We start from the raw sequence: 126,121 nt of genomic DNA, 5'->3' as shown, positions 1-126,121 counted from the left end.
CCCCGCGAATCTCTTTCCCCCCCCCCCCCGCGAATCTCTTCTCCCCCCCCCCCCCGCGAATCTCTTCTCCCCCCCCCGCGAATCTCTTCTCCCCCCCCGCGAATCTCTTCCCCCCCCCGCGAATCTCTTCCCCCCCCCCGCGAATCTCTTCCCCCCCCCCGCGAATCTCTTCCCCCCCCCGCGAATCTCTTCCCCCCCCGCGAATCTCTTCCCCCCCCCCCGCGAATCTCTTCCCCCCCCCCGCGAATCTCTTCCCCCCCCCGCGAATCTCTCCCCCCCCCCGCGAATCTCTTCCCCCCCCCGCGAATCTCTTCCCCCCCCCCCCGCGAATCTCTTCCCCCCCCGCGAATCTCTTCCCCCCCCGCGAATCTCTTCCCCCCCGCGAATCTCTTCCCCCCCGCGAATCTCTTCCCCCCCGCGAATCTCTTCCCCCCCCCCCCGCGAATCTCTTCCCCCCCCCCCCCGCGAATCTCTTCCCCCCCCCCCGCGAATCTCTTCCCCCCCCCCCGCGAATCTCTTCCCCCCCCCCCGCGAATCTCTTCCCCCCCCCCCCCGCGATCTCTTCCCCCCCCCCGCGAATCTCTTCCCCCCCCCCGCGAATCTCTTCCCCCCCCGTGAATCTCTTCAATCTCTTCCCCCGCGAATCTCTTCCCCCCCCGCGAATCTCTTCCCCCCCCCGCGAATCTCTTCCCCCCCGCGAATCTCTTCCCCCCCCGCGAATCTCTTCCCCCCGCGAATCTCTTCCCCCCCGCGAATCTCTTCCCCCCCGCGAATCTCTTCCCCCCGCGAATCTCTTCCCCCCCGCGAATCTCTTCCCCCCGCGAATCTCTTCCCCCCCGCGAATCTCTTCCCCCCCGCGAATCTCTTCCCCCCCGCGAATCTCTTCCCCCCGCGAATCTCTTCCCCCCGCGAATCTCTTCCCCCCCGCGAATCTCTTCCCCCCCGCGAATCTCTTCCCCCCCGCGAATCTCTTCCCCCCCGCGAATCTCTTCCCCCCCGCGAATCTCTTCCCCCCGCCATCTCTTCCCCCCCGCGAATCTCTTCCCCCCCGCGAATCTCTTCCCCCCCGCGAATCTCTTCCCCCCGCGAATCTCTTCCCCCCCGCGAATCTCTTCCCCCCCGCGAATCTCTTCCCCCCCGCGAATCTCTTCCCCCCGCGAATCTCTTCCCCCCCGCGAATCTCTTCCCCCCCGCGAATCTCTTCCCCCCCGCGAATCTCTTCCCCCCCGCGAATCTCTTCCCCCCCGCGAATCTCGAATCTCTTCCCCCCCGCGAATCTCTTCCCCCCCGCGAATCTCTTCCCCCCCGCGAATCTCTTCCCCCCGCGAATCTCTTCCCCCCGCGAATCTCTTCCCCCCCGCGAATCTCTTCCCCCCCGCGAATCTCTTCCCCCCCGCGAATCTCTTCCCCCCCGCGAATCTCTTCCCCCCCGAATCTCTTCCCCCCCGCGAATCTCTTCCCCCCCGCGAATCTCTTCCCCCCCGCGAATCTCTTCCCCCCGCGCGAATCTCTTCCCCCCCGCGAATCTCTTCCCCCCCGCGAATCTCTTCCCCCCCGCGAATCTCTTCCCCCCGCGAATCTCTTCCCCCCCGCGAATCTCTTCCCCCCCGCGAATCTCTTCCCCCCCGCGAATCTCTTCCCCCCGCGAATCTCTTCCCCCCGCGAATCTCTTCCCCCCCGCGAATCTCTTCCCCCCCGCGAATCTCTTCCCCCCCGCGAATCTCTTCCCCCCCGCGAATCTCTTCCCCCCCGCGAATCTCTTCCCCCCCGCGAATCTCTTCCCCCCCGCGAATCTCTTCCCCCCCCCCCGCGAATCTCTTCCCCCCCCCCCGCGAATCTCTTCCCCCCCCCCCGCGAATCTCTTCCCCCCCCCCCCCGCGAATCTCTTCCCCCCCCCCGCGAATCTCTTCCCCCCCCGCGAATCTCTTCCCCCCCCCGCGAATCTCTTCCCCCCCCCCGCGAATCTCTCTCCCCCCCCCCCGCGAATCTCTCTCCCCCCCCCCGCGAATCTCTCTCCCCCCCCCCCCGCGAATCTCTCCCCCCCCCCCCCCGCGAATCTCTCCCCCCCCCCCGCGAATCTCTCCCCCCCCCCCCCGCGAATCTCTCCCCCCCCCGCGAATCTCTCCCCCCCCGCGAATCTCCCCTCCCCCGCGAATCTCCCCCTCCCCCCGCGAATCTCCCCTCCCCCGCGAATCTCCCTCCCCCGCGAATCTCCCCTCCCCCGCGAATCTCCCCTCCCCCGCGAATCTCCCCTCCCCCGCGAATCTCCCCTCCCCCGCGAATCTCCCCTCCCCCGCGAATCTCCCCTCCCCCGCGAATCTCCCCTCCCCCGCGAATCTCCCCTCCCCCGCGAATCTCCCGCTCCCCCGCGAATCTCCCCTCCCCCGCGAATCTCCCCTCCCCCGCGAATCTCCCCTCCCCCGCGAATCTCCCCTCCCCCGCGAATCTCCCCTCCCCCGCGAATCTCCCCTCCCCCGCGAATCTCCCCTCCCCGCGAATCTCCCTCCCCCGCGAATCTCCCCTCCCCCGCGAATCTCCCCTCCCCCGCGAATCTCCCCTCCCCCGCGAATCTCCCCCCCCCCCCCCCGGAAATCTCCCCCCCCCCCGCGCTAATCTCCCCCTCCGCCCCCCGCGAATCTCTCTTTCCCCCCCCCCCCCCCGCCGCGAATCTCTCTTCCCCCCCCCCCCCCCGCGAATCTCTCCCCCCCCCCTGCGAATAATCCCCCCCCGGGAATACCCTCTTCTCCCCCCCCCCCCCCCCCCCCGGGAATACCCTCTCCCCCCCCCCCCCCCCCCCCCCCGAGAATACCCTCTCTCCCCCCCCCCCGAGAATACCCTCTTCTCTCCCCCCCCCCCCCCCCCCCGAGAATACCCTCTTCCCCCCCCCCCCGAGAATACCCTCTCTCCCCCCCCCCCCCCGAGAATACCCTCTCCCCCCCCCCCGAGAATACCCTCTCCCCCCCCCCGAGAATACCCTCTCCCCCCCCCGAGAATACCCTCTCCCCCCCCCCCCCGAGAATACCCTCTCCCCCCCCCCGAGAATACCCTCTCTCCCCCCCCCCCCCCGAGAATACCCTCTTCCCCCCCCCGAGAATACCCTCTTCTCCCCCCCCCCCCGAGAATACCCTCTTCTCCCCCCCCCCCCCCGAGAATACCCTCTTCTCCCCCCCCCCCGAGAATACCCTCTTCTCCCCCCCCGAGAATACCCTCTTCTCCCCCCCGAGAATACCCTCTTCTCCCCCCCCCGAGAATACCCTCTTCTCCCCCCCCCGAGAATACCCTCTTCTCCCCCCCCCGAGAATACCCTCTTCTCCCCCCCCCCGAGAATACCCTCTTCTCCCCCCCCCCCAAGAATACCCTCTTTCCCCCCCCCCCAAGAATACCCTCTTTCTCCCCCCCCCCCAAGAATACCCTCTTTCTCCCCCCCCCCGAGAATACCCTCTTTCCCCCCCCGAGAATACCCTCTTTCCCCCCCCCCGAGAATACCCTCTTTCCCCCCCCCCCGAATACCCTCTTTCCCCCCCCCGAGAATACCCTCTTTCCCCCCCCCGAGAATACCCTCTTTCCCCCCCCCCGAGCATACCCTCTTTCCCCCCCCCCCCCGAGAATACCCTCTTTCCCCCCCCCCCCGAGAATACCCTCTTTCCCCCCCCCCGAGAATACCCTCTTCCCCCCCCCCCCGAGAATACCCTCTTCCCCCCCCCCCCCCGAGAATACCCTCTTCCCCTCCCCCCCCGAGAATACCCTCTTCTTCCCCCCCCCCGAGAATACCCTCTTTCCCCCCCCCGAGAATACCCTCTTTCCCCCCCCCCGAGAATACCCTCTTTTCCCCCCCCCCGAGAATACCCTCTTTCCCCCCCCGAGAATACCCTCTTTTCCCCCCCCCCCGAGAATACCCTCTTTTCCCCCCCCCCGAGAATACCCTCTTCCCCCCCCCCCCCCCCCGAGAATACCCTCTTTCTCCCCCCCCCCCCCCCCCGAGAATACCCTCTTTCCCCCCCTGGAGAATACCCTCTTTCCCCCCCCCCCCCCCCGAGAATACCCTCTTCCCCCCCCCCGAGAATACCCCCTTCCCCCCCCCCGAGAATACCCCCTTCCCCCCCCCCCCGAGAATACCCACTTCTTCCCCCCCCCCCCGAGAATACCCTCTTCTCCCCCCCCCCCGAGAATACCCTCTTCTCCCCCCCCCCGAGAATACCCTCTCCCCCCCCCCCCCGAGAATACCCCTCTCTCCCCCCCCCCCCCCCGAGAATACCCTCTTTCCCCCCCCCCCCGAGAATACCCTCTTTTCTCCACCCCCCCCCCCCAAAAAAAAAGAAATGCTGCACCCACCCCAGCATCCTTAAGCTCTGCCCTCTGACAATTATTAAAGAATTAAACCAGACATTTCAGAACACCCCCACCACCAAATAATAATGCATCTGGATTATTACTAATATTCACAAATTCCATCCAGTCGATTCACTTTTTATTCTGCCCACATTCTTAATTGTTCAGGAACAAGGTAGGTAGTGCAGCTGAAATCCCCTTTTCCCCCACACGAGGGTCTGACAGCCACTGCAGCTCTTTTTTTTTTTGAAAGACAGTACTCTAAAGACAGTACTCTTTCTCGTGTTTGAAGAAATAGTGTAGCCCAGGTTGTCTTTTAGAAAGCTTCTGACCTCTGGTGATGTGATAATTTTTATCTCCGAAGTCTAATGTTATCTGCAGTTTGTAGAATCCAGACTCTTTAAATCTTCCTTCATTGTGGAATTTTTAAAAAAAGTTGTCCTTAGATATTCTACCAGAAATGATACTTGGCTCCCCACCCAGTAACACAATTGTGTCAAAAGATGTGGTTAAAAGTAACCTTGAGTTTCTCGTGATTAACTTGAAGCTGGTTGTTGAGAATTTCTTTGTAAGGTTCATGAAGGGACTTGATATGAATCCCAAATTTGCATTAATCTCTCTGATTTCAATACAAGGTAGGTATGTGTTGTGGTTTGTACTGTGAAGTTTTATTTTAGTCCAATTTGTCGAGATAATGCATACGTTACTTTTAGTTTTAGGGATTGTCTCTGACCCTCATGAAGCCTGTCTCCAGTTTAGAATCTTAGGAATATGGTCCACTAGAATGTTGTTTGTTATACTATTGTCTGGTTAAAAGGGGAAGTATATGAGAGAATTGAGGATAGATGTTTTTACATCTGCCTACCTCTTAAACATCAGCTCATCAGAACAACCTCTTTGCATATCCTATCCAGCACTCATCATCCTGCCTGCATCAACTGCCAGTCTCATTCTTGTTCTTTGATGCCTTCTGTGGCTTCATTACTCGCTGTAATCTGGAGCCTCTTCCAGGATTACAAACCGCTCTTACAGTGCAACCCTGTCCCTTATCTAGAAGGTCAACAGCTGTAACATCAGCCACCTGGATATTGTGGAGTTTCCCCTATAAACCAGTCTCTCCCAACACCCACCCACACTATAAGATCTCTTGAGTCCATCTAATATGTCCTTCATTTTCATTGTGCTCCTGAGAAGGTGCTATATAGAAATGCAAGCAGTTATGGTTAAAACCTGGAGTTGCGACAATGATTGCTTGCTCCGCTGGTTTATTGTTTTAATAGTCAGACTGAAACCTTTGATTTTGACCATCTGCTATGGTCAAAATCAATCAATTAATGTTCCTCTTGAGTACAAGTGGCTGATACCGAGACCATGTCACGGTCATGTCACTCGGATTTTTATTTTGGTTTGATGGAATTAGAAGTATTCTTGAGGGCAACTAAGCAAGCTGCAGGGTAATAATGTCCACTGCTTGCCTCCAAGGGGGTGGGGGGGAAGAAAACGCCCGCGGTTACGGTAAATCAGTCTCAACATGACCTAACCTATTACGTTGCACCTTCAGGTTTCTACACTCCCTGGTGGCCCGGATGGCAGTGCACCAGTCAAAGCTGGTGCAGAGGACATGACCTCCAAGGACTATTACTTTGACTCTTATGCGCACTTTGGCATTCACGAGGTGAGTAGCAAGAATTGCAAAGGTGGGACCCAGATAAGGGAAGTTCTAGACTTGCTGTTTTCGCCCCCAATGTTATTTGGAAACCTGGTGCTTGGTTTCACTCATTGCGCAGCACGGCAACTTGTTTCAATGCCTAACGCTGAGACTTTGGATCCTGTGGCATGGCACAGGAGGAAGAATCTGGGCTCAGCCCAGTCCAGCATTCGAGACTGGCAGCAGTGAATCTGCATGCCATCCGCTTAGAACTGTGGCCTGTAGAGCATCTTTGAATTCTAATTGCTCCCACATTAATAAAACTGGCCAGCGATGCCAAGAATCTTTTCGCAACTTCTTAAACATCATTTTCCCTTCCAACCGCAGGAGATGTTGAAGGATGAGGTTCGCACTTTGACCTACAGGAACTCCATGTACCACAACAGACACCTGTTCAAGGACAAGATTGTCCTGGATGTGGGCAGCGGAACAGGCATCCTTTGTATGTTTGCCGCCAAGGCTGGTGCCAAGAAAGTTATTGGGGTAAGCATCGCACCACATCGATCGTTAGCAAGTCTCGATTGATGGTATTCCTGGTCCGTGATGCCTGAGCATCTTTTATCTCATCGTGGCTTGCGTTGTTCACCTTCCTATCCAAACGATTTCACTGCACAAAGTAAATTTGATGTATAGAAGTGTCAATTGAAACACAAGATGCTATAGTGATCTAATTTCATCATTATGAATCTGAACCGTATTAATTGAAAGGGTTATCATTACTGTATGCCAAATGCCATTCTAATGCGCTGAGAAATATATGGGTGTGCAATAATTGGCTGGTCTCAACTAGATGACCCCCACAGCTGCCCCTGAGATACAGGAAGAAAGGTCCACGTGTGTCTATTAATTGGTATTGGAAAATGAGCAAGCAGGATCTGCAGTGCTTCTGTGGTCTAGGCATGGACATAACTGGAAGATGGGCCGAGTGGTCAGTCTGTATCTGCACACCGTGACTTATCAATCCAAGTCAGGGCTAGCACAGTGGTTAGAACTGTTGTCTCACAGCTCCAGGGACCCGTGTTCGATTCCAGGCTTGGGTCACTGTCTGCGGAGTCTACGCGTCCTTTCTGGGTTTTCCGGTTCCTCCCGAAAGACGTGCTGTTAGGTGTATTGGACATTCTGAATTCTCAGGCGCCAGAGTGTGGCGACGAGAGGATTTTCTCAGTAACTTCATTGCAGTGTAATGTAAGCTTACTTGTGACACTAATAAAGATTATTATAAGTCTGAGTCTCACTGGACTTGCCAGCTAGAGAATCTGTGGTTAGCGCCGAGGTATAGGAGCTCGTCACCTTTCGTTGGCGTCTTCCTCAAATACAGAGGAAACCGCCAATGCAGAATACTTTCAACCTTCCCCAATTCAAATATGTGAAGAAAACATTTGTGATTGTTCAAAAATGTTTGTTTTTGCAAAACAGATCGAGTGCTCCAATATCTCAGAATATGCTGAAAAGATCATTAAAGCAAACAACCTAGACCACGGTAAGGATCCACCTACTTGTGCTCGACGTTACACCACCTTTACAGACACCTGACAGTTCGAACTTTATATAAGTCTTATTGTTTTTGTTTCTCTTGGAAGTGCTGACTTGCGGTGGGGCACAATTTTACAGGCAGCTTGGTATGGCTGGGTAGAAGAATTACCCGGCAGCATGGTGGCACCGTGGTTAATGCTGCTGCCTGACTGTGTCAGGAACCCGGAGTTTGCACTTTCTCCCAGTGTCTGCGTGGGTTTACAAGATATATGAGCAGAATTAGGCCCCTCGGCCCATCTGCTCTGCTCTGCCATTATATCATGGTTGATATGTTCCTCGTCTGTTACCTGTTAAATTGAGGGGAGATAGATATAGGACAGATGTCCGAGGTAGGTTCTTTACTCAGAGAGTAGTAAGGGCGTGGAATGCCCTGCCTGCAACAGTAGTGGACTCGCCAACACTAAGGGCATTCAAATGGTCATTGGATAGACATATGGACGATAAGGGAATAGTGTAGATGGGCTTTAGAGTGGTTTCCCAGGTCGGCCCAACATCGAGGGTCGAAGGGCCTGTACTGCGCTGTAATGTTCTATGAATGGGCTCTTCCTGTTCCTACATTGCAATCACAGAATAATCATCCAAATCTGCCTGCTTTCCAAAGCTCTGATTGGCTCTGGATGTTGCACTCCACCCCCTCTCCTTTGTTAATTGGTGCCTGGATTGCTGCACAAGAGGAAACATCTGCTCCACACCTTTTAGAATCTTGTATCCCTCGATTTGATCTCCCCATATTCTTCTAAACTCCAGAGAGTATAGGCCTAAACTGGTCAATCTCTCCTCTTACGATAAACCCCTCATCTGTGACCCTCCTCTGAACTGCCTCCAATGTCACTACATCTTTCCTCAAACACTTCCTTACCTTAATACTCAATTTTTTTTTGCTATCAATGCCAATATTCCATTTGCTTTCCTTATCTGCATGCTCATTTTCTGTGACTCATGCATGAAGACACCCAGATCCCTCTGCATCAGAGCACCCCAAAGTCTCCCCATTTAGACCTTTGTTTTTCCATTTTTTTGTCCAAAATACATGACCTCACATTTATCCACGTTAAAATCTATCTGCCACATTTTGCCCCACTCTCCTAACCTATCTATATCCCTTTGTGCGTTTTTTATTTCCTCACAGGTCGGCGCAACATCGAGGGCCGAAGGGCCTGTACTGCGCTGTAATGTTCTATGCTACAGTCATTGCAACTTACTGTCCCACCTATTTTTGTATCCTCTGCGAATTTGGCTGTAGAACCTTCTATCCCTGTATCCAGGTGGTTCATATAGATTGTAAATAGCTGGGGCCCAAGGACCAAACTCTGTGGCACCCCATTAGTTACATCTTGCCATCCACAAAAAGACCCATTTACCCCGATTACATGGAATTTACAGTGCAGAAGGAGGCCATTCGGCCCATTGAGTCTGCACTGGCTCTTGGAAAGAGCTCCCTACCTAAGTCCACACCTCCACCCTATCCCCATAACCCAGTAACCCCACCCAGCACTAAGGGCAATTTTGGATACTAAGGGCAATTTAGCATGCCCAATCCACCTAACCTGCACATCTTTGGACTGTGGGAGGAAACCGGAGCACCCGGAGGAAACCCACGCAGATGCGGGGAGAACGTGCAAACTCCGCACAGACCGTGACCCAGCAGGGAATAGAACCTGGGACCCTGGAGCTGTGAAGCAATTGTGCAAACCACCATGCTACCGTGCTGCCCCTGTTTTAGATTCTCTGTCTCCTGCCCATCAGCCAGTCTTCTATCCAAGCTAATAGGTTACCCTTAATCCCAGGTGATCTCACCTTGTGGATTAACCTTCTGTGTGGCACCTATTCAGACGCCTTCCGGAAGTCCAGATATACTGCGTCTACAGGAACCCCATTATCCACTTTGCTTGTTACATCTTCGAAGAACTCAAGCAAATTACATGATTTTTCCTTCATAAAACTATGCTGACTCTGATGGATAACACTTTGGCTGTCCAAATGTCCTGATATTACATCCTTGATGATTGATTCTAACAACTTCCCAACAACAGGTGTTAAACTAACTGGTCTGTAATTTCCCACATTCTGCCTCCCTCCCATTTTTCCAATCCATTGGAACCTTTCCCATGCCCAGAGAATTTATGAATATTATAGCCAATGGATCCACAATCTCTGCTTCCACTTCCTTTACACCCTAGGATGTAGGCCATCAGGCCTGGGGGACTTGTCTGCCCTCAATCCCAATGGTTTGTTTAGTACTGTTTCCCTATTGATGCTGATTGTTCCAAGTTCCTATTACCTCTGAATTGTCTGTTCCTACAGGAATGGTACTAGTGTCCTCCACCTTGAAAGCTGAGGCAAAGTACAGATTTAGCATCTTTGCCATTTCTGTGCTCCCCGCTATTAACTCACCGTTTTCATCTTCCAAGGGGCCAACATTCACTTTAGCGACTCTCTTCCCTTTTATGTACTGTAGAAACTTTTGCTATCCTTTTTGATATTCTGTGCTATTTGTTCCCCCTGTAATTTACCTTGACTCTTTTTGTTTTTAAATTTAGAGTACCCAATTAATTTTTTCCAATTAAGGGGCAATTTAGCGTGGCCAATCCACCTACCCTGCACATCTTTGGGTTGTGGGGGTGAAGCCCACGCAAACACGGAGAGAATGTGCAAACTCCACCCAGGGCCAAGATCGAACCTGGGACCTTGGCGCCATGAGGCAGCAGTGCTAGCCACTGTGTTGCCCAGTTCATTTTTGTTTAAGGGTGAATGCGAAGGAGAAATTTGGGAGGTTTGATTTGCTACAACACCCTGGGCTGGTGCGCAGTCAATTCCAACCCCTGCTTCACCCGGAGTCTCAACACAATTGAATTAACCAATAATTCTTAGAAAAATACCTGAAGTCTTTGGCCCTTGGCTGCCCAATAATTTGTAAATTTATACACCATTAAGAACTATAATATAATATGCAGCAAATACAACTGGTTAACTATTGTCTATTTCCTAATCCACCACTTTAACTTGCCCCCACAACGCACAAACAGAGGGGTGGAAGGAATAAGTAACGGGAAAGAGAGTCTTTGTTTCAGATGGCTGTCTTTCAGCAGACCTTCCTTCACAGGAAGCTTTCAGATCCAGGTCTCAGTTTGCAGCCTGCAGTGGTTTTCACTGTGGACCCATTGAGGTCTTTGCAGTTTCAGAAATACAGCAGCTCTCACACTTTATAGAGTGAGCGAAGGTCCTTTTCCAGGATTCTAACTGCGCTGCTTGGGTTTCTGAAATTCATCCCTCTCACGTAGGACCCAATCGCCACCTGGTAACCGGGCAGAATACGGCTTTGGAGTCTCGCCCCATCTCGTGAGTGCTGAATAGTTTGAGTTCAAAGTTGCCAACACCGTGTATTATGTTGCAACTTCTTGCATTCGTCCTCTCTGCTGCTTGACTTGAAGATACATGTCCATTAATCATCGGTGGATCAAAATCATAGCAGCAAAAATAAAGGATGGGGAAATAGGGAATCAGGAGGGAGGAGCCTTACAGAATACAGTGTGGGAAAGATCAGAACCATAGCAAAGAGAACAGAAGCAAGCCATTTGAAAAGCTGGAAATGTTTCTTTTAATTACACAGGTAGTTAGTCTGAGGCGCATGGAAGTCCAATGTAGGCAGTGGCCTGTGCTGGGATTTAACTTGATCTGCGTGTTAGAACACCATGCCAAGTGAAACCGCTGCCCACTAAGCCCTTGTTTTGTTTTGGGCGCGTATAGCTGTGGCCTCTGGCAGAGCCTCCAGTAGAACCGCTGTTGCTATCAGCACCTTGAGATCTGCCAATTAATGGGAACATAGAAATGGGTTTTACTTGTGGCTGCTGAGGCTCTGCGGGTATGTGGTCTGAAGACATCCCTGGGTGTACACTGAGACTATTGCCAATTGTAGGACCTTGTGACCGGCACGTGCATTGTCTTGCTCCCTGCTTTCAATGCGATAATAGCTTATTTTACCGAACTACTTGTTGTTTACTGATAGTGGAACTGAAACTTGCGCAAGTCTACATTGGCTTTCCTGAGCTTGTATTTTATTTATTAGCCATCCTCGTGATTAATCTTTGATTTATGCTCCTGTGAGGTTAATGCTAACCCAAATATTGTTACAAATTGGTATTTTTGTGGCTAATTATAAATTATAATGAGTGCGCTTGTGTACTAAGTTGCAGGGCAGCTGTGTTATGGCAATCTTCTCAGTAAGCACTAGCTGCTTGTCATCTGGTATCTGCTAACTCAACACCGACTGGAGTTGACGCCATGTCTGTGGAGTTTCTCTGCCTTTTTACTGTCTTAGAACAACTGGTTTGATTATGCTTGAGATTTTTTATGCTATGTCTACCTGCAACCTAATTCTCCACGGCATTGGGAGGCTAAAGGTGCGGGGAGCTCTGCGTTAGCTGCTTGTGAATGTACTGACTGCTCCTGTTCCCTGTCGCAGTTATTACTATCATCAAGGGCAAGGTGGAGGAGGTGGAGCTGCCCATGGAGAAGGTGGACATAATCATCAGTGAATGGATGGGCTACTGTCTCTTTTACGAGTCGATGCTGAATACTGTCATCTACGCAAGGGACAAATGGCTGGTATGTGTTAAATGGGTTCAGGGTGTCACCTTGTGCTGTTGAGTCACACATGCTCGGGACAAGGCCATAGTTTCAATTAAATCTTTGATATTCACCCTCTGCACCGTGCGGGCAGTGTTTTCTCATTGGCAGTTTGGTTATAGGCTTGGATTTTATTGCATGTTGTTTATTCTTCATTGATCTTTCCGTACCTTCTCCAGCAACCAGACGGCCTGATTTTCCCAGACCGAGCTGCTCTGTATGTCACGGCCATCGAAGACCGCCAGTACAAGGACTACAAAATCCACTGTAAGTTTATGACTTGTCTATTTTCAACATCTTTACCCAATCAGTTTGGTCATCTAACATTCTGTCACCTTGGGTAACTCTTGTCATTTGTTTTGTGCCGAGCTTTTATTACATTTTAAGGTACTAGCTACATATATGTGGTTCATTCAAGGGTTGTGGGTTGATTTTTTAAAATTGTTAATTTAGAGTATTCCATTTTTTAAAAAAAAATTTTCAAATTAAGGGGCAATTTAGCGTCGCCAATCCACCTGCCCGGCACATCTTTGGGTTGTGGGGGTGAGGCCCACGCAGACACTGGGAGAATGTGCAAACTCCACATGGACAGTGGGCCGGGATCGAACCCGGGTCCTCGGCGCCATGAGGCAGCAATGCTAACTACTGCGCCACCATGCCGCCACGTGGGTCGGTCTAATAATTAAAATGATTGATAGATTTCTCTGGAGATGCATCATTTTTTTCCTGGAGGGATAATTGAGCATAACGAGGCACGATGTTTAGGATTAGGCAGTGACATGCCATAGAGGAATAAAACGGGGAAGGTGTTTCCACGTGATACTGAAGATCAGGAACTCCCTAAAGACTGGTTAATGGGAACATCAAGTACGAATTTGGTCGATTTTTGCGGGGGGGGGGGGGTTGTTTAAGGGACATTGAGCAACGGCAAGAAGAATGGAGCTGGACTGCAGATAGCTGTGATCAAATTACATGACGGGGGGGGGGGGTGGCGAAGCGAATGACCTAAATTCAGCACAAGTGGAATGATGGCGAGGATTAAAGTTTGCATAGTGACGTGTGAATCTTTTTGCATCAGATCCACTGAACATGTCTTGTTCGCACCTGTTGCAGCAGCAGCGCATTTGACTGTTCGGCGAGTGCAAGTTATTTGTGGTCCTTGTCCAGCCCCGCTTATCCGCACCGATCTTCCAGCTGGGTTGTCCTGGCCAGCAGCTGGGTTCCTGTTTCGCCTAGGGTCACTCTCATTCCCCACTAAACGCATGGCAGAGATCAGTTCATTCAGCACTGGAAAAGGAGAATGATTCCGTACCGGTGTGGCTTCCTTGGGTTTTATATTTGGGGGCCAACGCGGAGTCGACTTTGGTGACCAGCTTTTCTCTTGTCTGCAGGGTGGGAGAATGTCTACGGTTTCGATATGTCCTGTATTAAGGACGTGGCAATCAAAGAACCATTGGTGGATGTAGTGGATCCCAAGCAGCTGGTGACCAATGCCTGCCTCATTAAGGTTAGCATCTAAATCAGAACTTCCTCTTTTTGGGTGAAGAGCAAGGGTTGGTGAAGAGAATGGGTGCAAGCTGGCCCTCTCCTACATTAGTCCAGGGTGCAAGGGCAAACCTCTTGGCTGGTACAATTTGGGGCTATTATTGTACAGTCCAGCATTGTCTTTTTAAAAATAATTTAGAGTACCCAATTCTTTTTTTTTTTCAATTAAGGGGCAATTTAGCGTGGCCAATCCACCCACCCTGCACATCTTTGTGTTGTGGGCGTGAGACCCACGCTGATACGCAGAGAATGTGCAAACTCCACACGGACAGTGACCCGGGTCCTTGGCACCGTGAGGCAGCAGTGCTGACCACTGCATCACCGTGCCACCCGACCTTCCAGCATTGTCAATAATGGCACTAGCCTAGAAGATTCATAGAATTTACAATGATGGAGGAAACTATTCGGCCCATCGGGTCTGCACCAGCCCTTGGAAAGAGCACCCTACGTAAGCCCATGCCTCTGCCCTATCCCAGTAACCCCACCTAACCTTTTTGGGACACCAAAGGAAATTTATCATGGCCAATCCATCTAACCTGCACATCTTTGGAATGTGGGAGGAAACCGGAGCCCCCGGAGGAAAAACCCACGCAGACACGGGGAGAACGTACAGACTTTGCACAGGCAGTGACCCAAGCCGGGAATCGAACTTGGGACCCTGGTGCTGTGAAGCAAGAGTGCTAACCACTGTGCTACTGTGTTGCCTTGAAGGAGTTTAACTGAAAAAGAGTTGTCTGCTGTGAAGGGAATGGTGGAGTACGACATGTATGTAATAAGTTGAGCTATCTGTACGTTTCAGGAGGTCGACATCTACACCGTGAAAGTAGATGACCTGTCATTCACATCACCCTTCTGCCTACAAGTCACTCGCAACGACTACATCCATGCGCTGGTAGCGTATTTCAACATTGAGTTCACCCGATGCCACAAAAGGACGGGTTTCTCCACAGGTACAGTTTGAAGGGAGCTTTGAGGTGGCGGTCTTGTCATTTACATTCCGGGTGACGCAGAACTTTGATCCTGAACTTGTGGCCTTTCATTGAACACTGTTGGCCTCTGTTTTAAAACAGTGCGTTCACGTCCCTCTGTGATGTTCTCCCTCCCTTCTCCCCCTCCATCCCTCTATCTGGGCCATCCACTTCAATCTCTGCATAGGGGCTGGTTTAGCTCACTGGGCTAAATCGCTGGCTTTTAAAACAGACCAAGGCAGGCGAGCAGCACGGTTCAATTCCCGTACCAGCCTCCCCGAACAGGCACCGGAATGTGGCGACTAGGGGCTTTTCACAGTAACTTCATTGAAGCCTACTCGTGACAATAAGCGATTTTCATTTCATTTTCATTCTCCCGTAATTCTGGCCTGTTCTGTGTCACCAATCTTCATCTTGCCATTGGTGGCCGTGCTCTTCAGCTGTTAGGCTCAAACCTCTGGAATCCTCTCTGGGAACCGCTCCACTTTTAAGTCTGCTTCTTGTCTGCAAACTATTGTAAATGATTTTACCTTCAAGTGTTAACCTTTTGAAAGTTACCGTTTACTGAGATTGCGGGTCCTTTTGCCAATTATGTACCCTGGTTACTGATCCCTGGTTACACTCCCGATCTATCAAACGTGATCCCGAGGGCAGTTGAATCAGCTGTTTGGGGAGTAGCTGTCGGGTGAGGATAGGTGGAGTTCCTCGCTTCGATGAAAGCTTGCTTGATGTTCTGTGGAGTTGTAACGAAGATTAATTGCTTAGATTGGATAGTGACTGGTGGTCGTTAACTATGCAGCCGGCTGGGCAGCCTTCTCCGAGACAATGTCCAAGGTTGTGGGGGTGAGGGTGAAGCCATGCCCGATAGTGGCAATCTTCAGGGTATCGGAGCAGCCAGAGTTACACATGGGGAAGGAGGCCAACGCCCTTGCTTTCGCTTCCCTCATCGCACGTCGGAGAATCCTGCTCGGCTGGCGATCGGCAGCACCACCCACAGCTGCAGACTGGCTCGCTGATCTCTCGGAATTTCTCCACCTATAGAAGATTAAATACGCCACCCGAGGGTCAGAGGAAGGCTTCCTGGATACTTGGGGGCAGTTTGTCGGCCTGTTCCAAAACCTGTTCGAGGCTGGCAACGAGGAGTAAGCCAGGGAAGAAAAAAGATGAAGAACCAAAGGACGGGGGGGGGGGGGGAGGGGAATTATAGTCCGATCTAGAGGGCAACGAAATGTACATAGTTAAACGAAGGACAGAATAAACTTCTCTGTTAAATAAACTTCAGTGTCCAAGTGCGCTAGATGCGTGGGAGGACCAGCGAACCATGTTCACATGTTTTGGGCATGTCCTAAGCTTAGGGGGGGTCATGTCCCGGGTGCTGAAAACAAGGGTGGTGATGAGTCCAGGGGTGGCAATTTTCGGGGTTTCGGAAGACCCGGGAGTCCAGGGGGAGAAAGAGGCAGATGTTCTGGCCTTTGCTGTCCTGATAGCCCGGCAGCGAATACTGCTGGCATGGAGGGACACAACCCCCAAAGACCGAACTATGGCATTCGGACATGTCAAGCTTTCTAGGTATGGAAAAAATTGAGTTCGCCTTGAGGGGATCTGTACTGGGGTTCGCCCGAAGGTGGCAACCATTCATCGACTTCTTCACGGGAGAGTGAACGTCAGCGGGGTGGGGGGGGGAGAAAGAGGGGGGAGATTAGGGTAGAGTAGGAGGGATAAATAGGCGGGTAGTGTCTAGGGGAGAGGAGCGGGCATGTGCAGTATGGTTTGATTGAAATCGTGGTTTTATATTGATTGATGTTTGCACATTTCTGTTAGCTGTAACTGTTTACAATGCCAAAAAAACCCTCAATAAAATTGTTTGTTTAAAAAACAAACTTCTGTGTTACAATCTCGCTAATTACCCGGCAACTCCCAATCCAACCTCGCGCTCTCCTGTCTGTGGGTGAACTATATTGGTGCTGACGGCATTAATCCTCTTGAATTGCAGCCCCTGATGCCCCTTACACTCACTGGAAGCAGACTGTTTTTTATATGGAGGACTACTTGACAGTCAAGCGAGGCGAGGAGATCTTCGGAACTGTCAGCATGAAGCCCAACAGCAAGAACACTGTGAGTTTAGAAAACATTAGCACGTGAGCATAGAAACATTTACGGCTGAGGTTACAGCTGTTCTATGTTTTAAGTACTCTGCCTACCTCTGGCCTCTTGCAAAAGCAATATAGAGGAACCAGAGTAGGTGCAAAAAAAATGTTTCACCAGGATAATGACAACTGACCATTTGCTCTTGAGTGGGATCTAAAACTGGGAATGGTGTTTTCCTGGTGCCTCTGCATTGGCACCTACACTGCCAGGCATCTTGAAGCTTTTATTCTAAGTGGAAACAATTAATTAAATCTTGTCCCTTTTTTTTTCTCCCCCCCCTCCCAGCGGGACCTTGATTTCACCGTCGACATTGAATTCAAGGGGCAACTGTGCGAGATGTCCGGCTCCATTGACTACAAGATGCGCTAGACCCACCTCCGTCCCCCTCCTCCGGCTGTGTGCTCCGTCCTTGCCGCTCCACTCAGTCTCCAGTGCGACCACTGTAGTGTGCTATATATAGATAACGTTTCCAGGATTTAAAAAGTTAATCGGTTGTGCAGCTGACTGCTCCTCTCCCTGATCAGTTGTAGACTGGTAGCATGGCATGCGAGCTGGGAGAGGAGGGGGGGGGGCATCCAGAGTAAACTACTTCTAACAGTTGCCACTTGTGCTATTATGGAACCATTCTCCAGCTGCTGTACTGATTGTGTTTTTGTTCTGACAGAAGCCGCCATTTTAATGTAAATTCCTGATTCTGACTTCTACCTACCTTGGCAGGGAGGAGTTGAGATCTGATCAAGTTTGTTTTGATTTTGGTGTGTTTTTAAAAAAAAAAAGGAATGGTACGTTAGATTTCTGCTAGCTCCCCCCAGTTTGGCAAATCATCCTTCAGTCAGTGAAGTGATTCTAACTTGTAAGTGTGTCTTTCTTCTGTTTTTTTTATTTATTTTTTGGGACCCTGTTCCTGACTGGAGAATTCTTTGTCTCGAGAGTGGACTGTGTCTCTGTGTGGTGCAGAGAGAGGGAGAGAGTTAAAACTGCAGTTGGTGTATAAGCTGCCTGAGTCTGGAGAAGGGGGGGCGGGTGTCAGGTGTCGTGCTTTGGGCTGACACTACAACTGATGGTCAGCCTGCTGCCCCGGGTCTAAGTACTGAATTGTGGCTCCTGTTAACGCCATTTTGTAAAATGTGGCTAACTGCACCGTAGTCTCACGTTGGGCTGTCACGTCCCTGATGTTGAGCTGTAGCTCATCACCGTGATCGGTTCTTTGTCTCCTTTAATTAGCCTTTTGTCCTGTATTTAGATCATTTTTCTACGTTATTCCAATGAATTGACAACATTTTGAAAGATCTGTCCTCCTGTGTTTGGTTGTAAAGAACTCCAGGTTTAGTGTTAACTTTCTGTTCCTCGAGCAATTGCCAAGTAAATGTTTAGCGGGAAATGGCTCCATTGGTTTGCTGCTCCAGCTCCATGTAGCTGCTGTTCATTCATCCCCCACGCAAGGCTCTCTGTCGGTGCTTCCGTCATGCACGGAGCGTCTCCAGGTCTGATCATCCGTGCCCGCGGTTTGTGTCGGCCTGTCTGTCTTGCGCACTGCAGGAGTCCGTGTTACTGTGAAACTTGGCAGAGCCAAGTCATGAAAGCTGCGTAACCTTGCCGGTCATGTTGAACAACTACCTTGCCAAGATGCCCAGTGATTGGGAATGTGTTGTGCGGCAAGAGGTTATTTTTGGGTGGGGGGGGGTGGCATTGAGGGATTGTTGAAACATAGGGAGTTTTCAATCTGCTCCAAGTCGAGACGAAACATCATTGATAGTGGGACCCATTGTACCTGGTAGCAAAGTGGTTGTTCTGCCAAGTAAAAGAAGTCACTGAGGGTTTTAACTCGGTTATCTTACCTTCTCACTTTGCACCCCCGGCCCCCCCCAAAAAAAAGCTGCACCACCACCTGTTTGCAGAGTAATGCTGGTGTGGCTGGGATATAAGTTATGGCGCAGCGGGAATCAGCGCTATCTTAAACGGTTATTGTTTGAGCAGAATCTGACCTCCTGAGCGAGGCACCATTCAGGTTGAGGAAGGGGTTTTAATTTGTCGGTCCGGTGGTGCATGTGACTTCTTCTTTTGCTGTAAACACTAATGTTTCATTTCACTCCTTGGCTTGTACTGCGACACCCACCTTTTGGTAGTGGGTGTCATTTGTAATACTGGGTTAGCCATTGTCTGGCTGGGCACTTAAAGCACACATGTGTGTTACCATCCTGATGGGAATAGTTTGAGAGTCTGCGCCAGGGAGCATTGGCAGGCTGACGAGTGTCACTGATGGCTGAAATCTCTTTATCCCACCCAATGTGTCTTTCTCTCCCCCCCCCCCACACCCCTTTCAGCCTCAGCCAGTACTGTAGCTAATTGAAACAGACACTCTTCCATCCCTTCGCGGAGTTCCATGAATGTGGCTCAACATTGCACCAGCTGGTGCTGAGAATCACTGCCCGCCCCCCCCCCCTCCCCGTGACTATTGCCAATTCTAAATTGATCGTCAGTCAATATTGGGGAACGTTATTTGTGGCGCCCGTGATCAGTTACTGCAGTTTGGAGGTGACCCTGACCTGATGTGTGCAGCTATGGGGAGGGGGTTGATAGTTGGAGCTGAGTGGCTACATTCTTTAGTGTTTGCCCAGCCTGTTCGGTTTGGCTTGTTCATCCAGTCAAACGACAAGACTCTTCCTGGAATCCGAGTGCTGCCTCGCTGTACCAGTTTTTCTTTTTTTGTTGACGTGTGGAGATGATGATTCGGTTCTGTACAATATCCAAGGGCTGTGACCAAGCTTTAATTTGACTGGACAGCATTTCTTGTTCGGCAGAATGTTTAAACTTTTCCTTTGTGCGCTTTCCCTCGAATTCCCTCGGTGCACTTCCCGCCCTGGCTGAATTGTTGATCGGGATGTGGGCTGGTCCGCGGATGTTGTTGCCGATACTTACACTGGGTGCCATTTCTTCTCTGTTGTCACTGAGCCAAGACCAGCGAGGGGGCCTGATGGGTTGTTGCGGTTGCTGTTATATCTGCAATTCCTTCCCTGACCAGGATCAGCCCATTGTCCCAACTGCTGGTTTGTCAGCTGAGTTGATCCATCTGATACCCATAAGCACATGTCTAGCCTTGGGTCTGAGCAAGGTGCTGTGCTGTGATATGCTGAAGATTTTGTTTAGGGATCAGGGGGTGAAAATTCCACTTTTTTTTTTTTTTTTTTTTTTTTTTGCCCAACACCTCTTTTTTATTTTTAATGGGACAGTTATATTTCTGAAGCTTTGTTACAGCCCTGACCTGTACCTAAAATTGATCTTTTTAAAATAATATTAGTGTACGTTAAGACTGCCATGTTGGTCTTCTAAAAACCCCAAGTACTGACTGGCGAACATTGTGACTGTGTAGTAAATTATGCTTTGTTTTTTTTATATATGGTGACATTCATTAAGAATAAAAGTTTGACTTTACGCTTTCTTGTGCAATTTTTTGTTTGTGTGCTGACACCCTGTTCAGCCCCCAGGAGCCTGCTCTGCCAATCAATAAAGTCACGGCTAATCCAATTGTGGCCCCAATTTTGCATTCCCACCAGGGTGGCACAGTGGTTAGCCTTGCAGTCTCATGGTTCGATTCTAACCTGTGTGGAGTTTCCACTTTCTCCCCCTGTCTGCGTGGGTTTCCTCCCACAGTCCAAAGATGTGCAGGTTAGGTGAATTGGCCATGTTAAATTGCCGCTTGGTGTCCCAACGGTGTGCAAATTAGATGGGATTATCAGGTGGGCCTACGTACTTGTTCAGAGGTCAGTGCAGCGGTTCTGTGGTACCCTTTTGACTCCCTTGTTGGTGAAGAATCTTTGTACCTCTTGACCTAATATTCAACGACTCTGCCTCTATTGCTGGGGAAGAATTCCACCGATTCATAACCTAGGGGGCAAAATTCTCCTCTTCCCATCTTAAATGGGGGCCCCTTAAACTGTTTCCCCTAGTTCACACGGGGAAACATCTCTCCATTCACCCTGTTAAGTGCCCTCAGGATCTTTCTGCATGATCACCTCTCATTCTTCCAATCTCCAATGGATGCAGAATCGGCCCCTTAACCCGGGGGGTGGGGGAATCCTAAGCGGGATCAGTCGAGAGAACCTTGTTCCTGGTGGTTGGTGGAAGTGGAGATGAAAACGGGACCAGTAAAAGCTAAGAGTCCGGGGAACAGGCAAACTAATGTGGGCCGCACAGTGGTTAGCACTGCTGCCTCACAGCGGCATGCCTCAACATGTTCGTTTCCGACCTTGGGTGACTGGAGTTTGCACATTCTTCCCATGTCTGGGTGGGTTTCCTCCGGGTGCTCTATTTCCTCCCGCAGTCCCAAAGATGTGCAGGTTAGGTGGATTGAGGGGCAGCATGTGGCGCAGTGGTTAGCACTGGGATTGCGGCGCCGAGGTCCCACGTTCGATCCCGGCTCTGGGTCACTGTCCGTGTGGAGTTTGCACATTCTCCCCATGTCTGCGTGGGTTTCGTCCCCACAACCCAAAGATGTGCAGGTTAGGTCGATTGCCCATGATCAATTGCCCCTTAAGTGTCCCAACGGTTGGGCGGGGTTTAGGCCTAGGTGGGGTGCTCTTTCAGAGGGTCGGTGCAGACTCGATGGGCTGAAGGGTTTCCTTCTGCACTGTTGAGGATTCTAACAATTTGGCTGTTTCCACAGCCAAACAAGTGAACTTGCTTGTCCGTCTCTTTCCCCCCCCCCCCAAAGATTTAGTGGCTGGTGGAAATGCTGGAAACACTTGGGTCAGGCGGCATCTGTCGGGAGAGATGGTTCGCAGGTTGCAGTCTCAAAAGGGCTGAATGGCTGACTTCTGCACTAGGGATTCTTTATTACCTTTTTTTCATAACTTGAACGAGTTCAGTTAATATTTGGGGAGAATGTAACGGGGGGGGGGGGGGGAGGGGAGGGGGAGGTGGTTGGGATGGGAGGTGAGTGACATGAGATGATGGAGCAAAGCAAATGGAGATGAAAACCGTGGAGGCAGCTGATTAACTTGCATTGGAATAAATCAGTAAGATGAACAACAAGGTGACCGGCAACTGGAAGCTTAACTTCATACATTTATTGGGTAGCACAGTGGTTAGCACTGTGGCTTCACAGGGACCCGGGTTTGATTCCCAGCTGGGTCACTGGAGTCTGCCCGCTCTCCCCGTGTCTGTGTGGGTTTCCTCCCACAAGCCCAGAAAGACGTGCTTGTTGGGTGAATTGGACATTCTGAGTTCTCCCTCTGTGTACCCGAACAGGCGCCTGAGTGTGGCGACTAGGGGCTTTTCACAGTAACTTCATTGCAGTGTTAATGTAAGCCTACTTGTGACAATAAAGATTGTTATCAAATAATCTGCCTTCCTATATTTTGCTACCAACGCAGCTAACCTCACATTTACCCACATTATACTGCATGTGCCCACTCAGTCAGCCTGTCCAAATTACGCTAAAGCATCTCTGCATCCTCCTCACAACTCGCCCTCCCACCCAACTTTGTATCATCTGCAAATTTGGAGATAATATTTAGTTCCCTTGTCCAAATCATTAAAACACAATGTGAACAGTTGGGGTCCCAATGCCCTAGGAATCTGAAACCCTCCCCCTCACGCCATCTCTTCAGACACTTATTCATCCGATACATCTTGACTAGCACGTGGCACTGGTAGTAATCCTGAGTCCCTTTGAGCTCCGACTTCTCAACTTTCTTCCTCACTCCCTATATTCTGCTTTCAGGACCTCAACTCTTTTTTTTTTTTTTTTAAACCTATGTTGTTGGCACCACGACCACTGGCTGTTCACCCTCCCCCTCCAGAATGTCCTGTAACTGCTACGAGACATCCTTGACCCCAGCACCAGTGCGGCAACATACCATCCTGGAGTCTCGTTGCGGCCACGGAAACGCCTACCTATCCCCCTTACAATCAAATCCCTGATAACTATTGCATTCCCACACTTTTTACTCCACCCCTCCGTAACAACCAACCGTGGTGCAACGTGTTTGGCTGCTGCTTTCCCTGGAGAAGCCATTCCCCTCAATGGAATCCAAAATTATATGTTTTGCAGGCGAATGGCCACAAGAAATTCCTGCACTGCCTGCCTAGCTCTCTTGCTCTGCCTGGTGATTGCCCATTCCTTTCCTGCTTGCGGAGCCTGTGGTGTGACCGCCTCTCTATACGTGCTATCCACGACACACTCTGCCTCCCGGATGCTCCACAGTGTCCCCAGCCGCAGCTCCAACTCCGAAATCCGGGCTTCCAGGAGCTGTAGCTGGGGACACTTCCTGCACACATGCTGGGCTCGGGCACTGGAAATGTTTCCGACTTCCCACATGGAGCAGGAGGTGCAAACCAAGGCTTTGAGTTCTGCCATGACTTACCCTTTTAAATGAAAGCTTTGGAAGGTGCACGATATTAGATTAAATCCAATTCTCTTATGGTTCTTCCTGGCTTGTCCACGTTATGACCAATTAGTGCCCTTACAGATTATAAACCACAACTTATTTTCAAACTATAATTGATAAAAGTTGTAGACATACCAAACTTGCCCACTAATAAACTAAGCCAGGCTCGTATGCCGTTAGGCTTGTACGCTGAGGTGCTGAAGAGTTCAATTCCCACATGAACATTAAACCCTGTGCATCTTTTGGACAAATGTTAACTTATTGTCTACCCCACTTCCGGTTGCGGCTATGCATAGGTAGGTCGCACGTTCGGCAATACGTTCGGGAACGGACTTTTGGGCTCTTCAGCGGGGCCCCAGCGGCAATTGTTTGACGGTTCCCAGTGTGGGAAGGTGACAGCAAGGTTCCCCCGACACTATATGGAGTGGAGCGGTTAAGAAAGTGATCCTGGTGCAGCGGAAAGTGCGAGGGAGGAAAAACAAGATGGCGGTGGGTGGAGACCAAGCAGCGTGGTCGCAGGAGTCCCTTAAACGCTGCTTTGCGGAGCTGAGGACAGAAATGCTGGCGCCAATGAAGACGGCGATTGAGAAGCTTGTGGAGCCCCAGAAGGCCCAAGGGGCGGCGATTCAGGAGGTGCGGCAAAAAGCCTGGAGAACGAGGACGAGATCTTGGGCCTGGCGGTGAAGGTGGATGCACACGAGGCGCTCTACAAGAGGTGGCAGGAAAAATGTGAGGACCTGGAGAATAGGTCGAGGAGGAAGAACCTTCGGATTCTAGGTCTCCCTGAAGGAGTGGAGGAGCCCAATGCCAGGGCATATATGAGCACGATGCTCAATTCGCTGATGGGCGTGGGAGCTTTCCCGAGGCCCCTGGAGCTGGATGGGGCTCATCGGTTCCTGGCAAGGAGACCCGCCGCCAAGGGCTATAGTGGTGAGGTTCCACCGCTTTATGGACAGAGTGTGTGTCCTGAGATGAACCAAAAAAGAACGGAGCAGCAGGTGGGAGAACACGGAGATCCGAATTTACCAGGACTGGAGTGCGGAGGTGGCTAAGAAGAGGGCTGGTTTCAACTGGGCTAAGGCGGTTCTCCATCGGAAGGGGGTGAAGTTCGGGATGCTGCAGCCAGCGCGATTGTGGGTCACGTTCCAAGATCGGCACCACTATTTTGAAATGCCTGATGAGGCATGGAACCTTATCCAGTCTGAAAAGTTGGACTCAAACTGGGGGTTTGTCGTGGGAGATGTTTACTGCGTTTGGGGAATATTCTTTTTGTTTTGGTGCTGGGTGGGGATGGGTGAATGGATTTGATGGGAGAGCGTGGGCGTCGGTGTTGGAGGGGCAGGGCCCCGCGGTGGAAGAAGGGGGGTGGAGGCCTGGGGATGGGGAGTTGGGGTAAGGCCGCAAAAAAGAGGTGCGCCAGAGTGGGCGGGGCCAGCTCAGACGTAAAGCGCGGGCTTTTTCACACGTTAGGGAAGGATGGGGGCGGGGCCAGGGGGCAGGACGGTGCTGGGAGAGGAACGCACACTGATTGCCAAGGGGTGGGGGGATTCTCACACTGGGGGGTCGATGGAATGGCTGGGGTCAGCAGGAGTCAGCTGACTTACGGGAGTGTCGGGAGCAAGATGACTAGATGAGGGAGGGATGGGGGGAAAGGGGAGCTCGAAGTAGGAGAGGTGGGCGGGGTCCGCCGCCTGTGGGACTGGAGGGTGCGGGAGGCGCGGGCACGTGGCTGGCCTAGAAAAGGAGATGGCTGGGGGGCGGGGGTAGCTCCCTGATCTGGCTGATAACTTGGAATGTGAGGGGCCTGAATGGGCCAGTCAAGAGGGCCCAGGTGTTCGCGCACTTAAAGGGACTGAAGGCAGATGTGGTTATGCTCCAGGAGACCCATCTGAAGGTGGCAGATCAGGTCAGGCTGAGAAAGGGATGGGTAGGGCAGGTCTTTCATTCAGGGCTGGATGCGAAGAACAAAGGGGTTGCAATACTGGTGGGGAAGCGGGTGTCGTTCGAGGCACTGAATATTGTAGCGGATAATGGAGGTCGATATGTGATGGTGAGTGGTAGGTTGCAGGTGGTATTGGTGAACGTATATGCCCCGAATTGGGATGATGCCGGATTTATGAAATGCATGCTGGGTCGGATTCCGGATCTGGAGGTAGGAAGCTTGATAATGGGGGGTCGGGGGGGGGGGGAACTTCAACACGGTGCTGGACCCAGCACTGGACCGTTCTAGGTCCAGGACTGGTAAGAGGCTGGCTGCGGCCAAGGTGCTCGGGGGGGGGATTTATGGACCAGATGGGGGGAGTGGATCCATGGAGGTTTGCCAGGCCACAGGCCAGGGAATTTTCCTTCTTTTCCCACGTCCATAGAGCCTAGATAGATTTTTTCATTTTGAGTAGGGCGCTAATCCCGAAAGTGGAGGGAACAGAATATTCGGCCTTAGCCATCTTGGACCACGCCCCATATTGGGTGGAGCTGGAATTGGGGGAGGAGAGGGACCAGCGCCCGCTGTGGCACCTCGATGTGGGACTGTTGGCGGATGAGGGGGGTGCGGGAGTGTATTGAAAGATACTTGGAGGCCAACGACAACGGGGAGGTGCAGGTGGGAGTAGTCTGGGAGGCGGTGGTCAGGGGAGAGCTAATCTCCATTAGGGCCCACAGGGAGAAGAGAGAGAGGAGGGAGAGGGAGAGGTTGGGGGAGATTTTAAGGGTGGACAGGAGTTATGCATAGGCCCCCGAGAAGGGGCTACTTAGGGAGCGACGAAACCTCCAGACAGAATTCGACCTGATGACCACGGGGAAAGCAGAGGCACAGTGGAGGAAAGCGCAAGGGGTGGCGGATGAGTATGGGGAGAAGGCGAGTCGGATGCTGGCACATCAGCTTCGTAAGAGGGAGGCAGCGAGGGAGATTGGTGGAGTTAGGGATAGAGGGGGGAATACGGAGCGGATTGCGGTGAGAATAAACGAGGTATTTAGGGACTTCTATGGGGATCTTTACAGGTCTGAACCCCCAGTGTGGGAGATGGGGATGCGACGATTCCTAGATCAGCTGAGGTTCCCGAGGGTGGAGGAGGAGCAGGGGGCGCCGATTGGGCTGGAGGAGCTGGTTAAAGGATTGGGGAACATGCAGGCAGGGAAGGCCCCGGGGCCGGATGGTTCCCGGTTGAATTTTACAGGAAATACATGGATCAACTGGGCCCGTTGTTAGTGAGGACTTTTAATAAGGCGACGGAGGAGGGGACCTTTCCCCCGACTATGTCCAGGGCGCTGATTTCTTTGATCTTGAAGCGGGACAAGGATCCATTGCAATGTGGGTCGTATAGACCGATCTCGCTCCTCAATGTTGACACTAAGTTGCTGGCGATGGTGCTGGCTACGAGAATTGAAGACTGTGTCCCGGGGGTGATTCATGAGGACCAGACGGGATTTGTGAAGGGTAGGCAGCTAAATACAAATGTGCGGAGGCTCCTCAAAGTGATTATCATGCCCTTGATGGAGGGGGAAGCGGAGGTAGTGGCAGCTTTGGACGAGGAGAAGGCCTTTGATCGGGTGGAGTGGGAGTATCTTTGGGAAGTGTTGCGGAGGTTTGGGTTCGGGGAGGGGTTCATCAGTTGGGTCAGGCTGCTATATAGAGCCCCGGTGGCGAGTGTGGCTACGAACCAGAGAGGTCAGAGTACTTTCGGCTGTACCGGGGGACGAGGCAGGGGTGTCCCCTTGTTGTTTGCACTGACAATTGAGCCACTGGCCATGGCACTGAGGGAGTCCAGGAAATGGAGGGGATTGGTTCGGGGGGGGGGGGGGGGGGGGGGGAGAGAGGAACACGGGGTGCCGATGACCTGTTGTATGTTGCGGACCCAGTGGAGGGGATGGCGGAGGTCATGCGGATCCTTAGGGAGTTTGGGGACTTTTCGGGGTATAAACTCAACGTAGGGAAGAGTGAGCTCTTTGTGGTGCATTCAGGGGACCAGGGATGAGCTGCCGCTGAAGAGGGCGGAAAGGAGCTTTAGGTACCTGGGGATCCAAGTAGCTAGGAGTTGGGGGGCCCTGCACAAGCTCAATTTGACGCGGTTGATGGAGCAGATGGAGGAGGATTTTAAAAGATGGGATATGCTGACACTCTTACTAGCGGGTAGGGCGCTGGTGACGGCACCGCTGCCGCTCTCGCCGACAAGGTACACCACGAGTCCGGTAGTGGCAGCGACGCTGAAAATCTGGGGACAGTGGTGGTGACACAGGGGCGAGGTGGGAGCCTCGATTTGGTCCCAGGAAGGATGGATGGGGGGTTTCGGAGCTGGCATCGGGCAGGGATTAGAAGAATGGGGGACCTGTTCATCGATGGGACGTTTGCGAGCATAGGAGCGCTGGAGAAGTTTGGGCTACCCCCAGGAAACGCTTTCAGGTACACGCAAGTGAGGGCGTTTGTGAGGCGGCAGGAGACGGAATTCCCGCTGCTTCCGGCATGTGGGATTCAGGACAGGGTGATTTCGGGTGTATGGGTTGGAGAAGACAAGGTTTCGGCAATTTACCAGGAGCTGCAGGAAGAGGAGGAGGCCTCGATGGAGGAGTTAAAGGGCAAGTGGGAGGAGGAGCTTGTGGAGGAGATAGATGAGGGTCTGTGGGCTGATGCCCTGAGTAGGGTTAATTCTTCCTCCTCTTGCACCAGGCTCAGCCTAATACAGTTCAAAGTTACTCACAGAGTGCATATGACAGTCGGTTCTTTGGGGTGGAGGACAGATGTGGGAGGTGCTCGGGAGCCCAGCAAATCACGTCCACATGTTCTGGTCGTGCCCGGCGCTGGATGGGTTCTGGAGGGGTTTTGGGAGGACTATGTCCAAGGTGGTGAACGCCCGGGTCAAGCCGAGCTGGGGATTACCATTATTTGGGGTATTGGACGAGCCGGGAGTGCAGGAGGCGAAAGAGGCCGGTATTCTGGCCTTTGCGTCCCTGGTAGCCCGGCGGAGGATTTTGCTATTACGGAAAGATGCGAAGCCCCCTAGTGTGGAAGCTTGGATCAATGACATGGCAGGGTTCATCAAGCTGGAGAGGATAAAGTTTGCCTTGAGAGGGTCTGTGCAACCGTTCCTAGACTATCTCACGGAACGTTAGGTCAGCAGCAGCCCAAGGGCCGGGTGGAGGGGTTCTTTTGGGGTGGCGTTTGGGTTGAGGGGGGTTTTCCCTATTTGTGTTTTTTACTGTTATATGGGGGGCTATTGTATATGGAGGAAATCCTATGTATAATTTCTACTTGTGTTCTTGTTTCTTTCTTGTTGGGGGTTTTGTTGAAAAATTTGAATAAATATATATATTTTTAAAAGACTTATTGTCGACCCACTTGGGGAAACATGGGAAAAAATCCTGTCGTTTCAAAGTAGGGAGTTGCGAACATGTGAGTTCGGAGTGGGCCATTCGGCCCTCGAGCCTGCACTGCCATTCCGTAAGATCGTGGCTGATCCCATTGTGGCCCCACATTCTCTCCCTGATAACCTTATCTCCCCCCCCTGCCTTGAACATATTCGCTAACCCTGTCTTCACTGCTCTCTGGGGAAGAGTTCCACAGACTCAGAGGAAAATTCACCGAATCTCTGATTAAAATGATTAGTTCCCCCTCCCCTCCTCCTCGCCCTCTGGTTCTATCTCTCCCAGTGTAAAGATCCTCTCCCTCTGTCTGTGTGGGTTTCCTCCGGGCGCTCCGGTTTCCTCCCACAAGTCCCGAAAGACGTGCTCGTTAGGTGCATTGGACACTCTGAATTCTCTCTCAGTGTACCCGAACAGGCGCCGGAGTGTGGCGACTAGGGGATTTTTACGGTATCTTCATTGCAGTGTTAATGCAAGCCTACTTGGGACAATAATAAAGAATTATTAATAAACTAATTTACTGGTGTCTGAATTTAATTGCAGTTTTTTAGTATGTCGATTGGAATTCACCTTCAGAACAGACATGTCCTACATTAGTCCCTCTCCAGCGGGCAGTGCAGATTGAGATCACTCAACACAACCTCAATTTATGACTTGGACCGAATATATATTATAAACAGCACCTAAAGGGCAGCACAGTGGTTACCAGCTGCCTCACAGTCAGGGACACGGGTTCGATTCTGGCTTTGGGTGACTGTCTTTGTGGAGTTTGCACTTTCTCCCCGTGTCTGCGTGGGTTTCCTCCCAGTGCTCCAGTTTCCTCCCACAGTCCAGAGATGTGCAGGTTAGGTGGCTTGGCCGTGCTAAATTGCCCCTTACTGTCCAAAGATGTGCAGGTTTTGTAGGGTGGGCCTAGGTTGGCTGCTCTTTCAGAGGGTTAGTGCAGACATGATAGGCCAAATGGTCTCCTTCTGCACTGTAGTGATTCTAAAGGGGAATTAGGGTTAGTATTTATTATAAAAGTGGATTATCATAGAATTTACAGTGCAGAAAGAGGCCATTCGGCCCGAGTCTGCACCGGTTCTTGGAAAGAGCACCCTACCCAAGGTCAACACCTCCACCCTATCCCCATAACCCCACGCAACACTAAGGGCAATTTTGGACACTAAGGGCAATTTATCATGGCCAATCCACCTAACCTGCACATCTTTGGACTGTGGGAGGAAACCCACGCACACACGGGGAGGATGTGCAGACTCCACAGTGACCCAAGCCAGAATCAAACCTGGGACCCTGGAGCTGTGAAGCAATTGTGCTAACCACAATGCTACCATGCTGGATGTGGGGTTAGAACAGAAATCTATAACTAAACAGTGAGCGACTTTCTACTGTAAACAACTTTTAAAAAGAAAATTAGAGTACCAATTCTTTATTACCAATTAAGGGGCAATTTAGCGTGGCCAATCCACCTACCCAGCACATCTTTGGGTTGTGGGGGTGAAACCCACGCAGACAATGTGCAAGCTCCACACGGACAATGACCCAGGACCGGAATCGAACCCGGGTGCTCGGTGCCGTGAGGCAGCAGTGCTAACCACTGGGCCACTGTGACGCCCTACTGTAAACAATCTTATGACAAAATGGCTGTTTTCAATCTGCAACCAGCATAACACAAGGGGAGGAAGCAGAGACGCAACAAGGCATACGCCAGTCTTCTGTAATCACAGGCCTGCCTTTTCTCCTCATCCCATCCAGCCCTCGCTCAAAACCAATCGCATCTCTAATTCTTCCCAGTCCTGATGAAAGGTCACAGGCCCCGAAACATTGTTTTCCTCTCCAGATACTCTTTCAAGCTAAGTATTTCCAGCATAACTTCATTGCAGTGTTAATGTAAGCCTACTTGTGACAATAAATGTTATTTATTTTTATATTCAGTGTTTTTAAAAATAGATCCAACAAGGCAATCTCTCTCTTACTAACAATCCAAATCAGAGGGAAACCTTCATGAACATCCCCTTGAAATATGCAGCGCATCTGAACAAAAACACTTTACTTTAAACTTTGAGTCAAATCCCCATTTTATTCACAAGGTAATTACAAATGGAAAACATTCTCTTCCGCCGGTCCTTAAAAATGTGGATTACACGGCAGACGATTTGGATCCACATGCAAGAGTCACAGCAGCAAACCAGAAAGGGTTCGATTAACACTTTCCATCATCGCGATCCCAAAAAAATCATCACTTCTCCAGGGGTGCGTAGTTCAAGAGTTTTTCGATCAGATCCACGTGGGACAGCAGCATCCGCCTGCAGCAGTAACGCTTCAGGCCCAGAGCATCGAGTGCATCGCTGCAAACAAATATTCAGGAACAGGTTAGTGCTGAGTCTACACCTCTCTTCCTAAAGGATCAAATCACACGTTTGGGGGCAGGCCTGTATTCCTCTGAATGTAGAGGGTGAAAAGAGAGTGATCGAGGGCAGCACAGTGGGTAGCACTGCAGTCTCACGGCGCCGGGGTCCCAGGTTCGATCCCGGCTCTCAGTCACTGTCCGTATGGAGTTAAAAAAAGAAAGCGATCTAATAATTATTTCAACTTGATTAAAGGGGTTCAGGGAGGACATCCAGATCTACGACACACTTTAAAATGATAAGAATAGGAGGAAATCACCCAGCCCCTTGGGTCTGTTCCACCATTCAGCAAGATCATGACTGATCGGTGACAGAATTCCATCCACTCACTTCTGTCCGAGCAGTGGTTAGTGCTGCTGCCTCACAGCGGCAGAGACTTGGGTTTGATTCCAACCTTGGGTGACTGTGTAAAGTTTGAACGTTCTCCCCATGCCGCCTTAGGTGACAGTGTGTGTGGAGTCTGCACATTCTCCCAGTGTCTGCGTGGGTTTCCTCCGGGTGCGCCAGTTTCCTCTCACAGTCCAAAGATGTGCAGGTCAGGTGGACTGGCCGTGCTAAAATGCTCCTAGGTGGGGTTACAGGGATAGGGCGGGGGAGTGGGCCTGGGTAGGGTGCTCTCAGAAGGTCGGTGCAGACTTAAAGGGCCAAATAGCCACCTTCTGCACTGTAGGGTTTCTACATTTGTCCATGATGGATTAATCTCTTCATACGTTTAGTTCCAATCTCAGATCAAAAATTTACAACTCATCCAACATAGATTGGCATTTGCAGAGACAATCGCCAAAGTTCCGCCAACCTCTTGAGTGGAATTGACAGTTGCCCCAGTGAGGATATTCAGACGGCACGGTAGCACAGTTTAGCACTGTTGCTTCACAGCGTCAGGGTCCCAGGTTCGATTGGATCAGTGTGTGTGTGGAGTCTGCACGTTCTCCCCGTGTCTGCGTGGGTTTCCTCCGGGTGCTCCGGTTTCCTCCCACAAGTCCCAAAAGATGTGCTTGTTAGGTGAATTGGACATTCTGAATTCTCCCTCCGTGTACCCGAACAGGCGCCAGAGTGTGACGACTAGGGCCTTTTCACAGGAACTTCATTGCAGTGTTAATGTAAGCCTACTTGTGACACTAATAAAGATTTTAAAATTGTTACTAAAATTAAAGCTCACCTCCCCCAAAGCTATCATTTAAAGGGCCCTTTCACCAGCTCCCCTATACTTTGGGAAAGATGATGATTTTAAAAAAGTGTGGTGTTCACAGAATTTACAGTGCAGAAGGAGACCATTCGGCCCATCGAGTCTGTACCAGCCCCATGGAAAGCGCTTAAGCCCACACCTCCAACCTCCATCTTATCCCCATAACCCAGTAACCCCACCCAACCATTTTGGACACTAAGGGCAATTTAGCATGGCCAATCCACCTAACCTACACATTTTTGGACTGTGGGAGGAAACCGGAGCACCCGGAGGAAACCCAGGCACACACTGGGAGAACGTGCAGACTCCGCAGACAGTGACCCAAGCCGGGAATCGAACCTGGGACCCTGGTGCTGTGAAGCAACAGTGCTAACCACTGTGCTACCGTGCTGCCTGTGTTGTTGGCATTGTTGGTGTTGGGTGTTAACATAAGAACTAGGAGCAGGCCATCTGGCCCCTCGAGCCTGCTCCGCCATTCAATGAGATCATGGCTGATCTTTTGTGGACTCAGCTCCACTTTCCGGCCCGAACACCATAACCTTTAATCCCTTTATTCTTCAAAAAACTATTATCTTAAAAACATTTAATGAAAGAGCCTCTACTGCTTCACTGGGCAAGGAATTCCATAGATTCACAACCCTTTGGGTGAAGAAGTTCCTCCTAAACGCAGTCTTAAATCTATTTCCCCTTATTTTGAGGCTATGCCCTAGTTCTGCTTTCACCCGCCAGTGGAAACAACCTGCCCGCATCGATCCTATCTATTCCCTTCATAATTTTATATGTTTCTATAAGATCCCCCCTCATCCTTCTAAATTCCAACAAGTACAGTCCCAGTCTACTCAACCTCTCCTCGTAATCCAACCCCTTCAGCTCTGGGATTAACCTAGTGAATCTCCTCTGCACACCCTCCAGTGCCAGTACGTCCTTTCTCAAGTAAAGGGACCAAAACTGAGCACAATACTCCAGGTGTGGCCTCACTAACACCATATACAATTGCAGCATAACCTCCCTAGTCTTAAACTCCATCCCTCTAGCAAAGAAAGACAACATTCCATTTGCCTTCTTAATCACCTGTTGCACCTGTAACCCAACTTTTTGCGACTATGCACTAGCACACCCAGGTCTCTCCGCACAGCAGCATGTTGGCTTTGTTGGTGTTGTTGTTGGCTTTGTTGGTGTTGGCATTGATGTTGCTTCTCAACCTATATCTGTGACCTGTCGTTCAAGATTGCCCCACAAGGGAGGAACATTTGGTCTACATTTACTTTATCAATCCCATATAGTATTTTCTAATAATAATAATCTTTATCACAATCAGACTTACATTAACACTACAATGAAGTTACTGTGAAAATCCCCTAGTCACCACATTCCGGCGCCTGTTCGGGTACACTGAGGGAGAATTCAGAATGTCCAATTCACCGAACAAGTACATCTTTCGGGACTTGTGGGAAGAAACCGGAGCACCCGGAGGAAACCCACGCAGACACGGGGAGAACGTGCAGGCTCCGCACAGACAGTGACCCAGCAGGGAATCGAACCTGGGACCCTGGAGCTGTGAAGCAACAGTGCTAACCACTGGGTTGTTGGCATTGTTGGTGTAAAATGAAAATCGCTTGTCACAAGATCGGGGCTGGTTTAGCACACAGGGCTAAATCGCTGGCTTGGAAAGCAGACCAAGGCAGGCCAGCAGCCTGGTCGATTCCCGTACCGGCCTCCCCGAACAGGTGCCGGAATGTGGCGACTAGGGGCTTTTCACAGTAACGATTTTCATTTCAAGTCGGCTTCAAATTAAGTTACTGTGAAAAGCCCCTCGTCGCCACATTCCGGCGCCTGTTCGGGGAGGCCGGTACGGGAATTGAACCCGCGCTGCTGGCCTGCAGCGATTTAGCCCAGTGTGCTAAACCAGCCCCAGTTGTTGTTGTACACTAGGCCGCAGGCTTCCCGCTCACTTACCCCTCTGTGTACTCGGCCTGCAGCAACCCCAGGTAGGCCTCCCACTTGTTTCCCACCACCTTGCCGCAGGTGAAGCACCGGACCGGGATGATCATCCTGCTCGGACCGGGACGTTGATTCTTTCCGCCGCCGAATGTCTGCCTCGCCGTCCCGTGCCGCGCATGCGATATAGGGTCTGCGGCCTTTACTGCGCGTGCGCGGGCTGGAGGGGGGGCGGGGCTCGAGGCCCGGAACTGCGCGTGCGCGGGCTGGAGGGGGGGCGGGGCTCGTGGCCCGGAACTGCGCGTGCGCTGGCTGGAGGGGGCGGGGCTCCAGGCCCGGAAGTGCGCGTGTGGCTCGGGAAAAATAACGGCTGCAGTGAGACCCGGTTAACACCAGGGGGCAACATTACTCCCAAAGTCAAAGGAACAGGAATGGGAGATTAGGGAATGGGAAATTGGGTATCTGTGAGGGTTTAGGGAATGGGAGATTAGGGAATGGGAGGTTACGGAATGGGTGGGGGTTTAGGGAATGGGACAGTAGGGAATGGTTTAGGGTTTAGGGAATGGGACAGTAGGGAATGGGTGGGAGTTTAGGGAATGGGTGCGGGTTTAGGGAATGGGTGGGGATTTCCCGTAACAGCCTCCCTGAACAGGCGCCGGAATGTGGCGACTAGGGGCTTTTCACAGTAACCTCATTTGAAGCCTACTTGTGACAATAAGCGATTTTCATTTAGGGAATGGGAGATTAGGGAATGGGTGGGGGTTTAGGGGATGAGAGTTTAGGGAATGGGAGATTGGCAAATGGGTGGACATTTAGGGAAAGGGAGAAGAATAGAGAATGGGAGATGGAAGCAAGAATGGGAATGGGAGGGGAATGTGAGTGTAGGGAATGGGAGAAGAATAGTAAATGGGAGGGAATAGGAGAGTCAATGGGAATGGGAGAAGGAGAATAGGGAATGAACATACAAACAAACACACAAATTAGGAGCCAGTTGGCCAGTGAGGGGAATGGGAGGGAGAATGGGAATAGAGGGAATGAGAGAGGGAAACAAGAGAGAGGGGTGGGTAACGGGAGGGGAATTGAGGGATTGGGGATAGATGGAATAAGAGAGGGAGTATGGGAATGGGAGGAATAGAGGGAATGGGAGGAATCGGGAGATGGGAATAGAAGGGGTCATGGGAGCGCAGGGTTTGGGAAGGAAATGGGCACAGGGCAAAAAGGAGGAAAATAAAGAATGGGAAGGCGCTGAGGGAAAATGGGAGAAAACAAGGGGATGGGAGAGGGACAAGGGAATAGAAATATAGGAAGGGAGAACATGGAAAGGGGAGGGCGGCAGTTTAAAATATTCTGATTCTACATTGGAAAACAGCAGGAGTAGCAGAATGGAGGATGAACTGGGTAGAGGGGGAACAAGGAGCTAACGGCAGGGGGAAGCAAAAGAGAGCAAAATAAGACATTGAAATGGAAAGTTGGCAGCTGTGTGCAGTTTAATATCAATCCTCTTGTTTGCACTGTGTGAGATGTTGAAAGAACCAAACATTTTGGACCAGGATGACTGATTAATTAATGAGGAATAATATTTAATCTCGAGTTGACAGAGCTGAGGGAGATAGATGAAGGTTTTGGTGATTAATGTTTGAGGTTTACGATCAGATGGAAGCAGAATTTCTCAATTTGATCTTTGCGGAATCTGCAGTCCTCTGTACAGGAATACTGCCCCTTAATCTCTCCATTTCCACTTCAAACTTACTCCCTTGCACAATCTCCTCTTTTCAAACAAAACATTTTTCACTTGAACTTTTTTTTCTCCCCGGTTGAACACTCTCCTGGCTCTCTCTGCACACTATACAAACTTTTTTTTCCCCCTCCCACTTTTTATTGGGTTTGATTTGACAAACTTTTCCCTCCTCCAAAGTTTTCTTCCAACTCTTGTTTTTTTAAAAACGGTTTATCCCTTCAGAAATGCCTTCTTTTAAACTTTGGCCTGATTCCTCCCTCCCTCTTTGCCTCTTTCAGCCAGGGGGTGGGTGGATAGCCAAGATCGTTTCAATTCCCTCCCACTTCCGTTCCTCTGTCACCCGAACAGCAGAGTTTCGGACCTCCAGACCTTCCCTGAGAGAGAGTGGAGCAGAATCTGGAGACTCAGGACTGCCGCTAGGACTCAGCTCAGAGACCATTGCTGCCAGCTGATACACACACAAGTGAGTCAGTTACATCTTACATTAGGTGATACAAACTTAACATCATTTTATTGTTTCTCTGGGGGGGGGGGGGGGGATTTTGGAATGTTCTGTAGCCCCCCCCCCCCCCCCCTCCCAGCTTCACCAAGACAAAATAAACACAATTTCACAGGGGGCTAGTCACAGAGAATGTTTAATCTGTAAATTGCCCAACTGGAAGCTTCTTGAAGAATAATAATAATCTTTACGAGTGTCACAAGTAGGATTACATTAACACTGCAATGAAGTTACTGTGAAAATCCAACACTTCACAGTGTATCTATCCCCTGATCACTCTAGCCAGATCCCCAGGATAGTCTGGGGCGTTTTTATGTGCACTGGGACAGCAATGGGATGTGCCCTCTGCTATCTTTTTCAAGGATTAAGGCAGAGGGAGAGAGAGAGAGAGGTTGTGTTTGTTTCTTTGTTTCTATTTTCCCTGCAAACTGGAATTTAACAAAACCAAATACACCCAACCCAGGCTCCCCTAGGACCAAGTACCCCCCCCCCCCCCCCCCACACACCTCCCCCCAAAAAACTTTTGGAGTTGGAGGTAGGCAGCAGACCTGAGGAGAGTTCAAGACTGTAGCAGGGGCCATATCCCTGAACACTCTGGTCTGGAAAAGACTGAGCTTCGCGTAGAACCTTCCACCGTCTCAAGTGGTCTGACAGCCACAACGAGTACTTTATTTTTAAGTGTAGTCGCCGTCCCGCTGTAGGACTCCCCACCGCCAATGTGCGCACGGCAAGATCCCGTAGACAGCCGACAGACCGTGTCCAGATAATCTACATTAGAGTTAATCGAGGGATCGTCTATTTATGGGAGTTTAGACGCCTGAGAGGGGATCTGATTGAAACGTGTAAAATCCTGACAGGCTGGGCAGACTGGGATTCAGGGAGGATGTTTTCCTCTGGCTGTTGGGGGTGGGGGGACGGGGGGGACCATTTCAGACTGAGATGAGGAGAAATTTCTTCTCTCAGAAGGCGGTGGACCTGTCGAATTCTCTGCCACAGAGGCTGGAGGCCAAGTCACTGAATATATTTAAGAAGGAAGCAGATAGAGTTCTAAGCTCGAAAGGCATCGAGGGATGTGGGGAGAGCTGGGATACAGTGATCAGCCATGATCATATTGAACGGCGGAGCAGGCTCGAGGGGCCGAATGGCTTCCTCCTGCTCCTATTTTCCGTCTTTCTATGAGCGATGTTAATTGAGGGATAAATACCAACTTGGACACAGGGGAGAACTTCCTTAATCTTCTTGCAAATAGTGCCTCAGATTTTCTTTACACCATTATGGACCATGACGAGCATTTGCAGTGATTGATGCTACAATTTGGAATTTTGGTTAACAGCGAGACAAGAGAAACTGGGGTTGTTCCTCTTCGAGCAGGAAGGGTTAAAGGGTGACTTAGCTCCACTGGAGCAAGAGGAAGCCGTTTGAACCTCTTTGGCTCTGTTTCTTCAAGCAGTCAGATTGCTTGCGACCCAACAGCACCGACCATTGCTCCATATCCCTCAGCACCTTTGATTAACAACAAAGGTATCAATCTCAGATTTACAAGGAACAATTGGCAGAACATTAATTTGGGCAGCACGGTGGCGCAGTGGTTAGCACTGCTGCCTCACGGCGCCGAGGACCCAGGTTCGATCCCGGCCCCGGGTCACTGTCCATGTGGAGTTTGCACATTCTCGTCGTGCCTGCGTGGGTTTCGCCCCCACAACCCAAAGATGTGCAAGGTAGGTAGATTGGCCACGCTGAATTAACAATAATAACAATCTTCATTAGTGTCACAAGTAGGCTTACATTAGCACTGCAATGAAGTTACTGTGAAAATCCCCTCGTCGCCACATTCCGGCGCCTGTTCGAGTACATGGAGGGCGAGAATTCAGAATGTCCAATTCCCCTAACAAGCACGCCTTTCGGGACTTGTGGGAGGAAACCGGAGCACCCGGAGGAAACCCACGCAGACACGGGGAGAACGTGCAAACTCCCCACAGACAGTGACCCAAGCCGGGAATCGAACCCGGGACCCTGGAGGCTGTGAAGCAACAGTGCTAACCACTGTTATATAATAATAATAATCGCTTATTGTCACAAGCAGGCTTCAATGAAGTTACTGTGAAAAGCCCCTAGTCGCCACATTCCGGCGCCTGTTCGGGGAGGCTGGTACAGGAATTGAACCCGCGCTGCTGGCCTTGTTCTGCATTACAAGCCAGCTGTTTAGCCCATTGTGCTAAACCAGCCTCTATTGCCCCCTTAATTGGAGGGGGGGGAGAGAGAGGGAGGGGAGGGGGAACATATTCTGTCGCGATTTTGAAAAGGGAATTGGATAGGTAATGAAAGTGGAGAAACTGATTGGCCAGCTTTTTCAAAGAGATAGCACAGAAAGGATGGGCCAAATGGCAGCAATGAGGAGTGAGTGAGGCAGATTCAGGATAGATGCATCAGGGGAGCAGGGTGTAGGAATCTGAAAATTCCCTTTTTGGCACAGGAAATCAGTGCAGAGTTTGGCGGCGCTCAACATTCCATTGGACACATTAGTATCCCGGCTTCGAGCGGAGGGAGACTGCACAGCGGCCGCCCAACTGAGCAAAGGGCAAGGCTCCGCCTTTAGTCCCACATCAGCCTTGTGTCTCGATGGGTTCCTCCCGTGTCCACCTCTCTCCCTCTCCTCCCCCCAGTCGGATCCACACAGTGTCCGGGCTGGACTTTCAACCAGCCCCCAGGGTCCTGAGCCTAAAATGCGAAATGTTGGCCGTCTATTCAACCGCGGAACGCTTCGCCCGATCCGCACCCAGGCACCAGCCACTTCTCCCGCAGGCCCACTGGCCAAGCCCTTCGACCATATCAACCGGACCACCGCAGCCACAGCTCTGACTGGGATTATGTGTGAGCCACAGAACTAACGTGCATTTATATAGCACCCCTAAAGAAGTTAGTGAGGGTGGGGATTCACCTCCAGCAGGACTGGAAGACCCCATCCGTGTGAAGGGCTGGAAGACCACGCCCTACAGGGACAAGTGACTGAAAGCTTGGCCAAAGAGGCAAGTTTTAAGAAGTATCGTAAGCGAGATGAGAGAGGGAGTGAGGGAATTTGATCGTACCGCAGTCCCAGCTCACCACGCACTGGGGTGGTGCAGTTATCAATTCTTCTTAATTGCACAGTCTGTCAGACTATAAATATCAGGTCTGTTTGTATCTCTGATCCTGATGTACTTGTGGTCGAGTGAGTTTCTGTGTCTCTTCCTCTGCCAATGTTCCTATGGCCAGGACACTGGGAACTCTAAAAAGTTTTTTTAATATAAATTTAAGAGTACCTAATTATGTCTTTCCAATGAAGGGGCAATTTAGCGCGGCCAATCCACCTAATCAGCACATCTTTGGGCTGTGGGGGTGAGACCCACGCAGAGAGAATGTGCAAACTCCACGTGGACAGTGACCCGGGGCCGGGATCGAACCCGGGTCCTCGGTGCCGTGAGGTAGCAGTGCTAACCACTGCGCCACCCTGGGAACTCTGAATGCTACTGGAAAAATAACACTCCCATTGATTGCAAAACTCATGGTGATGGGTAAGGCTGGACCTCCCCTTTATAAAACAAAAACTGCAATGCACTGAAAATAATTTGTTTTTATTGCAAATCATAGCTGGCTACCCCCGACATTGTGGGTTTATATAGCTGATCCAGGAAGGGTCAGAGTTCAGGGCCGGGTTATCAAAGCCCATTCGCCCTGTGCTGACATTTCATCACAAGAGCAGGGAGGATGCGAGTGCGGGTGGGCATGAGAGGGGTTTAACTAATTCCTTCTCTCCCTTCTTTCCTCGGTTCCAATCTCTCTCTCTCAGTCACACTCTCTATCTCTCTCTCTCCCTCTTCCACTCTCTCTCTCTCTCTCTCCCACTCTCTCTCTCCCACTCTCTCTCTCTTTCTCTCTCCCACTCTTTTTTTCTCTCTCTCACTCTTTCTCTCTTTTTCTCTCTCTCCCTCTCTCTTCCACTCTCTCTCCCACTCTCTCTTCCACTCTCTCTCTCACTCTCTTTCCCTCTCTCTCTCTTTCTCTCTCCAACTCTCTTCTCTCTCTTTCTCTCTCTCTCTCTCCCCCACTCTCTCTCTCTCTTTCTCTCTCCCACTCTTTCTTTCTCTCTCTCTCTCACTCTCTCTCTTTTTCTCTCTCTCCCTCTCTCTTCCACTCTCTCTACCACTCTCTCTTCCACTCTCTCTCTCACTCTCTTTCTCTCTCTCTCTCTCTTTCTCTCTCCAACTCTCTTCTCTCTCTCTCTCTCTCTCTTCCATTCTCTCTCACTCTCTCTCTTTCTCTCTCTCCCACTCTCTTTCTCTCTCTCTCTCTCTCCAACTCTCTCTCTTTCTCTCTCTCCCACTCTCTCACTCCCACTCTCTCTCTCCCCCACTCTCTCTTCCACTCTCTCTCTTTCTCTCCCACTCTCTCTCCAACTCTCTCTCTCCCATTCTCTCTCTCTCTCTCTCTCTCCCACTCTCTCTTCCACTCTCTCTCTCTTCTCTCTCTCAAGTTTCTTTTACTCTTGCTTTGAATTGCTTTCTCTTTTTCCGTCCTGGTTTTAACCCCACCTCGATTCTCTTGCCTCCTGAAGGCATCGATTGCTGCGCTAGGAGGGCAGATCTCTGGGTAACCTATTCAGCCAATGCCCGCTGGGACAAGTGGGCAAGGATTGTTCGAGGGAACAGATTATTGAGGTGTGGGCGGGCAGGGATTGCTGAGGTGAATGGGGGGGGGGGGGGGGGGGGGGGGTTATTGTGGCAATGAATTATTTTTTTAAAAAATAATAAATTTAGAGTACCCAATTCATTTTTTCCAATTAAGGGGCAATTTAGCGTGGCCAATCCACCTACCCTGCACATCTTTGGGTTGTGGGGGTGAAACCCACGCAAACACGGGGAGAATGTGCAAACTCCACACGGCCAGTGACCCAGAGCCGGGATCGAACCTGGGACCTCGATGCCGTGAGGCAACAGTGCTAACCCACTGTGCCACGTGGGGGTGAATTTTAATGAATTTTGTTTTTTATTCGTTCATGGGCATCGCAGGCTGTGCCAGCACTTATTGCCCGTCCCTAATTGCCCTAGAGGGGCAGTTAAAAGTCAACCACATTGCTGTGGGTCTGGAGTCACGTGTAGGCCAGACCGGGTAAGGACGGCAGATTTCCTTCCCTAAAGGACATTAGTGAAGCAGATGGGTTTTTACGACAATCGACACTGGTTTCATGGTCGTCATTGGACTTTTAATTCCAGATTTTTAAAATTGAATTCAAATTTCACCAGTGGTGGGATTCGAACCTGCATCCCCAGAGCGTTACTCCAGATTACTAGTCCAGCGACAATACCACTGCAGCACCGCCTTCCCAGCATGGGAAAGTGATTGTTGGGGTGAATGGGGAAGGTTATTGTTGGGGTGGGGGGGTTACTGTTGGGGTGGGGTATTGTTGGGGTGAATGGGGAGGGTTATTGTTGGGGTGAATGGGGAGGGGTATTGTTGGGGTGAATGGGGAGGGGTATTTTTTCGGTGAATGGGGGGTATTGTTGGGGTGAATGGGGAGGGGTATCGTTGGGGGTGAATGGGGAGGGGTATTGTTGGGGGTGAATGGGGAGGGGTATTGTTGGGGTGAATGGGGCGGGGTATTGTTGGGGTGAATGGAGAGGGGTATTGTTGGGGTGAATGGGGGGGTATTGATGGGGTGAATGGGGAGGGGTATTGGGGTGAATGGGGAGGGGTATTGTTAGGGTGAATGGGGGGTATTGTTGGGGTGAATGGGGAGGAGTATCGTTGGGGGCGAAAGGAGAGGGGTATTGTTGGGGTGAATGGGGGTATTGTTGGGGTGAATGGGGAGGGGTATTGTTGCGGTGAATGGGGGGGTATTGTTGGGGGTGAATGGGGAAGGTATTGTTGGGGGGGAATGGGGAGGGGTATTGTTGGGGTGAATGGGAAGGGTTATTGTTGAGGGGAATGGTGAGGGGTATTGTTGGGGTGAATGGGGGGGTATTGTTGGGGGTGAATGGTGAGGTTTATTGTTGGGGGTGAATGGGGAGGGGTATTGTTAGGGTGAATTGGGGAGGGTTATTGTTGGGGTGAATGGGGAGGGTTATTGTTGGGGGAATGGGAGGGGTATTGTTGGGTGAATGGGGAGGGGTATTGTTGGGGTGAATGGGGAGTGGTATTGTTGGGGTGAATGGGGTGGGGTATTGGGGTGAATGGGGAGGGGTATTGTTGGGGTGAATGGGGGATATTGTTCGGGTGAATGGGGAGGGGTATTGTTGGGGTGAATGGGTAGGGGTATTGTTGGGGGTGAATGGGGTGGGGTATTGTTGGGGTGACTGGAGAGGGGTATTGTTGGGGTGATTGGGGGGTATTGTTGGGGTGAATGGGGAGGGGTATTGTTGGGGTGAATGGGGAGTGGTATTGTTGGGGTGAATGGGGAGGGGTATTGGGGTGAATGGGGAGGGGTATTGTTGGGGTGAATGTGGGGTATTTTTTGGGTGAATGGGGAGGGGTATCGTTGGGGGTGAATGGGGAGGGGTATTGTTGGGGTGAATGGAGTGGGTTATTGTTGGGATGAATGGGGAGGGGTATTGTTGCGGTGAATGGGGGGTATTGTTGGGGTGAATGGGGAGGGGTATTGTTCGGGGGAATGGGGAGGGGTATTGTTGGGGTGAATGGGGAGGGTTATTGTTGGGGGGAATGGGGAGGGGTATTGTTGGGGTGAATGGGGGGTATTGTTGGGGGTGAATGGTGAGGTTTATTGTTGGGGGTGAATGGGGAGGGGTATTGTTAGGGTGAATGGGGAGGGTTATTGTTGGGGTGAATGGGGAGGGTTATTGCTGGGGGCAATGGGGAGGGGTATTGTTGGGGTGAATGGGGGGTTATTGTTGGGGGTGAATGGTGAGGTTTATTGTTGGGGGTGAATGGGGAAGGGTATTGTTGGGGTGAATGGGGAGGGTTATTGTTGGGGGGAATGGGGAGGGTTATTGCTGGGGGGAATGGGGAGGGGTATTGTTGGGGTGAATGGGGGGTTATTGTTGGGGGTGGATGGTGAGGTTTATTGTTGGGTGTGAATGGGAAGGGGTATTGTTGGGGTGAATGGGGAGGGTTATTGTTGGGGTGAATGGGAGGGTTATTGCTGGGGGGAATGGGGAGGGGTATTGTTGGGGTGAATGGGGGGTTATTGTTGGGGGTGGATGGTGAGGTTTATTGTTGGGTGTGAATGGGAAGGGGTATTGTTGGGGTGAATGGGGAGGGTTATTGTTGGGGTGAATGGGGAGGGTTATTGTTGGGGTGAATGGGGAGGGTTATTGTTGGGGTGAATGGGGAGGGTTATTGTTGGGGGGAATGGGAAGGGGTATTGTTGGGGTGAATGGGGAGGGGTATTGTTGGGGTGAATGGGGAGGGGGTTATTGTTGGGGGGAATGGGGAGTCAGAGATAGTTTTTTAAAATAAATTTTGAGTGCCCAATTCAATTTGTCCAATTAAGGGGCAATTAAGCGTGTCCAGTCCACCTACCCTGCAGATCTTTGGGTTGTGGGGGTGAGACCCACGCAGACACGGGGAGAATGTGCAAACTCCACACGGACAGTGACCCAGAATCGAACCTGGGACCTCGGCGCCGTGAGGCAACAGGTCTCACCCACTGCGCCACCGTGCTGAGGGCAGAGACGGCTGAGGTGACGAGTGGAGCAGAGACTTTGCGGGTGGAGGCAGGATTTGTAACTTGTGTCCAGATGCTCTTCACCGGGCAGTGCTGTGAATGGTGCAGTCAGGAAGAGACCTGTCTCCTGACTCAGGCAGGTTATAGAATCAATAAACCAACACGGGGCAGAGGAGTCCCATCTGTTGAACAAACTCTGCAAGGAGTAGAAGACCTGTGACCCCGAACACTGTCTCACGAGTTCACTGACACATCGGTCAGGGCTGTGACTCACAACGTTCTTCCTCCTCTTAACGGCGGGTCTTGTGAATGCCAGTGTGAGGGGATTACCAATGATTGCAGAGACCCAGTTTCATTCTCTTGGCTGTTCTAAGCCAGGGCTGGTTTAGTTCAGTGAGCTAGACAGCTAGTTTGTGAAGCAGAACAAGGCCAGCAGCGCGGGTTCAATTACCGTACCAGCCTCCCCGAACAGGCACCGGAATGTGGCGACTAGGGGCTTTTCACAGCAACTTCATACTTGTGACAATAAAAGGTTATTATTATTAAGCCTCACACAGTGACGTTTATTAAGTAGGAAAGGGAGCAGAGTTGGGGGCCGTGTTTATTTCTGCCCTCGCTGCACTGCTCCATCCCAATTCCCCCCTCTAAACCCCCCAACAAATGGTCCAGTAGCGCACTCTCCAAACCTCTGGCCTCCCATTCTGTCGGCCGCCTCAAGGCCTTCACAGAGCAAGAGTTCCCCCGTCGCCCAAAGCCACCGCCTCACGCTGGCCCTGCAGCCATAATCCTCTCAGCGACCTTCAGCCGAGCGGGCGGACTTCACGTGCGAGCCCAGATCAGCTCTTTGACTGTGAGGGCTTCGCAGCTGAATTTGATCCTGTCCTCCTCTGAGGCTTTCCAGTAATAATAATAATCGCTTATGAAATGAAAATCGCTTGTCACAAGTAGGCTTTAACGAAGTTACTGTGAAAAGCCACATTCCGGCGCCTGTTCGGGGAGGCCGGTACGGGAATTGAACCCGCGCTGCTGGCCTTGTTCTGTATTACAAGCCAGCTGTTTAGCCCACTGTGCTAAACCAGCCCAGTAGGGAGGGGCCCTGGAAAGTACACGAGCCCCTTCTTCCCAGTTTCCCAATCGCAATGGCTGAGGCCTTATAGTCATCTTCCTGAATGGCTGCTGCAACAACAACTGACATTTATGTTTTGAAAGGTGAAGGAACTTGCATTTATATAGCACCTTTCATGAATTCAGGATATCTCGAAACACTTTACAGCCAATGAAGCATCATAGAATCAAAGAATTTGCAGTGCAGAAGGAGGCCATTCAGCCCATCGAGTCTCCACCAGCCCTTGGAAAGAGCACCCTACCTAAGCCCCACACCTCCACCCTGTCCCCATCTCACCATTTTTGGACACTAAGGGCAATTTAGCATGGCCAATCCACCTAACCTGCACATCTTTGGACTGTGGGAGGAAACCGGAGCACCCGGAGGAAACCCACGCAGACACGGGGAGAACGTGCAGACTCCGCACAGACAGTGACCCAAGCCGGAATCGAACCTGGGACCCTGGAGCTGTGAAGCAACTGTGCTAACCACTGTGCTACCGTGCTGCCCTTTTGTGAAGTGTAGTCACTGTTGTAAGCGAGGAAAGTCACACAGCGAGATCCCACAATCTTCAACATCTCTATGTCCCCAAGACATTTCATAGCACTGCTGCCTCACAGCGCCAGGGACCCGGGTTCGATTCCCGGCTTGGGTCACTGTCTGTGCGGAGTCTGCACGCTCTCCCCGTGTCTGCCAGTGCCGCTAAGTTCCCACTGGGCAGTCAGCGGCGGCGTGCAGGCTACGGCAATGTCGGTCTGTGCCTGGCTGCCTTGACCCCAAGGCCCACCTCCTAGCCACCCCCCGCTACTCTATCCGGCCTTGGCAGACACCCCCGTTCCCCCCCTGGCTAGCGGCACAACTGCCTGCTCACGATGGCGCTGTTTGACACAGTTTGTACCCTTTCCCGCACCCTCAACAGCCACGGATTTGAAATACCACAAGTGAACCTCGCCGTCGCTAATTTCTCCTGGCGGAGGCTGAGCATCGCTCTCTGTTTTTACTTCATATTTCCAGCATCTGCAGTATTTTGCTTTTAAGACCATAAAAGGAGTAGGCCACTCAGCCCATCCACCATTCAATGAGATCCTGACTGATATGATGTGGTAATCCTCAACTCCACTTTTCTGCCTTATCCCCATCACCCGCGCGGTAGCACAGTGGTTAGCACTGTTGCTTCACAGCGCCAGGGTCCCGGGTTCGATTCCCGGCTTGGGTCACTGTCTGTGCGGAGTCTGCACGTTCTCCCCGGGTCTGCGTGGGTTTCCTCCGGGTGCTCCGGTTTCCTCCCACAAGTCCCGAAAGACGTGCTTGTTAGGTGAATTGGACATTCTGAATTCTCCCTCTGTGTACCCGAACAGGCGCCGGAATGTGGCGACTAGGGGCTTTTCACAGTAACTTCATTGCGGTGTTAATGTAAGCCTACTTATGACACTAATAAAGATTTTAAATTTCCCTTACTGATTAAAAATCTCTCCCAGCCTTGAGCATACCTAACGGCCCAGCTTCTACACGGGGAGAACATGCAGACCCCGCACAGACAGTGACCCAGCGGAGAATCGAACCTGGGACCCTGGCGCTGTGAAGCCACAGTGCTATCCACTTGTGCTACCGTGCTGCCCACTAAACCCTGCGAGAGAAGTGTTCCTCCTGATCTCTGTCTTAAATGGACGACCCCTTATTCTGAGATGATGCCCTCTGGTCCTAGACTCACCGACAGGGCGAGAACAGGTGATGATAGCCCAGTTTTGAGGATCAGTGCCAGGGCGATGGGTTTTTATTGAAGCAAGGATGAAAGCGAGAGGAGCAAAATTGTGCTGGAGAAAGCCCCGGGAGTTTATGGGAGACAATAGCAGAAACATTCAGAGACGCATTAGCCAGCTCTCGATAAAATAGAGGCTCATGAAAGCACATGGAGAGACGGAGAGAGGAGGCTAGAGGTGAGAGAGGGATCGACCATCAGCCAACAAGCTTTCTCATGTGACTTGTTCAACATAAAATCTTCATCTGTTCCCAGTTAAGCCTCACAAATCTCGGTGCCTCTCTGAAGCTATAACAGTCACTGTTTAACTGTTCCTATTAAATGTGTCCATGCACTCGGCAACACTTCATGCACTTTTTCTTTTGTTCCCTGAATGTGAGATGGTGTTGTGAAGGCACTCTCTCTCTCTGCTATAAAACTACACTGCTCAGCTTGCACTGTCATTTCAGGTGTTGGCTGTGGCTCAGGGTGTCACAATCATGTCTCGGAGTCAGAGGTTGTGGGTTCAACCCCTGTAGTGTTACCTGCGTAGTCCATAACACGTGTTACTCAATCCTTGGCTGATGGTGAGGTCCTCTGAACCTTGCTGAAGAAAACTCGGAACTCGTCCAGTAACAACAAAGGTTTATTGAGTAACTATAACTATTAATGCGTGAGTTCTTTACCTTAACATGGGAACTAGGAATTGGATAACAAAGATTTAACAATTGTAACTAAATGTAACTCCACTAACTATATGTGTGATTCTGATGTTTCCCTGTTCACAGCACACCCGAGAGAGAGACAGAGACCCTGTGTGGCTGCCCTTTATGCCCCTGTTGGTCCAGCCCTCTGGTGATCATGTGGTGCTGCTATCTACCCATTAACCCCTTGTGTGCATGCACCTACAGAGATCACCACATCTCCCCCTTTTTTATGTGCTACAGGTTTTCTGTATGGTGTAACGAAAACTAAACAAACATAATGAATTAAGTCAACTGGGAACAGATAAAACAAGTAACGCTGTGTCCAGAATGGGATGGTATTAATAACTGTACAAAGTCAATCAACGTTTTAAAAGTCCAATTCTAATGAAAAAGTTTGTGAGTCCAGACTGTAGCGTTTGATCAGGTGGTTCGCCTGTCGTTGAGGTGGCAGTGTTGATGTCGCCATGTCGTTGTGACCGTCAGTGTTTATGTGTGTCCGCGAGGACATCGGGAGACATCGGAATGGTCGAAGTAAGTTGACGTTAGTAGCGGACTTTCTTTTGTGCTTGCAGTGTGGACCCCGTATGTCATCGTTTTTGCAGCTGGGTTGGGTGATTGCTGCGGCGCAGACACAAAATCACCAGATCTGTTGTTGTGGTTTTGTTCACTGCTTTGACCAACAGCGGGTAGACATATGTCTGCTGCTGGCTGCTCATACAAGGCAGATAGACCGTCATAGTCTTCCTGGTTCACGGCTGTCGCTCCAGAGTCGTCGCTTGTGGCCATTCTGGAGCCTGTCAACGAGCTCGCTATGGAGGCCGGTATCGCTCCCTCAGTGGAGTCAATCTGTGCTCTCTGCGTGGCGTCGCCTTCTGCGAGGATATATGACATGTGGTTGTCATCCATTTTGTCGACGAGCTGCCATGTCGTCAGGGTACTGGATTCTCCCACCAGGAGACTGGTACGGGACTTGGCAGCCATGTTGCTGCTGCAATGACCATCAGATCCGGAGAACTGATCCATGGCTAGGTGGCATTCGTCAGCGAGCAAATCATCGCTTCTTGTCAAGGATGTGTCATGGTGCTCTATTTGTCCAATGAGGAACTCATCCTCTGAGTAATCATCGTCAATGAACAAATCTTTTGCTATGGACTTGTCATTGTGCTCTTCTCTTTGGGTGTTGCAAACGGTCTCTTTGGGTGTTGCAAACGGTATGTTTCAGGGTGCTGCGGCAGTGATCGTTAACTGTAAGTGGAGGCTCGAGCTTCATTCTGTCGCTGGGGAAAATAATATTTTGTTTTGAGACTTTAAACCCCTTTTTGTTCATTTTCGGGCATTTTGGATGAGGCGTGGTGATGTAAGGTTCCTCGGTTACCGTAACCGTGTCCACACCGTAGGAGTCATCATAGGCAAGGTCATCGTTTTCGGACAGGTAATCATTGAATATTGGTTGGCGGTCCATAGATGCCACGTTCTGAATGTCGCAGGGTCTTAGTTGTTGTCCCATGGAAGTCATCTGCAGCACAGCTCGACATTTGAAGGCATAGTGGTTGTACTTTCCACACCTCAGGCACTGTTTGCCACAAGCTGGACATTGCCCTTTTAAGTAGGTGTGTCCGCAGTTATGACACGTCATGACGCCGTCCTGGCACGTTCGCGCATGCGCAGTAGCGTTCTCAGCCGGTTCCAGTCTCCGTGCGAACTGCGCATGTGTGTGGGCCACTTGCTGTTTCACGCGTGCGGGATTGCCGGTGGAGGAGCGCCTTCGAGAAGCCTGGGCCACCATTTTGACTGCTCCAACCTCGTGGTGGAGGCCTTGGTCCCGGTAAGTAAACTGTTGATATTGTGCTTCAGTGATTTCATGAGCAGAACATAGTTGTGTAGCCATTTCCAGATCAAGGTTTTTGTGCTTAAGGAGAGATTTTCTGAGTCCCGCATCAGAAATGCCACTGACAACCTGGTCTCTGATGAGGGAGTCACGGAGAGTCTCATAATTACAGGATTGGGCCAGCAGCTTTGAGTCAGTTGCTGCTGAATGATTCTCCTGGTCTCTGTATACGCCTGGTGAACTTGAAGCGTTCAAATGTTTCATTCACCTCCGATTTGCAGTGGGTATCGAATTTTTTTATAATTGTGTCCCACTTATTCTTGTCCTCCCCTTCGGCATAGGTAAATGAGTTGTATATCTCCATGGCCGGTTTCCCTGCCGCAGCTAAGAGGTATGAATTTTTTTTTTAAATCTGGCGCAGCGGTCATGTCCTTAATTTCCAGAAACAAATTAAATTGTTGCAGAAAAATCTTCCAATTATACTGGAGATTACCAGAGGTTCTGAGGTGTTCTGGAAGTGATTCCATCTTACCGGTTTGTGCCCGAGAGATCCGAGTGTAGCGATGCCTTCCTTGGCCGAATATCTTATCCGAGTTTTTTTCTTTTTTTTTTTTTGTTTTCTCTTGTCTGTCGAACCTAAGCTAGCTAGTTTCTATCTTCGTTGTTAAGGCCAATACACTCCGTGGTACCATGTAGTGTTACCTGCGTGGTCGACAACACGTGTTACTCAATCCTTGGCTGATGGTGAGGTCCTCTGAATCTTGTTGAAGAAGACTCGAACTCGTCCAGTAACAACAAAGGTTTATTGAGTATAGCTATTAATGCGTGAGTTCTTTAACTTAACATGGGAACTAGGAATTGGATAACAAGATTTAACAATTGTAACTAAACGTAACTCCACTAACTATGTGTGTGATTCCCTGTTCACAGCACACCCGAGAGAGAGAGACCCCGTGTGGCTGCCCTTTATGCCCCTGTTGGTCCAGCCCTCTGGTGATCATGTGGTGCTGCTATCTACCCATTAACCCCTTGTGTGCATGCACCTACAGAGATCACCACAACCCCCACTCCAGGGACTGAGCGCAAATTCCCAGTTACTCACTGAGGCAGTGCTGCAAGGTCAGGAATGCCAACTGTCAGTTCAGATATTAAATTGAGGCTGCGCCCGTGCGCTCGCTCTCTCTCTCACACTCTCTCCATCTCTCTCACACACTCTCTCCATCTCTCCCTCCACTCTCTCTTTCTCCCTCACTCTCTGCCCCACTCTCTCTCTCCCAATCTCTCTCTTCCATTCGCTCTCTCCCAATCGCTCTCTCCCAATCGCTCTCTCAGTCTCTCTCTCTCACACCTTCTCTCTCTCTCTCTACCACACACACTCTCTCTTTCTCTCTCTCTCTCTCCTGCTCAATGCTGCTGTTCATGTCCCACATTAGACCCCACTCACCCTACACTTCACCTCACTCTCTCTCTTTCTCTCTCTCCCACTCGCTCTCTCCCTCTCTGTCTCTCCCTCTCTCTCCCTCTCTCTCTCTCTCTTCCAAACTCTCTCTCTCTCAATGCTGCTATTCATATCCCACATTAGACTCCACTCACCCTACACTTCACCTCTACTGATCAACATACCCATCTAACCTGTCCTCAAATGCATCTACACTATTAGCTTCAACCTTCTCGAGGGTAATTAGGAAATGGGTAACCCATGCTGGCCTAACCACTGACACCCTACTGGATAGAAACAGACCCTACTCCTTGAGAGGTAAATATTGGCAAGGCCACTAGGGACAACCCCCCCACGCTTTTCTTCAAAATAGTGGCCATGGGGTCTTTCATATTCACCTGAGCAGGTCAACAGGACCTCTGTTTAACGTCGTATCTAAGAGTCCGTGCCTCTGACGGTGCGCGCCACCCCAACATTGAGTCTTGATTTGTTTTGTGCTGAAGCGGTAAATGACCCCGGAACCTTCTGGTTCAGAGGTCAGTGGGGTCCTCAGTGAGCGCCGGCTGGCAAGGTCCCCGAACCTCACTGCTGCCCTGAAATCTTGCCAGAGAGGCTGGTTGCCAAGTGAGGGCTGGATCTGGATTGGCTGCGATGCCTTCCATGGTACATCAGGAAGATGATGCACAGGTAATGTCACTGGACTAGTAACCCAGAGGCCCAGGCTAACGTTCTGGGGACAGGGGTTCGAATCTCAGCACAGCAGCAGGTGAAATTTGAGTTCCGCTAATAAATCTGGAAAAAGCTGAAGATTACATCCCGATTTAGATGGGCTGGGTGATGTAGACGGGCTGGTCAGACGGGCAGAAGGGTGGCAAATGGAATTTAACCCTGAAAGTGTGAGGTGATGCACTTTGGTCGGACTAACAATGTCAGGGAATACACAATGAACAATCGGACCCGAGGAAGTGCAGAGGAACAGAGGGACCCTGGGAGCATGTACATAGATCCCTGCAGGCAGCAGGATAGGTAGTTAAGAAGTTTAAGAAGCTTATGGGAGACCGGCAGGGTGGCGCAGTGGTTAGCACTGCTACCTCACGGCACCAAGGACCCGGGGGTTCGATCCCGGCCCCGGGTCACTGTCCACATGGAGTTTGCACATTCTCCCCGTGTCTGCTTGACCAGAGTTAACAGTTTTGATTGAAATGTTAGAATAAATTCTGGTGGGCTCCATTAATTGGAGATTTCTTAGACGCCTTTGTCCTTCTCAATTAAGCCTCTGGTCTCTCTTTCCTTGGGCCCCCTGCCTCTCTCTCCCCAAATCCTTTCCACTATCACTTGAGGTATCCAGCCCCTCTCATCCTTGCCCCTCTTCTGCTCTGCCTCCTACCCCTCCCTCTCCTGCCCCTACCCCTCCCTCTCCTGCCCCTACCCACCTCCCTGCTGCCCCCTATCCCCGCACTCTCCCTCCCCTGCTCCTACCCTCCCTCCACTATTCCCTCCCTCTCCTGCCCCTACCCCTCCCTCTCCTGCCCCTCCCCATCCCCTGCTGCCCCTACCCCTCTCCCTGCTGCCCCCTACCCCCGCACTCTCCTTCCCCTGCCTCCTACCCCTCCTCCTCCTGCCCCTACCCTTCCCTCTCCTGCCCCTACCCCTCCCTCTCCTGCCCCTACCCATCTCCCTGCTGCCCCCTATCCCCGCACTCTCCCTCCCCTGCCCCTACCCTCCCTCCACTATCCCCTCCCTCCCCTGCCCCTACCCCTCCCTCTCCTGCCCCTACCCCTCCCTCTCCTGCCCCTACCCCTCCCTCCCCTGCCCCTACCCTCCCTCCACTATCCCCTCCCTCTCCTGCCCCTACCCCTCCCTCTCCTGCCCCTACCCCTCCCTCTCCTGCCCCTACCCTCCCTCCACTATCCCCTCCCTCTCCTGCCCCTACCCCTCCCTCTCCTGCCCCTACCCCTCCCTCCCCTGCCCCTACCCTCCCTCCACTATCCCCTACCTCTCCTGCCTCCTACCCCTCCCTCTCCTGCCCCTCCCCACCCCCTGCTGCCCCTACCCCTCTCCCTGCTGCCCCCTACCCCCGCCCCCTCGCTCCCCTGCCCTACCCTCCCTCCACTATCCCCCCTCCTCCCTCTCCCGCCTCCTGTCTCTATCTCTCCTCGCTCCTGCCCCCTCTCCCAGGCCCCAGCACTGAATCCGTTTTCGCTGCCTGCTGTTTTATTTGCCACTCTGCCTCCACCTCGACGGCCTCTTGCTCCGACATTGTTTCCAGGATTGTTACAGCACGAAGCTGCCTTTTGTGGTCTGACCGAGAATGTTTAAAGCTGGAATTAAATTGATGCAATCTGTTCCACTGGTGGACTGAGTGCTTCCAGCTGTGTCTGTGTGCTCCTGTCGATCGCTATTCTTGATGCCCTCTCCGTAACAGGGTGTTTACCCAAATGCTTTGTCTTTTGCACAACTCACCCCTCACCCACTTTTAGTTTGAAAACAAGATAGTTCTGACTTTGTCCCTTCTCCAGACCCATTAAACTGACAATATTGATTAAACTGTGAGGCGCAGGGCAGCACGGTGGCGCAGTGGTTAGCACTGCTGCCTCACGGCACCGAGGTCCCAGGTTCGATCCCGGCTCTGGGTCACCGTCCGTGTGGAGTTTGCACATTCTCCCCGTGTCTGCGTGGGTTTCGCCCCCCACAACCCAAAGATGTGCAGGGTGGGTGGATTGGCCACGATAAATTGCCCCTTAATTGGGAAGAATAAACTGCAAGTGCAGCGGAACCATTTTACTACTCTGGGGCTCAGCGAAAATGCCCGAATACAGATTTTGGAATTTTCCCTCACTCCCCAGTTTCCAGCAGACTGTATCCTCACCTCTTGAGTCGAAAAGTCACATTCCCAATCCACAGGCTGGAGTCCATAATCCAGAATTGCTCTCCCATTGCAGTACTGAGTGAGTGCCGTTGGAGGCGCTGTCTTTGGGACGGGGCATTAAACGCTGGCACCCACTCCGCGGAGCATGTCAAAGATCTCACAGCTGCTATTCATGGAAGAGCAGGGAGACCCTCACCTGTGCTGACCGACGTTTATCCCTCGAATATAGCTGCTGCTGGTGGCTCCTCCTACCAGGGGACCCGCTGTTAGGATGTGTCGCCCTTGCCTGTCTCGCTCCACCCTCACGCGCACAGTGGAGCTCGCCTGCAATCGCCCAGTGAGGTCCATCGTCCAACTATGCCGAGATTAGGACCATAGAATAGAATCATAGAATCTTTACAGTGCAGAAGGGGGCCATTCATCCCATTGTGTCTGCACCGACCCTCTGAAAGAGGACCCTACCTAGGCCCACACCCCCGCCCTATCCCCGTACCCCACCTAACCTGCACATCCCGGAACACTAAGCGGCAGGTTTATCACAACCAACCCACCTAACCTGCACATCTTTGGACTGTGGGAGGAAACCGGAGCACCCGGAGGAAACCCACGCGCACACGGGAAGAACGTGCAGACGCTAGACAGGCACACACCCGAGGCCGGAATCGAACCCGTCTCCGTGGCACTGCGAGGAAGGTAGTTGACCCCCCTTTCCCCCGCCCTCTACTTTCCCCTCCAGCTGAGATCTCTGCCGCTTTCCCGCTCTAATCAAATGGCTGAAACCCTGAGATTTTTCTTCCCTGGTTGTCACTTTCTCAGAGTACTTTTCCGTCCTTGCGATTTCAAACACCCCGTCGCTGGTCTTAGGGTCTGGAAGTGGAATTTTTTAGCACACAGCTCAGTATCCACATTTCAAAGGCCTCTGTTTCCATTCACAGATTTGTCCAGGTGTCTGGGGCACGGAGGAAAGTGGATAGAATGGAGCATCTTCACAGGTTTTTTTTCCTTGTTACAAACTTGAGTTTTCTTGAGTTGCGAATACTTGTTTCATTTTCACACAATTACTTCTGACGATCCCTGTCCTTCCTCTAACTCCAGCATCGCATTTTCTGTACTTATTTGTCCCCAGTAGACAAGTCCATCAAGTTCCAGATCGAGACCATCCACTTCAACCTTCACACTGTTTTCTAATGTCTTCTAATAACTACCATTGATTTTGTCCTCTTGCACTTCATACTCCAACCCATATTCTAAGCTTCTAAACTCTGCACGATCTACAATATTTGTTGATGTTGCCTTGGCGAGTTCCTGCAGTGCATCTTATGGATGGTACTCACGGCTGCCACTGTGCGTCAGTGGTGGAGGGAGTGAATGTTGGAGGTGGTAGATGGACTGCTGATCAAGCTGGGCTAATTTGTCCTGGATGGTGTCGAGTTTCTTAAGCGTTTTGGGAGCCGCACTCCTCCAGGCAAGTGGAGAATATTCCATCACCTCGCATACCGCCACAACCGGTCCACAGCAGACGCCATCTCCCTAGCCCTACACTCATCCCTGGAGCATCTCGGCAACAAGGACTTCTCCGTCAGACTCCATCCATTGACCTGCGTCAGACTCCATCCAGCTCCACCTTCGACACCACAATCCCAGCCAAGCTCACATTAAAATTCCAAAACCTAGGACTTTGCTCCGTCCTGTGCAACTGGATCCTCGACTTCTTGACTGACAGACCACAATCAGTAAAGATAAACAACAACACCTCCAGATAGTCCTCAATACCGGGGCCCCACTAGGCTGCATACTTAGCCCCCTACTATACCCCCTGTACACACTCGACTGTGTGGCAAAATTTGGCTCCAACTCCATCTACAAGTTTGCTGATGACACTACCATAGTGGGTCCGATCTCGAACATCGATGAGTCAGAGTAGAGGATGCAGTTAGAGGATCTAGTGGCATTTATACTTCAACACATATTCTTTTTTTTTTAAATAATGAATTTAGAGTACCCAATTCATTTTTTTTCCAACTAAGGGGCAATTTAGCCAATCCACCTAACCTGCACATCTTTGGGTTGTGGGGGTGAAACCCACGCAAACACGGGGAGAATGTGCAAACTCCACACGGACAGTGACGCAGAGCTGGGATCGAACCTGGGACCTCGGTGAGGCAGCAGTGCTAACCGTGCTGCCCCTCCAACCTATATTCTAAGCTTCTAGATTCTGAATGATCTACGATAGTGCTGGGTGTAACAACAACAATCTCTCCCTCAACATTAGCAAAACTAAGGAGCTGGTCATTGACTTCAGGAAGCGAAGTATCGTACACACCCCTGTCTGCATCAACGGGGCCGTGATGGAGATGGTTGACAGCTTCAAATTCCTGGTTGTGCACATCACCAACAATCTGTCCTGGTCCACCCACATCAACACTACCACCAAGAAAGCACAACAGCGCCTGTACTTCCTCAGGAAACTAAGGAAATTCGGCATGTCCACATTGACTCTTACCAATATTTACAGATGCACCATAGAAAGCATCCTATCAGGCTGCATCACAGCCTGGTATGGCAACTGCTCGGCCCAAGACCGCAAGAAACTACAGAGAGTCGTGAACACAGCCCAGTCCATCACACGAACCTGCCTCCCAACCATTGACTCTGTCTACACTTCCCGCTGCCTGGGGAAAGCGGGCAGCATAATCAAAGACCCCTCACACCCGGCTTATTCACTCATCCAACCTCTTCCATCAGGCAGGAGGTACAAAAGTCTAAGAACACGCGCTTATCAGCTTCAAAAACAGCGTCTTCCCCGCTGTTACCAGACCCCTGAATGACCCTCAGATGGACCATATGGACCATGCCTTCTCTACTGAGAGGCACTAAACTCCGTAAGCTTCACCCGATGTCTGTGTCTATGTATTTACATTGTGTAATTATCGTACGTCCTATGTTTTTTCATGTATGGGGTGATCTGCCTGGACTGTACGCAGAACAATACTTTTCACTGTACCTCGATACACGTGACAATAAATCAAATCCAAATCCAATCCAATACACACTCCTGACTTGAGCCTTATGGGCTGGCTTTGTGGAATCATGGAGGTGCGTGAGTCACAGCCTCTGACCTGCCCTTTGATGCACAATCAATAACTCTCGAGACAAAGGGGAGTCATATCTAATCGGCTTTAATCAGCTAGAGCTGTACCCAGCAGCGATGATACAGAAAGTGAAGGCTGCTGGGACGGCATCGGTTCTTATACCCCGCCTCTCAGGGCGGGGCTATGTTCATTAGCCAATGGTAGACCCCTAGGTCTAGCCAATGGTCATTCACCTCTCAGGTACTGCAATACCTGGTATTACCACACCCTTGTAGCCACAGTATTTATATAACTCTAGTTATATGGGCAAGGTATGGGTAACAAACAATTTAAAAAAAAAATACAGCTCCACTCAGATGGGAATGTCCATACTTAATAAAAACAAAATATGGAGTGTACTACATTGCCAAAATATAAACCATTTTTGATTTGGGTTTACATCTGAGTTCATCTCTGATATTGGAAGAAGTTCATGGTCCTAATTCTGTAAGGCCCCCTGGAGAATTTTAGAGGCTAAGGTTCCCATGGCAACCATGCCTTCATTTCCTGTTCTCAGGGTCTGAGGCCCCCACTCCCAATTGGTCACTTCCTCCTGGTTTATTAATAGCCTCGCAGTTTTCCTTTCCGTTCAGATTAGGAACTTGGGATGCAGTGATTCTGAAACCTGCAAACGGTGACTGTGTCTTTGCTTCTCCGCGGTGAATTCCCAACACGTCATGACTTGCGACGCCTTGTTACAGCCGGAAGTGTTAGTTAGGCCAACACAAAAGCATGCACTTATATAGCGCGTTAACATAGTGAAACTTCCCAAGGTGCGCCATCGGATCATTATCTCATGGAGGTAGTCATGAGCTTTTGGAACTATCTTCCCCAGAGAGTGGCAGAGGCAGGGTCATTGGATATTTTTCTGGCAGAGGTGGATTTCTTTCTTCTTTTAACAAATTTAGAGTATTCAATTTTTTTTCCAATGAAGGGCAATTTGGCGTGGTCAATCCACCTACCCTGCACATCTTTGGGTTGTGGGGGTGAAACCCACGCAGACACGGGGGGAATGTGCAAACACCACACGGACAGTGACCCGGGGCCGGGATCAAACCCGGGTCCCCGGCGCCGTGGGGCGGCAGCGCTAACCGCTGTGCCACCGTGCCGACCATGGCAGAGGCAGATAGATCCTTGACGGAAAAGGGACTGAAGGGGGTCACTGTCCGTGTGGAGTTTGCACATTCTCCCTGCGTGGGTCTCGCCACCACAACCCAAAAAGATGCACAGGGTATGATTGGCCACGCTAAAGTGCCCCTTAATTGGGGGAAAAAAAGAATTGGATGCTCTAAATTTTAATAAAAGGGACTGTAGGGATTTTGAGGGTAGGTGGGAATGTGGCATTGAGGATACAGTCAGATCCTAACCCACAACCACTACCGTCTAGAAGGACAAGGGCAGCAGACACATGGGAACACCACCGCCTGGAGGTTCCCCTCCAATTCACTCACCATCCTAACTTAGAAATATATCGCCCGTTCCTTCACTGTCGCTGGGTCAAAACCCTGGAACTCCCCCTCTAACAGCACTGTGGGTGTACCTACACCTCAGGGACTGCAGCAGCTCAAGAAGGCAGCTCACCACCACCATCTCAAGGGGCAATTGGGGATGGGGAATATATGTTGGGCCAGCCAGCGATGGCTACATCCCGCAAATTCATTATTAAAAAGCCATGATCTTGTGGAATGGTAGAGCAGGATCGAGGGGCCGAATGGCCTACTCCTGCCCTTAACACGCACGCTTGTAAGTAAAATTTGACACTGAACTATGCGAGGAGATATTAGGACTGTTGACCAAAAATAAAGATCTGGGTTTCAAGGAGTGAATTCCAATCTTCGAGGCCAGGCAGCTAAGGGCACTGCTGTCAGCGATGGAGCAATGGAAATCCCAGACGCACAGGGGGCCAGAGCTGGAGGGGTGCTGGAGGGTTGTTGGGCTGGAGGAGGTTACAGAGAGAGGGAGCAGCGAGACCAGAGAGAGGTTCGAACACAAAGATGGGAATGATTAACCTCGAGGTGCTGCAGCAGGATGAAATGTAGGCCAGTGAGCACAGTGGGTGAACAGAGCTTGGTTCGAGTTAGGGTACAGGCAGCAGAGTTCTGGATGTGCTCAGGTTATCGAGGGCCGGAAGGTGGAATGTGGGAGGTCGCCTGGGAGAGGGTGGGAATGATGGACTCCGGGGGTAACAAAATCGTGGATATCCCCCAGGATGGACAGGGCACTGGAGGAATGATAATAGCAGAATCAAGAAGTTACAATTAACAGGGATGCAGGATAGAACTTTGTTCTCTAGAAAAAGGTCGAAGGGTGACACGATAGACGTCGTTAAAATCATGAAAAAGTTTGATACGGTGGATGTAGAAAAGATGTTTTCACTCGTGGAAGGGGACCAAAATTGGGACCACCAAGATGAGATAGACTCGGATAAATCCAATCGAGAATTCAGAAATTCCTTTCCCCGGAGAGCGGTGGGAATGTGGAACTCGATTGCTACCACACGGAGTGTTGAATCGGGCGAGTGGCATTGATACATTTGAGGAGAAATTGGATTAGAGAAGAATAGACGGTTATGTTGAACAGGTGACATGAAATGGGGTCGGAGGTGGCCCAGGTGGAGTATAAACATCAACAGAGAAGAGTTGGGCCAAATGGCCTGGTTCTGTTGTCACGATCGATTTCCCCAGGCGTGGTCCTCCAATTTGTACATTTCCGATGGGACATCCCCAAATTGTTATCGCCCCGGGTGAGGGGGGATGAACCAACTCCCTTTTTTTATTCAAACCCCTCGATTGATTGCAGCAAGATTAATTTAAAAAGGATCCCTTCCCTGGTGGATTCCTTTTCCCAGTCCCAATACGTTTATGGTTCCGAAGGAGCCAAATAACCAGGTTTTCCTGAGTTAGAGAAATAGTGATTTCATTAGCTGCTGAATGTGAGGAAAATGATGCAGCGCACGTAGATACATTCGAAATGAGAATCAAATCCAAAGTAAGTTTAAAGAAGGGTGTACAAATCCGTGTTTGACTTGTCCACAAGGCGTAGATGGTGGGACATTGCAGCTGTTGCGATTCTTGATTCCAGTAGTGCTGACTTCAGCAGGTGAATAGCCAGTTTTGAGATTCCGGTGTTCTGCGGTTTAGGCAAAAAGCTGCCCTGTTTCTCTTTCAGCTGTGAGTTGGCTGACGTGGCTTGCTTCGGCAATCAGTGAGAGAGAGTTACCTGCAAACATTTGCTGGAGTCTGCTGGTGTATTTCCTCCTGCGACACATGTCGACACACCCAGCACTAGTTTTGCAGCTGGTTTACATCCCAGTGATTGTATATTCCTGGAAGATGAAAATCCGCAACCCAGTCTGGGAAATTCCTGCTGAGTTGATAATCAGCTCCCATTATCTCCACGGGAGATGGCAGTTAGTTTCTGTGTGGCTTTTGTGCTTTTTGTTTTGCTTTTTGTTTTAAATTTAGAGTACCCAATTTATTTTTTCCAATTAAGGGGCAATTTAGCGTGGCCAATTCACCTAACCTGCGCATCTTTTGGGTTGGGCGGGCGAAACCCACGCAAACACGAGGAGAACATGCAAACTCCACACGAACAGTGACCCAGCGCCAGGATCGAACCTGGGACCTCAGCGCCGTAAGGCAGCAGGGCTAACCCACTGCGCCACCGTGCTGCCCAGGCTTTCGTGCTTTTGATGTGTCCTTGTCTGGAAACGGGGTGGGGTTCCATTGTCTCTCTCGCATTATCACCCCCCAGCAATGCAGCCAGTGACTGAATTTTCACCCTCAGCCATCTTTGGCTTCTATGTCCATTTTTCAAAACACATGTTTTGTGTAAAAGTTCAATATGTCCGCAGGCATTTCAGGCTTCTCCTTCATCATCATGTGCTGCATATTCTATATAAGTACAGAGCAGCCTATTTCAGATTTCCGACATCGGCAGTGTTCTGCTTTCACTTTGTGTTTGCTTTTCCTCTCAGTGGAATGTCAAACCAGATTGAAAAAAGATGACTTCAATCAGAACAGTAGTTCAGACGTTATAATTAGCCGAAACTGTTCGGGGGGTGGAGGGGAGAAATCAGCCTCTTGCCCATCCTGAATAGCACCCAGTGATCCCGTGGAGAAGGATCTCCGATGATCACAAGGATGACTTGCGTTGAAAACAGACATGGAAAAGAAATAAATCATTTTCATTTCCATAGCACCTGGCACAACCTCCGGACGTCCCAAAGCACTTTGTAGCCAATGAAGTATTTTTGAAATGTCATCACTGTTGTAAACTAGGAACAGTGGCAGCGAACTTGCACATAGCAAGCTCCCACGAGCAATGATTGCTCTTTTTTGTAAATTTCAGAGGACCCAATAATTTTGTTTCCAATTAAGGGCAATTTAGTGTGGCCAATCCACCTACCCCGCACATCTTTTTTTGGATTGTGGGGGTGAGACCCACGCAGACACGGGGAGAATGTGCAAACTGCACACGGACAGTGACCCAGGGCTGGGATTCGAACCCGGGTCCTCAGCGCCGTAGTCCCAGTGCTTACCACTGCGCCCCTTGAATTCTCTTGCTCTTTTTCGAAATAGTGGTTGTGGAATGTTTTACACCCACTTGAGAGGGTAGGCAGGACCTTGGGTTGGCATCTCTTCCAAAAGATGGTACCTCTGACAGCGCAGCATTCCCTCAGTACTACGTGTAGAATACCAGCTTCTCGCGTTTCCGGAACGGGATTTGAACCAACAACATTTACACGAGGGAGGATTTTTTAAAAAAATTTGTTCGTGGGACGTGGGTGTCGCAGGCTGTGCCAGCATTTATTGCCCATCCCTAATTGTCCGTGAGGGATAGTTAAAGAGTCAACCACATTGCTGTGGATCTGGAGTCACGTGTAGGCCAGACCAGGTAAGGGCGGCAGATTTCTTTCCCTAAAGGACATTAGTGAACCAGCTGGGTTTTTACAATAATCGACAATGGTTTCATGGTCATCATTAGACTTTTTTTAATTCCAGATATTTTTATTGAATTCAAATTTCACCATCTGCCGAGGTGGGATTCGAACCTGGGTCCCCAGAGCATTACTCTGGGTCTCTGGTTTGCTAGTCCAGTGACAATATCACCAAGCCACCGCCTATAACACACCAGGCTGCCTTTAATCAGTTTGCATGCTTATAAATACATTTGAAAATCTCCTCTTCAGTATGGGTACACGGAACGGTATGCAAACCTGAGAGAGTGGACGCGATTCAGCGGCCACGCTGCGCTGGAAAAGCAGCTCACCACGGAGCAGCATGGCCGATGAAAGCCGCAGACCCCACTCCCGGGATCTACCAGGCTCGCCACACCTCGTGAGGTCCAGCGCGATCCCGTGAAACGCTGCAATGTTCATCCCCTCCACGACGGGCGGGATCACCTTTTGGCAAATCTGCATATTGGACCGATTCAGTAAGCCTCGCTCGAATGTCATGTGAGGGTCCCTTTAAGAAAAGTGTGTTTATCAAATAGCTGCAGTGACGTCATTGTGTGGGTGGAGCTGAGCTGCGTTTCTGGCTTTTACTTTTGTTTTGAGCTGGAAGCTGTTTGGTAGCTGAGTTTTAATTTTGTTTTCAGTTGGGAGCTGCATTCAAACAAGAAGGTGTATTTTGATCTCTCTGTCTCTGTATGCTAAAGAATGTCTTCAGATCACTTGATAATTTTAAAGTGATAACTGCTTTCTGTAGAGAATTCAAACCTACTGTCTTTGTTAAAAAGGGTGTTTGGCTTATGGATGTTGTTAGCAAAGTTATTAAGGGTTACCTATAGAGTATTGTATCTTTGGGGATTATTTGTGTTGGTAGTTGATAAACTGTTTACTGTGTTTATAAAATGTTAACTGGTTTCATAGAATAAACATTATTTTGTTTAAAAATACTTTAAATCTCTCTCTGTTGCATCACACCTGGAAAGTGGGCCCTTGTGCGCCCCATAACCAAAATATATTCAAAGTTGTAGGTCAGGTGAATTCCATGATACACTTTGGTGTTCTCTAAACCCTGGCCCATTATACTAATGTGCAGATTCCCTTTGGATAGGCTAAGTGAATGGGCTAGGGTCTGGCAGATGGAATACAATGTTGACAAATGTGAGGTGATCCATTTTGGTAGGAATAACAGCAAAAGGGATTATTATTTAAATGATAAAATAGTAAAACATGCTGCTGCGCAGAGACCTGGGTGTGCTAGTACATGAGTCGCAAAAAGTTGGTTTACAGGTGCAACAGGTGATTAAGAAGGCGAATGGAGTTTTGTCCTTCTTTGCTAGAGGGATGGAGTTTAAGACTAGGGAGGTTATGCTGCAATTGTATAAGGTACTAGTGAGGCCACACCTGGAGTATTGTGTTCAATTTTGGTCTCCTTGCTTGAGAAAGGACGTACTGGCACTGGAGGGTGTGCAGAGGAGATTCACTAGGTTAATCCCAGAGCTGAAGGGGTTGGATTACGAGGAGAGGTTGAGTAGACTGGGACTGTACTCGTTGGAATCTAGAAGGATGAGGGGGGATCTTATAGAAACATATAAAATTATGAAGGGAATAGATAGCATAGATGCGGGCTGGTTGTTTCCACTGGCGGGTGAAAGCAGAACTAGAGGGCATAGCCTCAAAATAAGGGGAAGTATATTTAGGACTGAGTTTAGGAGGAACTTCTTCACCCAAAGGGTTGTGAATCTATGGAATTCCTTGCCCAGTGAAGCAGTTGAGGCTCCTTCATTAAATGTTTTTAAGATAAAGATAGATAGTTTTTTGAAGAATAAAGGGATTAAGGGTTATGGTGTTCGGGCCGGAAAGTGGAGCTGAGTCCACAAAAGATCAGCCTTGATCTCATTGAATGGCGGAGCAGGCTCGAGGGGTCAGATGGCCTACTCCTGCTCCTAGTTCTTATGTTCTTACCTGAGGCTTTGGGATTCAACCCCTTTACCTTGGGGAACTTGAGCGAGCATCGTTCAGCCCTAGTCCCCACAAACGGGGGCCAGACGGAACGGCACTCGTGGGGGTCTCCCAGGGGGTTGGAGGCCCCCAGCTGGATGCCCTTTGGGTAGGGTGATGCCCTGGCACAACCGATGTCACTGGGGCACCCTGACAGTGCCACCTGGGTGCCAGCCTTGCACTGACAAGGTGCCCAGGTGGCATTGCCAGCTGGCATGAGCACTGCCAGGGTGCCAAGCTGGCAATTTTTGCACACGTTCGTGATCGGGCCGTGTTTGCCCAGTGTGGGGAGACGGGGGTTTCGGGAGTCTTAGAGATTGGGATGCTATTTGATAATGAAAAAATCAATGAAATGAAGATCGCTTATTGTCACAAGTAGGCTTCAATGAAGTTACTGTGAAAAGCCCCTAGTCGCCACATTCCGGCGCCTGTTCGGGGAGGCCGGTGCGGGAATTGAACCCACGCTGCTGGCCTTGTTCTGCATTACAAGCCAGCTGTTCAGCCCACTGTGCTAAACCAGCCCCTAATGGAGTCCCGATCTCTCGCTATAATGGGGAGTTTCGGTGAGCGGAGTTCCCCTGATGTACAAAACGTGTCTGCATGTGGCCACGGCTGCGTGTCCCCATTCAGGCCCTTATTCAACGCGGGTAGCATTGAATAGCGCTGTGTTTCCCGGCACTGCGACCGCTGGGAAATACGTTCTCTTTTGGGAGAATCGCGCCCGGTACCTTTTGGGAGAGGAGGGGATAAACTGAGGAGAATGTCACGCCATCATTTCCAAAGTAACTGGAAATGTGACCTGGCAGAGCGAAGCCAGGCCTCAACGACGGACCTGCCTAATCTACATTTTATTTGATTTCACAGCGGGCCTGGGGGATAAATTCCATTCACTGCAAGTCAGGTTTTCCACTCGCAGTTCCTCGGCCCCGAGCTGTACGTTGAGCCAGGCACAATAAATCTCCACAGCCTACCTAACCCTGCTTTGACAAAGCTCAGGAACCAAATGAAACAGGAGGTTTGGATTACTGATCCTCAGCCGCTATCCCACCGAGTACAAGCTCCTCGCTTACTACTACTGCATTCTCTTCAAAGAAATGTCTCTCGCTGTTTCCCTTTCCCGAGTTCTCTTTCTCCCCCCCTTGTCCTCTCCCCCCGCCCCACCCTGTTCTCTCTCCCCACCGTGTTCTCTCCCCCCACCGTGTTCTCTCTTCCCCCCACTGTGTTCCCTCCCCCCCCGTGTTCTCTCTCTCTCTTTCCCGTGTTCTCGCTCTCTCTCTCCCTCACCCTGTTCTCTCTCTCTCCCCGTGTTATCTCTTCCCCGTGTTCTCTCTCTCCCCGTGTTCTCTCTCTCCCCGTGTTCTCTCTCTCTCTCTCCCTCCCCCTGTTCTCTCTCTCTCCCCCCGTGTTCTCTCTTCTCCGTGTTCTCTCTTCCCCGTGTTCTGTCTCTCTCCCCGTGTTCTCTCTCTCCCCGTGTTCTCTCTCCCCCCACGTTCTCTCTCTCCCCCCCGTGTTCTCTCTTCCCCGTGTTCTCTCTCTCTCCCCGTGTTCTCTCTCCCCCCACGTTCTCTCTCCCCCCCCATGTTCTCTCTCTCTCCCCATGTTCTCTCTCCCGTGTTCTCTCCCTCCCTGTCTTCTCTCTCCCCCCGTGTTCTCTCTTTCTTCCTGTGTTCTCTCTCTCCCCGTGTTCTCTCTCTCTCTCTCTCTCTCCCTGTGTTCCCTCTCTCTCTCTCCCCATGTTCCCTCTCTCTCTCCCTGTGTTCTCTCTCTCTCTCTCCCCGTGTTCCCTCTCTCCCCCTGTGTTCTCTCTCCCCGTGTTCTCTCTCCCCGTGTTCTCTCTCGCCCCGTGTTCTCTCTCCCCATGTTCCCTCTCTCTCGCCCTGTGTTCTCTCTCTCTCTCTCCCCGTGTTCCCTCTCTCCCCCTGTGTTCTCTCTCCCCGTGTTCTCTCTCGCCCCGTGTTCTCTCTCGCCCCGTGTTCTCTCTCCCCCATGTTCTCTCCTCAAGAGTTCTCGATCCTTCTGACAATGGGAACTGATTCTCCTGATCTACCCTGTCTGGAGCCCGCCTCCATGATCTTAATACCCCAAATACAATCCCCTCTTTATCTCCTTGTAAAGAGAACAATCGCAGCTTCTCCAATCCGTCACCGTAACTAAAGCTCTTCATCCGTGAGACCATTTTCGTGAATCTTTCTGCACCCTCTCTAATGCCTTCACATCTTTCCTTGAGTGTGGTGTCCAGGACAGCGGGACACAATACTCCGGTTTCCGAGGGTGGGCCAGAATCCCCCACCCTCCACTTGGCCCCGTGCTTTGGGACGTTCTGAGGGCAAGGGGATCTTATTTGAATGTCTCATTCGAAAGTTGGTCCCGCTGACAGTGCAGCTCTCCCTCAGTACTGCTCTGGGAGCGTCAGCGAAGAATTTGTGAAGTCACCACCAACCCAGTGGAGGTGGAGGGGGGGGGGTTAGGTTAGGCGGAAGTGATTTTTTGGACAATATTGGAATCGACTCAGAACTCGAGTTCTATTCCGGGGAAATGAAGGGTGTTCAACCGATAGGTCGTGCTGATTGAGGTGATCTGAGTCGGGATGACAGCAGGGGGTCTCGAGTTAGCTGCAAGGTTTGGGAAGAGTCGGATAGTTGGCGGGGTGGGGGGTTGGGGGGGGGGGGGGGGGGGGGTGGGGGGGACGACTTTCTGGGCCCATTTGCCATGGGTGCTAATCCCATTATGGTTGTTAAGTCTCGGGAGAGGGCCAGAACGGGATATCCGCTGGGGAGATCCCAGAATGAGATATTCGCTCCCCCCCTCCCACAGGTTACATAATCAGGTTCGGGCCGAGCGAGGACATAAACCTGATTACCATCAATTTGCATGCATTTAAATATGCTTAAACAACATAACGCCGTATCTTCCGGGGGGGTGACCTGTGTTCAGGCCTCAGCTGATAGCCCCACTGACCTCACTGGCCAGGTGAATAATGGACACATGGAACTGCCGGAACTCTGGAATTTCCTGCCTGAACCTCTCTCTCTCTCTCTCTCCTCTGTGTTCCTATTTCACCTGACCATTTTGACAAAGCTTTTGGGTCACTTGTCCTGATGACTTCATCTTTGGCCCAGTGTCTTGTGTATGCCCCTGGGTGGCACCTTGGGATGCCTGGTTGCATTACAGGCGGTATATAAATGCAAGTTGTTGTTGGAAGTGCCCGACATGCAGCGGCGATGAAATTGGGCTCTGATAGACATAGCCGAGACCTTCGTGAGAGGAGGAACATTAAAAAAGCAAAGTGTGCTCCGACATCTTGTGCAACATTGTTCTCATGTTCTAATATTATGATGAAGTCAAAGATAGATTAGCTGTTTGACTGCCCTTTCACCATGACCTTGTGACTGCAGTGTGTATGCGTCCCTGTGGTTAAGCAGCGATGATTATGCTGTTGTTTAAGTTGTATTTCAGTCTTATGTGGAATTCCAGTACATTCCAGAGGAAATGGATAACAGACCTCATGTGATGGTTGTAAATTATGCTTCATATACATATATGGTAAAAGGTTCCATGTCGATGAACTCTGAGCACAGACTTCCAGGGAGCAATGCCTGATGTTAGTCCATTCACAGTCTGTCTATTAGATCAGGCCCTGTCCATCGGCCCTCCCCCTTCTCCCCATCATTCTCCTTCTCTCCATTCATCCCTCATCCCTCTCTCTCGCCATCACACTCCTTCCATCCCCCTCTCCCCATCGCCCCTTCTCCACTTCAACCTCGCCCCTCTCCCCATTGCCTTTTCTCCCATTGCCCCTCTCTCTCATCGCCCTTCTCCCCATCGCCCCCTTTCCCCATCGCCCCCTCTTCATCGCCCTTCTCCCCATCGCCTCCCTCCCATTGCTTATCCTCCCCATCACCCCTAACCCTCTCCCATCACCCCTCACCCTCTCCCCATTGTTCCTCCCCCTCCCCCATCGCCCCTCACCCACTCCCATCACCATCTCGCCCCATCACCCCTCACCCTCTCCCCATCACCCCTCATCCTCTCCCCATCACCCCTCACCCTCTCCCCATTGCCCCTCCCCCTCCCCATCACCCCTCACCCTTTCCCATCACCCTCTCTCCCCATCACCCCTCACCCTCTCCCCATCGCCCCTCACCCTCTCCCCATCGCCCCTCACCCTCTCCCCATCGCCCCTCACCCTCTCCCCATCACCCCTCACCCTCTCCCCATTGCCCCTCCCCCTCCCCATCACCCCTCACCCTTTCCCATCACCCTCTCTCCCCATCACCCCTCACCCTCTCCCCATCGCCCCTCACCCTCTCCCCATCGCCCCTCACCCTTACCCCACAGCCCATCACCCTCTCTCCCCATCACCCCTCACCCTCACCCCATCGCCCCTCACCCTCTCTCCCCATCACCCCTCCCCCTCTCCCCCTCACCCTCTCTCCCCATCGCCCCTCACCCTCTCCCCATCGCCCTTCACCCTCTCTCCTCATCGCCCCTCACCCTCGCCCCATCGCCCCTCACTCTCTTTCTCCCCGTCATCCCTCACCTTTACCACACAGCCCATCACCCTCTCTCCCCATCAACCCCCTCCCCATCACCCCTCACCCTCTCCCCATCACCCCTCACCCTCTCCCCATCACCCCTCACCCTCTCCCCATCGCCCCTCACCCTCTCCCCATCACCACTCACCCTCTCCCCATCGCCCCTCACCCTCTCTCCCCATCACCCCTCACCCTCTCCCCATCACCACTCACCCTCTCCCCATCGCCCCTCATCCTCTCCCCATCACCCCTCACCCACCCCCATCGCCCCTCACCCTCTCCCCATCACCCTTCCCTCTCCCCATCGCCCCTCACCCTCTCACCCCATCGCCCCTCACCCTCCCCATCGCCCCTCACTCTCTCCCCATCACCCCTCTCCCTCCCCCCATCGCCCCTCACCCTCTCCCCATCACCCCTCACTCTCTTTCTCCCCATCACCCCTCATCCTCTCTGCCCATAGCCCTTCACCCTCTCCCCATCACCCCTCACCCTCTCCCCATCGCCCCTCATCCTCTCCCAATCACCCCTCACCCACTCTGCCCATAGCCCCTCCCCCTCCCCCCATCGCCCCTCACCCTCTCCCCATCACCCCTCACCCTCTCCCCATCACCCATAACCCTCTCTCCCCATCACCACTCACCCTCTCCCCTTCGCCCCTCAGCCTCTCTCCCCATCGCCCCTCACCCTCTCCCCAATGCCCCTCACCCTCTCTCCTCATCGCACCTCACCCTCGCCCCATCGCCCCTCACTCTCTTTCTCCCCGTCACCCCTCACCCTTACCACACAGCCCATCACCCTCTCTCCCCAACACCCCTCACCCTCTCCCCATCACCACTCACCCTCTCTCCCCATCGCCCCTCACCCTCTCCCCATCACCCCTCACCCTCTCACCCCAACGCCCCTCACCCTCCCCCCATCGCCCCTCACCCTCTCCCCACCACCCCTCACCCTCTCCCCATCGCCCCTTCCTCTCTTTCTCCCCATCACCCCTCACCCTCTCTGCCCATAGCCCCTCACCCATCGCCCCTCACCCTCTCCCCATCACCCCTCACCCTCTCCCCATCACCCCTCACCCTCTCCCCATTGCCCCTCCCCCTCCACATCACCCCTCACCCTCTCCCCATCACCCCTCACCCTCTCCCCATCGCCCCTCACCCTCTCCCATCACCCTCTCTCCCATCACCCCTCACCCTCTCCCCATCACCCCTCACCCTCTCCCCATCGCCCCTCACCCTCTCCCATCACCCTCTCTCCCATCACCCCTCCCCCTCTACATCACCCCTCACCCTCTCCCCATCGCCCCTCACCCTCTCCCCATTGCTCCTCCCCCTCCCCATCGCCCCTCACCCTCTCCCATCACCCCTCACCCTCTCCCCATCACTCCTCACCCTCTCCCCATCACCCCTCACCCTCTCCCCATTGCTCCTCCCCCTCCCCATCACCCCTCACCCTCTCCCATCACCATCTCGCCCCATCACCCCTCACCCTCTCCCCATCACTCCTCACCCTCTCCCCATTGCCCCTCCCCCTCCCATCGCCCCTCACCCTCTGCCCATCACCCCTCACCCTCACCCCATTGCCCCTCCCCCTCCCGATCACCCCTCACCCTCTCCCATCACCCTCTCTCCCCATCACCCCTCATCCTCTCCCCATCACCCCTCACCCTCTCCCCATCACCACTCACCCTCTCCCCATCGCCCCTCACCCTCTCTCCCCATCGCCCCTCATCCTCTCCCCATCACCCCTCACCCTCCCCCATCGCCCCTCACCCTCTCCCCATCGCCCCTCACCCTCTCTCCCCATCGCCCCTCATCCTCTCCCCATCACCCCTCACCCTCTCCCCATCGCCCCTCACCCTCTCACCCCATCGTCCCTCACCCTCCCCATCGCCCCTCACTCTCTCCCCATCACCCCTCTCCCTCCCCCCATCGCCCCTCACCCTCTCCCCATCGCCCCTCACTCTCTTTCTCCCCATCACCCCTCATCCTCTCTGCCCATAGCCCTTCACCCTCATCCCATCGCCCCTCACCCTCTCCCTATCGACCCTCACCCTCTCCCCATCACCCCTCACCCTCTCCCCATCGCCCCTCATCCTCTCCCAATCACCCCTCACCCACTCTGCCCATAGCCCCTCCCCCTCCCCCCATCGCCCCTCACCCTCTCCCCATCACCCCTCACCCTCTCCCCATAGCCCCTCACTCTCTTCCTCCCCATCACCCATAACCCTCTCCCCTTCGCCCCTCAGCCTCTCTCCCCATCGCCCCTCACCCTCTCTCCTCATCGCACCTCACCCTCGCCCCATCGCCCCTCACTCTCTTTCTCCCCGTCACCCCTCACCCTTACCACACAGCCCATCACCCTCTCTCCCCAACACCCCTCACCCTCTCCCCATCACCACTCACCCTCTCTCCCCAACACCCCTCACCCTCTCCCCATCGCCCCTCACCCTCTCCCCATCACCACTCACCCTCTCTCCCCATCGCCCCTCACCCTCTCCCCATCACCCCTCACCCTCCCCCATCGCCCCTCACCCTCTCCCCATCACCCCTCCCTCTCCCCATCGCCCCTCACCCTCTCTCCCCATCGCCCCTCACCCTCTCCCCATCACCCCTCACCCTCCCCCATCGCCCCTCACCCTCTCCCCATCACCCCTCCCTCACCCCATCGCCCCTCACCCTCTCCCCACCACCCCTCACCCTCCCCCCATCGCCCCTCACCCTCTCCCCATCGCCCCTCACTCTCTTTCTCCCCATCACCCCTCATCCTCTCTGCCCATAGCCCTTCACCCTCACACCATCGCCCCTCACCCTCTCCCTATCGCCCCTCAACCTCTCCCCATCACCCCTCACCCTCTCTGCCCATAGCCCCTCACCCATCGCCCCTCACCCTCTCTCCATCACCCCTCACCCTCTCCCCATCACCCCTCACCCTCTCCCCATCACCCCTCACCCTCTCCCCATTGCCCCTCCCCCTCCACATCACCCCTCACCCTCTCCCCATCACCCCTCACCCTCTCCCCATTGCCCCTCCCCCTCCACATCACCCCTCACCCTCTCCCCATCACCCCTCACCCTCTCCCCATTGCCCCTACGCCTCCCCCATCGCCCCTCGCCCTCTCCCCATCGCCCCTCATCCTCTCCCCATCACCCCTCACCCACCCCCATCGCCCCTCACCCTCTCCCCATCACCCTTCCCTCTCCCCATCGCCCCTCACCCTCTCACCCCATCGCCCCTCACCCTCCCCATCGCCCCTCACTCTCTCCCCATCACCCCTCTCCCTCCCCCCATCGCCCCTCACCCTCTCCCCATCACCCCTCACTCTCTTTCTCCCCATCACCCCTCATCCTCTCTGCCCATAGCCCTTCACCCTCTCCCCATCACCCCTCACCCTCTCCCCATCGCCCCTCATCCTCTCCCAATCACCCCTCACCCACTCTGCCCATAGCCCCTCCCCCTCCCCCCATCGCCCCTCACCCTCTCCCCATCACCCCTCACCCTCTCCCCATCACCCATAACCCTCTCTCCCCATCACCACTCACCCTCTCCCCTTCGCCCCTCAGCCTCTCTCCCCATCGCCCCTCACCCTCTCCCCAATGCCCCTCACCCTCTCTCCTCATCGCACCTCACCCTCGCCCCATCGCCCCTCACTCTCTTTCTCCCCGTCACCCCTCACCCTTACCACACAGCCCATCACCCTCTCTCCCCAACACCCCTCACCCTCTCCCCATCACCACTCACCCTCTCTCCCCATCGCCCCTCACCCTCTCCCCATCACCCCTCACCCTCTCACCCCAACGCCCCTCACCCTCCCCCCATCGCCCCTCACCCTCTCCCCACCACCCCTCACCCTCTCCCCATCGCCCCTTCCTCTCTTTCTCCCCATCACCCCTCACCCTCTCTGCCCATAGCCCCTCACCCATCGCCCCTCACCCTCTCCCCATCACCCCTCACCCTCTCCCCATCACCCCTCACCCTCTCCCCATTGCCCCTCCCCCTCCACATCACCCCTCACCCTCTCCCCATCACCCCTCACCCTCTCCCCATCGCCCCTCACCCTCTCCCATCACCCTCTCTCCCATCACCCCTCACCCTCTCCCCATCACCCCTCACCCTCTCCCCATCGCCCCTCACCCTCTCCCATCACCCTCTCTCCCATCACCCCTCCCCCTCTACATCACCCCTCACCCTCTCCCCATCGCCCCTCACCCTCTCCCCATTGCTCCTCCCCCTCCCCATCGCCCCTCACCCTCTCCCATCACCCCTCACCCTCTCCCCATCACTCCTCACCCTCTCCCCATCACCCCTCACCCTCTCCCCATTGCTCCTCCCCCTCCCCATCACCCCTCACCCTCTCCCATCACCATCTCGCCCCATCACCCCTCACCCTCTCCCCATCACTCCTCACCCTCTCCCCATTGCCCCTCCCCCTCCCATCGCCCCTCACCCTCTGCCCATCACCCCTCACCCTCACCCCATTGCCCCTCCCCCTCCCGATCACCCCTCACCCTCTCCCATCACCCTCTCTCCCCATCACCCCTCATCCTCTCCCCATCACCCCTCACCCTCTCCCCATCACCACTCACCCTCTCCCCATCGCCCCTCACCCTCTCTCCCCATCGCCCCTCATCCTCTCCCCATCACCCCTCACCCTCCCCCATCGCCCCTCACCCTCTCCCCATCGCCCCTCACCCTCTCTCCCCATCGCCCCTCATCCTCTCCCCATCACCCCTCACCCTCTCCCCATCGCCCCTCACCCTCTCACCCCATCGTCCCTCACCCTCCCCATCGCCCCTCACTCTCTCCCCATCACCCCTCTCCCTCCCCCCATCGCCCCTCACCCTCTCCCCATCGCCCCTCACTCTCTTTCTCCCCATCACCCCTCATCCTCTCTGCCCATAGCCCTTCACCCTCATCCCATCGCCCCTCACCCTCTCCCTATCGACCCTCACCCTCTCCCCATCACCCCTCACCCTCTCCCCATCGCCCCTCATCCTCTCCCAATCACCCCTCACCCACTCTGCCCATAGCCCCTCCCCCTCCCCCCATCGCCCCTCACCCTCTCCCCATCACCCCTCACCCTCTCCCCATAGCCCCTCACTCTCTTCCTCCCCATCACCCATAACCCTCTCCCCTTCGCCCCTCAGCCTCTCTCCCCATCGCCCCTCACCCTCTCTCCTCATCGCACCTCACCCTCGCCCCATCGCCCCTCACTCTCTTTCTCCCCGTCACCCCTCACCCTTACCACACAGCCCATCACCCTCTCTCCCCAACACCCCTCACCCTCTCCCCATCACCACTCACCCTCTCTCCCCAACACCCCTCACCCTCTCCCCATCGCCCCTCACCCTCTCCCCATCACCACTCACCCTCTCTCCCCATCGCCCCTCACCCTCTCCCCATCACCCCTCACCCTCCCCCATCGCCCCTCACCCTCTCCCCATCACCCCTCCCTCTCCCCATCGCCCCTCACCCTCTCTCCCCATCGCCCCTCACCCTCTCCCCATCACCCCTCACCCTCCCCCATCGCCCCTCACCCTCTCCCCATCACCCCTCCCTCACCCCATCGCCCCTCACCCTCTCCCCACCACCCCTCACCCTCCCCCCATCGCCCCTCACCCTCTCCCCATCGCCCCTCACTCTCTTTCTCCCCATCACCCCTCATCCTCTCTGCCCATAGCCCTTCACCCTCACACCATCGCCCCTCACCCTCTCCCTATCGCCCCTCAACCTCTCCCCATCACCCCTCACCCTCTCTGCCCATAGCCCCTCACCCATCGCCCCTCACCCTCTCCCCATCACCCCTCACCCTCTCCCCATCACCCCTCACCCTCTCCCCATCACCCCTCACCCTCTCCCCATTGCCCCTCCCCCTCCACATCACCCCTCACCCTCTCCCCATCACCCCTCACCCTCTCCCCATTGCCCCTCCCCCTCCACATCACCCCTCACCCTCTCCCCATCACCCCTCACCCTCTCCCCATTGCCCCTACGCCTCCCCCATCGCCCCTCGCCCTCTCCCATCACCATCTCTCCCCATCACCCCTCACCCTCTCCACATCACCCCTCACCCTCTCCCCATCGCCCCTCACCCTCTCCCATCACCCTCTCTCCCATCACCCCTCACCCTCTCCCCATCACCCCTCACCCTCTCCCCATTGCCCATCCCCCTCCACATCACCCCTCACCCTCTCCCCATCACCCCTCACCCTCTCCCCATCACTCCTCACCCTCTCCCCATTGCCCCTCCCCCTCCCCATCACCCCTCCCTCTCCCCATCTCCCCTCACCCTCTCCCATCACCCTCTCTCCCCATCACCCCTCACCCTCTTCCCATCACCCCTCACCCTCTCCCCATCACCCCTCACCCTCTCCCCATCACTCCTCCCCCTCTCCCCATTGCCCCTCCCCCTCCCCATCGCCCCTCACCCCCTCCCCATCGCCCCTCACCCTCTGCCCATCGCCCCTCACCCTCTCTCCTCATCGCACCTCACCCTCTCCCCATCGCCCCTCATCCTCTTTCTCCCCGTCACCCCTCACCCTTACCACACAGCCCATCACCCACTCTCCCCATCAACCCCCTCCCCATCGCCCCTCACACTCTCACCATCACCCCTCACCCTCTCCCCATTGCCCCTCCCCCTCCCCATCACCTCTCACCCTCTCCCATCACCCTCTCTCCCCATCACCCCCTCTCCCCATCGCCCCTCATCCTCTCCCCATCACCCCTCCCTCTCCCCATCGCACCTCACCCTCTCTCCCCATCGCCCCTCACCCTCTCCCCATCACCCCTCACTCTCTTTCTCCCCATCACCCCTCATCCTCTCTGCCCATAGCCCTTCACCCTCATCCCATCGCCCCTCACCCTCCCCCATCGCCCCTCACTCTCTCCCCGTCACCCCTCTCCCTCCCCCCATCGCCCCTCACCCTCTCCCCATCGCCCCTCACTCTCTCCCCGTCACCCCTCTCCCTCCCCCCATCGCCCCTCACCCTCTCCCCATCACCACTCACCCTCTCCCCATCGCCCCTCACCCTCTCTCCCCATCGCCCCTCATCCTCTCCCCATCACCCCTCACCCTCCCCCATCGCCCCTCACTCTCTCCCCATCACCCCTCTCCCTCCCCCCACCGCCCCTCACCCTCTCCCCATCGCCCCTCACCCTCTCCCCATCGCCCCTCACCCTCATCCCATCGCCCCTCACGCTCTCCCTATCGCCCCTCACCCTCTCCCCATCGCCCCTCATCCTCTCCCCATCACCCGTCACCCACTCTGCCCATAGCCCCTCCCCCTCCCCCCATCACCCTTCACCCTCTCCCCATCAACCCTCACCCTCTCCCCATAGCCCCTCACTCTCGTTCTCCCCATCGCCCCTCACCCTCTCTCCCTATCACCCCTCACTCTCTTTCTCCCCATCACCCATCATCCTCTCTCCCCATCACCCCTCACCCTCTCCCCATCGCCCCTCACCCTCTCTCCCCAATGCCCCTCACCCTCTCTCCTCATCGCACCTCACCCTCGCCCCATCGCCCCTCACTCTCTTTCTCCCCGTCACCCCTCACCTTTACCACACAGCCCATCACCCTCTCTCCCTATCACCCCTCACTCTCTTTCTCCCCATCACCCCTCACCCTCTCCCATCACCCCTCACCCTCTCCCCATCGCCCCTCACCCTCTCCCCATCACCCCTCACCCTCTCCCCATAGCCCCTCACTCTCGTTCTCCCCATCGCCCCTCACCCTCTCTCCCTATCACCCCTCACTCTCTTTCTCCCCATCACCCATCATCCTCTCTCCCCATCACCCCTCACCCTCTCCCCATCGCCCCTCACCCTCTCTCCCCAATGCCCCTCACCCTCTCTCCTCATCGCACCTCACCCTCGCCCCATCGCCCCTCACTCTCTTTCTCCCCGTCACCCCTCACCTTTACCACACAGCCCATCACCCTCTCTCCCTATCACCCCTCACTCTCTTTCTCCCCATCACCCCTCACCCTCTCCCATCACCCCTCACCCTCTCCCCATCGCCCCTCCCCCTCCCCCATCACCCCTCCCCATCCCCCCATAGCCCCTCACCCTCTCTCCCCATCACCCCTCACTCTCTTTCTCCCCATCGCCCCTCACCCTCCCCCCATCGCCCCTCACCCTCTCCCCATCGCCCCTCACCCTCTCCCCATAGCCCCTCACCCTCTCTCCTCATCACCCCTCACTCTCTTTCTCCCCATCACCCCTCACCCTCTCTGCCCATAGCCCCTCACCCTCTCCCCATCACCCCTCACCCTCTCCCCATCGCCCCTCACCCTCTCCCCATAGCCGCTCTCCCTCTCTCCCCATCGCCCCTCCCCCTCCCCCATCACCCCTCACCCACCCCCCATCACCCCCACTCTCTTTCTCCCCATCGCCGCTCACCCTCTCCCCATCGCCCCTCATTCTCTCTCCCCATCGCCCCTGACCCTCTCCCCTTCTCCCTCTCTCCCCATCGCCCCTCCCTCTCCCCATCGCCCCTCACTCTCTCTCTCCCCATCACCCCCTCCTTCCCATCAAGCCTCCCCGTCTCTTCGCATCACCCCATTCACATCTTGCCACTCCCTATTGTCCCCTTCCCCACATCACTCCTCACCCTCTTTCCCCACCACTTCCTCCCCATTTCCCCTCTCACCACAAACGTGCACCCTCTCCTCCCTCTCATCTCCTGAGTCCTTAACCCTCCTCTCTGGACCGGGGTGGGGGGGGGGGCAATGCCAGGGGGGGCCCTTCTGGGGAGCTCCATGGAGGGACGGTACCCAGTGTTCGTGGGGAGATGGGGGATTCTCCAAGTACATGGTGGGGGGGTTCCTGTGGAGGGGGGTGATGTCTCTTTGTGCGTGGAGGGGGGGTTCCTCTTGCTTTAACCAAAAGATCTCTGGAAACACGACATTGCTGGCTTTTCAGACCCCGCGCTGCCATATGGGACATGTCTCTTCGAAGTGCTGGAGGATATGGGGAGAAATGCCGGCTGCACAGCTGGCGAACTGCTTTTCACATCTGCTCCAGCACTTAGAAGAGTAAAAGGAAAATACTGCCCAGTGAAAGTGGCCCTATTTTGCACACCCCACACACACGGTTTGTGTACACACACGTGTACACGTACACACACGCGTATATGTACACACACACGTGTTGTATACACACGTAGCGGCCTCTATCACCCTTTCAGGTAACGGGTTCCAGATCCCCACCACCCTCTGGCTGAAAAGATTTCCCTCGAAACACCTCTAAATCTTGTACCTCTTAACTCTAAATCTTTGCCCACTGATGTTAGACACCTCACAAATGGGGGAAATAAATCCCATCTATCCACACTATCTAGACCCCTCAATTTTATACACTTAAATTAACCCTTACATTTTTCTGCAGTGACCAGAACTGTGCACAGTATTCCAGCTGTGGCCTAACTGTGTTATGTACTTCTGACATAACCAGCTCCCAGCTCTTCTATCCTCAGCCTCCAGTAATAAAGGCAGCTTGATACCCCACGACTCTGGGTGTCAGTAAGCTGCTGAACTGTGGAAGATCCCTGGGCCCAGCTGTCCCAACGTACTCGGGTAGTACTGCATAGAAACATGAACACTTTCGAGCTTTTGCCTTCAGGCGTGTTTTAGCCACCCGTGAGCACACGTGGCCTGTGACAGTTACCTCCGGGCGCGATGGGAATTGAGAACCCAAGTTGACCAATAAGCTGGGAAAGTGGGAATAAGGAAGAAAGACTTGCATCTGCATAGCGCCTTTCGCTACCTTCGAACAAACCCATAACATTTACAGCCAATCAGCTGCCCTTGAAGTGTGCCCACTGTCGTAATGCGGGAAACACGGCAGCAACTTTGTGAGCAGCAAGCTCCCACAGACGGCGGTGTGGCAGTGAGCCGAAAGTCAGTTTTTGTGATGTCGGTGGAGTGATGAATATTGGCCAAGGCACCAGGGAGAATTGTCCTGCTCGTCTTCAAAATGGTGACCCAAGCGGGAAGATGGGGCCTCAGTTTAACATCGTATCCCACCCACGCTTAATGTGGTTGATTCTCGAGGCGACTGGGGCCTTATAGCGGACTAGTACAGCAAAGAAGGAGATCATTTCATCCATCGAGACTACACTGGAACAATCCAGGTAAATGCGGCGTTGGCCGTGACATTCATAACCTGAGACCAAACAAGCAGAAGGAAGTCGCCCGACTTGTGGTTTGTCCCATGGTTGTTCAGAGATGATGGAAAACATTGTGACTTGTTGATTTGTCTTTCCTCTTACTCCTAGACCTCAAGAAGCTGAAGATGGGGCAAAGCTGCCTGCAATGTACGAAATACCTGTTGTTCATCTTCAATCTCATCTTTTGGGTGAGTGAACCCTCGCGTCTCTCTTTTGTTTGGTAACGTTTGAACTCATCCAGGTGAGTGGAGCATTGCGAGGTCAGATTTGATGTAGAGTAAGTCTCCACGTGAGATTGCCAATGCGGACGCTTGCCCGCTGGAAACTGGATTGAGATGGGGAGGGGTGGCGGTCCTCGATTTCACTGCGAGTGGGACCCTTGCTCATAGAGGCTCCTCGCTGTCACAGTCGTAGCCTGAAGTGGGATGTCATGGTCCCATTCTGTCACAGTTCGAGTGAAGTTGGGACAGCCCCGTTCCTGCAGCCCAGTTCTGGTCAGGTCTATTTATGTGAGTGGATATTTAGGCCACGTGACTGCCTGAATCTCCCTATGAGATTTCCCTCGGCAGTTATGGCCTTTGTGGAATGATGCCAGTGGGTGCTGGTTATAAATGCTGCAATAATAACATCCAATTATTTGTTGGAGCTAGGCTAGAGATCGCAAAAGTAATAAGATTTTGGCGGCACAGTGGTTAGCACTGCTTTTTTTCTAAATTGAGGGGCAATTCAGCGCGGCCTATCCACCTACCCTGCACATCTTTGGATTGTGGGGGTGAGACCCACGCAGACACGGGGAGAATGTGCAAAGTCAACCTCCACATGGGCAGGGATCGAACCCGGGTCCTCGGCCGCTTGAGGCAGCAGTGATAACCACTACGCCGCCCGTGGCGAGCATTGCTGCCTCACAGCGCTGAGGACCCGGGTCACTGTCCGCGTGGCGTTGTCTAAGCAGATAGTAAACCTGAGGATTGAGATCATTTTAAAATTTAGCAAAGGAAAACCAAGAAATTGTGAAAGAAAGGGAATGTAAACTAGCCAGGAATATAAAAATGGTCTGTAAAAGCTTCTATAAGTATGATAAAAGGAAAAGGTTACAGGCAGAGAATGCAGAATTTATAATGAGGAATACGGAAATGCCAAATAAAATAAACAAATACTTTCCGGCAGGATTTTCCGCGCAACCCGCCAAGTGTTTGGTGGTGGCGGAGATGGCACTGGCCAGCCGTGGAATCTCCTGGTCCTACCATTGTCAATGGGCTGAATGCACCCATCACCGCTGGGCTGTTGGCAGGATGAAGAAGACCCCGCTGGCCTGGGCAGCAGGAAAGTTCCGTCTTTCGTATCTGCCTTCACAGAGGAAGATACGAAAAAATAGGCCCCTGAAATATTGGGGAACCAAGGGACCAATGAGATTGAGGACCTGAAATCAACGGGTATTGGTAAAAAAGTAGTGCTGGAGGAATTAAAGAGGCTGAAAGTTGATCAATCGCCTGGACCCGATGATCTGTATCCCAGTGTATTGACAGAGGGGGCTGTGGCGATGGTGGATGCATTGTAGATGGTGTTTCAAAATTCTATAGATTCCAGAATGGTTCCTGCAGATTGGAAAGTGGCAAATGTAACCCCACTGCTTAAGAAAAGAGGGGGAGAGAAAACTGAGAACCTTACATGTTAGTCCGACATGGGTAGCAGGGAAAATAAAAGAACATATTAAAAGGGTGTGATAACTGGACACTTAGAAAATAATGGTAGGGTTGACCAGAGTCGGGCAACACGGTAGCACAGTGGTTAGCACTGCTGCCTCACGGCACCGAGGTCCCAGGTTCCATCCCGGCTCTGGGATACTGTCCTTGTGAAGTTTGCACAATCTTCCTGTGTTTGCGTGGGTTTCGCCCCCACAATCCAAAGATGTGCAGGGTAGGTGGATTGGCCACGCTAAAATGCCCCTAAATTGGAAAAAATGAATTGGGTACTCTAAATGTATTTTAAAAAAAGGATTGGCCAGAGTCAACATAGAATTTACAGTGCAGAAGAAGGCCATTCAGCCCATCCAATCTCCACCAGCCCTTGGAAAGAGCACCCTACTTAAGGCTACGCCTCCACCCTATGCCGTAACCCAGTAACCCCACCTAACCTTTTGTTCATAAGGGGCAATTTAGCATGGCCAATCCACCTAACCTGCACATCTTTGGACTGTGGGAGGAAACCGGAGCACCCGGAGGAAACCCACGCACACACGGGGAGAAAGTGCAAACTCCACGCAGACGGTATAGGAGAACCAGTGGATGTGGTGTATTTGCATTTTTCAGAAGGCTTTCAATAAGGTCCCATAAAGAGGTTAATAAACAAAACGAGAATACATGGGATTGGCGGGGTGAAATGTGTAGTGATCTCTGTATGTAATAATACATGATCAGGCCAAGGACCCGGGTTCGATCCTTATCCATGTGGAGTTTGCACATTCTCCCCGTGTCTGCGTGGGTCTCACCCCCACAAGCCAAAGATGTGCAGAGTAGGTGGCTGGGCCACGCTAAATTGCCCCTCGATTTTTAAAAAGCAGTGCTAACCACTGTGCTGGCCAAATTTTATTATTTTTGCGATCTCTAGCCTAGCTCCAACAAATAATTAGATGTTATTATTGCAGCATTTATAATCGCAGAGCTAGTACAGGTAACTGAACACTAGATGGCCACACAATCAGGACCTATATAAATGTTTCCTCGCTCTTTTCTAGAGGAATGCATGTCGAGTGCAGAGAGTACAGAGCTAGAGAGAAGAAATTAATAATTATTAGTAATTATCTATCTTTTTTAATAGTTTGATCTACAGTTATTTGTTTATTTGCTAGTTTAGTATTAAGTAAAAAGAAATGGGTGTTTATAAATGGGTGTGTATATAAATATCTATAGTTTGAGTACCTTTAAGAAATGGGTGTGTATTACTGCAATGATGTCAGGGTGGGTGGAGCTTGGCTGTCTGTCAGCTTTTTACTTTCGTTTTAGGCTGTTTGCTGCAGGGTGTGTTTTAGTTTCGTTTTCAGTGTTGGAGCTGAAGCCAGACAGAACAGGTGTACTGTTGATCTCTCTGCCATGAAAAGACTGTCTCTTGATCATTTGGTGAATTCAGAATTATAAATGTTCTCAGCAGTGACTTTAAACTGATGTGCTTCTGTTAAAAGGTGTTTTAAGTCTTATGGATGTTAAAAGGAAAGTAAGAATTACTTAGTGTTGTATTCTTTGGGGGTTGTATTTGAATTGATGGTTGATAAGATGTTCACTGTATGTTTTAAAAAGGTTAACTTGAGTTCATAGAATAAACATTGTTTTGCTTTAAAAAATACTTTTCCATTTCTGCTGTACCACACCTGTAGAGTGGGCTGTGTGCTCCCCATACCACAATCTAGTAAAAGTTGTGGGTCAGGTGAACTCCATGATACACTTTAGGGTTCTCTAAACCCTGGCCCATAACACAATCTCGGGCCAGGATTTTCCGATCTCCCCCTCCCTCCCTGCCACAGGACAGGCCAGAGATTCCCGCCCAAAGTCAGAGCGGACCTTTGGCAGGTCCGTCAAGTTTTCCATCCCGCCCACGAAAATTTCCACCGCGGGTGGGACCAGAAGGTTCCGGGCTAGATCAATAATCTGGATGTGTGGACCAAATATAACATTTACAAGTTTACTGATGACACAAAACCTGGTGGGAATGTGGGTTGTGAGGAGGATGCAAGGAAGCTTCAAGGGGATTTTGACAGGCTAGGCAATTGGGAAAGAACACAGCAGATGGAATATCAACTCCCCCAAGATGGCGCCGGAGCGAGGCGACTCTCTGCGAGCTCCATCCGTCCATGTGGAAAAATGTGAAGTTATCCACTTTGGTAGGAAAAACAGAAATAATGAATATTTCTTAAATGGGGAGGGATTGGGAAGTGTTGATAGTCACTGAAAGCTAAAATGTAGGTGCAACAAGCAATTGGGGAGGCAATTGGTATGTGAGCATATATTGCAAGGTGATTTGAGTACAGGAGTAGATAGAACAAAGAACAAAGAACAAAGAAATGTACAGCACAGGAACAGGCCCTTCGGCCCTCCAAGCCCGTGCCGACCATACTGCCCGACTAAACTACAATCTTCTACACTTCCTGGGTCCGTATCCTTCTATTCCCATCCTATTCATATATTTGTCAAGATGCCCCTTAAATGTCCCTATCGTCCCTGCCTCCACTACCTCCTCCGGTAGTGAGTTCCAGGCACCCACTACCCTCTGCGTAAAAAACTTGCCTCGTACATCTACTCTAAACTTTGCCCCTCTCACCTTAAACCTATGCCCCCTAGTAATTGACCCCTCTACCCTGGGGAAAAGCCTCTGACTATCCACTCTGTCTATGCCCCTCATAATTTTGTATACCTCTATCAGGTCGCCCCTCAACCTCCTTCGTTCCAGTGAGAACAAACCGAGTTTATTCAATCGCTCCTCATAGCTTATGCCCTCCATACCAGGCAACATTCTGGTAAATCTCTTCTGCACCCTCTCTAAAGCCTCCACATCCTTCTGGTAGTGTGGCGACCAGAATTGAACACTATACTCCAAGTGTGGCCTAACTAAGGTTCTATACAGCTGCATGTTCTTGACTGAGGAGACCGGACCTGTATTCCCCTGAGTTTTGAAGAATGGGAGGTGATCTCATTGAAGTGTACAGCGGTTCTTCCAGATAGGTCTTGTTGCAATTGTATGGAGCCTTGGTGAGACCACACCTAGAGTATTATGTACAGTTTTGGTCTCCTTACCTAAGTAATTATTTGGCACAGAGGAATGCAGGAAAGGTTCGCCAGACTAACCCCTGGGATGACGGGATATCCAATGATAAGAGACTGAGGAGACCGGACCTGTATTCCCCTGAGTTTTGAAGAATGGGAGGTGATCTCATTGAAGTGTACAGCGGTTCTTCCAGAGCTCGACAGGGTGGATGTAGGGAGGATGCTTCCTCTGGCTGGGCAGGGGATCTAGAACCAGGGGGCACAGTGTCAGAATAAGAGGTCGGCCGTTTAGGACCGAGAGGAGGGGGAATTCCTTCAGTCAGAGGGTGCTGAATCTTTGGAATTCTCTATCCCAGAGGCCTGTGGAGACTCAGTCATTGAGGGTGTTCAAAGCAGAGGCTGATAAATTTCAGGATACCATCATAAGGGATACGGGGGTAGTGGGGGGAAATAGGTTGCGATAGAAGATCAGCCATGATCTAGTTAAATGGCAGAATAGTTTAGAGGGACCGAATGGGTAACTTCTGTTCCGGTGTTCCTTTTTTAAAAAAAAATATTTTTTATTCTCCTTTATCACATTTTCTCCCAAATTTACACCCAACAATAAACAATAATCAGTAACGAATATGTCAATCCCCATATCAATAACAACGATCCCATCCTCCCACCAAACCCCAAACATTAGCCCGCATGTTCACACAAACAAATGACAAAAAGGAATTAGGGATCACCCATAGTCTCCATTAACACACACAGTCCGTGCTCCGGTGTTCCTAATGGAGGAGAGTCAAATTATTTTTAATCCTGAAAAACGGATGATTTAGAAAGATAATTGTTATTCATGGCATTGTAGCCTTGACCAAGGGCCAGCCAGATTAAATTTCAGATATAAAATGTTGAGGAGATTTATTGGAACAGCAAGTACATCCCTGGAGGCTTTCCTGTTGCTTTAATAAGATGGAGGACTCCTTCTTCATAGGGTTTCTACGGGAAAAGAGCATCAGGACCCGACCCACTCACACGGAGTCCAACTCCTGTGGGTTGTGGGCGAGCGGTGGGGTAGGGGCTTCACGCTCATGCGCTTTGACTTCACTGCGACCGTGTGAGGAGCCTGAGCCAAGCATAATAGGCCTGGGCCTCAGACGCCATGTGACCCTGCCAAGGAAGGTGGGAGCCATGCCCAACAATGCGACCTGCTAACAGCAACCGAATCCGGATCATCTGACAATGGAATCAACTTCCGCAGAAGCCTGCGTTCTCGCCTGACACCACTCCGTGGACAAGGAAGACCAGAGTTGCCATGGGAACTCTTTCGCCCGACCAAAGGCTCAGTTAGTAGAGATAACATGGAACCCTGCCTTTTATGTTCTGACTTTGGAATGTCCCGAAGCGCCCCACAGCCAATGATTTGTCTTTGGAAGTGTAGTCGCTGTTGGAATGTATTTGATTCTAAGTCAGAAAGTCAGGGGCTCAGGTCCCCCATCCAGTGAGCATTCCAGGCTGACGTTCTCATTGCGGTACTGAGGGAATGCTGCACTGTCAGAACATGAGAAATAAGAGCTGACACAGACCCACACTCCTACTCTGCCATTCAATTTGAAGGTGGCTAATCTTCAGCCTCAATACGCAGCCCCCTCGATCCCTTTATCTCCTGAGAGCTCAAACACCCACCGATCTCAGTCTTAAATATGTTCAGCAATGTTGGACGGCCTGGTGGAGCAGTGGTTAGCACTGCTGCCTCACGCCGCCGAGGTCCCCGGGTTCGATCCCGGCCCCGGGTCACTGTCCATGAGGACTTTGCACATTCTCCCCGTGTCTGCGTGGATTTCACCCCCCACAACCCAAAGATGTGCAGGGTAGGTGGATTGGCCACACTAACTTGCCCCTTAATTGGAAACAAAAATTAATTGGATACTTTAAATTTATTTATTTATTCATTCATTCATTTATTTAAATTTAGTGTACCCAATTCTTCTTTTTCAAATTAAGGGGAAATTTAGCGTGGCCAATCCACCTATCCCGCACATCTTTGGGTTGTGGGGGTGAGACCCGCGCAGACACGGGGAGAATGTGCAAACTCCACACGGACAGTGACCAAGGGCCTGGATCAAACCCGTGTCTGCAGCGCCGTGAGGCAGCAGTGCTAACCACTGCCCCTCCATGGTGCCTCAATGGATGAATTTCTTAACAAGCCCCAGACTGCTCTAGTTTGAATCAGCGATCTGATTAGTGACCAGACATCAAATCTGGGACCATTGCAGTCAGTTTGCCTCATCATTAAGGACGGGGATGCAGTGACCAAAAAGAAACATCAAGGATGTTCACCTACGAGCTCACTTTCCAATGGGTTGTCTGCTGCATTACGTTCTAACTCACATCAGCTCCCATTCAGCCTCCTCTATTGCTGACCTTTATTAACTCCTGTCCAGCTGCCTCGGAATTTTAAAATTGTCATCCTTGAGCAAATGTTCTTCCATTTCCTCACTCCTCCCTGTCTCTGTAACCTTCTCCAGCTTTACAGTCCTCTGAGACGTCTCTGCTCCTCCGAACCTGACCTCTTGCAAACATCCCTTCATTTGACAGTTGAACCTTCAGTAACCTCTGTCCGAACCTCTGGAATTAACCTTCCAATGTGCCCCCAACTCTCTGTCGGTCCTTTAAGACACTCTTAAAACCAAATGGCTTCTGGGCTCCTGTCAGAATATCTCCAAAGTTCTGAAGAAAAATCACCTTGGACCTTGAAATGTTAACTGTTTCTATCTCGGTCGATGCTGCCAGACCTGCTGAGTTTTCCCAGCATTGTCCGTTTTTATTTCCGATCTCCAGCATCTGCAGTATTTTGCTTTTATATTATTGCAATGTCTCCTCATGAGGCTCAGTGTCAGACTTTGATCGCTCTCCTGTGACGATGCTCCGATGCAGAGCCTCGGGAATGTTGTTTTTTTCTTTTGAAAATGTAAATGATTGTATCCCGTTCCAGCTGGGAGGCTGCGGGCTTCTGGGAGTCGGAGTGTGGCTCGTGATAACACAGGGGAACTTTGTGACCCTCTCCTCATCCTTTCCATCTCTCACCGCGGCCAACTTCTTCATTGCTGCCGGCTCGGTCATCATGATCGTGGGATTCCTGGGCTGCCTCGGTGCAGTGATTGAGAACCGCTGCCTCCTACTTAGCGTGAGTATCGAATTTCACCAAATTTAATAGTCCGTTAAAAGGACCAACAGGCCTTGGTGCCTTGGGCGTGGAGTTTCTGTTTAGTGGAGGGTTGATATGAGAGTGTCAGCTCTTGTCCATAACTCATTCTGCCACTCCCATGTGCTAACAAGTGGGTAGCAATCTTGCCCCTGTGTCAATAGATTGCGGGTTTGAATCTCTGCATTAGAGATACGAGTGCAAAATCCACCTCCACCCTCCCCTACGTCTTTCAGATAAGACATTCGTCCGAGGCCCTAACTGCCTTATTAGGTGGATGTAATAAGATCCCACAGTTACTATTTTGCAGTTTTACCGGCCTACTCCCCAAAATTATTCAAACAACACCCAACAGATAGCAAACGCTTTCTGTTCTGCGATCTGTTTTGCATTTGAGTTCAGGTTTAGGGGCCGCTCGATTCTCAGCCGAAGCCAATAGTTTGGGCCTTGGGTTTGAGGTTCTGAATAGTTCTTTATTTTTTAATAATTGGACGTGGGCATCACTGGCTGGGCGGCATTTGCAGCATGGTAGCACAGTGGTTAGCACTGTTGCTTCACAGCTCCAGCGTCCCAGGTTCAATACCCGGCTTGGGTCACTGTCTTTGCGGAGTCTACACGTTCTCCCCGTGTCTGCGTGGGTTTCCTCCGGTTTCATAGAACATAGAACAAACAGTGCAGAAGGAGGTCATTCGGCCCATCGAGTCTGCACCGACCTATTTAAGCCCTCACTTCCACCCTATCCCCGTAACCCAATAACCCCTCCTAACCTTTTTGGACACTAAGGGCAATTTAACACGGCCAGTCAACCTAACCTGCACGTCTTTGGACTGTGTGAGGAAACCGGAGCACCCGGAGGAAACCCACGCAGACACGGGAAGAACGTGCAGACTCCGCACAGACAGTGACCCAGCTGGGAATCGAACCTGGGACCCTGGCACTGTGAAGCCACAGTGCTATCCACTTGTGCTACCGTGCTGCCCACAAGTCCTGAAAGACGTGCTTGTTGGGTAAATTGGACATTCTGAATTCTCCCTCTGTGTACCCGAACAGGCGCCGGAATGTGGCGCAGTAACTTCATCGCAGTGTGACAACATAGATTATTATTGTTTATTGCCCGTTGAAATAAATGCCGTTTGAGTTGTTTGTACAACAATCAACTCCTGGCAATTATTGGATTTTTAATTTCCGATTTTTATTGAATTCAAATTTCACCATCTGCTCTAGTGAGATTTGACCCTCGGTCGCTGGACCAGATTTGGGGGGGGTCTGGATTACTAGTCCAGCAACAATAAGGGCAGCACGGTAGCATTGTGGATAGCACAATTGCTTCACAGCTCCAGGGTCCCAGGTTCGATTCCCGGCTTGGGTCACTGTCTGTGCGGAGTCTGCACGTTCTCCCCGTGTGTGCGTGGGTTTCCTCCGGGTGCTCCGGTTTCCTCCCACAGTCCAAAGATGTGCAGGTTAGGTGGATTGGCCATGATAAATTGCCCTTAGTGTCCAAAATTGCCCTTAGTTTTGGGTGGGGTTACTGGTTATGGGGATAGGGTGGAGGTGTTGACCTTGGGTAGGGTGCTCTTTCCAAGAGCCGGTGCAGACTCGATGGGCCGAATGGCCTCCTTCTGCACTGTAAATTCTATGAAATAATACCAATGCACCACCATCTCCCCATGTCTGTAATATCATTGTCTGCTGCTCACGATGGGGCAATGCATGTCTCTGTTTTCATTTGGTTTCCAATTCCAACTCTTCATGACATTCGTTGTTCTTCCCTTCCAGTTCTTCGTGGTTCTCCTGGTCATCTTCCTCCTCGAAATGATCATCGGAATCTTGTTCCTGTGTAACCAGGAAAGCGTAAGTGCGGGTTCCCACTTCGCCCAAACATTTAACATCAGTGTCCCCGACACTCGGCCCCACCCAAACCCAGGCTGACGGGCACCAACACGATATACACTGAAATCCCGACACGAGGTTGGCTCAATCAATCAGCTGGGGCCTGGCGTCTGCTTGGATCACTCACCCTGTGGATCTGATTGATCTGTTGTCGTCTTGTATTCAAATTCATTGATCAAGCAGTGTTTGATTGATCAGCCAGCTATTAATATTGGAACTAATTGTTTTGCTTTTTAAAATATTTTTTATTCTCCTCCTTTTTCACATTTTCTCCCAAATTTACACCACCAACAATAATCAGTAACGAATGTAATGTCAATCCCCATGTCAATAACAACGATCCCATCCTCCCACCAAACCCCAGACATTAGCCCGCATGTTAACATAAACAAATGACAAAAAGGGATCAGGAATCACCCACAGTCACCATTAACACACACAGTCCCCGCTCCCCCCAACCCCCAACCCCCCTAATGTTCGATGTGATCCAATTCTCGAAAGTACATAATGAATAATTCCCATGAATTGTAGAATCCCTCCATCCTGCCCTGAATTTGACTTTCTCAAGCGCTGAGAATTCCAGCAGGTCCCCCCCGCCCCGCCAGGGCACAGGGTGGAGAGGTTGATCTCCACCCTAACAGGATCCACCTTCAGGCGATCAACGAGGCGAAGGCTACGACATCGGCCTCCGCGCCCGTTTCCAACCCCGGCTGGTCCGACACCCCGAATATGGCCTCCCGGGGGCTCGGGTCCAGTTTCACGTGCACCACTTTAGAGATTACCCCAAAAAACCTCCTTCCAGTAATCCTCCAGTTTTGGACAGGACCAAAGCATATGAAAGTGGTTTGCAGGGCCCCCCCACAACGTTCACACACCTCTTCTACCCCCTCAAAGAGCCGGCTCATCCTCGCCCTTGTAAGCCGTGCTCTATACACCACCTTCAGCTGTATGGAACTAATAGTTTGCCGGCAAACCCATGTACTTTTTTTCTATTGTGTATTGATCCTAGATAAATAGTTACGCGAAGGAGGAGCTGAAGAATGGGCTGCAATTCTACAACACCTCGGGTAACAGTGGGCTGACAAGTGGCTGGGACATTGTGCAGACAGATGTAAGGTCATTCCACTGGTGTACCTTCCCTCTCAACTGTTACTGGGCAGGAGTTTGGGTTAGTAGAGAAACTGACCGTGTACCATGTGTGTTCCCTCCCCTGTCCAGTTCCGCTGTTGTGGCGTGGTGCATTACGAAGACTGGTTCAACATCTTAAACGGAACAAAGGTGCCCACCTCGTGCTGTTTCAAACTGGTCGACGACTGCTCAACTAATTCCAATACCTGGTGGAAAGACGTGAGTCGCGCGTTAGTTGTCCGTAGGCGCTGCGGTCCCCTCTCTGTGACCTCCTCCACCCCGGCAGCCCTCTGAGATCTCTGCGATCCTCCAATTGTGCACTTTTGCACGTCCTTATCAGGAAAGATTGGGCCTAGAATATCCAATTCATTTTTTCCAATTAAGGGGCAATTTAGCGTGTACAATCCACCTAGCCTGCACATCTTTGGGTTGTGGGGGCGCGACCCACGCAGACACGGGGAGAATGTGCAAACTCCACACAGACAGTGACCCAGGGCCGGGATCAAACCTGGGACCTCGGCGCCATGAGGCAGCAGTGCTAACCACTGCTCCACCGTGCTGCCCTCATGACTTTTTGAAACATAAGGTTCTGAGGAGGTTCGACAAGGTAGATGCTGAAAGGATGTCTCCCCCCACCTCGTGGGTAAATCTATGGGCTGGATTCTCTGGTCCCCCGCATGTTTCCCGGCAGCACGCCGTTCGCTGCCGACGGTATTCCCAACTCCCACCGCTGCTTGTCAATGGGATTTCCCATCGAAGTCTTCCCTTGCTGCCGGGGAACCCACGGGCGGGGGTGCAGTGCGAGCAGAGAATCGCAACAGCCGGAGAACTCCGGCCTACAACCCAGGGGGCATTGCTTCAGAATAAGAGATCTTCCAGTTCAGACGGAGATGAGGGGGAATTTCGTCTCGGAAGGTCGTTAATCCTGGAATTTCGCTACCCAGCGAAAAATGAGAGACAGCGTTTCAGGAGTGGGATTAAAAAACACTTCTACGTGAAAAGATTAGCAGAAGGTTGGAACTCTATTCCAGAAACAGCAATTGATGCGCGAACAATTGTTAATTTTCAAGTTAAGATTGAGAGATTTTTGTGAGCCAAAGGTATTTTGGGATGTGGGGGTAAATTGGGTGTACAGAATGAGTCTCATTGAATGGAAAAATAGGCTCAAGAGGCTGAATGGCCAACTCCTGTTTCTGGGTTCCAATCAGAGAAGGAATCAGTCATCGCAAATTTAGAATTGAAAACACAACCAGAGGTGGCGCAGTGGTTAGCACTGCTGCCTCACTGCACCGAGCACCCGGGTTCGATCCCAGCCCCGGGTCACTGTCCGTGTGGAGTTTGCACATTCTCCCCATGTCTGCGTGGGTCTCACCCCCACAACTCAAAGATGTGCAGGGTAGGTGGATTGGACTCTAAATTTAAATCAGAAAGAAAATACAAGCAGAGTAATATTGCCAATCAGGGGAAGTCCTGTGTTGGAGCACTGTGCAACATAGCGGACTGTCCCTTTAAGCCTTAAAGCCACGTGACGTTCAGTTCTCCATAGGGTTTAATTTTTTTCCTTGTGTCGGTAGGCCTGCTATGAAAAGGTTATTGAGTGGCTGAAGGAGAACGTTGTGGCTGTCTGCATCTTTGGACTTTGCATCCCAGTGCTACAGGTACGTTACTTCACAGAGCGAGCAACGAACGTTACGCGAACTAGGGATGGGATCTTACCTTTCCATACTTTTCCGATTCACAATCAGAATTAGTGTCTCCAGTCACAGAAAGATAACGTGATGGAATAGCTTGCAATTAAGGAGGCAAACGGTATGTTACAAATTGATTGGCGTATAGGAATAAAGACTTCTTAACTCCAATTATTTGGGACCTTGGTGAGGCAAATGGGATACAATGTGTTGTTTTAGTCTCTTTATATAAGGGGGGCATGTTTGTCCTAGGTGAAGTCCAATTAAGGTCCACTGATTTATGGGATGAGAGGATTGTCCCAAGGGGAGAGATTGACCAGACTAGGCCTATATTTTTGGAGCTTTAAAGAATGAGAGTTGATCTCATTCAAACATACAGCAGTCTTAAGGGGCTTGACATGATGAGAAGATGTTACCTCTGGCTGGGGAATCTAGAACATGGGCCCGTGGGTCTCAGACTGAAGGGGTTGGCCGTTTAGGAGAGGTTTCTTCATATTGTGTAAGACCAATAGCTTCTGCTTGGTCCTGAGCAAGCTCCAAACCTCACTCCCCTGCCATCACCAGAACTGCAAGAAGTCTCTTACAACACCAGGTTAACCTGAGGAAGGAGCAGTGCTCTGAAAGCTAGTGATTCGAAACCAACCTGTTGGACTTTAACCTGGTGTTGTCAGACTTCTTACTCTGCCCACCCCAGTCCAACGGCGGCATCTCCACATCATGGTCACCAGAACTGGCTGTTTCCAGCACCTCAGTGTTGCTTAACTCTTCACTTCTGTCTCTGGATTCACTTTTGCGACCCCCTCACTTCAATTTCTCCAATGTCCTCCTCGCCCAATCCCTGTCACCAGGCATGACCTGGCCTCTCCCTATTCCTGTTACCTCTCCAGCCAGTAACCCCCCTGAGAGCTCGGCATTCCCTCGATTCTGGCTTCCTGCGATTTTAATCGCTTCACCTTTGACAGTCGTGCCTTCAGTTGACTGCATTCTCGAATTCTCTCCTTCCCCCTCTACCCCTCGCCACCCCCCCCCCTTTTAGACTCCACTGAAAACCTATCTGTTTTGTCCTCCTATCCCCTTAATATGGTTTGATGTCTAATCGTGTCTGATTGTGCTCCTGTGAGGCAAAGTGGGATGTTCTACGACATAAATGGGCCAAAATGTGGCAGATGGAGTTTAACGTGGATACGTGTGAGGTCATGCATTTTGGTCGGAAAAATGGGGAGGCAACTTATTATCTAAATGGGGAGAGACTTTGGGGAGCTCCGATGCAGAGGGACCTGGGTGTCCTTGTGCACGAGTCACAGAAAACTAACATGCAGGAACAGCAGATAATACAGAAAGCGAATGGAATGTTGCTATTTATAGTTAAAGCAATAGAGAATATAAAGGTAAGGAAGTGTTGTTGCAACTAAACAAGGCATTGGTGAGACCGCGCCTGGAGTATTGTGTACAGTTTTGGTCTCCTTATTTGAGGAAAGATGTAGTGACATTGGAGGCAGTTCAGAGGAGGTTCACTCGGTTGATTCCAGAGATGAGGGGTTTGTCGTATGAAGAGAGATATTGAGCAGTTTGGGTCTATACTCTCTACAGTTTAGAAGAATGAGGGGTGTTGCTAACTTTGCCTTAGTTTAATTGCTCTGTTTTATCACCTTTGCTCTTGAGTCGCCAGGTATCTTTCTGATACCGCCACGTGGTTCAAGTCCGAGTAATGATCAATAAATCAACACACCGCTTAGTAAGAGTTAAATCAAAGCACATTTATTATACACAGTAATCATGACTCATGTACAAATTCTACGTCTAAGCTACTTCTATGACTAACAGGCCAATACTTAACTTCGGACTGGCCCACCAGGTCAGGGAAACGAATGGCCTTTCGTTCGGGTTCTGAGCCTGCGGGATTCGAAGTTGGTACAGATTGATAGCGAGGAGCGCCTATCTCGTAGCGAGCGTTGAAGTAAGACTTACTGGATATCAGCGGCGGCTGGACCGGTCACTGTCAAGGGTTGGTTCGCGTTGCTGAGTGACCCGGTCAAGAAGAGAAGGACGATTTGAACTTGGGCTTGATTCTTATAGTCCCCATGGGCTTCCCGCCTTTCGGGGCGGACCCTGTACCTGGTTCCAAGTGATTGGACTTTGTCCCAATCACTTGGTTCGATTTTCTCCAATGCCTGATCGATGGGCGGTCCTGAGGTGGTCGTTCACCTCCCTTTGTGTAGGCTTCTGCTGGCGCCAAAGAGTCTGGTTTGGCTTTATGTGTCTAAATATTGCTCATTGTTCCCGGGGATTGCTCATTAATATGCAGATGGATGGTGTTTTGTTATGCTGATGGTTGCCGGTATCGATCTTGTCTGGCCTTTCCATAGGTAAATACACAACCTGCAGCTGCTCATTTTTGTCCTGTTGGCTGATTTTCCCATCAGCCTTTGCCCTTCGCCATTTTAAATCGGGAGTTAGCCATTTTAAATCGGGAGTTAGCCATTTTAAATCGGGAGTTAGCCATTTTACCTGGCTACATTGGACATCAAATTGAGGTACATAAGACAATAAAAGGTATGGATAAAGTAGACGTGGAGCAGATGCTACATCTTGTGGGGCATTCTAAAACGAGAGGTCATAGACTCAGCATAAGGGGTCGCACATTTAAAACGGAGTTGAGGGGAAGCTACTTCTCCCAAAGAGTTGTGAATCTGTGGAATTCGCTACCCAGAGTGCGGTGGATGCTGGGGTAATAAACTTAAGGAGGAGTAAGACAGATTTTTAATTGGTCATGGGTTGAAGGGTTATGGAGAACATGCAAGATGTTGGAGTTGAGGCCAGGATGGGAATCAGGCCATGACCGTATTGAATGGTGGAGCAGGCTCGAGAGGCTAAATTGCCGACTCCAGCTCCTAGTTCTTATGTTCTGAGAAAGAACTATTCTGTCTAATTCCATCTTCCAGCTCTTGTTCTGCAATCCAGCATCTCCAGCACAAACCTGGTGTTCTTGATTAATAAGGGGATTTCTTGCTCAATAAGGGGAAGGCCTGATGGGGAGAAGGCAGGAGAATGGGGATGAGAAACATATCAGCTATGGTCGGATGGCGGAGCAGACTCGATGGGCCGAATAGCCTAATTCTGCTCATATGTCTTATGGTCTTACGAATGCAAATAATCACTGTTGTTAAGTTGGTTCCCAGTTCCCCAATACATTGAATTTAAAATCCTCATCTGGGATCTACCTGCTCTAGAGCTTTACATCCTCCTCCGACCAGGTCACCCTCTCCATATGTTGGCTTTTTATGTGTTCTTCCCCTTCCCATCAGTGGTGTTCTTTGTGTTGCTTATTTCAGGATGACTGGCGTAGCAGTCACAAAGACCACAAAATAGCTTGAACTTAAACAAAGCTATAAATTTAATAACACTACTAATTTGGATTCGACACGTACTCCTAAAGAATACACAGTTCATTATTAATATTTAAACTATATTCATCTACAGCTAATCTTAATACTGATATAAACTATGATCTGCTCTCGCTTACACTATTTATATTTCTGACTCTCTCCAGCTAACTCTTGCACATACTCTCCCACAAGGCTTAGCATCTGTCTTGTATACTTGTAACTGTAGCTCCCTCTAAGGCTACTCTAGACACTTCATTAACCCTTGCAGTTCTCACAGTTATGATAATACCACACCATCATCTCAGTCTTACTTTCTAAAACTCCTTTCCTGATGCTCTTTATTTTGCTCTTCTCTTGAAAATGTTCACCACACCCATTTTTTCCGACAAAGCTTTCAGCTTCTGTCCCAAAATGGCTTTGGCGACTGCTCCTTTGCTATTCCAAAAAATATTCTTTCCAAAGGGCCTTAGGCTGTTTTCTGTGTTGAATTGAAGACATATATTTTTGCTGTGCGTAACCTGTAGTTTTTTTGGCACCAGGATTCAACAAAAAAAAGTTTGTTGTCTAAAATATACCGTCGCCCTGAACTGTAGCCTGTCTGGAACTCTGTCTCTAACTCACTGTCTCTTTTAGGGTTGCCAACTGGGATTAAATGTATTCCTGGAGGTTTCTTCACATGATTCCCCCCTCCCCTCCCCACCCCTTTCCCCTTCCCCCCACCTCCCAACACATCTATCCTTGTGACACACTGCCTTCCTACATCAATTGGAAAGCAAAAAGGCTATCATTTCTCCCATTTTCAATATTTCTTTCATCTGGTAAAGATCAACATCTAAAGAAGCGGGCACGACATATGCAATTTTTTTATTAATGCCACGGTGATTTTTCCGGATCTTTTTTTTTTTAAATTTAGAGTACCTAATTCATTTTCTCCAGTTAAGGGGCAATTAGGGTGTGGCCAATCCACCTACCCTGCACATCTTTGGGCTGTGGGGGCGAAACCCACGCAAACACTGGGAGAATGTGCAAACTCCACACGACCAGTGACCCAGAGCTGGGATGGAACCTGGGACCTCAGCGCCGTGAGGCAGCAGTGCTAACCCACTGCGCCACCGTGCTGCCCTATTTTTCTGGATCTTCGATCCCTGGAGAACTCCAGGCCAATGGAAATCCCCAGTTTTGTTCGTTCCTTCTCTCTTGCCCCTCCTAAGCTCCATATTGCAGCCCTGCATATTCTTCCTCTTTAGGCGGTTCAGGGGCAACACCAAGGGAGTGTTAATGGTAGCATTGAGGAATGAAGAAGGTGCTGATAGCGGCCAAAATCATGGGGCAAAAACCAAACGGACTCGAAACACCCCCCCCCCCCCCCCCCCCCCCCCCCCCCCCCCCCCGGAGCACAATCTTGGTTCCACCTCACCTTGACCGCTTGAGTTGCCTGCCTCAGCTGCGTCCCAGCCTTCAGAACCCGAAAATCAAACAGGAGCAAAAGGTGAGTTTCTCTGTTCTAATTTGTGATCTTTTCTTCCCTCCTCCCGCTCCTTCTTCCTCAGATACTTGGGCTTGTTTCGTCCTTGGTGATGTACTGCCAGCTCGTCAAAACGGAGAAGCAGTACAGCTGAAGAAAGATCTCCCGCCTCTGTGAATTCAACGGGATTCAGTTCTCCGTTTCTTCAACGCAAGTCTTTGGCACTTAGGCCATCTTCAAGTAGTCAACTGAATGATTATCCTCCACAGGGTTATAGCACATAGTGCAGCATTTAAAAACAATTCTAACGATTATCTGAACTTGGGGTTCACTATCTCCCCGATGGCAGGTCGGGGGAAATGCAGACACCAGTGTGTTGTTCGGCCAGCAGATGCTGAACTGGAAGCTCCGAATGTTATAACAGCTTCCCAGTGGCATAACACATGTGGTTCAGTAATGCTCTGTGTTGAATGCACCTCCTCAAGACTTCCCCTCCACACTTCTGAAGTTTCACAGTCGACAGAAAAATGCTTTCAGTGCCAGAGTATGTGTAATAATCTTTCTCCTTTCAACGTAAGTTTCCTCGCTATGTTTTTCGTTTTTTTTTTAAATTTAGAGTACCCAATTTATTTTTTCCAATTAAGGGGCAATTTAGCGTGGCCAATCCACCTACCCTGCACATCTTTGGGTTGTGGGGGCGAAACCCGCGCTCACACGGGGAGAATGTGCAAACTCCACACGGACAGTGACCCAGAGCCGGGATCGAACCTGGGACCTCGGCGCCGTGAGGCAGCAGTGCTAACCACTGCACCACCGTGCTGCCCCCCCTATGTTTTTCTGATGGTTCCGTGACTCCCAACTTTCCTGCGGGGAGTCAGCCTGGCAGAGGAAACAGTTCGGAGGGAGGACCCCTGGACTATCGGTCGACCTCATTCCACAACCCACAAGTAGTTAATATAAGCCTACCTGCCACAAGTAGGCTCACATTAACACTGCAATGAAGTTACTGTGAAAATCCCCTAGCCTCCACACTCCGGCGCCTGTTCGGGTACGCTGAGGGAGAATTCAGAATGTCCAATTCCCCTCACAAACACGTCTTTCGGGACTTGTGGGAAAAAACCGGAGCACCCGGAGGAAACCCACACAGACACGGGGAGAATGTGCAGACTCCGCACAGACAGTGACTCAAGCCGGGAATCATACCTGGGTCCTTGGCGCTGCGTAGCAACAGTGCTAACCACTGCGCTACTGTGCATTCGGCCCATTGTCCCCTTGCTGGACTTTGAAAGAACTTTCCACTTCCCTGCCCCTTTCCAATAACGTTTCAAGGATTTATCCGATTTCCTTACCAGCAACATGTCTCAGATCGCAACGATCCGTTGCGTGTGACAAATGTCTCGCTGCCTCCCCTAGTTTCTTCTGTAAATTGTCTTAAATCTTCGGTCCTCTGGTTAGCAACACCCTTCCTGCCACTGGGAACAGTTTCCTCCCTATTTACCCTGTCGGGTTCCATAAAGGGCGACAAGATTTTTATAACCGCTTGTTTGCAAATGAAAATAGACATTAGGGGGCAGAGGGAGTGACTGATTCTCTTGGCCAAATGAAACTTGTCTTTGACACTCTGATTCCACATGTCTTTGAGAGATTCCCATCTTGTGGCCTGAATGAATGTTGTCTTTCACGGAATCCATGGTTGGGATTTCCCGGGCCTCGCCCTGGCAGGTCCGGCCCCGAGATGGGGGTTGTGGGGGGGGCCGGGCGGAGCAGCAGGACTGCCGAAGTGCTATTAACTTTCTGCGAGATCCCAGTGGTGGGCAGAGCCGGAAAATCCCAGCCAATTAGCGAAAGCCTTGTAACGGGCAAACTTTCTGAACATTACAATTAAAGTTTCACAACTGCCACTTCGAGACTGCGCCTTGTGTCATTTTTGCCGGTGATTCTCGTCTGGAGCACTTTATAATTACTCCAGAATTGCAGGCTCTATTCTTATTCTGGGGCTGGTTTAGCACAGTGGGCAAAACAGCTGACTTGTAAAGCAGAGCAAGGCCAGCAGCACGGTTCAATTCCTGTACCGGCCGCCCCGAACAGGCGCCGGAATGTGGTGACTAGGGGCTTTTCACAGTAACCTCATTCAAACCTACTTGTGACAATAAGCTATTATTATTATTATTCATTCACGGGACGAGAGCGTCATCGGAAAAGCCAGCCTTCATTGCCCATTCCTTTTTTTTTACAAATTTAGAGTACCCAATTCATTTTTTCCAATTAAGGGGCAATTTATCGTGGCCAATCCACCTACCCTGCACATCTTTGGGTTGTGAGGGCGAAACCCACGCTCACACGGGGAGAACGTGCAAACTCCACACGGACAGTGACCCGGGACCGGGATCGAACCTGGGACCTCGGCGCCGTGAGGCTGCAGTGCTAACCACTGAGCCACCGTGCTGCCCCATTCGTCCCCTCTTGACCATGCCAGCACAAGCATACCCAGGTGCCCTTCCTAATCCCACCTTCCAGCACCCGGTGCACAGCCCTGTAGCTTAGAGCACTTACCGTGCGGAGTTTGCACATTCTCCCCGTGTCTGCCTGGGTCTCGCTCCCACAACCCAAAGATGTGCAGGGTAGGTGGATTGGCCACGCTAAACTGCCCCTTAATTGGGGGGAAAAAAAAAATTGGACACTTTAAATTTATTTTAAAAAAGCTTAGAGCACTTGAGGTCCACGTTCAGATACTTCTTAGAAGAGTTTAGGGTCTCTGCCTCCACCACCAACTCGGGCAGCAAATCCCAGACTCCCACTGCCCTCTGCGTAAAAAAAGTTCTTCCTCATGTCCTCTCTACACCTTCTACCACTTATCTTGAATCTATGTCCCCTGCTTCCAGAATTCTCCACCAAGGGAAACAATTGTACCCTGTCCACCCGATCTCTTCCCCTCCTAATTTGGTCCACCTCAATTAAGTCACCCCTCAGCCTTCTTTGTTCAAAGGAAAATAACCCCAACCTGAGATGTTAAAACATGCTGCTGTGCAGAGGGACCTGGGTGTGCTGGTGCACGAGTCGCAAAAAGTTGGTGTGTAGGTGCAGCAGGTGATTATGAATACTAATCGATTTTTGTCTTTCATTGCTAGAGGGATGGAGTTCAAGACTAGTGAGGTTATGCTGCAATTGTATAGGGTGTTGGTGAGGCCGCATCTGGAGTATTGTGTTCAGTTTTGGTCTCCTTACCTGAGAAAGGACATATTGGCACTGGAGAGAGTGCAGAGGAGATTCACTAGGTTGATCCCAGAGTTGAGGGGATTAGATTATGATGAGAGGTTGAGTAGACTGGGACTGTACTCATTGGAGTTTAGAAGGATGCGGGGGGGATCTTATTGAGACATATAAAATTATGAAGGGAATAGATAGGATGACTTCCGGTTGCAGCGATGACTAGCTAAGCCGCACGTTTCGGCGGCTCCAGCTCCAACGGACCTTCAGGCTCTTTTAAGAGCCCCAACGGGAAATTTTCGCGCGACGAAACCCGGTGTGGGGTGAGTGAATAGGGAGTCCCCCCCCAACGAAAGAGGAAAATATCGGCGGCGGCGGCTGCAGCGCGAGGAATCCTCGACGATAGGGACAGAAAGGGAGAAGACACAAGATGGCGGCGGAGAAAGCCCAGGCGGCATGGGGGCCCGAGCAAGACGAATTCTTGAGACGGTGTGTGGAGCTACTAAAGAGGGAGGTGCTGACCCCGATGCTACAGGCAATTGAGGGGCTCAAGGAGGCACAAAGGACCCAGGAGACAGAGCTCCGCGTGGTGGAGCAGAAGGTGACGGATAATGAGGACGAGATCCTGGGCCTGGCGGTCAAAACACAGACGCACGAGGCGCTCCACAAAAAGTGCATTGAAAGGATTGAGGCCCTAGAAAACAGAGCGCGAAGGAAGAACCTTCGGATACTGGGTCTCCCTGAGGGAGTGGAAGGAGCAGATTGTGGGGCTTATGTAAGTACGATGCTAAGCTCGTTGATGGGAGCTGAGGCCCCTGCGGGCTCCTTAGAGGTGGAGGGGGCACATCGGATCCCGGCGAGAAGACCAAAAGCGGGAGAACCACCTAGGGCGACAATCGTGCAATTTCACCGCCTTAAAGATAGAGAAGAGGTCCTGAGATGGGCTAAAAAAGTACAGAGTAGCAGATGGGAGAATGCAGTGGTACGGGTGTACCAGGATTGGAGTGCGGAGGTGGCGAGAAGGAGGGCGAGTTTTAACCGAGCCAAGGAGGTGTTACACAAAAAGAAGGTGAAGTTCGGGATGCTGCAGCCGGCACGACTATGGGTCACGTACCAGGAGAGACATCACTATTTCGAAACGGCGGAAGAAGCATGGACCTTTATTAAAGAGGAGAAATTGGATCGGAACTGAGGGACTGATACTGTAGGGAATGTTATTGTCGATGTAAATAGAGAAGTAAATTGGGAAGGGGGGAGACACTAAGAAATGTGGGCGCCGGTGAGGGGGGAAAGAAGGGACATAGGCAGAGAATGAGGAATGGGAGTGGGAGGGGAAAGGGAGCTGCGCCACAAGAGGCGGGTCAGATAAAGGGATGTTCCCGCGCCAGAAAGATAATGGCGGGAAGACAGGCGCAAGGCAGATGGGAGTTCCCCACACGGGGGGGTCAAGGAGGGAGCAGGAGTAGCCGGGGTCAGTTGAAGTCAGCTGACTTGCGGAAGTAATATGGGGGGAGCAATCACGCTAGAAGGGGATCTAACGGGGGGGGGGAACTGGGTTGCTGCTGCGGAAATCAAAAAGGAAATGGCTAAAGAGTGGGTGGACGGGGATGGAATGCGACGCCTGGGGAGCGAGTGGGAGCGCGGAGGCGGGATACGGGACTGGCCTAGAGAAGGTGATGGCTGGTCGACACGGGAAGGGGGCAGGTAGCCCCCTAGTGAGGCTGATCACGTGGAACGTGAGAGGCCTGAATGGACCGATTAAAAGGGCCCGAGTGCTCGCGCACTTGAAAGGTCGAAGGGCAGACATGGCTATGCTCCAGGAGACGCACCTGAAGATGGCGGACCAAGTTAGGTTAAGGAAAGGATGGGTGGGACAGGTGTTCCACTCAGGACTAAATGCAAAGAATAGAGGGGTGGCCATACTGGTGGGGAAACGGGTAGCATTTGAAGCAAGGAGCATTGTAGCAGATAGCGGAGGTAGATATGTAATGGTGAGTGGCAGGCTGGAGGGAATGGAGGTCGTGCTGGTTAATGTATATGCCCTGAATTGGGACGATGCGGGATTTATGAGACGGATGTTGGGTCGTATACCGGACCTGGATGTAGGAAACTTGATATTGGGAGGGGACTTCAACACCGTGCTGGACCCAGGGTTAGATAGATCCAGATCGAAGACCGGAAGAAGGCCGGCAGCGGCCAAGGTGCTCAAGGGATTTATGGACCAAATGGGGGGAGTGGATCCATGGCGATTTCTTAGACCGAGGGCCAGGGAGTTCTCCTTCTCCCATGTCCATAAAGTGTACTCCCGGATAGATTTTTTTGTTCTGGGAAGGTCGTTGATCTCAAGGGTGGAAGAAGCTGAGTATTCAGCCATAGCGGTTTCGGACCATGCCCCACACTGAGTGGACCTGGAACTAGGAGAGGAAAGGGAGCAGCGAGCACTCTGGCGATTGGATGTGGGATTGATGGCGGATGAGGGAGTGTGTGGAAGAGTGCGGGGATGTATTGAAAGGTACCTGGAGGCCAATGACGACGGGGAGGTCCGAGTGGGAGTGGTATGGGAAGCACTAAAAGCGGTGGTCAGAGGAGAGCTGATCTCCATTAGGGCCCACAAAGGGAAAACAGAGGCCAAGGAAAGGGAAAGATTACTGGGGGAGATTTTAAGGGTGGACAGGGAATTTGCGGAGACCCCGGAGGAGGGACTGTACAGGGAGAGAAGACGACTCCAGACGGAGTTCGACCTTTTGACCACCAGAAGGGCGGAGGTGCTGTGGAGGAAGGCACAGGGGAGGAGGTATGAATATGGGGAAAAGGCTAGTCGCCTGCTGGCCCATCAGCTGCGAAAGAGGACAGCGGCGAGGGAGATAGCGGGAATTAGAGACGAAAAGGGAGCTACGGTGCGGAGAGCAGGGAAGATAAACGAGGTGTTCAAGACCTTTTATGAAGGGCTGTATAGGTCCCAACCCCCGGAGGGAGAGGAGGGGATGCGGCAGTTCCTGGATCAATTGAGGTTCCCGAGGGTGGAGGGGCAGGAGGTGGAAGGCCTGGGGGCACCGATTGGGGTGGACGAGGTTATTAAGGGGCTGGGGAATATGCAAGCAGGGAAGGCTCCGGGACCAGACGGGTTCCCGGTGGGATTTTATAGAAAATACGTGGACTTGTTGGCCCCGCTGTTGGTGAGGACGTTTAATGAGGCCAGGGAAGGAGGGACTTTACCCCCGGCAATGTCGGAGGCGACGATATCGCTAATTCTGAAGCGGGATAAAGATCCGTTGCAGTGTGGGTCCTATAGACCTATTTCATTATTGAATGTGGATGCCAAATTGCTGGCAAAGGTACTGGCATCGAGGATAGAGGACTGTGTCCCGGGGGTGGTGCACGAAGACCAGACAGGGTTCGTAAAGGGGAGACAACTGAATGTCAACGTGCGACGACTATTAGGGGTGATAATGATGCCCCCAGTGGAGGGGGAGGCAGAGATAGTGGCGGCAATGGATGCAGAGAAGGCATTTGATAGGGTGGAGTGGGAGTACTTATGGGAGGTGCTAAGGAGGTTTGGGTTCGGGAATGGGTTTATTAGCTGGGTCAAACTCCTTTATGGGGCCCCAACGGCAAGTGTGGCCACGGGTCGGCAAAGATCGGAGTATTTACGACTATATAGGGGAACAAGACAGGGATGCCCGCTATCTCCATTGTTGTTCGCGTTGGCAATTGAACCTCTGGCCATGGCGTTGAGAGACTCCAGGAAATGGAGAGGGGTGATTAGAGGGGGAGAAGAACACCGAGTGTCGTTATACGCAGATGACCTACTGTTGTATGTGACGGACCCAGTGGGGGGGATGACAGAGGTCATGCAGATATTGAGGGAGTTCGGAGATTTCTCGGGATATAGGCTTAACATGGGGAAGAGTGAACTATTCGTGATACACCCAGGGGACCAGAGTAGAGAGATACAAGGCCTGCCTCTAAGGAAAGTGGAAAGAAACTTCTGATACCTGGGGATTCAGAGCGCTAGGAGCTGGGGAACCTTACACAGACTTAATCTGACACGATTGGTAGAACAAATGGAGGAGGACTTCAAGAGGTGGGACATGCAGCCTCTGTCGTTGGCGGGCAGAGTGCAGGCAATTAAGATGATGGTCCTCCCGAGGTTCTTATTTGTATTTCAATGTCTCCCTATACTAATCACTAAGACCTTTTTTTAAAAAATAGACAGGAGCATCACGAGCTTCGTGTGGGCAGGGAAAGTCCCGAGGGTAAGGAGGGGGTTCCTACAACGTAGCAGAGACAGAGGAGGATTGGCGCTACCGAATTTGGGCGACTACTATTGGGCCGCCAATGTGGCGATGATTCGTAAATGGATGATGGAGGGAGAGGGAGCGGCGTGGAAAAGACTGGAGAGAAAGTCCTGTAAAGGGACGAGCCTAGAGGCGCTGGTGACAGCGCCGCTACCGCTCTCACCAAAAAAGTTTACCACGAACCCAGTGGTGGCGGCAACATTGAATATTTGGGGACAATGGAGGCGACAGAGAGGTGCCAGTGGGGTCCCCAATCAGGAACAACCACAGGTTTGCCCCAGGAAGGATGGATGGAGGATTTCAGAGCTGGCACCAGTTGGGAATTAGGAGGGTGGGAGATTTATTTATAGATGGGACGTTTGCGAGCTTGGGAGCATTGGAGGAAAAGTATAAGTTGCCCCGGGGAAACTTCCTTAGATATATGCAGGTGAGGGCGTTCACAAGACAACAGGTGAGGGAATTTCCGCTGCTCCCGGCACAGGGGATCCAGGACAGAGTGCTTTCGGGGGTGTGGGTCGGAGAGGGCAAGGTGTCAGAGATATACCGAGAGATGAGGGAAGAGGGGGAGGAGCTGGTGGGCGAGTTAAAAGGAAAGTGGGAAGAAGAGCTAGGGGAGGAGATAGAGGAGGGTATGTGGGCTGATGCCCTAAGCAGGGTAAATTCCTCTTCCTCGTGCGCCAGGCTTAGCCTGATTCAATTCAAGGTGCTACATAGAGCACACATAACGGGAGAAAGACTGAGCAGGTTCTTTGGAGTGGAGGACAAGTGTGGGAGGTGCGGCGGAAGCCCGGCAAACCACGCACATATGTTTTGGTCGTGCCCGGCACTGAAGGGGTATTGGAAGGGAGTGACGGGAGTGATCTCGAAGGCGGTGAAGGTCCGGGTCAAACCAGGCTGGGGGCTAGCTCTATTTGGAGTTGCGGATGAGCCGGGAGTGCACGAGGCGAAAGAGGCCGACGTTGTGGCCTTTGCGTCCCTAGTAGCCCGGCGTAGGATTTTACTCATGTGGAAGGAAGCGAAACCCCCCGGACTGGAGGCCTGGATAAACGATATGGCGGGGTTCATAAAACTGGAGCAGATGAAGTTTGCGCTGAGAGGATCGGCTCAAGGGTTCACCAGGCGGTGGCAGCCATTCCTCGACTACCTAGGGGAACGTTAGAGGGAAGACAGATGACCAGCAGCAGCAACCCAGGGGGGAGGGGGGGGTGGGGGGGGTGGAAAGTTTTAGTTTATGTTAAATGATTAGTCTACCATGTTGATTAGCCATTTGTTTATTGTTAAATTTTCTTTTTTGTTATGTTTGATGTGTAAGGGGAAAAAATTGTGATCGAAAAATTTTCAATAAAATATATTTTTTTAAAAAAGGAATAGATAGGATAGATGCGGGCAGGTTATTTCCACTGGTCGGGGAAAGCACAACTAGGCCCCCTAGCCTCAAAATAAAGGGAGGTAGATTTAGGACGGAGTGTAGGAGGAACTTCTTCACCCAAAGGGTTGTGAATCTCTGGAATTCCTTGCCCAGTGAAGCAGTTGAGGCTCCTTCTTTAAACGTTTTTAAGAAAAAGATAGATGCCTTTCTAAAGAATAAAGGGATTAAGGGTTATGGTGTATGGGCCAGAAGGTGGAGCTGAGTCCACAAAGATCAGCCATGATCTCATTAAATGGTGGAGCAGGCTCGAGGGGCCAGATGGCCTACTCCTGTTCCTAGTTCTTATGTTCTTAACCTATCTGAGCACTCCTCCTAGTTACATCTTTCTAGCCCTGGCAACATTCTTGTAAACCTCCTCTGCACACTCTCCAGAGCAATTTTGTCCTTCTTGAACCATTGCAGCCTGAATGATGAGGTTAATTTCAAAGGTGATCGGTTGCTACATATTCAATGGAAGGCTCGACTCTTTCAGAGGGAAGTGAAGAGAGAGCCACTTTGCTGTGGTCATGTAGTCACATATAGAACCATAAAATCCCTACAGTGCAGAAGGAGGCCATTGAGTCTGCACCGACCCTTACCTAGGCCAACACCCTCGCCCTAACCCCGTGACCCCACCTAACCTGCACATCCCTGGACTGCGGGAAGAAACCGGAGCACCAGGAAGAAACCCACGGCGACATGGGGACAACGCGTAAACCTCCCCACAACCATCCGAGGCCGGAATTGAACCCGGGTCCCTGACGCTGTGAGACAGCAGTGCTAACCACTGTGGCACATATAGGCCAGACCAGGTATCTGCAGCTCATTTCCCTCACTGAAGGACCATGGGTGAAGCACATTTGTTTTTTTTCACAAACGTTCAGTAGTTACATGGTTACTGACAGGTTTTTTTAATTCCACATTTACTCAATTAACTGGATTAAAATTTTCTACCGTGCCGCGGTGGGATTTGAACTCGTGTTTCCCGAACATTAGTCCAGGCCTCAGAAATGACTGCTCCTGTTAATATTCTCAAACGCATTTATAATGTCACATAATGTCGTGCGCAATCCTTGCTTTATGATTGAAAAGTACTTTGTAGCAGCAACAATTACTGATAGTACTGAGGAAGTGCTGCACTGTCGGAGGCGCTGTGTCTCTGGATGCAATGTTAAATCGAGGCCCTATTGTTCAGCTGGACACAAAAGATAGCAGGACACCATTTTGAAGAACAACAGGGGAGTTATCCGTGGTCTCCTGGCCATTATTTATCCCCCAACCAACATCATGTCATTATCACATTGCTGTTTGTGGGAGCTTGCTGTGCGCACATTCCCTGCCAAGTTTCATTCATTACAACAGTGACTGCACTTCCACGAAAAATGCTTCATTTGCTGCAAAGCACATTGGGATTTTCCAACTGTAGTGATGTCTATATATGTAAAATACATGATTGGTTAATGTGCAGTCAGTACAGCCAGATGATCACTAGAGGGCAACAATAACAGGGAGTATAAAAACAGGCTCAATCTGCTTTCCCACTCTCTTCAAAGAACAAAGAAATGTACAGCACAGAAACAGGCCCTTCGGCCCTCCAAGCCCGTGCCGACCATGCTGCCCGACTAAACTACAATCTTCTACACTTCCTGGGTCCGTATCCCTCTATTCCCATCCTATTCATGTATTTGTCAAGATGCCCCTTAAATGTCACTATCGTCCCTGCTTCCACCACCTCCTCCGGTAGCGAGTTCCAGGCACCCACTACCCTCTGTGTAAAAAAACTTGCCTCGTACATCTACTCTAAACCTTGCCCCTCTCACCTTAAACTTATGCCCCCTAGTAATTGATCCCTCTACCCTGGGGAAAAGCCTCTGACTATCCACTCTGTCTATGCCCCTCATAATTTTGTAGACCTCTATCAGGTCGCCCCTCAACCTCCGTCGTTCCAGTGAGAACAAACTGAGTTTATTCAACCGCTCCTCATAGCTAATGCCCTCCATACCAGGCAACATTCTGGTAAATCTCTTCTGCACCCTCTCTAAAGCCTCCACATCCTTCTGGTAGTGTGGCGACCAGAATTGAACACTATACTCCAAGTGTGGCCTAACTAAGGTTCTATACAGCTGCAACATGACTTGCCAATTCTTATACTCAATGCCCCGGCCAATGAAGTGTGTGTTGTAGCTAGAGAACAGAAGTGTGACCAGCTCAGAGTGTAGACTATTATATTCATTGTTAATTTAATTCAATCTTAGTTAATTCAACTACCAGTCAAAGTATTAAAGAAAAGAACTCACAAGTATATTAATTTGTTACTCAATAAATAATTTCTCATCACTGAAAGACTTTTGAGTGTTCATCATCAAAGTAAAGTATAAATCGGCATCACAAATGAGTAGCATAGAAATTACTCCCAAGTAATATAACACCAGCGTCTTAAAAGTTGCTATAGAAATGCAAGACTTTTTTATCCTTCTTATAAATTTAGAGCACCCAAGTCTTTTCTTTCTCCCAATTAAGGGGCAATTTACCGTGGCCAATTCACCCATCCTGCACATCTTTTTGGGTTGTGGGGGGGGGGGGGGTGGTGAGACCCACGCAGACACGGGGAGAATGTGCAAACTCCACACAGACAGTGACTCAGGGCCGGGATCGAACCCGGGTCCTCGGCACCATGAGGCAGCAGTGCTAACCACTGCGTCAATGTGCTGCCCTAAAACGTAAACCTTTTTTGAAACCGAGTTACTTTACGCACAATATTGGCAGTTGCACTCCGAGAGAGTGAAATCAATGGTAAATAGTCACAATAGATGCTGGTGACGTCACTCTGAGGTTAGGGCTGAAGTGCACGGGACGATGAAATGTAAGTGGATTGACTCCGAATCTAAACATTTTGAACATGTGCTGGAGTGCTTCAGGCTGACGCTGGAGAGACTGATAATGAGAATCTGAGTCTTTCAATAATCCCATTATAAGAGTGACGTAGACTATCCAAGGGCCAGGACACACAAACAGGCAAGGCTAAGGGAAGTACACCCATGGTTGTGGGCCAGGGGTATTCCCACTTCCCTATGTGATTCACCTAATTAGCGATGAATTGCAGGAAACACCTTGATCCTCGTATGGAGCTGTAATCAGTTTGTGACAACTGCCTTCCCTTTCAACCCACATTAAACAAAAATGTAACTCTGCCGCCGCATCAAACCCACCAAGTGTGAGGTTTAAAGAGCAGCGTCGCCGGTGCATGAGCTGACCTGCTCAATGTGACTTCCCAAGAAATAGCACACCAGGTTAAATAGGTTGTGAGACTGCTTACTGTGCCCACCCCAGTCCAGAGCCAGCATCTCCACATCATTCCCAAGCAATTACATTTGTCTGTCAAGTGTCGAGGAGGGGGGGGGGGGGGGGGGGGGGTAGCATTCTCACTCACACACGCCTCTGAGGAGGAAAGTCACTTGTTCAAGTCCTGCGACATCGACAGATTGCATTTACATTGCGCCTTTAAGCACAGTAAAACATCCCATTCACAGGGACGGTTATGAACACAGATTGGATACTGTGGCTCAGTCGGGAGTGTGGTGATCTTTGTAATAGGTTTCTAGGATGGAAAGTGTAGTGATCACAAAGATACACGACGCTCTTTTGAAGAACTAAATTAATTTTAAAAATATATAAATTGAGAGTACCCAATTGATTTTTTTCCAATTAAGGGGCAATTTAGCATTGTCAATCCACCTACCCTGCACATCTTTTGAGTTGTGGGGGCTAAATCCATGCAAACACAGGGAGAATGTGCAAACTCCACATGGAGAGTGACCCAGAGACGGGATCGAACCTGGGACCTCGGCGTCGTGAGTCAGCACTGCTAACCACTGTGCCACTGTACCACCATGCTGCTTTTTATGAACACTACCAAATTTGAGTTCAACACTTATTCTGAATAGCAAACATACATGTAAGAATTAAACTACACTCACTAACAATATCTCTCTCTACTAATTATAACTATTATATCTTAACTAACTCTGCAATACACTATGAATCTTTCTTCAGCTCCAGTCTACACTCCTCCCCTTAGTTTAAGAGCCAGTGTAATTTATAGTACTGTCCCTTAGCTCCCTCTAGTGGCTAGGCTTAACATATCATTAATTCTTCACATGCTGTACATTTGTATAATGTCACCGGTAGAATCCCTGCCTCTGGGCTGGAATCCCATTAATTGGAAGGAGTGTTGAAGATGTGGTTGGGCGGGTTGATAATTGGTCCAACTTTCCAACTGTTCCCCCAAAAGGAAAGAAGTGTGCAAAGATGCGAAACGATCAAACCAAACACACAGGAGGAGTTATCAGGCTAGATGACTTGGTCAAAGAGGTAGGTTTCAAGGAGCGTCGTAAAGGAGGAGAGAGATGTGACGTGGTAAGGTTGAGGGAGGGAATTCCAGAACTTAGAGCTCAGATAGTTGAAGGCACAGCCGCCAATGGTGATGTTTAGAGACCAGAATCGGAGCACGCAGACCGTGAAGGGTCTTGGGGATGGAACAGATTACAAAGAGAGGGAGGAGAGGAGAGGGGTTTGGGGGTGGGGGGAGGAGGAACATGAGGTTAGACTTTAAAAATCAACGCATTGCTGGACCTGAAGTCTAGTGTAGGTTAGTAGGGGGCCAGTTGGGGGGGGGGGACCAGCTAGTAGGGGGGGGGGGGCAGCTAGTAGTGTGAAAGGGTTAACTCACTCTGCTGGGAGCAGACTGTCCAAACTAACTGTAACAGCAAAAAGGTGGGCGGCACGGTAGCACAATGGTTAGCACAGTTGCTTCACAGCTCCAGGGTCCCAGGTTCGATTCCCGGCTTGGGTCACTGTCTGTGCGGAGTCTGCACGTTCTCCCCGTGTCTGCGTGGGTTTCCTCCGGGTGCTCCGGTTTCCTCCCACGGCCCAAAGATGTGCGGGTTAGGTGGATTGGCCATGATAAATTGCCCTTAGTATCCAAAAAGGTTAGGTGGGGTTACGGGTTTTTGGGTGGAGGTGTGGGCTTAGGTAGGGTGCTCTTTCCAAGGGTTGGTGCAGACTCGATGGGCCGAATGGCCTCCTTCTGCTCTGTAAATTCTATGGAATTCTAAGGTTTATTTGTGGAATTGGTCATCTTAAAAGTGTGTGGGTTTGGCAGTGGCTGATGAGCACACAGTGCCTGGGTGTGCTGCCTGGTGCCTCCTGGTGGTTCTTATTGAAATGACACTGAGAGGGTTTCCCAGTGCAACTTAACATCAACTTGCGTTTACTTTAAACACTTTTAACTTAATCCGATTTCCCATGAGTGTGGTGATTCAACGCTGAATCATCTTAGGAAATAACAAGACAGGGGGCCGAAGCTTGGGGAAAGAGGGAAGTTTTATGGAGCATTTTAAAGGAGCTAAGAGATGTGGGAATGTTTAACGGGGGGGGGGTTCCAGAGATGAGGGTCCAGACAACGGAAGGAATAGCTGTCAATGGTGATGCGACTGAAAGCGAAGGACGTTCGAGAGGCCCGAATTAGGGGAGTGCAGCAGATATACCGGATGGGTCGTGGGGAGGAGGTTACAGAGGTAAGGGGAGGTGAGGCCATGAGGGATTTGAAAATAAGGTGAGAATTTTTAAATTGAGGCATCGCTTTAACAAGGAACCATTGGTGGTTCGCAACAACAGCGATCTGTTAAAAAATAAATTTAGAGCACCCAATGATTTATTTCCAATTAAGGGGCAATTTAGCGTGGCCAATCCACCTAACCTGCACATCTTTGGGTTGTGGGGGTGAAACCCACGCAGACACGGAGAGAATGTGCAAACTCCACACGGACAGTGACCTGGGGCTGGGATCAAACCCGGGTCCTCAATGCCATGAGGCAGCAGTGCTAACCACTGCGCCACCGTGCCGCCCAGCAAGAACAGGGATGATGGGTGAATGGGACTTGGTGTGAGTTAGGCAGCAGGTTTCTGGACGATCTGAAGCTCATGGAGCGCAATATGTGGAAGGAGAGCCATGAGGCACGCATTCGAAAAGTCAAGTCTAGAAGTGACAAAGACATGGGTGAGGGTCTCGACAGCAGGTGAGCGGAGGGAGGGGCGATGTTGGGTGATGTTACCGAGATGGAAATGGGCGGGTGTGAGCTCACCACATGGGGGCCGGGATCCACGGTTAGAATCAAAAATCCTAGCATTGTTTCTGAGTTGTCTAATGTGCAAAGTGGCCTGAATGAATGGCAGGGCGGACTACAACACTCTCCATTCACCTTTACCAGCGGCATTCTAATCCAAACTCTTAATCATCCAGGTTTCCTGCACTTAATCACCGTCTAAGATTGTGTGTGTTTTTGTGTCTGCACTGTGGATTCATAGAATTTACAGTACAGAAGGAGGCCATTTGGCCCATCGAGTCTGCACCAGCCCTTGGAAAGAGCACCCCGCTTTAGCTCACCCTAATCCTTGTAAGCCCGTAAACCCACCTAACCTTTTTGGACACTTAGGACAATTTAGCACGGCCAATCCACCTAACCTGCACGTCTTTGGACTGTGCGAGGAAAGCAGAGCACCCGGAGGAAACCCACGCAGACACGGGGAGAATGTGCAGACTCCGCGCAGACAGTGACCCAAGCCGGGAATCGAACCTGGAGCTGTGAAGTACCAGTGCTAACCACTGTGCTACCGTGCTCCATACAAACTGGATAAAAAGAGAATGAATAGAATTGCATTTACATAGTGCCTTTACAGCTAATTTAATACCTTCTGAAGTGTAGTCACTGTTGCGATATAGGTAACACGACAACCATTTTGGACACAACAAGCTCCCACAAACAACATTTGTTTGTCATCTGTAACTGCCGTTGATTTGCGGCATAAATACTGGCTAGGCCGCCAGGGAGAATTCAAAAAAAGGTGCCATTAAATCTTGTATGTCCACCTGAGAGGGTAAACAGACTCTTAGTTAAACGTTTCATCCAAAAGAAGGCACCTCTGACAGCTCAGCACTCCCTCAGTACTGCACTAGATGTCAGTCAACCCGGATTATAAACCCACACATCTGATGTGGGAACTGAACCCGCGATCTTCTGTCTTTCAGGGTAAGCGTGCTGCAGTGACACGGTGGGGGCACAGCACTGCGACATTATCATAAATATAAGAACTGCAAGGGTTAATGACATGTCTAACTCAACCACTAGAGGGAGCTCGATGTTCAAGTATATAATAATAATAATAATCTTTATTGTCACAAGTAGGCTTACATTAACACTGCAATGAAGTTACTGTGAAAATCCCCTAGTCACCACACCTCGGCACCTGTTCGGGTACACAGAGGGAGAATTCAGAATGTCCAAATTACCTAACAGCACGTCTTTCGGGACCTGTGGGAGGAAACCGGAGCACCCGGAGGAAACCCTCGCAGACACGGGGAAAACATGCAGACTCTGCACAGACAGTGACTCAAGCACGGGGATCGAACCTGGGACCCTGGTGCTGTGAAGCAACGGTGCTAACCACTGTGCTACCAAGCTGCCCTCTATAAGACATTGATGCTAAGCCTTATGGGTGAGAGGTGAGGAGCAGTCTAGAGAACAGACTGAAGGAAAGATAGTGTGAGTGAGAGCAGATCATAGTTAATGTTATAGTGTAGAGATTAATAGTAGATGAGTGTAGATTATATGTTTATTATCAACTGTGTATTATCTAGGAGTAAGTGTTGAATCCAAATTAGTAGTGTTAATAAATTTATCGCTTTGATCAATTTAAAACTATTTTGCGGTCTTTGTGAGCACTACGCCAACCATCCTGAATTAAGCAACACAAAGAACACCACAAGCACTATGGTAGGTGCATGTGACAGTAAACTGAGATCTTCACTGCTGCCTACGGTAGGCGTAGAATATCCCATTGCATCACTCAAAGAAGAGCAGGGGAATTCTCTCAGTCTCCCAACTAGTATTAATGCTTCAAGCAACAGATTATCTGGTCGCTTACCTCATTGTTGTTTGTGTGAGCTTGTTCTGTGCAAATTGCTTGCTGTGTTTCCTACATTATAAAAGTGACTACACTTCACCAGCCCTTTATTGGCTGCAGGGTTTAGCTCAGTTGGCTGGACGGCTGGTGTGTGATGCATGTGAATCATTATTTTCCTGTTGGGAGATTATTTGTACCAGATAATCAATTCTGCCTTTGCTGATTAAGAGTGTTGAGGGGCGTTTGGACTGTGATGATTCTCAGGTCTTTACTGTGGTTGATGACTGAGTTCTGCTAGGAAGCATATTGGGACACCGTGATGTCTTTATTGTTAGGACTGTGCAAGAATCCTGCCAATTTGTAAGGCTGTGAGGGAAGACTACTAAACCACAGGAGTGATGTCACTGACCAATTTATCTTTTATGGTAGAACAGACTTGAATTTAAACACAGAATTAACCATATTAGCAACAAAGAAATAGCTCCACAATTAACAGTTAAAACAGCTCTTAAATGAAAGGGGAAAAAAAACTTTAACTCACTGTCTACACCTGCCACTGTATATTCCAATTAAGCAATCCAATACAGTTCAAATGCCACTTATAAATAAAGTTAACAGGGCAGCACGGTGGCACAGTGGTTAGCACTGCTGTCTCACGACGCCAAGGACATGGATTTGATCCTGGCCCCGAGTCACTGTCCGTGTGAAGTTTGCACGTTTTCCCCCATGTCTGCGTGGGTCTCACCCCCACAATCCAAAGATGTGCAGGGTAAGTGGATTAGCCATGCTAAATTGCCCCTTAATTGGAAAAAAATTGGGTACTCTAAATTTATATTTAAAAAGTGAAGTTAACAATCAGGTTTACTTCTCTCTGCAGGCCTTTGAAGAGAGACCCTTTCAGGAACAACCTAAAGGTCCTCCTGTCTTGTCAGATTCTTCTGTTCAATTTAAAATCCTGAAGCAGACTGCAAATACTACAGACCTGGCTCCTTCCATTAATTATATCATCTGCATCCCAAGCATAAAACATTCTTCAGTCTCCTCCCACTAAGATGTCCCATGACCTGCTTAGCTTGGACAATCCCTCATACATTATCTACATCACAGGGATCCTCAAAAATCAAAACAATCTATAGAATTCCTACAATGCAGATGGAGGCCTTTCGGCCCATTGAGTCTGTACCCACCCTCCGAAAGAACACCCTATCTAGGCCCACTCCCACACCCCACCTGACCTGCACATCTTTGGACAGTAAGGGACAATTTAGCATGGCCAATCCACCTAAAGTGCACCTCTTTGGACTGTGGAAGGAAACCAGAGCAAACCTACGCAGACACGGGGAGACGGCGCAAACTCCACACAGTCACTGGAATTGAACCTGAGTTCCTGGCACTGTGAGGCAGCAGTGATAACTACTGTGTCACAATGATGCTCCGTTATTCCATTAGCCAGCGATCTGTGAACAAGTAAATGCCTAAAATCAATGATTACCTCACCTCGATGACCCCTTTATCACAGCTTTAGCAGGCATACTGCCTGCATGTACTTGAACCCAGGATTTGTATCAACATTACTACAACAAAATGTAAAACATAATATTTAACAATTTCCTACATCCACCACAATATACCAGACTTTTAAAAATTTATTTGGCTCTGAATTATTTGAGGCTGCGTTTGTTGCCAATGCCACGCATGTGCAGGTCCTAGTGCTTTACTCTGGGTGGGTTTGGGAATATGGGCCGGGGTTCTGGTATAAAAAAAACAGGAAATGTGGATTTTTTAAACTCTCGTTGAGTTTTAACTCCTGCCAGTGTGAAACTTCTTCTTGCATAAAATTAGGAAAGGGAAATAATAAATTGGGCATTTAATGTACCATTAACTGTTATAAGAGTGTTGATCCACAATAATGTAATTGCATGTGACCCTAATACAGTCCATTGTTTCAGCTTCCTGACCTTGCTCTTCATTCCCTCCAACTGCAACATTAATCTCACTGTTCCTCCGCAGCAGCCTTTACTGTGGCCTTCCCTGTCTGACACGCATCCTAAACCTCTGGGGGGAGTTTTCCCAGGAAAAGGGAGGGGTTTTTTGTGTCCGCATGGGGAGTTAAATTCTCTGAAATTGATGTCGGCTCTGGGTCCCTGTTACATTGCCCTGCTGGTTCGGGCAACGCCGACATCTTTGGATTTCTGTGCATGCGTGGAGCAGAGCACACACGCAGCTGGGTATCGACCCCCATCATGTGCGGCCATGTTGCATTGGCACGAGGCGCAGTGTTTTTTAAAATTTGTTCATGGGATGTGGCCGTTGTTATCTAGCCCAGCATTTATTGTCCATCGCTAATTGCCCTTGAGAAATTAGTGGCGGGTCGTCATATTGAGCTGTAGTCTGCCTAGTGTAGGAAAACCTATGGAGCTCTTAGGGAGGGAGTTCTGGGATTTTGGGGCAGCACGGTAGCATTGTGGATAGCACAATTGCATCACAGCTCCAGGGTCCCAGGTTCGATTCTGGCTTGGGTCACTGTCTGTGCGGAGTCTGCACGTCCTCCCCGTGTGTGCGTGGGTTTCCTCCGGGTGCTCCGGTTTCCTCCCACAGTCCAAAGATGTGCAGGTTAGGTGGATTGGCCATGATAAATTGCCCTTAGTGTTCAAAATTGCCCTTAGTGTTGGGTGGGGTTACTGGGTTATGGGGATAAGGTGGAGGTGTTGATCGTTGGTAGGGTGCTCTTTCCAAGAGCCGGTGCAGACTCGATGGGCTGAATGGCCTCCTTCTGCACTGTAAATTCTATGATTCTATGATTTTGACCCAGCGACAGTGAAGGAATGGCAGGCGAGACAGTTCCAAGTCAGGATGGCGAGTGGCTTGTGGGGAAACCTCCAGTCGGTGGTGTCCACATGCACCTGCTGCCCTGGTTCTTCCAGGTTGAGGGAGGGGGATGATCGCAGGTTTCAATAATAATAATCTTTATTGTCACAAGTAGGCTTACACTAACACTGCAATGAAGTTACTGTGAAAATTCCCTCGTTGCCACATTCCGGCACAGAGGGAGAATTCAGAATGTCCAATTCGCTTAACAGCACGTCTTTCGGGACTTGTGGGAGGAAACCGGAGCACCCGGAGGAAACCCACGCAGACACGGGGAGAACGTGTAGACTCCGCACGGACAGTGACTCAAGCCGGGAATCGAACCTGGGACCCTGGAGCTGTGAAGCAACAGTGCTAACCATTGTGCTACCGTGCTGCCAAGGAACCGTCGAAGGAGCCTTGGTGAGTTGCTGTCTTCGACTGAGTCAGTCCTCCTTTTAACCCAGAGCGGTTAAAATGCAGTGCTTGCGGGGCGGCACGTGGCACAGTGGTTAGCACTGGGATTGCGGCGCTGAGGTCCCGGGTTCTAATCCCGGCCCTGGGTCACTGTCCGTGTTGGAGTCTGCATATTCTCCCCGTGTCTGCGTGGGTTTCACCCCCACAACCCAAAGATGTGCTGGTTGGGTGGATTGGCCATGCTAAATTGCCCCTTAATTGGAAAAAAAATTAAATAAATAATTGTATACTCTAAATTTATATTAAAAATAAGAATGTGGTGCTTGCTACCACATGGGCTGCTGCGGTTAAAGAAGGCAGTTGACCACCCCCTTCCCGAGGGCAATTAGGGATGGGCAATAGATGCAGGCAATGTTCAGAAACCCAGGAGCAAACATTTTAAAATTAACGTGGATGCAGCTAAGCAATGCGGAGAAGGGAATACGATGAGGGGGGTGAGGTGAATAGGGATGACTGCTAAACACTAGCAGTGATCAGAGGGGCTGAATGGCCTGGTTCAGTGCTGTAAATTCTCTGTATTCCACTGTGACTGTGCACCAATTGGTAACTCATATTCATTAATGCTGCAATGACGAGCTGAGTTTGATTAATTGCAAATAGTAAAGATCACTTTAATGTCCTGGCACCCTTTTCATTTTGCAGTGAGGTGCTGCTGCCCCATTTGCAGCCTTGGCATTGAGCAATCGTGGGCAGGGCCGAAGCAGACCCAGGCCTGATTGACGTGCCGGGCGGCCAATCAACAAGCAGCGCTCGGTGATTGGCGGCCCGACCAACCAATCCATGATGGGGAAGGCAGGACATCCGCTAGCAAAGCGTCCCTTTGGGCAATCAGGGGCTTCCATTCGGTCATGACAACCAGATGTGAAAATCCATCCGCCGCCCTGGAAAGCTGACCGGATGTTTTAACGTTCCCACCCGCGCCCCGCCCCGCTCCCTCGGCTTGCTATTTCGCTCGGCGACTTGGAGGCGATGGCGTTTGCCCGCCGCCTCCGCCACCTCGTGACAACCGGGGCGGTCGGACCTCCTCGGGGAGTTCACCCCAGCCAATCGGGAGGTCGGAAGCGTTGATGGGCGGGGGCCTCCTCCAATCAGTACCCGAGATATAGTGGGCCCGCCCCATAAGGCGGGGCGGTATGTGCTGTCAGCCAATAGGATCGGGCACCACCGGTAACTGACGTACATCTCAACCAATCGGCCTCATGCGCGTCCTAACAGACGTGCGTCCCCCCCAATGGGCATGGAGGGTGCGGGTCCAGGATGTGACGCGTCGCGATCGCCCCGCCCGGCCCTGATTGATGCGTGACACAGCCAGTGGGGCATGGGGTCCCCCCGGGTGATTGGCAGCGCGCTCAGCCAATGGAGGACGAGAGCGCCGCGATTGACGGGCCCGGCGCCCAATCAGGCGGTAGGGGGAAGGGGCGGGATGGCGGCCGGCCGCAGGCTCCCGCCCAGTTCCGGCCTGCTGATCCAGGCGCCCAGTGACAGGCGGACCGAGGCCTGGTGTCAATCCCTCTCATTGTAAAAGGGGAAAAAAAAAGGCGCCCGGCCGCCTCCTTTCGCCCCTTTCTGCGGGTCCAGGCGGCGCTTCGTGAGCCGAGAAGATGCCGGCGGTGTCCAAAGGCGACGGGATGAGGGGGCTGGCGGTGTTTATCTCGGACATTAGGAACTGTAAGTGGTTTCAGATGGGCTGGGAGTGGGGGAGGGCAGGCAGAGCCCTTCAGCCCCTTTATCACCCCCCCCACCACATACCCCCCCCCCCCCACATACACCCCCCCCCCCCCACATACACCCCCCCCCCCCCCACATACACCCCCCCCCCACATACACCCCCCCCCCCACCACATCCAACCCCCCCCCCAGCCCACCCCCACAGAAAATATATTAAATCTTTTTTTAATTCAACAATAACCCATTTATCATATGCAAATATCTAATAAATTCTGTTAGATCCAAATTTCCTGCCTATGTTGGCGGGGGGGGGGGGGGTGTGATCACGGTTTCCACGTCGACGCCGCGGATCGGCGTTAAACCCGGCGACGACGGATGTCATTCCGGAAGCTTCTCTCGACCCGACCCCCGATCTGGGCTGATGATGGGCGATCGCTCCCCCACCTCCCTGATCGCGCCCCCCGCCTCCCTGATCGCCCCCCCCCCCACGTCCCTGATCGCCCCCTTCCCCCCCCCCCAAAGCTCTGGCGGCGATCGCACCCCCCCGCTTGCCGACGATCGCCCCCTCGACCCTGCTTGGCGGCCATTGCCCCCCCCCTCACTCCCCCGTCCAGCGGTGGTCACCCCCCCTATTCCTCCCTCTCCTGCCCGCCTCCCTCCCCCACCCAGCGGCGATCGCCTCCCCTGCCTGGTGGTTATCATCCCCTCCCTCCCCCGGCTGTGATCGCCCTCCCTCCCCTGCCCGTGATCGCCCTCCCTCCCCCGCCCGTGATCGCCCTCCCTCCCCCGCCTAGTGGCCCCACCCCTGTGAGCCAAAAGGTTGGCCGAGCACGGGGTGGGTGGTGCTTGTTGGTTTGGGCGCTGGGTGGCTTGGCTGGGGGAATGCTGTTGATGCTTTTAAAAAATAAATTTAAAGTACCCGATTCGGTTTTTATTGCCAATTAAGGGGCAATTTTAGCATGGCCATTCCACCTACCCTGCACATCTTTGAGTTGTGGGGTGAGACCCATGCAGACATGGGGGAATGTGGAAATTCCGCACAGACAGTGACCTGTAGCCGGGATCGAACCCGGGTCCTCAGAGCACAGAGGCTGCAGTGCTAACCACTGCGCCACCGTGCCACCCCAGGGTACCGGTTGCTGCTGAGTGGAAATACCATGCGAATGGGCAGAGCACTCCATTTTAAAGAGGATGGGAAGAATCACCAGGAACCCGGCGGTTAAAACACTCTGCTCCCTCTATTTTCACCATTTTACAGCTAGAAGCAGGGAAGCTAATCCAGTATTTGTTCCTTGCACCCCTTTCCCGAGCCAGTCCAGGGTAGAAAAACTAATGAGTCAAATGCAGAAAAGATTGCCTGTGCTAAAAATGAAATATTCAGGTAACAGAATTTGAGAGAATAAGAGAGTGCTTTGAAGGTGGGTTGACGTACAGAAACTGGTTCCAAGGGCTGAATCCACAAGATTCATTCCCCTTGAGTGGGACGGCACAAAATAGGTGCGATTGATTCCTTGGGCTAATACAGTAACGGCTCTACAGTAAGTCTAAGTTGGCATGGATGTTTTATAGTTCCAGAGTGCATTCATCACAAAATCTGGTTAATGCAGCACAAGCCACAGCAGTCTGTTGTAGAGGCTCCCGGTTGCACTGTCTCCTAGTCTCACTAGGCTTGATTGGTGCTGAACCTTGACCACCAACATCAGGGTCATATGTGTAACTCTGTTATGTGACCACTGGTAAAGGTTAGTGACTGCACGCTTCACCACTTCTGTGCTAATCTTTGCTGATCCAGGTTCCAGACCAGTGCCGGACTAATTTTGAAAAGGAGTGGATCGCAAAGGACCAGTAACCTGTTTCCTGTTGGTCTTCACAATGACCATCTGTGCGTGCATCAAACCGTTTGCACATTAAACAAACTCCATGCCCAGGTCAAACCTTGTGGGTCAATCCCAAAATAGGCAAGAGGTATTTGGAAATCCCAATGGCTGCTTGAATGGTTTCAATCAGTAAAATTGCTAAATTCAAGCAGTTTGGGATTTGTCCGTTCAAGATCAGTTTAGGTTTGAAAGATTGTACCCTCATTTTGATGTTTCATTTGCTGTAAGCTCTACTGTATGTCTGCATTATATCAGCCATCGGTATCTCACTTGGAGCGTAAGAAATAGCAGTAGAAGTAGGCCATTCAGTATGGTCGTGCTGACCTTCCTCAACTCCATCTTCCTATACTACCACTATAATGACACAACGACTGGAGTATCCAAAGTCCACAAACCTCTGTCTTGTGTATATTGAACAACTGAGATCTACAGTGGCAGTGAAGCTACAGCACAGGGCTATTTGCATGCCAAACAGCGGAAGCAGCTAAGCAGTCCCACAACCAACTGATCAAATCTAAGCTCTGCAGTCTTGCCACATCGAGCCTGAATGGTGGCAGACAATTAAACAACTCACTGGAGGAGGAGGTTCCACACGTATCCCCATCCTCACTGATGGGGGAGCCTAGCACATTGGTGCGAAAGACAAGACTGTGAAGCATTTGCAACAATATTTAGCCAGAGGTTTTGGGTGGATGATCTACCTGTCTCCTCCTGAACACCCCAGCATCATAGATGCTAGTTTTCAGCCAAGTTGATTCGCTCCACGTAATATTGAGAAACCAATGAAGGCATAGGATGCTGCAAAGGCTATGGGCCCTGACAGCATTCCGGAAATAATACTGAAGACTTTTGTTCCGGAACTAGCTACATAAGCTGTTCCCGGTACAGCTACAACACTGGAATCTACCCGGCAATGTGGGAAATTGTTTACGTATGTCCTGTCCACATTGGCACCTTCCAAACCCGTGATCTCGAACCTCTGGGAAGAACAAGGGCAGCAGATGCATGGGAAAAACACCACCGCCTGCAAATTCCCCTCCCAAGCCTCACAACCATCCTGACTTGGAATTATATCGCTTTTCCTTCACTGTCGCTGGACAAAATCTTGGAATCCTTTCCAAACAGCACTCGGAATGTACCTATGCCACATCAAATTCTGCAGTTTAAGAAGGCGACTCACCACTACCCTTTCAAGGGCAATTGGGGATGGGCAATAAAATGTTGGCTTAGCCAGTGACTCCCATGTCCTGCGAGAGAAGAAATAAAAACAAATTAACCCTGCTCGCTGGTGCTCATTTTGGGTTCTGTCCAGGTCACTCGGCTCGTGACCTCATTACAGCCTTGGTTCAAACATGGACGAAAGAGCTGGACTCCAAAGATGAGGTGAGAGTGACTGTCCTTCACATCAAGGCAACAATTGACTGAGTGTGGCGTCCAGGGGCGCTAGCAAAACTGGAGTCGGTGGGAATTTGCGTGGTTTGGAGTCATACCTAGCACAGAGGAAGGTGGCCATGGAGGTCATAATCCCAGGAGGTCTTCAGGGTAGTGATCCAAGCCCAACCACCGAAGATGCTTCATCGATGACCTTCCCTCTACCATAAGGTTAGAAGTGTAGATGTTCGCTGATAATGTTCAGTGCCATTCATGACTCCTCATACTGGAGCAGTCCATGCCCATCTGCAGCAAGACCTGGGCTTGTGCTAATAAGTGGCAAGTAACATTTTGTGCCAGTCAATGACCATCTCCAACAAAGTGAATCCCACCATCTCCCCTTGACATTCAGTGACATCGCCATTGCTGAATCTCCCTCTGTCATCATTCTGGGGCTTACCATTGACTAGAAACTAAACTGGACCAACCTTATAAGTACTGTGGCTACAAGGACAGAGGCTAGGAATTCTGCGGGGAATAAACTCTCCTCCTCCTGACTCCCCATTGCCTGTCCATCATCTACAAGGTGCAAGTCAGGAGTGTGATGGAATACTCTACACTTGCCTGGATGAGTGCAGCTCCAACAACACTCAAGAAGCTCGACACCATCCAGGACAAAACATCTCATTTGATTGGCACTCCATCTATCACCTTCAACATTCGGCCCCTCCACCACCACCATAGTGGCAGCAGTGTGTGCCAACCACAAGATGCACTGCATCAACTTGCCAAGCCTCCTTCAACAGCACCTTCCAATCCCATGGAACCCCCTCCCTAACAGCACTGTGGTGTACCTACACCACAGGGACTGCAATGGTTACAGAAGGTGGCTCACTAGCACCTTCTCGAGCAATTAGGATAGACAACAAATGCTGGCCCAGCCAGCAATGCCCACAACAAGTGAAATAATTGAATAAAAAAGTCCAAAGACCCACAACCTTTTGAGTGAAGCAATTTCTCCTCACCTCAACCCAAAATGGCTGACCACTTATTCTGACACTGGCGTAAGAACATGGTTCTAAAAATTCTCAGCGACATCCACCCAGTTTCTACACTGTCAAACCTCCTTGAGAATTATAGATGATTCAATTAGATCATCTCTCACCATCCTAAAACATCAGGGGGGTATGGGCTCCATCTCCTCATGGGCCAATCCGTCATTTCAGCCAGTCGAGTGAATCTTCATTTCAGGCTCTTCAAGGCAAGTATATCCTCCCTTGGGTAAGGAGAGAAAAGCTGTTCATAGTATTCCAGATGTGGGATCTCACCAATGCTCCGTACAATTTACAGTGAGGCGCCTTCACTCTTGTACTCCCGAATCCTATGTAATAAAGACTAGCATATCATTTGCTTTGCTAATTGCTTGTTGTACCTACATGTTAACTTTCTTGTGTACAGTGACACCCAGGTCCCTATGAATTGTAATGATTCCCAGTCCCACCATTTCCGTTGTGAATCTCCTGCATGTGACATTGTAGGCAGCTTTATGCTTCAGCCAGTCAATCCTCTGTGAAGACCATATGTGTGTTTTCAGTTGCAGGGGGGGAGGGGGGATCACTGACTGATAATCAGAACTCTGAGCCTAGCAGATAGCTGCCCTTCTTCTTGAACCCCAACCTTTCAACACCCATCTCCCCACCAGCCTGGGGATCACTTTTGGCAAAAATTCAACAACATTACAACTCCCCTTTCCTAGATCAAGGAGAAGTAACTCCCATTGTTGCTCCTGTTGTGGGAGTTGGAATTTCTGGACTAAATCGTGCCTCTATCTGCTTGGCGATTGAGAACGCTGAGGATCAGAAATGTAGCCCCTTCCCCTACATCGCAGCAAGGAGCAGTGATATCATTGCCTTCTGTTTTTGGGAGAAGATCAGAAGAGTTTTGATGGTGAAGTGGATAAATATCAGGAGAAGGGAAAGGTGGGGATTGGGACTAAATGGTTAGCTGTTCAGGAGAGTCAATGCAGATGAGCTGGGTTAGATGGTCTCCTCCTGTGATGTATGACTCCATGCTGCTTTGCCTTCCCCTGATCTCTGAACGGTCCACCTACAGTCAGGAACCCGCAGGGCAATGGCAGTATATAATTCTAGAAATTTAGTGCAGCTTTGTTTGCTCACCAGCCCCGAAGAACAGCAATCGCAGCTGCAGGGGATTGCATTGATGAAAATCGAGGCCCCCCCCCGGCCCTGGGGGTGGAGACCAGATCTTTGACCAAAACCATAATTAAAGATCGAGGATGACAGGCTGCGCATCCATTGTTGAAACCTCAACGTCAGTCTGGACCAGTTATTTTGGGTCCTGTTATTAAACTGGTTGTGTATGGTTTCGAGCATAGCCAGAACAGCATAGCGATCTCCTTGAAAAATCACCAGCGTGGAAAATATCGAGGATTTAAAAGAAAGAGAGAAACTCGCATTTCTAGATTTTAAGAATCTCGGGATGTCCCAGCCAGTGAATTGCTTCCTGCAGCGTAGTCGCCGTTGTAATTTAGGGAAACACGGCAAGCCATTTTGCTCACAGCAAGCTCCCACAAACAGCAATGTCAGGATGACCAGATTCCCCCTCCCCACGTGTCAATTGAGGAATAAATATTGGCCCCAACACGGGGGAGCAACAACTCAGCCGATCAGGCATCACTTGTGGAGAGGTAAGCGGTTAAAGAGTAGGTCATTGACCTGAAACATTAGTTCTGTTCCTTTCCAGATGCCGCCTGACCTGCTGAATATTTCCAGCGTTTAAAAAATGTATTTCATTTCTGATTACCGGTTTAGCATGTCAATCAAAAGAGGGCACCTCCAACAGTGAGGCACTCCCTCGGCATTGACACTGACTTGTCAGCTAGATCTCGCGCCTTTTCAACTGGGATTTATACCACAACCTAAACCAAAGGCAAGAGTGCTACGCTGAACCACTGCCAACCCTTCAGACTGGGAAACAAAGATGTTTTAATTTTGATCTTATTAAACAACCTTGGTGTCAGGCAAAGTCCCAGACTGCTAAAGCATCAAGTTCAAGAAATATGATAGAAAATGCAGTTAGTTGACACCAGACTTGAGTTTATTTTTAATCTGAAGATTTTGGGAAGAGATTGAGAGGTGTAAGGAATCCTGTGGCTGACATTCCTGAAGGAAAATGAGTTGAATAGCTGACGGTGAGGTAAATCCGGATTAAAACCGTAGACCCACGTTGCAGGCAGATATGTGATCGTCTGTAGGATTGCACAATTTTCAAGTTTAGTGGGGTTGGAGCTGAGGATTAATTGGAATTGGGTGAGTAGATGTCTTTCAGTCCTTGTATTAAAGTGATATCGGGGCGGCATGGTGGTGCAGTGGTTAGCACTGCTGCCTACGGCGCTGAGGACCCGGGTTCGATCCCAGTCCCGGGGGGGGTCACTGTCCGTGTGGAGTTTGTACATTCCCCCCCCCCCGTGTCTGCGTGGCTCTCAACCCACAACCCAAAGATGTGTAGGGTAGGTGAATTGGCCCCGCTAAATTGCCCCTTAATTGGAAAAACATAATTGGGTACTCTAAATTTTATTTTATAAAATAAAATGATACAGTCTGTGTTTGCAATTGGGTTAATTGTAGTTAAATAGGAGAGAGCAGAGTTGATTGGTGTGTGGGCATTTTTCTTGTCGCTATAATGCTGAGGGACCACAGTGTCACTTCTGGTAGGATGATGGAACTACAGCGTGACACGATTACATAGGCCGTTTCCATTACAAATGTGGACATGGGAATTTAATGGAATAAGCTGACACCACTGGGGAAGCTAGCCCTGTTTTCAAAATACCCATGTGCGCAACAGAGCAGAGATCATTTTTTTGTAACTTTAGAGTACCCAATTCATTTTTTCCAATTAAATGGCAATTTAGCGTGGCCAATCCACCTAGCTTGTACATTTTTAGGTTGTGGGGGCGAAACCCACGCAAACACGGGGAGAATGTGCAAACTCCACACAGTGACCCAGAGCCGGGATCGAACCTGGGACCTCGGCGCCGTGAGGCAGCAGGGCTAACCCACTGCGCCACCGTGCTGCCCTTCGAGCAGAGATCATGACTGATCTCACTCTGCTCTCCCACCCAATCTATCCCCATATCCCCTGGCTGTTCAGGTTCCAAAATATCCATTGCTCTGTCTAGAACACACTGTGGCTGAATGTCCATTGCTCTCTGGGGTGGGGAATTCCAAACATTCTCAGCCTCTGGGTGAAGAAATTTCTCCCCGTCTCGATCCTAACCCTTCTCATGAGGTGATATCCCAAAGCTGTAGGCTCTCCAGCCGAGGAAAACGGCCTCAACGTTTACCCTATAAAACCCTCACAGAATCTTGAATATTTCCGTTTTGAAGGAGCGCAATGTCAAATGAAGATGATCTCATTGGTGTTGGAAATGTTATAAGCTCTTGCTTATATAAAGGAATTCCTTGAATGTACGAGGGAACGTTTTTGAGACATTTCTGCATGGTGTGATAAGACACGACTGTATAAGTGCAAGTCATTGACAAAAGGTCTCTGTTATCTGAACATACCGTCTTTCTTAAACTTATCTCTTGCCCAGATTGACTGCTAATGTCTATTTAGTGCAGATTGTTCTAATTTTCTGTGTATGCCGGCAGCACAACAGTTGACATTAACGCAACACGTTTCATCCTAGTTCCTCCTAAACTGTATAAAACTCCAATGTCCGCAGCTTTCCCTTTCCCTGTGTGCCCAGTTGTGTTGAAATTGTCATTCATTGTGCCAACTTCCTGTGCTTGCACACTCAGGACTTTGAGACTGTGCAATGCTTATCTCCCTTTCTCTTTCCTTCCTCCTGTTATCCATAGGTTTTAAAATAAATAAACGGTCCAAAGTGCTTTGCAGGCATGGCTTCCAGTTACATCCTCCTGAACAGGCAGATAGGGCCTCAGTTTAACACTTAATCTGAAAGATGCCACCTCTGACAATGCA

The 126,121-nt window shown here is 51.2% G+C and overlaps 4 protein-coding genes across 8 annotated transcripts in view; 3 read left to right on the top strand and 1 right to left on the bottom strand.

The window, feature by feature from the left end:
• The window catches only part of prmt1 (protein arginine methyltransferase 1), a 21,120-nt gene extending 3,728 nt beyond the window's left edge, over positions 1 to 17,392 (top strand). Inside the window, exons 2-10 of the mRNA XM_072492391.1 lie at positions 5,891 to 6,004; positions 6,365 to 6,520; positions 7,454 to 7,517; positions 12,033 to 12,175; positions 12,376 to 12,463; positions 13,588 to 13,703; positions 14,541 to 14,691; positions 16,703 to 16,824; positions 17,143 to 17,392. Of these exons, the coding sequence (XP_072348492.1) occupies positions 5,891 to 6,004; positions 6,365 to 6,520; positions 7,454 to 7,517; positions 12,033 to 12,175; positions 12,376 to 12,463; positions 13,588 to 13,703; positions 14,541 to 14,691; positions 16,703 to 16,824; positions 17,143 to 17,226 (1,038 nt within the window). The 3' untranslated portion in view covers positions 17,227 to 17,392. The remainder of the gene's footprint in view (positions 1 to 5,890; positions 6,005 to 6,364; positions 6,521 to 7,453; positions 7,518 to 12,032; positions 12,176 to 12,375; positions 12,464 to 13,587; positions 13,704 to 14,540; positions 14,692 to 16,702; positions 16,825 to 17,142) is intronic.
• A 13,266-nt stretch (positions 17,393 to 30,658) lies between these two features.
• LOC140404036 (DNA-directed RNA polymerases I, II, and III subunit RPABC5) lies at positions 30,659 to 34,344 on the bottom strand. The gene is made up of 2 exons (XM_072492390.1): positions 34,149 to 34,344; positions 30,659 to 30,946 (listed from the first exon to the last, which is right to left on the bottom strand). Exons 1-2 carry the CDS (start codon positions 34,241 to 34,243, stop codon positions 30,838 to 30,840), a joined length of 204 nt encoding a protein of 67 aa, XP_072348491.1. The 5' UTR covers positions 34,244 to 34,344; the 3' UTR covers positions 30,659 to 30,837.
• A 1,831-nt stretch (positions 34,345 to 36,175) lies between these two features.
• LOC140404035 (tetraspanin-4-like) lies at positions 36,176 to 97,900 on the top strand. Its single transcript, XM_072492389.1, has 8 exons — positions 36,176 to 36,331; positions 78,604 to 78,683; positions 86,230 to 86,421; positions 88,216 to 88,290; positions 89,339 to 89,440; positions 89,548 to 89,676; positions 91,032 to 91,115; positions 96,082 to 97,900. The coding sequence occupies exons 2-8, from the start codon at positions 78,621 to 78,623 to the stop codon at positions 96,148 to 96,150; spliced, it is 714 nt and encodes a 237-aa protein (XP_072348490.1). The 5' UTR covers positions 36,176 to 36,331; positions 78,604 to 78,620; the 3' UTR covers positions 96,151 to 97,900.
• A 19,745-nt stretch (positions 97,901 to 117,645) lies between these two features.
• The window catches only part of ap2a1 (adaptor related protein complex 2 subunit alpha 1), an 87,538-nt gene continuing 79,062 nt past the window's right edge, over positions 117,646 to 126,121 (top strand). For all 5 annotated transcript variants that reach the window (XM_072492388.1, XM_072492386.1, XM_072492387.1 and 2 more), the window contains exon 1: positions 117,646 to 117,863. In XM_072492388.1, the coding sequence (XP_072348489.1) occupies positions 117,797 to 117,863 (67 nt within the window). In that variant the 5' untranslated portion in view covers positions 117,646 to 117,796. The remainder of the gene's footprint in view (positions 117,864 to 126,121) is intronic.

This window comes from Scyliorhinus torazame, chromosome 29 (assembly GCF_047496885.1).
Source record: "Scyliorhinus torazame isolate Kashiwa2021f chromosome 29, sScyTor2.1, whole genome shotgun sequence".
Taxonomy (NCBI): domain Eukaryota; kingdom Metazoa; phylum Chordata; class Chondrichthyes; order Carcharhiniformes; family Scyliorhinidae; genus Scyliorhinus; species Scyliorhinus torazame.
Note: the sequence above shows the minus strand (reverse complement) of the source record. Positions and strands in the feature narration are given on the sequence as shown.

Coding starts and splice junctions, on each gene's coding strand:
- LOC140404035 (XM_072492389.1), top strand. CDS start 78,621: ATGGGGCAAAGCTGCCTGCAATGTACGAAATACCTGTTGTTCATCTTC. Junction 78,684..86,229: donor TCTTCAATCTCATCTTTTGG/GTGAGTGAACCC, acceptor ATCCCGTTCCAG/CTGGGAGGCTGCGGGCTTCT. Junction 86,422..88,215: donor ACCGCTGCCTCCTACTTAGC/GTGAGTATCGAA, acceptor CTTCCCTTCCAG/TTCTTCGTGGTTCTCCTGGT.
- LOC140404036 (XM_072492390.1), bottom strand. CDS start 34,243: ATGATCATCCCGGTCCGGTGCTTCACCTGCGGCAAGGTGGTGGGAAAC. Junction 30,947..34,148: donor CAGGCCGAGTACACAGAGGG/GTAAGTGAGCGG, acceptor ATTTGTTTGCAG/CGATGCACTCGATGCTCTGG.